The sequence below is a fragment of the Jaculus jaculus genome, chromosome 6 (genome assembly GCF_020740685.1).
Source record: "Jaculus jaculus isolate mJacJac1 chromosome 6, mJacJac1.mat.Y.cur, whole genome shotgun sequence".
Classification (NCBI taxonomy): domain Eukaryota; kingdom Metazoa; phylum Chordata; class Mammalia; order Rodentia; family Dipodidae; genus Jaculus; species Jaculus jaculus.
In genome coordinates this window covers 144,552,071-144,689,489 of record NC_059107.1, presented here as the reverse complement: position 1 = coordinate 144,689,489, position 137,419 = coordinate 144,552,071, and the positions used below count along the sequence as shown (strand labels likewise).

Below are 137,419 nucleotides of genomic sequence, written 5' to 3'. Positions count from 1 at the left end.
TAGCTGAATGTTGTATTACATGTTTATGGTTCTAGCATGGGGAAGATTGATGCAGAACGGAGTTTGAGAAAAGCCTTGGCTAATAAGACCCTGTCTTAAAAAAAATAATAACTTATTTCAAATGGGAAAATGTGGGGGTGGGGAGGGAGGGAATTACCATGGGATATATTTTATAATCATGGAAAATGTTAATAAAAATTAAAAAAAAATCCACACTAAAACCATAAAAATAAAATAGAAGAAAATGTAAAAAAAAAAATAATAACTTGAAAAATGATCTCGTACTACAGACCATTTTATTCCCTTGAATGAATTCAAGTCACATTGATGTTCAGTCAAGGTAGATTTTAACTTGTTATTTGGGAACTTGACTAGAAATTTTCAAGATTATATTTACTGATAAGGCTTTCTAGTCTTTCTTTTTCTTTTGTCTTGAGACAGGGTCATGCTAATGTGTTGTCCAGGCTAATCCCAAACTCTTGATCCTCCCACTACAGGGTCCAGAGTTGCTGGGAGATGTGCATAATCATCTCCACCCTTTTTTCTCCACTTCACATCAATAGTTCATGAAACCATTGTTTTGAGCAAAGATGTTCCTAGATAATTACATTTGATCAATGTATGATAGATATACTTTTTTATAGTAGGGATTTTGGTTTTTATTAATGATATTATTTTAAGTGTGGAATAATGAGCATTACTTAAATATTAAAAGATGTTCTAGCTGTGCGTGGTGGTGCACGCCTTTAATCCCAACACTTGGAAGGCAGAGGTAGGAGGATCGCCAAGAGTTTGAGGCCACCCTGAGACTACATAGTGAATTCCAGGTCAGCCTGAACTAGAGTGAGATCTTACCTCAAAAAACCAAAAAAAAAAAAAAAAGATGTTCTACTTTTGAAAATTCTAAAATTTAGAACTGATAGTAAAAAGTTACAGTTTATTACTGAAGTATCTTTTGTGTTTTAGAGTTTGAAGAATATAAAGAGAACCAAGACTCTGTTTGCCTGCACACAGAATGAACTTAGAAAAGAAATGGCTATGTTGCAAAAAAAACTTATGATGGAAACTGTAAGTTACATTTCAAGTTGGAAACACGAATAAATGGAAGCACGGAAATAGTTTATTTGGTGAAATATGTATAACACTCAACTAAAAATTAACATGTTTAATATCTCCTTTCATAAAACAGCAGCAGCAAGAGGTGGAAAATGTTCGCAAGTCTCTTCAATCCATGTTATTCTGATGATTCTTTGAAGAAAGAACTTGAACCTGAGTAACATGACATAATTACAACATTAGCGAAAGGATATTGTCTGCAGAGTATAAATTCTAGTTTAAATTATAATATCATTAATCATTATCTTGTTTAAGTACAAGACCCCCTATTCCTGTTAACTTCTAAGTAACTTATAAATAAAATCTAAACAGTTATGTGAGAGAAACAACTATTCCTGTGTATCAGGCTTGTAACTCTTTAGTTGTAAATTCACTATCAATAAATATGATTTAAAATTAGGTTTTGGCTTCTATGTATCTCTGAATCCCAAAGGTACAAAGTACAGAATAGACATTACAGTGTTTGGTTTAGTTTTTTTTTTTAATATTTTTATTTATTTGACAGAGAGGGAGAGAGAGAATGGGCATGCCAGGGCCTCCAGCCACTGCAAATGAACTCCAGATGCCCTCTTGTGCATCTGGCTAATGTGGGTCCTGGGGAATCAAACCTGGGTCCTTTGGCTTTGCAGGCAAGCACCTTAAACGCTAAGCCATCCCTCCAGCCCCCCCCCTTTTTTTTTTGGTTTTTCGAGGTAGGGTCTCACTCTAGCTCAGGCTGACCTGGAATTCACTATGTTGTCTCAGGGTGGCCTCGAACTCACAGTGATCCTCCTACTGCTGCCTCCCGAGTGCTGGGATTAAAGGCATGCTCTACCACGCCCAGCTCCTCCAGCCCTTTTTAATGATTTTAAATTTTTTATTTATTTATTAGAGAGAGAGAGAAAGTGTGAGAGAATGGGTGCACCAGGGCCTCCAGTCACTGCAAAATGAACTCCAGGTGCATGGTGCCTCTTTGTGCATCTGGCTTACATGGGTCCTGAGGAATCAAACGGAGTTCCTTTGGCTTTGCAGGCAAGCACCTTAACCACTAAGCCATCTCTCCAGCCCATGGATTAGTTTTTGAGACAAGGTCTCACCCTGCTGTCTAGACTACTGTTGGACACCTAGGAGTAAGGTAATCCTCACCTCACAGCCTCCCAAGTACCTGCAAGTATGTGTGTGTATCACTATGCCTGGCTTATGATGGTTTTCATTAAGGGAAAAAAAAAACCACACACAAACTATGTTACATGTGCATCTTAAAGAATTTAAAGTTTGTGTTTTGGAATACAACTGCTAAATGATTAATATAACTTATAATGCTTATAAATACTACTCTTCAGATAGCGATTGGTGAATATTTCATTACATAAGATCATCAAGATGCCATTTAATTAGGCATGGTGTATAGTTAAATGACACATGTTTTTAGCAATGATTAAGAGTATATCATGGGGGGAAGGGATATGATGGAGAATGGAATTTCAAAGGGGAAAGTGGGTGGGGGCAGGGAGGGTTTTACCATAGGATATTTTTTATAATCATGGAAAATGTTAATAAAAATTGAGAAAAAAATAATAAAAAATAAGGTAAAGTGCTCAATTAAAAAAAAAAAGAGTACATCATGGGGCTGGAGAGACAGCTTAGTGGTAAAGTGCTTGCCTGCAAAGCTTAAGGACCCATGTTTGGGCTGGAGAGATGACTTAGCGGTTAAGCGCTTGCCTGTGACGCCTAAGGACCCCGGTTCGAGGTTTGACTCCCCAGGACCCACGTTAGCCAGATGCACAAGGGGGCGCATGCGTCTGGAGTTCACTTGCAGTGGCCGGAAGCCCTGGCGCGTCCATTCTCTCTCTTTCTCCCTCTATCTGTCTTTCGCTCTATGTATGTCACTCTCAAATAAATAAATAAAAAATGGACACAAAAAAGGACCCATGTTTGACTCTCCAGGTCCCACATAAGCCAGGCACCCAGTGACGCAAGCATGCTAGGTTGCAAATGTGCACACCTTTGTTCAGTCTGGAGTTCATTTGCAGTGGCTGAAGGCCGTGGTATGCCAGTTCTCTTGCATTCTCTCACATTAAAAAAAAAGGCTTCATGGACACAGCTAGTTGCTTATGGTGTGAGTACTTCACATCTGTCTTTAGGAGTTTTTTCAGTTTTACTGTTCAGTAAATATATTCATCTTTGATTTTACATTTTCAAATTTTCAAATGTGAAGATCCCCCCCTTCTCCCGCCACCTTTGGGTGTGCCATGGCCTCCAGCACTGCAAACAAACTGCAGACACAAGGGCCACCTTGTGCATCTGGGGAATCAAACCCAGGTCCTTTGGCTTTGCCACCAAACTCCTTAACTGCTAAGCCATTTCTCCAGCCCCTTGAATAGTTTTTATACACTCTTAATCTGCATTTAAAAAACATACTTGAGAGGAGAGAAAGAATGAGAGATGACAGAATGGGCCCACCGGGACCTCTTACTGCTGCAAATGAACTCCACATGCATGTGCCACTTTGTGCATCTGGCTTTACACGGGTACTGGGGAAATGAACCCAGGCCATCAGGCTTGAAAACAAGTGTCTTCAACCACTGAGCCATCTCTCTAGCCTCAAAATGTGCATTTTTACACAGAAACTTAGGGAACATTTGTTGTAATAAATGCTAAATCATTTCAACATGTTTGTAATCAGTTTAACTTTTTGCTGAAATTGCCTTCAATGAATCATTCACAGCAACAACAAAACACCTATCAGGGAAAGAAATAATTTTCTCTTGCTTTTATGTTTGAAATTCTAGTTTTTGCCTCTATAATTCTATAATTCACCTTTATCATTTAAGGTTTTTCAAGTTTTGAAAACAAATACAGATTAACTTCTGACCTTCTACAGGAAGAAATTAGTTCATCTCTAGTACTTAAGCATTAAGAGAACTGGTTGCTTCTGTTATGTTGGTCCTGGCAGACCAACCTAGTATCGCACACTTTCAGTGAGCTCTCTGCCACCTGGAATCTACATCTTCTAAACTATTCATGCTTTTAAAGTCTTTATTTCAAAAGGTTACCTACAGCTACAGAGGCAAAGTAAGTCCTTTAGAATACCTGTGTGCACTTAATCCACACAAGATTTTTTTTTCCTTTTAAAATTCCCCTTAGAATAAAACACGGTTTTTTACTCCATTGCTTTTCTCATTATTTAATCATATGGCATAAAACTTATAGAATTATATTAAAATTAAAAGTAGGATCAGCTAGGACTCTGAAGATTTGTGTTACAAAAGATCTTTGTGAAGAAGGTTCTAGTATTTATACAGAAAAATACTTTCAACTGAGACTAGAAAGATAAGAATCACTGTCTACTTATTTTATCACCTCATATGGATCAATGTACTTGAAGTAATTGATATTCTAAGGAAATATTTTTACCATTTTTATAAATTACTAATTTTATTACATTTCAAATATATTTTATAAAAGGTTTTTTTCATGACAACAAATTTTGATGGCTAAAGTTCTTTAACTTCTGAATTTTTATGTAATCCTTTAGCAATGAAAACCCTGAATCGGATAAATATGTTGTAGATTCAAAGATTACTATTTAGAACAACAGGAATCCAATTATTGTCCTTGGGATTAAAATTTATTCCTTATGTTTTGTTTCTAATTTATAGACTAATAAATAGTATGCTAATAATATCTGTGATGAAAAATGACTCTGAGCTTTATTACTAAAGTTGATATAATGGAATCTGCAGGATTTATGCTTAAATAAAACCTTATTAGATAGTATACTAGCCTCCTGCATAGGGGATTGCCTTCACTCATTGGCTCCCCTAACTGCTTCTCTTTTCCTTGGACTACTAGTCAGTCAATATGCTTGTGAACCTGTTCAGGTGCTTGATGACATGAAGTCTTGAAGATTTTTAGATGAAGATGTCTTGAAATTTGCAGGCACAAAGCACTAAAGTATATCATCATATCAAATGAAGAAATGACCTTTGGAAGCAAAAAAAAAAAAAGAAAATATAAAATGGATTATGGTCTATCTTTCCTGAAACTGCTATTTTTCTAGCCCCTCCCATTCAAATGTGTCTAACTTTAAATTCTTAACGGAAAAATACTATGGAGTATTTCATACTTGTGTCTTATAGTTTTATGAGGTGGGTTTTTTTTTTTTTTTTTTTTTTTTGAGATAGAAGCTTGCTATGTAGTCCTAGCTGGCCTTGTACTTGCTAAATAGCCCAGGCTGGCCTTGAGCTCAAAGCAATCCTGTTTTAGCCTCAAAAGTGCAAAAATTACTGAATGTGCCACCATGTCCAGCTAATAACTTCAGAAATGTAGGACTACAGATAAATAATAGCAACAGAAGCCATTTTTTTTTTTGAGGTAGGGGGCCTCACTATACCCCAGGCTGATCTGGAATTCACTGTGTAGTCTCAGGGTAGCCTTGAACTCATAGCGATCCTCTTATCTCAGCCTCCTGAGTGCCAGCATAAAAGGCATGCACCACTACACCCATCTTTTTTCTATTTTCTAAATTAAAAAAAAAAATCTATTTGCAAGGAAAGAGGGAATTGGGCATGCAGGGCCACTTGCCACTGCAAATGAACTTGACTCATGTGCCACTTTTTACATCTGGCTTTACATGGGTATTGGGGAACTGAACCCAGGCCAACAGACTTTGCAAGCAAATACCTTTAATTGCTGAGCCATCTCTCCAGCCCTAATCCGTTTAGTTTATTTATTTATTAATTATTATTATTATTATTATTATTATTATTGGTTTTTCAAGGTAGGGTCTTACTCTAGCTCAGGCTGACCTGGAATTCACTATGTAGTCTCAGAGTGGCCTTGAACTCATGACGATCCTCCTACCTCTGCCTCCCAAGTGCTGGGATTAAAGGCGTGCACCACCACGCCTGGCCTAATCTGTTTCTTAATTTGTATTGTTTTGGAGCCATAAAAATATAGTAGAGAACAAATAAAAGAAAATGGCTCTAGTTTTCAAACACTTTGGAAGATTGCCTGAATACTTTGTTCACCTGAAAAGATTAATATCTTACCACTGCAGGAAGAGCAGAAGACTTTGAATTAACTATAAATTAATATTAGATTATTAAATTATCCCATAAAATTTAATATTACCCAGCCTACTGAAGGATCATCAAATGTATCCTCGTGCTCCATGCACATAAAACATTTATGAAATACCTCAATCTAGCAACAGGATAAGATCAGGTGAATTAGCAAACAATTTATTGCAGGATTTGATGAAAGCCAGTGAGGTTGAGATTGGAAAATTATTTTAACTATTCAAAACCACCGTTAATTGAAGGCCAACCAGAAAGATATCTTAGTAATATAAAGTGTTTCGTTGATTCAATTTTGTGACTAAAGTATTACCTGTAATGATTTTTCCTTAGAAAGCCTAAGTGTCTCTTTAATACATTGTCCATATTCCTTTTCTAAGATATAACCAATGAGAATTTAACCTTTGCTTGACAGTTAAAATAAAATTACTAAAATATGCTGTCATCAAGGGCCACACTCAGGGTTGTGTGGTGGTTTGAATCATGTCTTCCATAAGCTTGTGTTTTGAATGTTTGGTCTCTAGCTGGTAGCTATTTGTGCGATGGAGCCTTGCTGGGGGAGATGTGCCAGTGGAGGCAGACCTTGGGATTTATCAACTTGCCAGTGCCAGGTCAGCTTACTCTCTTGTTGCTTTATGCCTAGCTGCTGTCACAATACGTGATGCCTGTCTCTGCTTTGCCATGTTTTCCTGCTATGATGAAACTTCCCCTTCAGACTGAAAGCCAAAGTAAACCCTTTCCTCTCACCAGCTGCCTTTGGTTGGGTGCTCTGTCTCAGCAACATGGAGGTAACTACAACAGGTTGCTAACCTCTAGTGTATTTAAGGCACTGTCTGCTATTTTTTCATTCTTAGCTGACAGCTTTTGGTGCACCCAGTTGGCTTACTAACTGGTGTAAGCTGGGGACAATTTTAACAAATTTAAGTCTGAAAATCTGAAAGTGCTCTAGGAAGACAGAATGTTTGTTTGACCTCTCTGTTCTGATTTTGGAGAGTTACATAATTACTTTTAGGCACACAGTTATGTTCCCATATTCTTACTTGTTGGAAGTCTGACCCCCAGCTATGTTGGCCAATTCCCCACCCAATACAAGATGGTTTACAGCTTAAAATAATTAAGTTCAGAAACATTTACTATGTAAACTAAATATTGAGACAATTGATAATCCCACTTAAGTGGCTTAAACTGTGACCTAACATGTTAAGAAAATAAAATCTAAAAAGTACTTACCATTGCTACCCATAGAACAACATATTCATCTATAAAGTTATTAAAGTACTGGTCTAAAAACAAAAGACCTGGCCCAACAAAGATGGTGTCTTGAAGATAGAGTTCACTTTTGGTCATGTGAGCTATCTATAAAAAAAAGATGATTTCATTATTGTCTCAAATGCCTTGGCTATTATTTTTAGGATACAATTATGAGTTTAATTCACTGTTAAGACCAAGAGGCTATTCCACAGTTGATATGGGAATACTTATGAACATCTGATCTTATGCACATGAGTAGGTTTCTTAGTAAAAGTTCCAATAGTTAAATTCCTGATCATATAGTTAAAATTGATTATAGCTAAATAATTTAAATAACTGAATATACTGTTCATAGCATTGGTTGGAGCACAAATAGCTATTCATTATAACACATCACAAAAGGAAACCAATGTATTATAAGAAACAGTTTGCAGCTTTGTGTTTGAGGACTATACATAATATTTACATTGAGAATTATAAAATAATTTCTTACCACTAATTTTTGTGCAACTTTAGCAAAGACACATCCAAACATTAGTGTGTAAAGACAAGGGTGCTGTTCAAATACATTGGTTGCAGACTTCTTGTAAATCATTATTGCTAATATAATAATTATTCCTATGTGGAGTCCTGGTGACAAGACACTGGTGCCCTAAGGGATAAAGCAGAACACTTCATCAGTACCACATTTTAATAATGCACTGATTGCAATGCAAGCATTTTTGGCTTTATTAAAATGAATGTGAGCTGGGCATGGTGGCACATGCCTTTAATCCCAGCACTTGAGAGGCAGAGGTAGGAGGATGGCTGTGAGTTTGAGGCTACCCTGAGACTACATAGTGAATTCCAGGTCAGTCTGGACCATAGTGAAACAAAACAAACAAAAAATGAATTTAATAATCAAAATTTAAAACTTAATTTCATGGCTAAAAACAACTCCAGGGCACGTGCCCCTTTGGGATATGGTCAAACCTGGTCTTGGATGTAAAGTCTACCACTGCTGCATGCAGAGAAGTTATCACACACTGTCAAAGATCTATGAAGATTTAAAATAGAAAATACTCTCTTGGGCTGGTGAGATGGTTTAGCAGTTAAGGTGCTTGTCTGCAAAGCCTAGTGACCCATATTTAACTCTCCAGTACCCATGTAGAGCCAGATGCACAAAGTGGCACATATATCTGGAGTTTGTTTGCAAGTGGATAGAGGCCCTAGCACTTCCATTTTCTCTGTCAACTCAAGAAATATCAGTTTTTTTAAACATACCACAATTAGAACTTATTTACTTATTAAGAAAACTATTTTGAAATTGTTAATGAAAGCCAGTTTACAAATCATTTGAGAGGATGACAGTACTTTTCACTAAAAAATGATATATCTATGTTTATTACTCTTAATAATTAAACTTTGTTCCAAATGATCAAGTTCAGCTGGGTGTGTTGGCGCACGCCTTTAATCCCAGCACTGGGGAGGTAGAGATAAGATCTCTGTGAGTTTGAGGTCACCCTGAGACTACACAGTGAATCCCAGGTTAGCCTGGGCTAGCGTGAGACCTTACCTCGAAAAAACAGAAGAAAAATGACCATGTTCCAAAATTCAAATATACCCTTAAAGCATGGGTATTATAAATCATAGAAACAAAGAAATAAAGGCAAGTGTGCTAGTTTCAAGCAATCCTTAAAGCCTTTAACACTGTTTGGTTACACGAGGACATCACTGGAGTTAGTACTTAATCATGTTCAACTACCTAGAAGACAGTAATGAGCTTTTTAAAACTGCTGGTATGCTTATTTAAAAATGACAGGAGTTCTGACTTTTTTACTTGGAAGTATTGAAATATGAATAAATGTAAAGAAAATATACATTTCAGTGGAGTTTCAATAAAATTTACTATATGAGTAACAAATTGTCCCATCTGGCTTACATGGGTACTGGGGAATCAAACCTGAGTCCTTAGGCTTCATGGGCTTTCGGCTTTGCAGGCCAGCTCCTTAAGTGCTTAGCCCTCTTTCCAGCCCCTACAATTAATTTTTTTCTTTTCTTTTTTTATTAAATAGTTTTGCACTCAGTGAATACAGTCAAGTTGGTAGCATTATTAGGCTCATCCATGTACTACCCCCTCCCCCTGGCACCTCCTTGTTGAGGTATATGGGTCATGCATTGTGGAATTAGCCCACAGTTATAGGAAGGAAAAATGTCTCTGCATATCATGACCCAACATGTGGGTTTGGCATTCTTTCGAATCCCTCTTCTGCAAGATGAAGATTTCCCTGAGCCATGTTGGGTTCATTTTTGGTCTGCTTCAGTGATGAGATGTTGGGGGCCTCTGGGTCTCTGTATATCTGATTTAGTAGGAGTTGATTGTTCTCTGTATTGACCTCCTTTACCCTCGTGCTGGTGCCCATTTCACCAACAGAACAGCACCCTTGCTTGTTTTGCCCATTGTTGTTAGTTTCTGCTGCGGCCCTTCTGAGGTATGATGGGATGGTTCTCTCCTTAGGATCTGCGTCTATCTTTCTTTCCCCGGGATGTCGGCACAGTTAGGCAGTTGCCATCTTGGCCCCCTAAAATTAACTCTTTTTTAATATATTTAGCTTCTTTCCTTCTTCTTGAACATTGTCACATTTTCATATCTGTTTTGCTTGTTTGTTTGTTTTGAGGTAAGGTCTTGCTGTAGCCCAGACTGACCCAGAATTCACTATGTAATCTCAGGCTGGCCTCAAACTCATGGTGATTCTTCTATCTCTGCCTCCTAAGTGCTGGGATTAAAGGAATATGCCACCATACCCAGCTCATAGCTCTTTATATGTGGTGATAAGAAAATTTATCACAATATTAAGCAATCATGCAACGAATGCCTTACTGCGATAGTGGATCCATTCTTGCCAACACCACCATGGAGGATGACATGGAAATAATTGGAACAGGAAAATATTGCTCCACCTACTACTCCAAGAACAGGAAATATCTTCAATTTTAATTCTAGAATGGGTAGCTTTAGGGATAGAGGAAACAAACAAATCATTAGGAAAATAGAATTTATCTTCCTATTAGGCAGTAAAAAGCATGGCCCTGTACAATAGGCTATCCTTTTTTTTTTTTTTTTTTTCTTGTTTGTTTATTTTGTTTTTTCGAGGTAGGGTCTCACTCTAGCTCAGGCTGACCTGGAATTCACTATGTAGTCTCAGGGTGGCCTTGAACTCATGATGATCCTCCTACCTCTTCCTCTCAAACACTGGGATTAAAGGCATGTGCCACCACACCCAGCCTCTCCTTTTTTTTTTTTTTTTTAATTTTAGAGAGAGTGAGAGGGAGAGAGAGAGAATTGGCACACCAGGGCCTCAGCCACTGCAATCAAACTCCAGACTTGTGACACCTACTGAGCATGTGTGACCTTGCACTTGCCTCACCTTTGTGCAACTGGCTAACATGGGATTTGGAGAGTCAAACATGGGTCCTTAGGCTTTGCAGGCAAGCACCTTAACCACTAAGCCATCTCTCAGCACAGGCTATCCTTTTTCTTATAATCAAATCTTAACCTCTGCAATATAAATGAAAACTTTTTCTGAGATTGCTTTACAAAGTGAAAAGCAAATCCACCAAGTAAGTTTAGACCATTGATAGAACTATAACTAGTTCATCTCACAAATCTTTATCTGACTTAAACATGAAAAAGGGTAGTTCACTAAAAGTTAGTGGCATCTGGAAGGCAATCTTACTGGAAAGGCAGAGATTGTGATCTGTACCATAAAGATGACAAATACCCTATGTGTACATGCAGACACTTGTGTAATATTCAGGATTAAACCTCCAGCAGTATATTTACCTGTTGGTTAATTGCTGTTCAAGACAACTTCCCAAGGCAGCAAAGGATTTAGAAAACAGTAACAATGAATTGTCAGGTGTTATAGGCTACTAGTTTGAAGATAGACTGTGAAAGATTGTACCAAAAATCTATAGAAACTATAATAATTAAATATCAAAAAAACTGTATCAGGGCTAGGGAGAGTGCACAGTGGTTAAAGGCACTTGCTTGCAAAGCCTGAAGGGCCTGGTTCAAACCCCCAGTACCCACATAAAGCCAAATGCACAAAGTGGAACATGTGTAGAGAGTTCATTTGCAGTGGCAAAAGGCCCTGGTACTCTCTTTCAAGGAAACAAGTAAAATTAAAAAAAAAAAAATCTGTATCAAACAGGTACTGGACTGGGGTGATGGCTCAGTGATCAAAGGCACCTGCTTGCAAAGCCTAATAGTTGGGGTTTGATTCCCTAGTACCCACATAAAGTCAGATGCCCAACATAGCATGCATATGGAGTTCGTTTGTAGTGGCACAAGACCCTGGCATGCCCATTTCCATCCCCCGCCTTGCAAATATAAATAATATTTTTTAATAAGTACCATCAACTGTGAGAGTAAGCCAGGTATGTTTCCTTCTTATGTTATTGCCAAAATGTCTAATGAAACAATTTCAAGATTTGGTTTGAACTTTATGGCAGCTGTACCTAACTTAATGACTAGACTTGCTCAAGTGCTTCTTAGCTGCATACATCACTGCATGGATGCCAGCTTAACAGTTATCATGAGAGAGACAGCATCCATCCAACATAGTGTGTGGGCCTATGACAGAATATCCTTGACTTTACATGATTAGAAGGAATATAACTGCCTTGAAGGAAAGTATGTTCATGCCAGAATCCACCTAGATGTCCCTCACTTGATAACTGAATAATGAAAATGTGGTGCATGATAGAACTTCATTCAGCTATAAGGAGAAATGGAATCTGAAATTTGAAGGAAAATGGATGTAATTGGAAAAGAATATACTGAAGTAACCTAGGCCCAGACAGACAAATACTGTGTGCTCTTTCTCATATGTATATCTTAACTTTTGTATTTAAGAGGTCTGAGAGTGAGTATAGGCTATGAATCAAGATAGGAGACCATGAGAGAGGAACAAGAGTTGACGGGCAAGGAAGGGGGGACCAAAAGAAAACATATAATATGAAGAGAAAAGGAAGCTATGGTGGGGAGAGGGTACAACAAGAGGGGGAGGAAGAAAACTGGGAGGAGAAGAAACAAAAGAAGTTGTTTGAGCCAGGTGTGGGCACATGCCTTTAATTTCAGCACTTGGAAGGCAGAGATAGGAGAATCGTTGTGAGTTTGAGGCCACCCGGAGACTACAGAGTGAATTCCAGGTCAGCCTGGGCTAAAGTGAGACCCTACCTTGACAAACTAAAAATAAATACGATTTTTTTTTGCAATGGTAGGTCTCACTCTAGCCCAGGCTGACCTGGAACTCACTCTGTAGTCTCAGGGTGGCCTTGAGTGATCCTCCTACTTCTCCTCCCATGTGCTGGGATTAAAGGCATGTGCCACCACGCCCAGCAAATAAGGGTTTTTTTGTTTGTTTGTTTGTTTGTTTTTTTGAGATAGGGTCTCACTCTAGCTCAGGCTGACCTGAAATTCACTATGTACTCTGAGGTGGCCTTGAACTCAAAGCAATCCTCCTACCTCTGCTGCCAAAGTGTTGGGATTAAAGGCGTGCGCCACCACGCCCAGCGCAGATAAGTTTTTAAAGTATTTTCAAAGTCTATTTCTAAGCCTACTAATATGAACAGTCATTGGCATTGTGAAAGTTAAATGCCACAGGGAAATCTTACACTGATTTTTTTTTTTTTTTTTTAGGTAGTGTCTCACTCTAGCCCAGGCTGACCTGGAATTCACTATGTAGTCTCATACCCTGAATTTTTTAAATAAGATTTTATTGTTAGAGCAGTTTCAGGTACATAGTAAAAATGGCTGGGTAAGTCAGCATTCCCACATACCTCTTGTCCACACCCCACTAGCAATATTCCCATCAGTTCATTTGTTAATACTGATAAATCTTCAATGGTACATTATCATCATCAAAGCTCATAAGTAACAACAGGGTTATCTTTACATGGCATATTCCATATGGATGGTGAATGAATGTAGAATGACAGTTATAAGGCATTATATTATTATGCAAAGTAGTTTCAATGCCTTAAAATAATCCCTTGTGTTCCACTTTTCAACCTTCCCTCCCCCAAACTCCTAGTAACCATTCATCTTTTTTATTATCTTGCCTTTTCCAGAATTGATTCCACTTGGAATCATATAGTATTCAGCCTTTTCAGAAAGCTTCCTGCTTTCAGGAAGCTAGTAAACTTCTAAGGCTCCTCTATGTCTTTTTGTGTCTTGACAACTCATTTCTTTTTACCATTGAATAATACTCACTGCCTACCACAGTTTGTTCATCTACTGAAGGACATCCTGGTTGTTTCCAAGTTACAGCAATTATGAATAAAGCTATTATAAACATTTGTATGCAGGTTCTGGTATAGACAATTTTCAACTTCTTTTAGTAAAGACCAATGAGTCTGGTTTCTGGATCATAAGAGTTCATACGGTTTTGAATCTCTTGCTATCTTACTGGTTAGAGATTACAAGTTCATAGTCTGCAGTCACTAGCCTAGTTTCTAGTTCAGTACTCCCATATGACTCTAGACACAATAATTGTATATGTCTCTCTCTCCCCCTCCCTCCTTCCTTCTCTCTCTCTCTCTCTCTCTCTGTGTGTGTGTGTGTGTGTGTGTGTGTGTGAGAGAGAGAGAGAGAGAGAGAGAGAGAGAGAGAGAGAGAGAGAGAGAGAGGTGTGTGTGGGTGTGCCATGGCTTGAGATGAGAGCCTGTGGTGGTTTGAACTAGGTATCTCCCATAAACTCATTTGGTCTGAATGCTTGATCCCCAGCTGATGGCAATTTGGGAATTAGAGCCTTGCTGGAGGAGGTGTTTCTGGGGTAGGGCTTATGGGTGTTACAGCCAGCTTTTCCTTGCCAGTGTTTGGCACACTCTCTTGTTGGTGTGGCCCACCTGATGTTAGCCAGGAGGTTAGGTCCACCCTCTGCTCATACCATTGTTTTCCCTGACATCATGGAGCTTCCCCTCCAGACTGTAATCCAAAATAAATCTTTTCCTCCCACCAGCTGCTTTTGTTGGCCGCTGTGTGGCAGCAACATGAAGGTAGCTGCAATAGAGCCAGAGGACAGCCTCAGGTGTTGGTCCTCACTTTCCACTTTTTCCTTTCTAAGGCAGAGTCTCAATGAGGTCAGCTGGCCCACGGGCTTTTGAGGTTTCTCTTCTTTGCCTATCATTTTGCCGTAAGATTACTGGGATGATAAGACACCTGCTGCCACATCTGGCTTTACTTGGGTTCTGGGGATGTGAACCTCACACTTGTATGGCAAGAGCTTACCAATCAGTGATCTTCCCAACTCTAAATTAATCATTCTAAAAAGTACTTATAAAACAAAATAATGGTAATATCTATTTCACAGGATTGTTCTGAGGGGCAGATGAAACTGATGGCAAAATATTTAGGAACAAAATCATGCTGAATGAATCAATGTTAGTTGTTAGCTGCTGCCTTCCTTTTAACACTATGGGCAGAAAGTTGGGAGTTAAGTTGGCCAGTGTTGTAGATTTGTGCTGTGATGACAAAAATGATTTTCTTCATAAATTCTCTTTTTAAGCAAAGCTTGCATCTGTAGCAGTGGCCCCTAGATACCAACTAGTCATAAATGGACCCAAGTCACTAATAAAGCAGGAAATGAAAACATTTCTGATAGGGAATGCTCACCTCAAAGTAGGTTTATTTTATTTATTACTATATACATTTTGAGACAGTCACATATAGCTCAGGCTGGCTTCAAAATCGCTATGTAGCAGAGAATGACCTTGAATTCCTGAACCTCCTGTTTCCACTTCTCAAGTGCTGGGATTACAGGTGTGTGTGACCAAGCTAGACTTTCAAAATATTTTATTTAGGCCTGCCCTGGTGGTGCACACCTTTTATCCCAGCACTTGGGAGGCTGAGTAGGGGGATTACTGGGAATTTGAGGCTAGCCTGAGACTACATAGTGAATCCCAGGTCAGCCTGGGCTACAGAGAGACCCTACCTCAAAAAAAAAAAAAGAAACACAAAAAAATTGTTTAAATTTATTGATGAGGAGAGAGAGAGAGACAGATAGACAAGAGACAGTAAGTGAATGTGTGTGGGCTAGGGCTTCTTGCCCTAGAATTCCAGATGAATGCACCACTTTGTACATTTGGTTAGCAGGCTTTATAAGCAAGTGTCTGGAACTGCTAAACCATCTCCCCAACCTTATTGATTTTTATTTATTTGTTTATTGTTTTTTCAAGGTAGAGTTTTACTGTAGCCCAGCCTGACCTGGAATTCACTACGTAGTCTCAGGGTGGCCTTGAACTCATGGTGATCCTCCTACCTCTGCCTCCCAAATGCTGGGATTAAAGGCATACACCACCATGCCTGTTTCTATTATTTATTTATATTTTTTTAGAGACAGAGAAAGAGAGAACTGGTGTACCAGGGCCTCAGCCACTACAACTGAACTCCAGACACTTGTGCCTCCTACTGGGCATGTGTGACCTTGTGCTTGCCTCACCTTTGTGCATCTGGCTTATGTGGGATCTGGAAAGTCAAACATGGGTCTTTAGTCTTTGCAGGCAAGCGCCTTAATTGCTAAGCCATCTCTCCAGCCCCTGGCTCTATTTTTTAAAATTATTATTATTATTATTTTTGTAAGCAAAGAGAGAATGAGAGAAAGGGAGAATGGGCATGCCAGGGCCTCTTGACACTGCAAACAAATCCAGATTGATGTGCCACTCTGTGTATCTGGTTTTATGTGGGTCCTGGGGAACTGAATCTGAGCCAGCAGGCTTCACAAGTGCCTTTAACCACTGAGCCATCTCTCTACCCTCCCTTCTCCCACAGATTCTTTAAAAAACATATTTTATGTCATAAATTGTGGTGTGGAAAAAAGAATTTCCGTGGATTATTTTCTCCTTTTCCCCCTTTCTTTTTATTTGTTTATTGGTTTTGTTTTTTTCAAGGTAGTGTCTCACCCTAGCCCAGGCTGACTTGGAACTCACTCTGTAGTCCCAGACTGGCCTTGAACTCATGGTGATCCTCCTACCTCTGCCTCCTGAGTGCTGGGATTAAAGGTGTGCACCACCATGCCCAGCTTTTTTCCCCTATTTTATATTAAGGAAATAGGACTATTTTCTTCTATATGGTAAAATATCCATGCATCAAAGAAAAAAACATTATAAGGTATATAGAATATTAACATTATTAAATGAAGGGAAAAGCTTACAAAAGGGATAACTCTAAGGATTGCTGAAGAAACAATGTAATATTTTTCCTAAATATTTAAAAGTACTTAAATATAAATTTAAATGTTCAGACTTACCGTGTAGTCCCACATTGTTGCTCCTCCAAATGTAGACAACACAAAGACGATCACTAAAGCCACCTGAATCTCAGTTACATCCACTCTACAGAGGACAAAGAACATGTGAGGTCTCTGTAAACCAAACTCTTGAACATGAAGGATAATCATATACATATCAAAGATGCAGTGTATATGCATAGGTCTTGCTTGTTTTCAGGTTCCTTCTCATTGAGCTATGGGTTGATGACACTAAGTGGGAAAGAATGGCATGTGCTCACACAAGTGTGAATACTCAGAGGGAAAACTTGTATAACATGTACCAAATTGCTGGTAGTTATCATGCAATTATAGAAGACTTTTATTTTCTACTTTACATACTTGGCTGTGGTTTGAATTTTTAAAAACAATTATGTATTTTTGAAAAAAATCACAATGATTATAATGATACACAAACAACCATATGACTCAGGGCAAATTTTTAAATGCTTCTAAGTTAATTTCACATAAATTAGGCAGAATTCTAAGTTTTCCTTATTAAGTTACTAATAGCTATAATTTTTGGATTTTCACAGACATGTTTTGCCCAATACAGACATGTTTAAATTTCTCTTAAGAAAGCACTGATCATGCCAGGCGTGCTGGTGCATACCTTTAATCCCAGCACGCAGGAGGCAGAGGTAGGTAGGCAGAGGATCTCTGTGAGTTCGAGGCCACCCTGATATTACATAGTAAATTCCAGGTCAGCCTGAGCTAGACTGAAACCCTACCTCAAAAAAATAAAACAAAACAAAGAGAAAAAGAAAAAAGAAAGAAAGAAAGCACTGATCAATCCAGAAGTGGTGGTGCACATGTACACACCTTTAGTTCTAGCACTTGAGAGGCAGAGATAGGAAATCACTGTAAGTTCAATGCCAGCCTGAGACTTTCTTTCTTTCTCTTTTTCTCTCTTTCTCTCTCCTCTTTCTTTCTTCCTTCCCTCCTCCCTTCTTCCCTCTTTCCTCCCTCCCTCCCCTCCCTCTTCCTTTATTTCATAGTAGTATGGACTGAACCTAAGGTCATACACATGATAGGCAAGCGATCTACCACTGAGCAACATATCCAAGTATATTTTTAAATGTAGAACTTAATAAGCAAACTTACTTCCCAAATCTCAATATGCCTGACACATAAGTCTGCCAGTGAGCACAATAAAACATGAACATCCCAATGAAAGAGCAGAAAAACAACCAGTCAGGATGCGTTCCCAGGCGGACAGCAATTGAAGCCCCAATGGCCATAAATACTGAAAGAAACAAGGGTTAAGAATCACTAAAACAAATTTTATTTGAAAAATACCAGAACAGATATATATATATATATATATATATATATATATATATATATATATATACACACACACACATATACATACACACACATATACATACATACATACATACATACATACATACATATATATATTAACTTATTTATTTGAGAACAAGACAGAGAAAGAGGCAGAGAGAGACAGAAAGAGAGAGAAAAATGAATGAGCATGGACACAACAGGACCTCCTGCCACTGCAAACAAACTCCAAATGCATGTAACACTTTGTGCATCTGGCTTTATGTGGGTACTGGGGAATCAAATCAAGGCCATCAAGTTTGCAGGCAAGTGCTTTAATCACTGACCCATCTCTCCAGCTCCTGAAATCTAAATTTCTGTATGACAACTAAAAAAAAAATAACAATAAAAGAACTTTGGGCTGGAGAGATGGCTCAGCAGTTAAAGGCACTTGCTTGCAAAGCCTGATGACTCAGTTTTCCTCTGGAGCTGGTTTGTAGCATCAGGAGGCTCTGGCACACCCATACTCTTTCACTGTCTCTCTCACCATCTCTCTCAAATAAATACTTTTTTTTGGGTAAAGAATGGGTTTTCATATAGATTTAATCACAGGCATGGAGAGGGAGAGAACTGCATAAGAAAAGTACTGTGATCCCAGCTGGTAAGAAAGCTGAGGAGAGAAGATTGCAGTTCAAGGTTCACCTGGGTCACAGAGTGAATTCATAGACAGCCTTGGCAACTTAGTGAGATCCTGTGTCAAATTTAAAAGTAAAAAGATGGTACTGGAGAGGTGGCCCAGCAGTTAAAGAAGTTGCATGCACTTGCTTGCAAATCCTGACATCCTGTGTTCAATTCCCCAGTCGCATGCACTTGCTTGCAAATCCTGACATCCTGTGTTCAATTCCCCAGTCCCCAAGAAGCTAGCTGCATGAAGTAGTGCATGTGTCTGGAGTTTGTTTGCAGTGGCAGTAGGTCCCAGAATGCTCATACCCTGTCTCTTTCTCTCTGCATCCGTGTCTCTTTAAATAAGCAAATAAAAATATTTCATGAAGATTCTAAAAATTATTTTTACTTATTTATTTGCAAGCAGAGAGAGAGAGATAGAAGAGATGCAGAGAGAGAGAGATTGGACATGCAGACAGAATGAGCATGCTAGTGCCTCTAGCTATTGCAAACAAACTCTAGATGTTTGCACCACTTTGTGCATCTGGTTGTACGTGGGTACTAGGGAAATGAACCCAGGTCATTAGGATTTGCACAGAAGCACCTTAACCACACAGCCATTTCTCCAGGTCCAAATAAAAATATTTTTAAAAGCAGTAAGAAGGCCAAGGATGAGCTGGAGAGATTGCTTAGTGGTTAAGTGCTTGCCCGTAAAGCCTAAGGACCCCGATTCGAGGCTTGATTCCCTACGACCCATGTTAGCCTGACGCATAAGGGGTACACATGTCTGGAGTTCGTTTGCAGTGGCTGGAGGCCCTGGCGTGCCCATTCTTTCTCTCTTTCTCTGTCACTGTCAAAATAAATAAATAAAAATAAACAAAAAATTTAAAAAAAGAAGGCGGCCAAGGATACATTTCAGTGGTAGACCACGTCCCAAGCAGGCACAAGTTCCTGAACTCAATCCCTAGTACCATAAACAAACAGAAAAATAGCACCTAATAGTAGGTTACCTTCTTAAGAGAAAGATTTGCAGCTCTGGATCTTGCGTAGCTCATGTTATGGGCAAACATTATAATAGAGAGCAGAGTTGAGGAGGGGAAAAACTGTGAATTCTTAGAGTGGATTCCCCCCACCCCAGAATGGACTTTAATGCCTCTTTCTGTCCTTTTGTGGAGCATTTGGGATCTGGTAGGACATCAGATGCATGAAGGGAGCAGGAAGTTTTGCAAGGCTAATGGTGTGGAGAAGTCATTATAATGAAGCAAAAAACCTATTACCGATCACTTCAATCAGGCACATTGGAGTAGCCTTGCTGGAATATAGGTTTGTGACTGCACTGGCTGCTATGAGGCCACTATGTAGGTTGCCTCTTTCCCTCAGTGTCCATCAAGCCTACTCCATTCCCCACTCAAATTCTTAATCTTAAGAGTTTGAAGAGGTACAAAGATCTATTTCCCCTAACTGCTTGCAGTTGACAATGGACTTCAACCTGGTCTACTGAGGCAAAGGAACTCTCAGGCTGGATGTAGGGAGTGAGAGGCAGGCGCATGCTCTGAAGATGGGACGGGCTAGAATCTCACAATACTGCCATTTTAACACAAAGTGAATTGTTGAACATACTTCTAAAACATGATGTGTAAAACTGCTTCCAAACATATACCTCTACACAAAACGGAACAAACAATTCGGTTCATTTTAGTTTTTATGCTATCATTGCAAAATGAAACTACAGGAAGAAAAAAACATTCTGCTTATTTACCTGTGGAAAGAGAGTCACAGCCATGGTCAAAAAGCTCCCCTAAAGGAGAGCAAGAATTTGTTCTTCTGGCTTGTTTCCCATCAATAGCATCCAGTGACTGGTAGATAAAGAGTCCCAGGGCACATAAAAGGTATGTCCAGTATGGTGCCTACGAATGAATGTAATTAATAGTATAAGTGACAAGAAGCTTCTGTTTACAAATAGAAAACTGAAGCCAGCAGACATACTCTCTTGCTCACATTTTATCCTTCTTCAGATGAGTATTACGTGGAGAAATCAAAGCCGGGCATGGTGGCGCATGCCTTTAATCCCAGCACTCGGGAGGCAGAGGTAGGAGGATTGCCATGAGTTCGAGGCCACCCTGAGACTACAGAGTTAATTCCAGGTCAGCCTGGACCAGAGTGAGACCCTACCTCGAAAAACCAAAAGAAAAAAAAAGAAATCAAATGAATTACCTCTAGTCATCTGGGCAGAGAGGGTCACGGAAGTTTGTCTTATGGAAAACACCATTCAATGGATAAGCTGATCACCAGCTGGGCATGGTGGCACATGCCTTTAATCCCAGCATTTGAGAGGCAGAGATAGGAAGATGGCCATGAGTTTGAGGCTACCCTAAGACTACATAGTGAATTCTAGGTCAGCCTGGGCGAGAGAGAGACTCTACCTCAAAAAAAAAAAAAAAAAAAAAAAAAACACGTGGTGGCGCACGCCTTTAATCCCAGCACTTGGTAGGCAGAGGTAGGAGGATCGTCGTAAGTTCTAGGCGAGACTACATAGTGAATTCCAGGTCAGCCTGGGCTAGAGTGAGACCCTACCTCGAAAATCCAAAAGAAAAAAAAAAAAAAAACCAAAGAAACCCGATCACAATTCCTAGCCACAGCTCTTGTAACTTAATGCTATTCATGTATGGCACTGCCTTTCCCCCCTCTTTATTATTTATTTTTAAGTTATTTGAGAGAACGAGAGAGAAAGAGGCAGTGGTGGGGGATAAGAATGGGTGTGTCAGGTCCTCCAGCCACTGCAAATGAACTCCAGATGCATGTGCCCCCTTGTATATTTGGCTTACATGGGTCCTGGGGAATTGAACTGAAGTCCTTTGGCTATGCAGGCAAGTGCCTTACCCACTAGGCCATCTCTCTACACTAGGCCATCTCTCTAGCTGCATCCCCCCTTTTTAAAAAAAATTATTTGCAAGTAGAAAGAGAGAGCACACATGTGCACGCTCAGGCCTCCAGTGCTGCAAACAAACTCCAGATGCATGGGCCACTTTATGCATCTGGCTTTTTGTGGGTACTGGAGAATTGAATCTGAGTTGTTAGGCTTTGCAGGCAAGTGCCTTAACTGCTGAGCCATCTCTCTAGCCCCCTCTCCTTTTCATGGTAGGGTCTCACTCTAGCCCACACTGACCTGGAACACACTCAAGATGACTCGGCAGCAGAACTGGACAACTGCTGTCACAGGCTGTAGACAGCGGCAACCACCAACTGGCTAGAGGCTACAGCCCTGAGGTAGCAGCATCCAAAAGAGTAAAGCTCAGAGAAGACGGAATCCAGGAGTCTTTAAATGTAGCTCTTCTTCCTAAATGAACAGCTTCTCATAAACTTAAGTCTGTGTGTATTATGAGATGCTTCACTAACCTTAATTCAAGGCATATGGAAGGAAGTTAACCAGAGTTCTGAACTACAACATGTGGCAATTGCCTTTGTTAAAATGAACTCTGGTGGGGCTAGGGAGATGGCGCAGTGGGGAAAGGCACTTGCTTGCAAAGCCTGCTGACCTGGATTCAGTTTCCCAGTCACCCACATAAAGCCAGATAGGCATTCATTTGCAGCAGCATGAGACCCTGGCACATAAGTACGCACGCGAGCATGCGCGCGCGCGCGCGCACACACACACACACAAATAAGTAATTAAAAAAAAAAACCTTGCTTGCTGTAAGAGAAGGTATTCCTTCATAATATTAAAAACCTAATCAAGCCGGGTGTGGTGGTACATACCTTTAATCTCAACATTTGGAAGGCTGAGGTAGGAAGACTGCTGTGAGTTTGAGGCCACCCTGAGAATACACTGTGAATTCCAGGTCAGCCTGGGCTATAGCAAGACTCTACCTTGAAAAACAAAACAAAACACCTAATCAAAAGCCTATGGCTGAGGGGTCATAAATCCTAGGGAGACTATTACTGCTGGTTGGCTAAATGAATACAGTATGCCCACCAAATTACTCTCTAAATACTTATATGTATGCCAACATATTAATGCAACTGTCACTTTTGGTTAGAGAAGCCTTTCTTTTCAGAGGGTGGTGACCACTGAGGAGACTGAGTGCTGAGAAAAAGAGACAGTGAATGTTTAGCACTGAGACATCTCTATCACTTCCTCCAAGGCTCAGGGACCATTGTGGAACAGGTGACACACAGAATGTAAGGGCCAAAGGAAGGGGGAGGAGTGCTTTTTTTTTTTTTTTTTAATTTGAGAGCGACAGACACAGAGAGAAAGACAGATAGAAGGAGAGAGAGAATAGGCGCGCCAGGGCTTCCAGCCTCTGCAAACGAACTCCAGACGCGTGCACCCCCTTGTGTATCTGGCTAACGTGGGACCTGGGGAACCGAGCCTCGAACCGGGCGGGGTCCTTAGGCTTCACAGGCAAGCGCTTAACTGCTAAGCCATCTCTCCAGCCCGGGAGGAGTGCTTTTTAAATACTGTCTTCCAGACACAGAGTGGCTATGGCACTCATGATCTCACAGTGGCTGATAAGACCTGCATAATATGAGGGGAAAAATTATGATATCAAAGTAGAAGATAGATTAAATACACAAACTAGAAGAGAGACTAGCTGGAAAGAAGTGATTCAGGAAATAGGGGAGGGGGACAAAAGAAGGTGGAGGGAGGTTATTATGATTATGGCATATTGTATACATGTATGCAGGTTGTCAATAAAAAGTTAAAAAATAAATAAAATTAACTCTATCAAAAGGAACACTCACAGATCAATTATGTCTCCTGGGTATTCATGAAAATATGTGTGACTGAGCTCACAGTCAGAAAAACAAAGGAAAGACACTACTTAGATACTGAACAGCAACACATCTCTGCTTGCTGCACAAACTTCCTTAACAACTCAGACTTTGCAGTATTAGGTTTCCTGAAAAAAAAAAAGTCTTTGCTCTTCTTATTTATTTATTGAGGTAGGGTCTTGCTCTAGCCCAGGCTAACCTGGAATTCACTATGTAGTCTCAGGGTAGCCTCGAACTCACGGTGATCCTCCCACCTTTGCCTCCTGAGTGCTGGGACTGGCTCTTTTTTAAATGAAAATATTAGACTACATCACCTCCAAGATGTGTTTACACTCTAGATTTATGTAATGTAATTTTTTTGTTTATTTGACAGAGAGAGAATATATAGGTGTGCCAGGGCTTTAGCTGCTACAAACAAGCTCCAGACACATGCGCCACTGTGCATCTGGCTTATGTGGGTCCTAGGGAATCAAACCTTGGCTTTGTAGGCAAGTTCCTTAAGCACTAAGCCATCTTCACTGCCCTGTAATGTGATTTTTAAAAGTATTTTACTTATTTATTTAGTAAGCAGAAAAAGACGGGGGGGGGGGGCGGAGAAAATGGGCACACCAGGGCCTCCAGACGTTGAAAATGAACTCCAGATGCATGCACCACTTTGTGCACCTGGCTTTACATGGGTAATGGGGAATCAAACCCAATTTTTTAGGCTTTGCAGGCAAGTGTCTTAACCCCTGAGTCATCTCTCTAGCCCCAGTAGTATGATTTTTATCTGGCCCTCTTTGATTCTACAATACGGACCCCTCACTGAGCTATAGTGTGCATTGTGGTTTTGAAAATCTGCATAGGACCAAAATACATAGACAATGAAATTCAACTGAAGACCTAACTTTTCCCCATGAAGTAACAGGTGCCAGCAACAGCTTCCAAGGAAAGAAGACAAGCTCCAGGTTTTCTGGCACAGTGGCTAGGAGTGTGGTTGTTGGACTCAATTTGCACCAGGTTCTTGCCATGTCACTTACTGACTAAATAACTTAGACAAGCTACATAGCTTTTCAGTGCCTTAGTCTCTGAATGGAAAAAAAATAAAACCCAAAACACAGTATAATTATTGTACCTATCTCATTGTATGAACCTGGTGAATTGTTATAACTTTCTTATAAAAGTATCTGTGACTAAAAGGAGTTCAGCTGACATTAACTGTTGCTATTCTATTACTGAGGGTCAGTAATACAAGATGATTTTAGGAGACACATGGGTGAATTGTTTGGCTTAGTATCTGTGTGTTTATTTTAATGTATTTTGGAAATTTTTGATGTATTTTGAAAAATTCTCTAATACAGCATAGCTTATGATTTTATGTATATTAAGGCTTATGATAAATCCAAGTTTTTAAGTCTCAGTTTAAAGTTGGTATAGAGGAAAACAGTAAATAAAATCTAGTTGTATTTAGTAACTTTTCTTGCTACTGTGACAAAATATCTGATCAAAGCAACTTAAGGAAGGGTTTATTCTGGCTCACAGACTGAGGAGCCCATCCATCATGGCAGAAGGTGTGGCATTGGAGCATGAGGCTTATGGGCACGTTGCATCCACAGTCAGGAAGCAGAGACAGAGAGGAATGACCGTGCTTTTTGTCATCCCTGCCTCCTTTCTGAAGAGGGCCCTCCTCATCGGGGTCAAAGGATTTCCCTGTGGGAGTTGTGAGTTATGCTTTGTGGGAGTAGCAGTCAGTTGTTGGGGAGAGGCAGTGCCTCTGGGCATGATGTCCCAACTTGCGGCTCTAACAATCTTTCCACCCTCTCTTCTGCAAATTCCCTGAGCCGTGTTGGGTGTGTTTTAAGTCTACTTCAGTGATGAGCTCTTAGGAGCCTCTGGGTCTCTGACAAAAGTCTTTGCCAGAAAACCTCCAGGCTAGTTCTCAGTAGAGTCCTTGTTCCTGTCTGAAACCTCATGACTGAGCCTACGCTGCTTGTATTGCTCTAAGAATTCTGGTTTTCCAAACTCCCTCCAGAATGTTCCATGAAGCTCTGCTTACTGCATCCTAGGGCTTCTCTAGCCTGCACCTCCAAACTCTTCCACATTCACCTCACAAACGTGTTCCAAACCACATGATTAGTAATCATTTACAACAGTAACAGCCTCGCTCCTCAGTACTAATGTTCTATATTAGTTCTAACCCCTATATGGCTCTGACCCACACTGTGTGAGATATGATGAGGGAGCCTATGACTGGCAGGGCACTTCATTGTTTGCAGAGGGAGGCGCCAACCTGTGGCTTGGCAAGGCCCAGAGCTTTCTGGTGGTCAGGAAAGGGAAGAACATTCTCTGACAAGCCAAGCAGGATAGCCCCAAGGGCTTGCTGGCTTCAGCCAGGACCTCTGGCTCCAGCAATTAAGACAGCACCTTCATTTTTATGATATAAGGTAGGTTATAAGCTGAGGAAAAGGGAACCAGACATCTCCTCTGAATACAGTTAACCAGCACTCTGGGACCAAAGGGCTTTCTCATGACCTGAGGAGTTCCTACTTTGACAGGGGCCTTTATTTTTCTTCCCAGTGAGTAAGTTCTGAGTTTTCTTACTTCTTTAGTACTCACCAGAGTTCTAGTTGAAAATGTCAGCCTTTAACTTTGCTAATGGGAACAGAAGAGTGAGGGGATGAAGAGAACTCTCATCCCCCTCTATCATCAGCATCAACAGTACTGCATGTCCTCACTACCTGTTCTGCTCTTTTTTTCTTTTTGAGGAAGGGTCTTGCTCTAGCCCAGGCTAACCTGGAATTCACTATGTAGACTCAGGCTGGCCTTGAACTCATGATACTCCTATGTCTACTTCGCAAGTGCACCACAGTGCCTGGCTCTTGTTCTGGTCTTTAAAAAAAAAATTATTTATTTATTTATTTATTTATTTGAAACAGAGGCAGATAGAGAGAGAGAGAGAGAATGGGTGCACAAGGGCCTCCCACCACTGCAAATGAACTCCAGATGCATGTGCCACTTTGTGCATCTGTTTTACATGGGTACTGGTGAACTGAACTCAGGCCACCAGGCTTTGCAAACAAGTGAGCCTTCTCTCCAGCCCTCTGTTCTGTTATTTAACTTCACAAAACCCAACAGGTTTGAAGCTCATGCTCCAGTACAATGGACCAAGTAGGACTTATGGTTCTTTCTTTGTAACTCAATACCATGCTTCATCAATACTTGACCCAGGACTTGACGGGAGAAATAGCTTATGTCTTAGAAATTAAGTATGGTAAAGCCACAGGCACCCAAGGGAGGAGCCACAAAAGAAAGCTACCTTCACATGACCTGAAAGGCTCCCTCTACACATGGTTGGATGTAGAGTGAGCCCAGGAGGCATCTCAGCTGAGAGTTTATGAAAGTATTTGCTCCCAAGTCCCTTCAAGTGCCTCCTTAAATTTCAAGACCTTAGCTCCCGTCATTCTACACTTTATCCTGCTTCTAAAACATTGATTTTCTGGCAGATGAGGACATATATTTTCTTTTAATAAGAAAGGTAACTCCCTTACAAGACTCCTGCCTTAATAAATGATGGTAAACAAATTCCTGAGCTGGCTTAAAAAAAAAAAAAGAATAGTGATAAAAGGAAATATTAGATCTCAAAGAAACAATACCTACCTTAAAAATCTAAGCAGGAATCTGTATATATTATTGTCTTTTATCATTTCCCCAATCAAAAAAAAATCTTTATTAGTAGTACAAAAGCAGATATAATCACAGTTATTTGACTTCCTGGAATAATGTTATAAATAAGAGAAAGCATTTAGTCAATTTTGACCTGGGCAAGCTTGGCACCCAGCTGCTATAGACAAGCTCTTGAGAGAGTACCAACATGCGTGTGCGCATAGATTGAGAAGAAAGACCAAAACGTCCAAAAAATAAAGAGAATGGAGTCAGTATACACTAGCTAAAAATGCATGTGTGGAGTGTTCTGTGATTGAATATTCCTGTAATAGGAGCTCCCTACTTCCTGTTGTCTTTCTGCCTCTCCCCATACCATTGGCTGAGGAGAAACCCCACTTAAATGTTAAAGTGATAAACCTTGCTTGAGACTCCCAGAACCCAGATGGCCTTGACAACACTTTTCTTTACTAGCAACCTACAGAAGACTGAAGTCCACTGTGATGAACACATAGTCCTGTCTAGACAAGACTGTCTGCCCGCAGCCTTGCCTCGCTGCCCTCTGGCCTTCTTCATAGAAATCAAATCCTTGCACCCTTGAGCAGGAAAGACAGAACTTTGAGGAACTAGCCCCCAGATTTTCTTCAGGGCTAGCTTTGTAGAAACCAGATTTTTTTTCCTGCCAATTGCACACTTTTGAATACTGGTGTCCCAAAAGCCAGCAGCAAGAATATGGGATGCTGGTGATCCTGCTTGGCTAAGCAAGAGCCAGGGTTGAATTACCCCGAGGTTATCTGTGTTTGAATGTGTGTGTGTGTGTGTAATGTGCAATTGCACTGTTATTTCATTCATGCCATAATTTAGGAAATACTAAGGTTTTTTTTTTCTTTTTCCTATAAAGAATGGTGAGCAACCTCTGCCTGAATCAAGTTCAAGGATAGCCTGCGTTAATGTAGCAAGGCCCTCTCACAATAAAAAATAAAATAAAAGAGGAGTGGTCTAGAGATACAGTTCAGTGGTAGACCTCTTGCCTAGCATGTGCAAGATCCTGGGTTCAATCCCCAGTACTACCCAAACCAAAATTATAATAGTTTGTTACTATTGACACAGACATATAATCAGCATTATAAACTATATGAACAGATAAAGCCAGCTACTAGCTCCAGGGATCCTCTTGGCTCAGCTTCCTCAGCACTGGGATTATAGGGGTACACTGCTTTGCTCAGCCTTTTAAGTAGGCTCTGAGGATCCAATTTCAGGTCCTCATGCACACTTGTGTGGCAAGCCATCTCCCCAGCTCTAATAACAATACATATATATTTTTTTTTTCGAGAGAGGGTCTTGCTCTAGCAGAGGCTGACCTGGAACTCATTATGTAGTCTCAGGGTGGCCTCAAACTCATGGCAATCTACCTCTGCCTCCCAAGTGCTGGGATTAAAGGCGTGCACCACCACGTCCGGCTATAACAGCATATTTTTAATGTGTTGAGAAGTAGTTTTAATTTGTTGAGCAAACTATGGTGTTCAACATTTATCTGCATACATCATTTTCTCCTCAGTGCCTCCTTGTAAAATCGGTCTGGCAGGTATTATTTCCTATTTTCAACATGAGAAAACAGATCCGCTTGGTCTGTTGTGGCAGAGGTGGATGAGAAGCCAAGTCCTTTAATAGCAAGTCAGCGATCTTTTCATCCTGATGCCCTGTGCCTGGGAATGCTAGAAACAGGGATGGAAAGCTAAGGCCTGAAACCACTTACTTTAAACACACACACACACACACACACACACACACACACACACACATATATATATATGAAATATATATATATATATATATATATATATATATATATATATGATATCAATATCATATAGATGTAGGTCCCATTAAGCATATTTTTGATGTTTGCATGGGTGCAGGGTATGAAATATTTCCATTGTATTCCTGTTACCCAGCCTCAGCTCTCAGTTTTCTGCAGGCTCTCCTCTCAAATGTCGTTACAAAGGGTAAAGAAAAGAAAGCAATGCCGACAAATGTGCCATGCAATACCCAAAGTATTTACTCCTCTTTGGGCAGACATAATGAGAACTGATAAAATAAAGAAAGCTTTTATGACCCTCTGGGTTTCAATGCCTATAAGGATTATTGTCTTTCCAGTCCCCTAGTTTGTTTTTGATAAGTCAGTGAAACAAAGAGGAAGTGACTTCCTAAAAGTAGCTTATCTTTTATCAGTAACAACCAGTCATAGATTATAAGTGTCCAAAGGGCATCTTGGGCTTGTCCAACTGGCCACACCAAAGGCAGGCTGCAGAATGAAGTGTTCAGTCTTCAGTGTGCAAAGTAAGGACTACTGGTCCATCAGGCACACACGTCTGCGCGGATGGTGATGTGAACCGGCTGATGACCTTGACAGCCCCTCCGCTGCCCGGCCCAGGACAATCCGGACGGTCACGGGACTAGGACAGTGGCCCCTCCGAGGCCGGGGAAGGGGGGACTATTGCTTCTAGGGACCTGAGGCTGACCAGGCTTGGGGCGGGGGAGGCCGCACTTTGCGGAGCGGGTGAGCAAGTGAGTCCTACCTCCTCGGTGACCGTGGGGCAGTAGGAGATGAGCAGGAGCGTGGTGAGCAGGTTGATGGCGAGGCCGACGAGGGTGATGGTGTTGGGGGCCAGCCAGAGCGGGATCCACTGGAGCAGCCAGGTCCAGTAGAGCTGCAGCGGCGGCTCGAGCAGGGACACGCCCGCCGAGTTGTAGCGGTGGTCCTCCAGCCGCCGTAGCTGCGCCGCGCTCAGCGGCTCGCCCAGCGCCTTCAGCCAGCGAGGCCCCGGCCTGGGCCCGGCGCCCGCCGCCATGGCCGCCCAGCGGGCCCGCGGCGACCCGGCACAGCCCAGCCCGCGGCCCGCGCGGGGGGGCGGGGAGAGCGGAGCGAGGGCGAGGCGCCCGGGGCCTGCCTCGCCCGCCGAGAAGACCAGAGCAGCCAGGGGACGCGGCGGGGCGGGCTGAGGGCGGGGCTTCGCGAGTGGGCGTGGCCTCGTGGGAGGGGCGGGACTTCTGGGTCTTCAGGAGGGGCCGGGCTGGGGGCGCCGCGAGGGTCGCACTGGCGGGCGCTTTCTCAAGCTTGGCCACTCAATTAGAACCCGCCCGCCCACTGTAATATACATATATACATATATATATATATATATATATATATATTTAAATTTATTTATTTATTTGAGAGAGGGGGGCAGATAGAGAGAATGTACACTCAAAAGAACTCCAGACGCACACGCCACCCTGTGCAGCTGGCTTATGTGGGTTCTGGAGAATGGAACCTGGGTCCTTAGGCTTTGCAGCCATACGCCTTAACCACTAAGATGTCTCTTCGGCCCCTGTAGCATTTCTTACTCGATTGCTTTCCCCAAGGGCTTTGTGCACTTGACTCGAAGGTCTAATTTCTTCTCCCATGCCTCTGCCCACGTTCTGGTGACAGACCCCTCGCTAGTCTAGACAGCTGGCAGAGCTGAGTCCTGCTTTGTGGTGGTAGACACAACTGTGTTCTGATGTGGCTCTGCCCTCTGCCCTTTGGCTAACCACTTCCAAGAAGATGATGTTGCAGATCTTGGCCCACCAGCAGGATGGTCCCTTCTGTCCTGCTTGCTAAACACCATGCTCTCTTCCAGCATGCCGGGAAGCTACCCCTGCCCCATCACCATCCATGTATTAGCTTCAGAAACCGTTACTATCAAACAGGGTGGCTAACTGTTTGAAACCAATGCTTGTTTTTCAGACCACTTGACCCACAGCGATTGATATTTTTAGACATGCCCTTCCTTGGGAAACAGGGCAGGAGTCCAGGCCTGACCTCCCTCTCTGCACCACAGAGCAGGCAGCCTGCCACACCATGGAAGATCATCAGCCCCTTACCTCACAATGCACCCACTTGGACAGGGGACGTCCTGTCATAAACATGTTTATTGCCTAACCAGAGATAGGTCTGCCACTTGTTGCTGATCGGCACTTTCGAAGGCACAACAAGAGGAGCTATGAAACTACTTTCAGATACTTGTATTGGGCAACGTGGATCCGCAGATGAGTTTTGCATTACAGTGTTTCAGAGCAGAGGTTAGCAAACTGCTGCCCGCAGGCAGAACAGACCTCGAACCTTCTGTTTTCCTCCAGTCTACTGGGGAAGTATGGTTTTTAGATTTTAAATAACTGTAAAATAAAAAGATCAAAAGAGTAATACTTCATGAATTTTGGATTTATGAAATTTAAATTTCATCTCTGTGAATAAAGCCAACTTTGTTCCAGTATGTTCCAGAAATTATATGAGATTATATGGCTTGCAAAGTCTATTTACTACTTGACCCTTCACAGAAAAGTTTGGCAGCCCCTACCTTAGAGAAATATGGGGGTATGTAGACCAAACCATGCATTGTATATATTTCTCCTAAATTTTTTTGTGATATTTGGCATTGAACCTATCATCTGATACTCTACCACTAAGCTATATCCCCAGTGTTCCTTTACTTTGTGAGATAGGGTCTTGCTAAGTTGCCCAGACTGGCCTCAAGCCTGTGATCTCCTTGCCTCAGATTCCCCAGTATCTGGGACTGTAGGCATGCACCACTAACCTTGGCCTTTCTTAACTTTTTTTTTTTTTTAATTTTTTATTTTTTTATTTGAGAGCGTCAGACACAGAGAGAAAGGCAGATAGAGGGAGAGAGAGAGAGAATGGGCGCGCCAGGGCTTCCAGCCTCTGCAAACGAACTCCAGATGCGTGCGCCCCCTTGTGCATCTGGCTAACGTGGGACCTGGGGAACCGAGCCTCGAACCGAGGTCCTTAGGCTTCACAGGCAAGCGCTTAACCGCTAAGCCATCTCTCCAGCCCCTTTCTTAACTTTTAATGTGAAAAGTTATATAGATGCAAGAAAGGAACTAGCATACTAAGAGATTCACTTGTAACTAAGTTGAATTTACATCTGGTAAAAGTGGAGATACCTACTTTTTTAAAAGATTTTTTTTTTTTTTTTTTTACAGCTGGGTATGGTGGTGAACACCTTTAATCCCAGCACTCAGGAGAGGGAGACAGAGGTAGGAGGATTACAGTGAGTTTGAGGCCACTTTAAGACTACATAGTGAATTCTAGGCCAGCTTGGGCTAGAGCAAGATTCTACCTCTAAAAAAAGTTTCCTTAGGCATACGCATATATTTTGAGTTCTAAAAAAAAAATTCCAAAACCAATATGGACTTCCGGTCCCAAGCATTTTAGATAGGGATTTTTGTCAAAATGAACAGACCAGCTCCTGGATATCATGTAGGTTTTATGTGCAACAATCAAATCTTTTTTCTTTTTACTTTTTTTGGTTTTCAGAGGTAGAGTCTCACTCTGGCCCAAGCCCAAGCTGACCTGGAATTAATTATGTAGTCTCAGGATGGCCTTGAACTCATGGCACTCCTCCTACCTCTGCCTCTTGAGTGCTGGGATTAAAGGCATGAGCCACCATGCCTGGCTAACAATCAAATCTTAATCCTACACGAAGAGTTATGCACCAAAATAACAGTAGGAGGAACAATTTCTAGTGTTTGTTTTCTAGCATATTTTTTTTTCTCAAAAGAGAAAGGACATCTTGCTTTAGGTATTGGTTTTACTATAGTTCTTTGTAACTTGTACTCACATTTAAAATTTTCTCTAACAATCTTCACATGTAGGCCATCTTCCCCTCAAAATATTATAGAGTTGCATGCAGCCAGTTAGATACAGCTATGTGTGAAATAACCACTTTAAAACCCACTGATTGGGGCTGGCTTAGTGGTTAAGGTGTTAGCCTGCAAAGCCAAAGGACCTAGGTTAGATTCCCCAGAACCCATGTTAGCCAGATGCACAAGGGGGATACATGCATCTGGAGTTCATTTGCAGTGGCTAGAGGACCTGGCATGCCCATTCCCTCTCTCTCTCTCCCCATCTTTCTCTGTCAAATAAATAAATAATATTTTTCAAAGAGCAACAATTTCCATTGGTTTGGAAAAAGGTATGGTTTCAATCAGTAAATTACCTGGGCTCCAGCCTGATCATCACATCTCATATGTACATATCAAATTATCACACTGTGTCTAGTAAATATGGACAATTCATATAAGATGATTTTTTTTAAAAAAAAGATATCACCTGGCTAGAATTAACACTGTCATTTGTATTAAAGTGTTCACAATTATGAGCCTTTGAGCTACAGGCTGGAGTATTTATGATTGAAGTCAATGGTATAAATACTTGCTTTTATTTCACTTACTTGGATGCATATCTTTATAGTTTTAAACTTTGAGATCCTAAAGTTCAATTTTATTTTTATTTTTAGTTTTGGTTTTTCAAGGTAGAGTTTCACTCTAGCCCAGACTGACCTGGAATTCACTATGTAGTCTCAGGGTTGCCTTGAACTCACAGTGATCCTCCAATCTCTGCTTCCTGAGTGCTGGGATTAAAAGCATGCACCACCATGCCTGGCCTCTAAAGTTCAATTTTATTATTAGACTATGGTATATGATTAGATCTGTAATGTTTAATAACAAATCAACTAAAACCTTTGCACTCTGCTCTGAAAATGTCTAATTTCCTATTCAAGATCAGAAAAAAAATTTCACAATAGAATCCCAGAGATGTGGTAATTGTACTTTTTATCTGAAATTGCAAAAGCAATTGAGGGTTAAGAAAACTGCTCTCCTCTGGAGACACACTTCTTAGCACTAAATCTTGTTAACATCCTTTGGTCATTTTATTTTTTTAAATTTATTTATTTATTTTTGCTTGTTTGTTTGTTTGTTTGTTTTTCAAGGTAAGGACTCATTCTAGCCCAGTCTGACCTGGAATTCACTATGGAGTCTCAGGGTGGCCTCAAACTCATGGCGATCCTCCTACCTCTACCTCCCGAGTGCTGGGATTAAAGGTATTCGCCACCATGCTCGGCTCACTTTTGGTCATTTTTTAAAAAATTTATTATCCTTTTCTGAGTTCATAGCATACTGCTTTGAAATGTTTTTCATGGTATGATTTGAGGAACATCAGAGGGAAGCCCCTTTTTCAAAAGGCCCCTTTTGTCAGTAACGTGGGTTGCCTAAAATCCATAGTAAGCTCTTACTGTTTGTGCCTTAGGGGTTTTAGGAGTAACAGATGAAATCATGTTTGGATGTTAAGTTAGGACATTATCTGGAATATCAGAGAAGGATGTTATGACTTGAATTTGTAATGTTCCCCCACAGACTCATTATTCTCATGACTCAAGCTGGCACTTGGTCCCCAGCTGGTGGTACTGTTTTGGGAGAAGTTGGGAGCTTTTGGGATGTGTGGCCTAACTAATAGGAGGGCACTTCTGCAGGCGGACACCAAAGCTATGATGCACTTCTGGGTCCAGCCAAAGCAATTTGCTTCCTGTTCACCAATATATGAGGAGCATCTGTGACCTGCAGCCATGAAATCATGAGCCCAAATCAACCCTTCCTCCTTTAAATTGCTTCCGTCAGGAATGTCACCATGATGTGAAAAGTAACTCAGGCACATATATCAGAATATCTTTTCCTTAAGAAGGGGACAAGTTGGGCATGGTGGTGCACGCTTTTAAGCCCAGCACTTGGGAGGCAGAGGTAGGAGGATCGCCGTGAGTTCGAGGCCACCTGAGACTACATAGTGAATTCCAAGTCAACCTCAGCTAGAGTGAGACCTTACCTCAAAAAACAAAAACAAACAACAAAACAATAAAGAGAAGGGACAGCAGAAGAGGGAAAGAGGTTGTCTAGTGGTAATAGAAGGAGGTAGGAATATGATTGAAGCACATGGTAAACTGCATAAAAATATCCTAATGAAATCCATTATTTTGTATAATGAATGTACACTAATAAAAACTTTTAAGCATAGAGTAAACAAGAGGATTTTGCCCCCTTTAGGATAGCTGAGAAAACATGGCCTCAAATAAATATCTTTGCAAGAAATTAGATGCAAGAGTGCTGGAACCTGGGCTGTTCAAGATAAATGAAGGCCAGAATCATTAGAGATCCTGTTGAAATGTAGACTTCTGAATTTTTAAGTCTGGGATCCTCAAGAATTTTCCTTCTTTCCTTCTTTCTTTTTAAAAATTTTTTGAGGTAGGGTCTCACTCTGGTCCAGGCTGACCTGGAATTCACTATCTAGTCTCAGGGTGACCTTGAACTAACGGTAATCCTCCTACCTCTGCCTCCCAAGTGCTGGGATTAAAGGGATGTGCCACCATGCCCAATTAAGAATTTTCATTTTTTTAAAAAATATTTTATTTATTTATTTATGAGATCATGAGAGGCAGATAGAGAATGGGTGCACCAGGTCCACTAGCCACTGCAAATGAACTCGGTATGCATGTGCCACCTTGTATATCTGGTTTATGTGGGTACTGGGGAATCAAACCTGGGTCCTTAGGCTTCTCAGGCAAGTACCTTAACCATTAAGTCATCTCTCCAGCCCAGGACTCAGTTCTTCTTTGGACTGCTCTTTCCAGGGCAAAGAAGGGAAGGAGTAGAGAGAAGAAAGGAAGACAAACTCACATCAGTAAGGGTTTCTTGCACAAGCCTGAACCCATCAACGATCCATCGTGGATGGGGTAGGGACTCACAAGAGCCCACTCCTCTCAGAGTAGGCAGCTGTTGGCGGTTGATGGTTACTAGGAGAAAAGGAGTTACGTTGGTCAGTGGTATAGCCACTGATAAGTTATCTATTCCCCAGTAAATATCACCCCACCCATGCTTATGCAAGCATTTAAAGTTAAAAATTAGAAGAAAGGTCAAGCGTGGTGGCTCATGCCTTTAATCCCAGCACCAGGGAGGCAGAGGTAGGAGGATCGCCATGAATCCTGAGAACACATAGTGAAGTCTAGGTCAACCCCAGTTAGAGTGAGACCCTACCTCAAAAAACAAAACAAAACAAAAAATAAATAAATAAAATGGATAAATGGGTGTTCGAAATTATACTCTCTCTCTATTTTTTTTTCTTTTTTTTTTTAATTTTTTTTATTTATATATTTGAGAGCGACAGACACAGAGAGAAAGACAGATAGAGGGAGAGAGAGAGAATGGGCGCGCCAGGGCTTCCAGCCTCTGCAAACGAACTCCAGACGCGTGCGCCCCCTTGTGCATCTGGCTAACGTGGGACCTGGGGAACGGAGCCTCGAACCGGGGTCCTTAGGCTTCACAGGCAAGCGCTTAACCACTAAGCCATCTCTCCAGCCCTACTTTTTTTTTTAAATTTATTTATTTGTCAGACAGAGAGAGAGAGAGAGAATGGGCAAGCTAGGGCCTCCAGCCATTGAAAACGAACTCCAGACACGTGTGCCCCTTGTGCATCTGGCTAATGTGGGTTCTGGGGAATTGAACCTGGGTTCTTTGGCTTTGCAGGCAAATGCCTTAATCACTAAGATATCCCTCCAGCCCCTATATTTTTATTACATATTTATTTAAAAGGCAAACTTTTGTAACACCTTTGGGCTAAGATAAGGCCATCCTGTCCTGGGTTGTAACAGCTGAGATAAACTAGGCCCTGAGAATCCATTTTTTTTGTGAGGGGGAGGAATAAAGTAACACTTTCTAGGGTCCCATTCAGTTGCAAACTCCCTAACTGCCCAGGAGGGCCACATCTGCATTGATAACACTTTCAAGACTTCCCATGACCTCAAACATGGCTCAGATGTGTAAATAAGGTACCTCCAGGATATCCAAGTGAAATGACTGCAGTTCTTAGGTTGCCAGACCTACATCTGACACTGATGCCATTACTATTTAGGGTACTTTGCATTTAAAAACGCTGTGCCCCAGCTTCTTCACTGACAGCATCTTCTGGCATGAGCTCCTCTCAGTCTCCTGTTGAATAAAAAGGATTTTCAACTGGCTACAAATGCACGGAGGTCTGTCATCCTCTCGCCAGACTATCACGCCTTGCACCCTTACATAATCTAGCACAACGGTACTATAAGTCTACCTTTGGGTCCTGGTTAGAATATAAACTGCCAATGAAGTTTTTCCTCAGGTAACACTGTCCTTCCTAAATGAGGAAATGTTTAGTGACTCAAGAAACCAACATTTGTTTGACTATCTGTGTGTGTGATATTTATTTATTTATTTGTTTGTTTTTCGAGGTAGGGTCTCATTTCAGCCCAGGCTGACCTGGAATTCACTATGTAGTCTCAGGGCAGCCTTGAACTCACAGCGATCCTTCTACCTCTGCCTCCCCAGTGCTGGGATTAAAGGCATGTGCCACTACACCTGGCTTATGTAGGTAATATTTTAATACTTAAATAAGTTCATAATGTCACGGAGCATAACAGAACACGTGGGTCAGAGAGGTTGAGGGCCTCAAGCTCTGCTCTCTCATCCATCCCCTTTCTTCCACAGGGGGAATGCGGCCCAGGTGGAAGGTTAAGAAACGTTAATGCGGGCTGGAGAGATGGCTTAGCGGTTAAGCGCTTGCCTGTGAAGCCTAAGGACCCCGGTTCGAGGCTCGGTTCCCCAGGTCCCACGTTAGCCAGATGCACAAGGGGGCGCACGCGTCTGGAGTTCGTTTGCAGAGGCTGGAGGCCCCGGCGCGCCCATTCTCTCTCTCTCCCTCTATCTGTCTTTCTCTCTCTGTCTGTTGCTGTCAAATAAATAAATAAATAAATAAAAGAAAAAAAGAAACGTTAATGCTTGCTAGGCGGATAAATAGAGCTGCTTTCTTATTGCGGATTCCTGCTCTGCTGTTTCTGCCTTTAGTTCCTTGCCTGGTGAGACTCTTTCTGGCTTCATTTCTCTGGCTGCCCTTCCCTTTGTACAAATAACAGCATGTTAATCTGTCCTCCCTTCTGCTGGATGGAGCCCTGGGATCTTGGCCAGTACCAAGTACCTTCCTGTCATACCCTCCCAGCCCCTGTACTCGCTTTGCTCCTTAAGGGAATGGTTACTCACGGTGTACTTGGGCCACAGTCTGTGTTTGTCCCTACACTAGGAAAATTTGGAATGACCCAGGGAACTACTAACCCAGCCCTTGAACTGCTTCTGTGGCTAGAAATGTTTGTGGAGCCCTGGCTTTGAGCTACTAGGAAGACCATAAAAATAACCCACTCCTATGGGCTCTGCTCCACCTGGTCACCCCAAATGACTCTACTCATTGGCACCTCCCAGTACAGGAGTAGGAATGCATTCACAATGATCCCCAGGGGACACTCAGGTGTGGGGTTGCATTAACCACTGGGTGGCACTTCATCCCATTGGCTGCAAAGAATGCGGGGATGGTCTTGGCTCCTTAGTGGGACTTTCCAGGTGGCCACGTTGTAATGGGGTGTTCGGGATTCAGGAAAGTCCTTGAACCCCATATCCTACGTTCATTTCTGAAAAGTCACCCACAGCTGGAAGTTCCCAAGTGACCCAAGAGCCTGCTCTCCCTTTGCAAAGGTATTTCTAACTTTTTTTTAAATTGGCTGTTTATAACCTTTTAGTGGTGGGCTGTCTTCTGGCTCAGGTGAATCAGAAGGACAGCTGGTTGGTTAGGGCTAGGGGCTGTCTCAGGAAAAAAAATCCCATGAGAGACCCCCCCACCTTTCAGGAGGGGTCCTGGTTGTTCGTGGAAAAACAGGTCTATGGAACTAGGCAAGAGATAAGAAGTCAGATGATCTTTGATTTCTAGCAAGTGTAGAGACTTTCCTGTCTTTTTTGTTTCTGCTTCCAGGGGTCCAGTCAACCTAACTGCTCCCTCTCAACATGACTTCAAAACAACTTTGGTTTATTTTGAGACATGGCTCCCTTCCAATAACTGCCATAATTCTCAGAAGAAAGCCTTATAGCTCTGAATAGTGGCTCCTTTCCTTGCCACAGTGCTATTGATAAACTCTAGTCCTTTTTTTTTTTTTTTTTGGTTTTTTGAGGTAGGGTCTCACTCTGGTCCAGGCTGACCTGCAATTAACCCTGTCATCTCAGGGTGGCCTTGAACTCATGGCAATCCTCCTCCTACCTCTGCCTCCCGAGTGCTGGGAAAGTCCTTTTTTAAAATGAGAAATTAACTTTAAAAATGTAACTCAATGTGTTTATATTTGTATATAGCATCTTTTAAGACGTCTTCCTCAGCTACAAGATAGGAATGAAAGTGAGAATAGACTAGAAACAGAAGAGAATCTCTCCTCTGAGTAGTTAAAGTGCTTATGGAGAGAGAGAGAGAGAGAGGAAGAAAAACATAACACAACAAAACAGAAAAACAGAGACTTACTATTGCTTGGGAGAAAAAGGAGGTATAGTCAATGATCCACACAGGGCTATTGAATCCTCCCTCTGCGAGTGTTTAACTGCCTCAGTCAGCTTCCTGGTATTTTGTTCCTAGTAATCTATTCCAGATAGAGGGAACTGTTCACAAGGCCAAAGATTGCTCAGGCCAGTGCATTTGGGGACATAGAGAAGTCACCAAGTGAGTTTAAGAGAATAATGGCAGCCCTTAGAATCAGCATAACTGGTTGTTCCATAAACTGGTTGTTTCTCTAATCTGCTATCCAAGTTGAATTACAAAGGATTCCATAATGATTCCGTACAGCAGTAATCTCAAGCTTTGGTGTAAAGTTAGGAATTTAATGGAACGAACTAAAATAAGAAAGTACAAAAGATGTTGAGTTATTTAGCATTTTATTTCATATTAAAGGCACCCGGACTCGGAGGGGCCCCGAGATGCCCTTGCCTCATCTCTGCTCTCAGCTTCCTGGCAAGCACATGACTCCAGGTCACACTCTGGGCCTTGGGGCCTGCATGCTAGCTACACAGTGCTTTCTTGGGAATACCACCTCAGAGAAAAGGCCCTCAAACTGGATTTGGGATATACGAAGTTTTGCAAGTAGGGACATCTGCATGGATCCACAAACTCCCTGCCTTCTGGAGGCAGTGAGCTATAGCTGGGAGAGATCCAGAGTGAAACTCCAGATTATGGAGGGTCCCTTTGCCCAAGGCTGGCACTGAGCTTTATAGCAGTCTACCTCTCCCACAGAGATCATCTATAAAAGTGGCAGGTGAAGTGCTATGGTCTTTAATTTTATGTACCACTGGGACTGTTCACAGAATGCTGAAATAGCTGGCTGGACAATTCTGTGAGGTGTTTCTGGAAGAGATTAGCATTTGAATAGATGGACTGAATAAAGGGGATGACCCTCCTTTATGTGGTTGGGCATTATCCAGTCAGTTGAGAGCGCTGGGCACCCCCTTGTCTCAGGCTTTTGGTTCAAATGGGAATTTATACCATCATCAGCTTTCCTACTCTCTCTGGCTTTCAACACCACCACCTGTCTTCCCAGGTCGTCTTCTCCGTATAGACAGAAAATGGTGTGATTCCCAGCCTCTGGGTGGCCAATGCCTTATAATCAACTTCTCCCTACACTCCAACCTATCATTCTTTCTTTTTTTTTCTTTTAAATAAATTTTTAAAATTTTGTTTATTTTTATTTATTAATTTGAGAGTGACAGACAGAGGGAGTAAGAGGCAGAGAGAGAGAGAGAGAGAGAGAGAGAATGGGCACGCCAGGGCCTCCAGCCACTGCAAACGAACAAACTCCAGGCGCTTGCGCCCCCTTGTGCATCTGGCTAATGTGGGTCCTGGGGAATCGAGCCTTGAACCCGGGTTCTTAGGCTTCACAGGCAAGCGCTTAATGGCTAAGCCATCTTTCCAGGCCCCCCCTTTTTTTGTAAATACATTTTATTTATTTATGAGAGAGAGAGAGAATGGGTGCTCTAGGGCCTCTAGTCATTGTGAACGAACTCCACATACACGTGTCACCTTGTGCATCTGGCTTTGTGTGGGTAGCGGGGAATCGAACGCTAGTCCTTGGGTTTTGTTGGCAAGCACCTTAACCACTGAGCCATGTATCTATCCTTCTATCTGTGTGTCTGTCTACCTATCTATCTGTCTGTTTAATGTACCTCCAGTTGGTTTTGGTCCTCTGGAGAACCTGACTAGTTAAACTTAGTAGTCAAGCTATAGCCTTGGAGGCTGAAAGAACCCAGGCCCACACTTGTCAGGGCAGTTTCATAATGACCTGGCCGTAAACGGACCATACTGAGTTGGGCCACGAGCAACTTGGCAGTCACCAGTGTAGACTGAAGACCAGAGGTCTTTTCTTCACTCCATTAGACACTAAGAAAGATTCCACGTAATTCTAGACTCTGAGGCTTTGTTTCCACACAGCACAGAGAATTTCTCAATCTCCGTAGCTGTTAAAGAGCTCAGAGCTGCATTTGATCTAGAAAAATTAACGACATACAGTATATTCAGTACTCCATACATTGGTATTAAAAACTGAAATTGATATTAATTGATATATAAATTGATATATAAAAACTTAACTTCGGGCTGGAGAGATGGCTCAGTGGTTAAGTGCTTGCCTGTGAAGTCCAAAGATCCGGGTGGTTTGAGGCTCAATTCCTCAGGTCCCACATAAACCAGATGCACAAGGGGGCGCATGCATCTTTGGTTCCTTTGCAGTGTCTGGAGGCCCTGGCATGCCCATTCTCTCTCGACCTATCTGCTTCTCTCTCCCTCACTTTGTCTGTCACTCTCAAATAAATAAATAAAAACAAACAAACAAACAAACAAAAAAACTTAACTTCACTGATACAGAAAAACTGCATTATCCAACTTCTGAATCTTTATAACATACTCAATACCTGCTCTATTTATGTGTCCCTTTGTGCATAATCATATGTAAATTCCAGAAAGGCATGAATTGACTTATTTGTCATTGAGTTCCAAACTGAATTTTTTTTTTTCAAGGTAGGTTCTCTCTGTAGCTGAGGCTAACCAGGAATTCACTACGTAGTCTCAGGGTAGCCTCAAACTCATGGCAATCCTCCTACCTTTGCCTCCCGAGTGCTGGGATTAAAGGTGTGCGCCACCATGCCTGGTCCAAACTGAATTTTTATATTTATATTTTATTTTATTTTTGGTGTTTTCCAGGTGGGGTCTCACTTTAGCCCAGGTAGAACTGGAACTCACTCTGTAGTCCCAGGCTGGCCTTAAACTTACAGTGATCTTTTACCTCTGCCTCCTGTGACATGTGGCACCATGCCAGGCCCAAGCTGGATTTATCACAGTATGCCCTCCATGTTCAAAACAACACAAAATTCAAAAAATGAATCATAGCGAAGGACATATCTTGTTACAAGGTTTTTTTTTTCTTCAATTATTGATTTTTGAGGTAGGGTCTCAATCTAGCCCAGGCTGACCTGGAATTCACTATGTAGTCTCAGGTTGGCCTCAAACTCAAAGCAATTCTCCTCCCCTCTTCCCCCCAGTGCTGGGATTAAAGGTGTGCCACCACGCCCTGCCCAAGGTTTCTTAGAACTAGTGGATTTTCTCAACTTCTACATTAATTTGGATGAAAACATCCATGAAGCTTTATTTTTTTCTTTATTTTTCTTTATTTATTTGAGAGAAAGAGAGAATGAGGTGGAGAGAGAGAAAGGGCAGCCAGGGCCTCCAGCCACTGCAGACGAACTCCAGATGCATGTGCCCCCTTGTGCCTGTGGCTTAGATGGGTCCTGACGGATCAAACTGAGGTCCTTTGGCTTTGCAGGCAAATGCCTTAACCGCTAAGCCATTTCTCCAGAATACCCCCTTTTGCCCCATTTTTATTTATGAAGCTTTGTTTTAAAAATATTTTTAGGGCTGGAGAGATGGCATAGCGGTTCAGCGCTTGCCTGTGAAGCCTAAGGACCCCAGTTCGAGGCTCCGTTCCCCAGGTCCCACGTTAGCCAGATGCACAAGGGGGCGCACGCGTCTGGAGTTCGTTTGCAGAGGCTGGAAGCCCTGGCGCGCCCATTCTCTCTCTCTCCCTCTACCTGTCTTTCTCTCTGTGTCTGTCGCTCTCAAATAAATAAATAAATAAAATTTTTAAAAAAATTTTATTTTTTGAGAAAGAGAGAGTGTGTATATGGGCATGTCATGGCTCCTTACTGCTGCAAACCCTAAGCTTTGTTTTAAAGTAAATAAATATGATCCTTTAAAATTTCTAATGAGGGGCTGGAATTGTCTCAACAATTCAAGGTGCTTGCCTACAAATCCTGACAACCTTGGTTCTAGTCCTCAGTACCCACACAGAGCTAGATGCCCAAAGTGGCACAATTGTCTGGATTTCATTTGCAGTGGCAGAAGGCCCTGGCACACCTATACTCACTCTTTCTTTCTCTCTGTTTCTGTCAAATAAATAAAAATTTCAAAAACTAAATAAAATAAAATTTCTAGTAAACATTTATTTTGCCCCAAATTTCAGTAAATACCTATGCTATGCAATATTTCTTTCCTTCCTCCTTCCTTCCTTTCTTTTTTTTTTTGGTTTTTGTGGTAAGGTTTTACTCTAGCCCAGACTGACCTGAAATTCACTATGTAGTCTCAGGGTGGCTTTGAATTCATGGTGATCCTCCTACTTTTGCCTCCCAAGTGCTGAGATTAAAGTCATGTGCCACCATGTCCAGCTCCCAATATTTCTTTTTTTTCCCTTTGTTTGGTTTTTCGAGGTAGGGTCTCACACTAGTCCAGGTTGGCCTGGAATTCACTCTGTCATCACAAGGGTGGCCTTGAACTCACGACGATCCTCTACCTCTGCCTCCCAAGTGCTGAGATTAAAGGCGTGCACCACCATGCCTGGCTCGCAATATTTCTTTAATACAGTGAAATTTAATCAGAATTATGATAATGCAAAAAGTATAGGAAAACTACCAACAATGATAGTTTTTGTCTTTTGTTTGGTTTTGTTTTTGCTTTTTATAGTTCCAAAATAACTAGAACACACTCTATAGTCCCAGGTTAAAAATAAATTCTTCCTTTTTGTTTTTTAAGTAATTTAGTAATTTGTTTTTATTTTTATTTTTTTTGAGGTAGGATCTCACTCTGGCACATGCTGACCTAGAATTCACTCTGTATTCTCAGGGTAGCCTCAAACTCATGGTGATCCTCCTACCTCTGTCTCCCAAGTGCTGAGATTAAAGGTGTGCCCCATCATGCCCAGCAAATTCTTCCTTTTAAAAATATTTGACTTTTATTTATTTATGAGAGAGAGAATGGGCACATCAGGGCCTCTAGCCACTACAAATGAACTCCATTCATGCACCACCTTGTGCGTCTGGCTTACATGGGGGATCTGGAGAGTTGAACATGGGTCCTTGGGTTTCGCAGGCAAGTGCATTAACCACTAAGCCATCTCTCCAGCCCCAATTTTTCTTTATTTTCTGAACTTCACAGTAACTTTTGTTTGAGGAAAGATGATGTATAGAGAAATAGCATTATTAAGCACAAAACACACTTTGAAAGCCTAAGTCACGATGGAGATTGACAACCCTGGAGAGGCGCTTCACAAGCACCTTTAGGCTGTGTTTATAAATGGCCTAACAGACTTGACCATGACTTGGCAAAACTGGCTGGTGATTCTTAGCACTGGGTAACCAGTTCAGCTGCTGCAGAACTTCCAGACTGCAGGAGCATGCTGCCTGGTTTTGCGACACTGTCGTCCACTTGATGCGTATGTGGAGACCTGGTCCTCATACATTTATAGGGTTAGCCAGACTTCATCTTTGCAAGATATCTCAGTCAATAATGTAAAGATAGATTTCTTGATTAAAATCAACGTTTACATAGAGGTTGTACACATTATTATAGTCAGCTTTCCATATCTCTGGATTATAAACCTAAAGATTCAAACACTAGGATACTGAACAGATTAAGAAAGTTACAGGGCTGGAGAGATGGGTTGGTGGTTAAGGTACTTGCCTACGAAGCTAAGGACACAGGTTTGATTCCTCAGTACCCACATAAGCCAGATATAGAAGGTGGTGCATGCATTTGGAATTTGTTCACAGGGGCTGGAGGCCCTGGAGCTCCCATTCTCTCTATCTGCTTCTTCCTTTCTCTTTCAAATAATAAATAAATAAATAAATTAAATAAATAGAGTTACTTTTGTACTGAACATTGGCAGATATATTTTCTGTGTCATAATGTCCTGAATAATAGTGTATCAACTAGTGCTGGAGAGATGGCTTCATGGTTAAAGTGCTTGTCTGCTAAGCCTAAGGACCTAGGTTTGATTCCCTAGGACCCACATTAGCCAGATGCACAAGGTGGTCTGGAGTTCATTTGCAGGGGCTGGAGGCCTTGGTGTACCCATTCTTTCTCTATCTGCCTCTTTCTCTCTCTCTCTCTTTTAAATGAATAAATACATAATACAATAAATTAAAAATGGTATACCTGGGGAGGTAATATGATGGAGAATGGAATTTCAAATGGGAAAGTGTGGGGGTGGGGAGGGAGGGAATTACCATGGGATATATTTTATAATCATGGAAAATGTTAATAAAAATTTAAAAATAAAAAAAATAAAAATAAATAAAAATGGTATACCAACTACTTATAAAGCCTCTACTCTGTTTTCAGTACTGTAAGTAATTTAGAGGTGATTTGAAGTATACATGAAGTGTGTAGATTGCATGCAAATACTATGATACTGATATAAAAGACTTGAATGTCTGGAGATTTTGGTATTCACAGGTAGTCCTGAAGCCAATCCTTGTGGAGTCTGGGGCACTGAAGGCTGACTCTATTTTGGAATTGTTGAGAGTATAAGAGCAGGATTAGTAGTCACTATTATTAACCAGGGAGGCAAAATCAGCAACCAATCAGAACAGGAAAAGAAGGAGCCGCCACAGTTTGGACACCCACTAGTTTTCTTTTGCAATGAATTGCAGCCACCTGAATCATCTGTCTTTTCCTTCATAAACCCATCATTAACTCAGATCTATGGTTCTGGTACAACTTCCTGGCTGAACTGGGAAAGGAATCAGATAAGATAACTAAAAATGTCATTCCCAGGTGCCATGCAAATACCCATATATTAGCCCTTGCAGTGGGAGGAGGGGATCAAAAGAAAAAAGGGGGAAGTAGGAGAACAAGAAGTAATAGTGTGGTATGCTACGTGTCTTCTCCTTTAACTGAAACTGAGGTAGAGTGAAAGAAGTAGCTCAAAAGGTTACGAGAGAGGACAAATATTTCTCAGCCACTAGATTTTTCAGAAAAGGTTTCTATCAAGTTGAACGGTGACTGTCAAGGCACAATAAGTCTGTAACTGCTCTGGGGGGTACAACAGGCCTCTGTTGCTAAGACTGGATGTTTCTGTAAGAGATCATGGTCAGGAAGACCCGCAGCAACATGATGGGCATCAGAGCTGAGCTTGGCAGCCAGCAGCCTTCTGCCTCAGATCTGTGCCTGATAATATAAGTGCAAACATACAAGGGAATTCCGGGCATTTCATCACAACTGCTTCAAGTTGGTTTTGCTATTATCTAAAAACATTTTCCTTTTTCCTGGAAAGTTTGCCTGAAAGGTAAATTTTAAAGACATTTTTTACTAAACTCAAATGGGGAAAAGAAGCAGGCCTACGTGAAATAAGACAAATTTGTTCAGAAAAGTCTACTAGAGTCGGGCATGGTGGCTCATGCCTATAGTCCCAGGACTCAGAGGTTAAAGCAGGAAGACACAATAGCCATGAATTTGAGACCAGTCTGGGGTTCACAGTGAAAAGAAAAGTCTGTTAGACTGAAAAAAACAAGATGGGGAAGATGAGTGTCATGCTGCACCCCTTTAATCCCCACACTCCAGAGGCTGAGGTAGGAGGGTCACCATAAATTCAAGGCTAACCTTGTGAGTTCTAGATCAGTCTGGGCTAGGGTGACAGCCTGTGGAGGTGGGGCTGGGGAGATGGCTGAGCAGGACATAGCTTGGCCATTAAAGTTGTTTGCTTATAAAGCCTGCTGGCCCAGGTTCAATTCGCCTGTACCCACATAAAGCCCAATGTACAATGTGGCACATGTGTCTGGAGTTTGTTTGCATTGGCAAGAGGCCTTGGTACGCCCATTCCCAACCTCACCCCCCCACCATCCAGCTCTTTCTCAATTTCTCTCTCAAATAAATAAATAAAAATGTTTGTTTTTTTTAATGAAGGGATTAGAGAGGTGACTCAGTGGATAAAGGTACTTGCTTTGCAAACCAAGATGGCCTGGGTTAGACTCCCCAGTACCCACATATGGCCAGGTACCCAAAAAGGCACACACATCTGGAGTTTCTTTGCAGTGGCTGGAGGTCCTGGTCCACTCATACTAACACTCTCTCTGCCTCTTTGTCTCTTTCTCTAAAATAATAAATAATAATATTTTTAAAAATGGGGAAAAGGATGGGTTTTCAAGATTCTATCATGATATACTTTTTATTCTGGGGAAGAATATTTAGAGCTTCTATTATAAATGAAAATAGCTGCTAATCCTTATTTTGCAGTTTGCTTTGTTAGAAAGCACAGTGACCAGCCAGGACAGCAATGAACCAAGTGCTGAGCGCCAGTGAGGTATTGTTTGCAATTTTTAATTAAGCAATCCCTGCAAACATCTTTTTTCTTTTTCTTTAGTATTAGGAGGAAAGGAAATGGTCACATTCTGGGGCCTTGTGTAGAAAACCAGAAAAGGCTTTCTCTTTCCAATGAGATTGCAAAGCAGCGATGTTAGGAGGCAGCGCCTGGCCGGCCGGCCCTCAGTATTCCTCAGGATTGCTTGATTGTAAGTCTCGCAAATACGAATCAATTATGTTTGGAGGCACACCTTGTAAGAGGAGCCTGCAGAAGGACAGCCCACCTAAGGAGGACAAACAAATGGAGAAAAAAAAAAAAGTCAAAACCATCTATATGAAACATCACCGGAAGAGACTGCTGGACTAGCTGCCTGCTAATGTGACTCATCATGTTCCCACTAACTACAAAAACTCTTTCAGTCCCTGTTTGAAAATCTCCTGGTTTTCGTTCATTTAGAATTGTTGGCATCTAGTCGGAAAAGCAAGTTCCTGGCAGACCCACTGCAATTTATCCCCTCTACGATTGTTCAATCTTAGTTTGAATTCCTAAATGGTTGAAAGGGCCGACTGCCCATGCAGAGGTTTTGTGACTAGACGATTTGAAAGTTCTGACTGAATGGCACGATCAATGCATACCATGTTCTGGGGCGGTGGGAAGGTCTGTTTCCAGTTTGTTAATGCTTTTTTGTATTAATGACAAAAGTGTTTTTTTTTTTTCCTTTTTTTTTTTGACGGAGGGTCTAATTCACACAGTTCTAAACTCACTATGTGGCTCAGGCTGTGCCTCCTTCCATCCTTTCCATGGTGACCCGCCTACACCAGCCTCCTGAGTGCTGGGATTGTAAGCATGAGTCACAATAAGTTTTTTTATTTAAGCACATTGAAAAAGAAAAGGGTATTTGTTTCAACTTTGGCCTCTATAAACTGTCAAAAGTGCAAAAATTGGAACTATTTGATTAAAAATAGGTTCAATATTTTCTGAAGATAATGAAATGCCAAACTAATATTTCATACCTACCGTGTGAGTTTCTGAATCATATTAAAAATATAAGTATCATTCAAGAGAAAATCCATGAAAAACAAGACCCCACTGTCCTTTGACAAAGTGCTTCACTACTTGCTAATGAATTCATGACCAGACAAAAGCAGCATGCTGTGTGAACATTCTTAAAACTCCTTGAATGCAAATTTGAGAAAGTCATTCTCCTTTTAAAAATATCAAGTCACATATTGGTAGAAATGATGCCACTTATATACATGTCCATTCCTTGATGCAAAGAATTCAGAATGCGTGGGGGTATCATACATTTTCATCCACATTAAGTGCTTTGATGCGTGCTCTGCATTCAACAACTTGCTTCATTTCAGCAGAAAATTGTGATTAATAAATACTAGACATTAATCCCAAGACAGAAATGCAAATTAAAACTACAAAGTTAGCAATTTTAAAGTCCATGTTCATTGGATTACATGATGACAATCATGCCATACTCCACAGGCATATGACATTCATAAGCTTCATATGCCAAAACCATATGAAAGCTTACCTTAGATGACAATATACATTCAAAAATCCTTACTGTGCTACAACTAAGGGAAGGAGAGAAAGAGAAAGAGAGAGAGAAAGAGAAGTTGTGAGCATTAATCAAATGCTAACACCAAAGCTGAGTACTTGTTGAAGATATAATTATGGTCATAATTATGATAAGGTGGTTTCATTAATCCTTAGTCAGGTGAAAGAAATAGAAAAAAATCGAGTGAAGGGTAAGGATCCAGTCACTTCAAAAGGATCATTAATACAAAAAATTATTAATATGCACAACCACTTTGCCAGAATAGGTGGCAAAGCCAATCTGATGGTATAGTGAATATTTATGGTAAGAGCTTCCAAACCATTAGCTTAAAAAAATCCTACAACATATATATATTGTGTTTTTCAACAAAAGAAAAACATTGACAGTATAAAAAATGTTAGTGTTCATATATATATGTTGAAATTCCAAAAGGCAAAATTATCAAGTATAAACCTTGGGCTATTGTATTCTAGAATATTCTATTTGGTACAGGTGACATATAACTGATCTAACTAAATGCAAGTCTGCAACTTGGACTACAAAGTGACTAAATGTGTAACTTACAAAACATTAAAGGAAGAAGTCTATTTTTTTTCTTTCTAAAGCTGACATTTTCTCTGGAAGTTAAGAAAGCTAATATTGTAAACTCAGGCACAGATGAATATCAGAGTTTACATCAAGCTACTTACTCAGCCCCTGAAGAATTTTTCATTAGCTCTTCCAAACAGGGGTGAGCCACATACGTACAATAGGACCTGATTTATTACCTAATGCATTTTGTTGAAGGTCTAAAACTTCCCTCCTTTTACATGTATAAACATGAAATGCTTACATCCCATGATAATGTCCAGTAGCTAAACAGTTTACAGATATCATATTGGTGAATTTGTACTGGCAAGATCTTATGTATAAGCACTTTCAAATATTGGACTGATCTTTGTTTTTTCTCTCTATTCAAATGCACACAGTAGGCTGAAGATGTAGCTCAGTGGTAAGAGCATTTGCCTAGTATGCATGAGGTCCTGGGTTCAATTCCCAGTGCCACTGAAAAAAAAAATGCACAGAGCTGTTTATTTATTTATTACAACTTAGCAGGTTTAAAAATGTTCAGTTTCTAAATTTCATCATGTATCTAAATTTCCTATGCTGTAAACTATCTTAAGTGAGCAACATGTCTTAATATATTTGAAAAATGAAATTATTAAGTAAAAAGTCATTGATTCCAAAGTTGTGATAGTCATACTCTGTAAAATGTTACCTTCAAATGTAACTTTCTGCATTATTGAGTCATGTGTATGGTATTTAATATTCTGATAAAATGTATTGCTTCTACACTATTTAATATCCTTGAATAATTTGGCCTTCCTTGTTCATGGCATAAACGCTGTATGCCATGAATTGCTAAGAAATTCAATTAAAAGCAAACAGGAAAGTCAAGCTTTACATGCAAAATGCATTTTCATGTAAGAGGAATGGAACAAAAAATAGAAATATCCAGTGGGATATGAGCTTTTTAAACCTGTTGCTGCCCCTCCAGGAAGACTGGCTGTCCAGGGGTATCTACTCCTTGATATATCACTGCAGAATTAGAATATTTGGACCAGTATTTATTTGTTCTCAGTGACATTCTTACCTCTGTTTTTTTTTTTTTACACAGCTTAACTTGCTTCACCTCTTATCAGATAACAATCTGATGATAAACAATCTTCACTTTATTTTTAGGACCAAAATCTTTCATCAAGAAATAAATCACAGCTGATATCTTATCATAAATTTTAATATTAGAATACAGTATTCTCATTATTAAGTTCAAGAATCATACAACTTGCCATACAATTACTTAAAAGAATATAATGTCTACATGCATAATATTACTTGCTTTTATAGAAGGCCCCATTATTAAAACGCTTATGAAATTATAATTTTATATCATTAACAACATTTAGTTATTTTTCAAAGCACAAGTATGCATATATATGTATATATATTTATGTATACTTGCATATTTGTAGGAGATGCTGATATTTAAGTATCAATAATACTTTGGAACAATTGAGGATAGAGTTTTCAAAACCAGATGACTTGTAAATGGGACCTTAATCATTCCTTAAAGCTAATAAAGCAGCTATTTCAATAGTCTGCTGAAGATTTTTCCATCATAATATATGCTTTATGCTTTACGAGATAAAAATATTTTTCTATTTATGAATTACTGTATACCTGAAGGCTGACAGAAATCATGAGAAAGAAAAGTTACACAAGGATGTTACTTTACCAAAGATGTTTCTTGTACTGTATTTATACTAAATTTAGAATTAAAATGTTACTTTTCAAAAATACTCTAAGCACTTACTCTGAATTTATAAACAGATATTTACAAAGCCATATTTCTGACTTTTAGATTATAATTACTCCAGTTTAGACAGATAGAAAAAATAAAATACTTGGGTTATCATAGAATAGTTATTTATAAACAGATATTTACAAAGCCATATTTCTGACTTTTAGATTATAATTACTCCAGTTTAGACAGATAGAAAAAATAAAATACTTGGGTTATCATAGAATAGTTAAGAATAAGAGAAAACACATTAGGATCATGTCATCTACTCTCTCATGATGTTCTTTTTCTGTAGAGATTTCTCATGGTCTTTCAAAGGAGGTTTTGATTGTTGAGAAAAGTTTCAGAATAAAAACTATAGTGATTAATAAGAAATTTGATTAAGATGTCAGTTTATGCCCAGATTCATTTACTAGATAAATCCTTATGTGTTTTCTTGGTCTATATTAGACGCAACATTTCTTAAATAAGATGCATACTTACAAATTCTCTAGAAATTTTAAAATATATGTATGGTATGTTCTATATGTATAATATCACATACTAAATTAGCAAATCTTCCCATACTTATATGTTTATATAGGAAGTTTCCATGGGAATTCCTTAATTATAGTTTCACTAGATGAATCATATACTATTTACAGATGAACTATGTAACTACAGCAACAATTATTTGAGTTTATTCATTTGTACCATGCTAACTAGCAAGAATTGTAAAAGATAAGGGAAAACAAGCTGACTTAAATAATCAAATGAAGCTGAGTGACCGCAGGATTTAAAAATATTCTGTCCCGCCAACTCTGCCCTAGTCAGAGCATCTTCTCAAGTAGTTTGGATTTTGCAATAAGAGCATCATTCTTTTAATGTTAGCCTATGGATGAGATCTTGGGTGACATACCTTTCACCTCCAGTTTGCACTCAATCTCCACTGTCCCAAGTTCATTGACAGCTTTGCAGCAGTAAGTGCCTCCATCATAAGGGCTGGGCTTACGGATTTCCAGGGTACAGACGCCCTGGTTACTGAACATCCTGTATCTTGGGTCATCCACAATAGCCACTTTGTTTTTCATCCAGGTGATTTTGGGCTGAAGTTCAGATTGAAGAAAGCTCAGTCAAAGCCTATCTGCCTGTAGCATGTTAACACACTCTCCAATCCAGTGACACAATTTTAAAGCATGGCTTAGAAAGAAAGCACATCTAAGAAAAACAGACAATGACTTGGGCACTGTTTCTTTCAAACTCTACTGAGCGCTTGGCAAGAACACACTTGGGGAGCTCTGAAGAACAAAGGCAGACTTGTTCAGAGGCTATTTTAGAGCAATCTTCCTGGATGGATTCAGTTGCATTTCAATTTGCTCTGCTTGGGTACAGAGTTTTCAGTCGTAAGATGAACGTGTTCTGGGCCTCTAATGTACAGCATGCTTGATGATGGATGTGCTGATCTGATGGTGACAATCATCAAACGTTGTCCACATCAAATTAGCATGCTGTGCACCTTGAGTATATATGCTTATTTGCCAACAAAATCTTTCCAAATTTTAAATATTTTGATTATTTATTCGAGAGTGACAGAGAGAGAGAGAAAGAGCCAGACAGAGAGAGAGAATGGGCACGCCAGGGCTTCCAGCTACTGCAAACAAACTCCAGACACGTGCGCCCCCTTGTGCATCTGGCTAACGTGGGTCCTGGGGAATGGAGCCTCGAACTGGGGTCCTTAGGCTTCACAGGCAAGCGCTTAACAGCTAAACCATCTCTCCAGCCCATATTTCCAAATTTTAAAAACTGATCTGCATGAGTATGATGTAAATTCATCAGAGACAGTTAGGTTACTAAGTCTTTTTCAGAGAATTCTCCAAAGGTGTTGTGACGATCTGGTTTTCGCCTTTCCTGTTCCTGAGATTTTCTTCTAATTCTCTATAGGCTACCTACACCTCTTCCTCACTTCACCTCCTCTCTGATAATGTGAATTCATCATCTGTGGTAGTAGAGAGGCTCCAGCCAGATAATACAGGATCAGCAATGACCTGGTCACCCAGAAGTAACCATACTCCTTGCCTTGTCATCTACATTTGTAACCATTGATCCTCCCCACTCCTTTCCCCTGTCTACTCCTCTGTAAACACACACCCTCCACATTCTCACTCTACCCCTGCTGTATTATTTTGTCTTGCTTGGAGCTTAGAGTTGGTGTCTTTTCTGTCTCCTTCACCCAGTCCTCTCTCCCTTCCACTTTTCAAATGGGAGCATTTCCTGAGGCTCACATCTTGGTCCCCAGATTTTCACTCATTACCCTCTTTCCTCAGTGATACCCCTTTGTAGAGTTGTTCCAATGAATTAAGCATAGCATGTCCATGCTGACTCCCCAGTAGACAGCAGCAGCACTCCCCTTCCTCCTAAGCTGTGGTGAAAGTCTCCACCTGCTTCCCTATTCTTCTCACGTGGTTGGACTAACATCACTCACATGTACACCATGATTCAGCATATTCTTCTCATGCTCAGTCTACTTCTCCCTCTGACTTCTCTATTTCTGTTCAAGATATTTACAGGAAATGTACCACTAGCACAATTTTCAAAATTCAAGGAGAATTTCCCTGAGTGCTACTCACAGATGGGGATATATGTCTCTATGGACAATGTTCATTAATTCATTGCTATTTTGAACATCAACATGAAGCTTGAAATCCTGTCTAAATCTCTTCAGTCAGTTATGATCTCTTCCATCTTAGCGCTCTGGGTCCTCATCAAAGCACATTTTATAATCTTCTTTGCATTACAGTAGAATTGCTATTATAGAACTCTGGATCATACCTGACATCTGATCAACTTGATTTTTCAGGTGGAATAGAATTTACTTTCATGTCCTTAGCTCTCAATTATTTTTTTTTTTTTTGTTTGTTTATTTTTGCTTTTGGTTTCCGAGGTAGGGTCTTGGTCTAGCCCAGGTTGACCTTGAATTCACTATGTACTCTCAGGGTGGCCTCGAACTCACAGCAATCCTCCTACCTCTGCCTCCCAAGTGCTGGGATTAAAGGCATGTGCCACCACGCCCGGCTAACTCTCAATTCTTTTAAAAGCATGTGGTTTTCAGGGCTGGATAGATGGCTTAGAAGTTAAGGTGCTTGCCTGTGAAGCCTAAGGATCCATGTTCAACTCTGCAGATCTACATAAGCCAGACACACAAAGGTGAGGCAAGTGCAAGGTTGCACATGCCTACTACGTGCCACCAGTGTCTGGAGTTCAGTTGCAGCGGCTGAGACCCTGGTGCACGGATTCTCTCTCCCTCTGTCTCCCTCTCTTTCTCTCTCTAAAATAAATTTTTTTTTTTTTTTCCCTTGGTTTTTCGAGGTAGGGTCTCACTCTAGCCCAGACTACCTGGAATTCACTATGGAGTCTCAGGGTGGCCTTGAACTCACAGTGATCCTCCTACCTCTGCCTCCCAAGTGCTGGGATTAAAGGCATATGCCACCATGCCCGGCTAATTTTTTTTTTTTTTTTTTTTTTTGAGGTAGGGTCTCTAGCCTAGGCTGACCTGGAATTCACTATGTAATCTCAGGGTGGCCTTGAACTCACAGCGATCCTCCTACCTCTGCCTCCCAAGTGCTGGGATTAAAGGCATTTTGCCACCATGCCTGGCTCTAAAGTAAAAATTCCTTAAATTATGTGGCTATCTTTAGAAGTTATTTATTAGTTAATAAAGAAACATAGCAGTTTTTATTATAACATTTGAATAGTATAATTATCCACAAACAACACTCTCCATTCCCTTCATCCCAGAAAGACCCAAATAGCAGTTGAAAGGCCCATTTATCCTGCTACTTACCATTATAACATGAAAAAAAATAGGGGCTTTGAAATCATATATTTAAGTATTGTGACTAAAACAAACAAACAAAAAACAACCATGGTACCTTAGGGTTTCCTCTCACACTGCAGTTCAGGGTGGCGTTGTAACCAGCTATCGCATAGGTGTTAACCAAAGGTTGAGTAAACATGGGTGCCTCTGTGAAATCAAAGTCGTTGTACACTGGATTTTTGTAGATTTTACCTTAAAAAGAAGTATTGAAATATAGTTCAATATACACATTGTTATGAGAATGGCATACTTTCTATGTCATTCAAATGTTCCTGACCTTAGAGGAGCATGAGCAATGTGCCATGCCATAGACTCTGAAGGGCACACATCTACAACCAATTGCATAGCAAGCGGAGAGCCACAGTGTACCTGACAGTAAAACAGATTCTGAGAGAGACAGACACAGAGAGAAAGACAGATAGAGGGAGAGAGAGAGAATGGGCGCGCCAGGGCTTCCAGCCTCTGCAAACGAACTCCAGACGCGTGCGCCCCCTTGTGCATCTGGCTAACGTGGGACCTGGGGAACCGAGCCTCGAACCGGGGTCCTTAGGCCTCACAGGCAAGCGCTTAACCGCTAAGCCATCTCTCCAGCCCTCTTACTGAGTTCTTTGATCAGAAATGTTTTTATTAAAAAAAAATTTTTTTTTTTCTTTTCAAGGTAGGGTTTCACTCTAGTCCAGGCTGACCTGGAATTCAATATGTAGTCTCAGGGTGGCCTCGAACTCACAGTGATCCTCCTACCTCTGCCTCACGTGTGCTGGGATTAAAGATGTGTACCACTACACCTGGCTATTGAAATATTTTTATGATATTTATTTATGAAAGAGAGAGCGAGAACAAGAGCAAGAGTGAGAGAGAGAGACAGCATACCAGAGATTCTTGCTACTACAAACTCCTGATACATGTGACACTTTGTGCATCTGGCTTTACGTGGGTACTGGAGACTTGAACATGGGCCAGCAGGCTTTGCAAGTAAGTGAGTAATTGTCTCTAACTGCTGAGCCACTTCCTCAGCCCTAATCAGAAACGTGCTGTAATGTGAAAAATACAATGAGGGGCTGGAGAGACTGTTCACTGGTTAAGTCACTTGCCTGAAAAACCCAATAACCTGGGTTCAACTCCCTAGTCCCCACATAGAGCCAGATGCACAAAGTGGCACATGCATCTGGAGTTTGTTTGCAGTGGCTGGAGGCCCTGGCACTCCCATTCTCTCTCTCTCTCTCTCTCTGCTTGCAAACAAATAAAATATTTTTAAAGAATACAATGAAGACTTCAGAGTGATAGAGGATGAGGTAAAATGACGCAGCTAGAAGTCAGCATCTCTTTTCTCTGCGGTGACTCCCACGCTCTGCTACACTGAAGGTGTCCAAGAGTAACAGAAATCCAAGAAGCAGTTGTGGGCTTCTCCCCATCCCTGTGACATTTACATTTATAGACAAAACCACCAGAATGCATTGAAGCTTCAATTTGTAAAACCTACAATAATGCTCTAACTTCTCTTGGACATTTTTACTTGTAACGTAGAAATTGTACTTGAGCATTGTTACCATAATTTTTCGTATGGTCACTCTTTCCTTACCTCTCAGCCCATCTCCCTGTCTTTCAGTCTTCCCCAAGGAGCCAGCCAAGGATCCCGAATGTCAGTCTACCCCAACTCACCATCCTTGGCAATCACAGCACTCTCCTTAGTCATTGTCGCATCCTCGCTCAGGCCACACATGTTTTCGGCAAAGACCCGGAAATAGTATTCGTTTCCTATGACTAGTTCAGTAATGGTGGCGTTGGTTCGGTGGTAATGTTCAATGACGGTGAACCATTCCTGAGAGGAAAAAAAAAAAAAAAAAAGATAGTAATCTGTGGAAATTCAACTGAAATATATGCATTTCCTAGCTACTAGTTAGGGTAAAAGGACATCCTATTAAAGAGAAAACAAACACTAACTTCAAAAAAAATTATTTTTATTTATTTAGGTATTTATTTGACAGAGAAAGAGGGCAAGAGAGAGAAAGAGAGAATTAGGTGCACCAGGGCCTCCAGCCACTGCAAACCAACTCCAGAAATGTGTGCCCCTTTGTGCATCTGGCTAATGTGGGCCCTGGGGAATCAAACCTGGGTCCTTTGGCTTTGCCGGCAAACATCTTGGGCTAAGCATCTCTCCAGCCCAGACACTAACTTTTATGCCAAGAGCAATGACAGTGCATATTAATACTTCACACTGTACTTTACAATGCCATTTAATTTTCATTTACATTTGATTTGTATAACCTAGATGCCATTTTCTAGGTTCTTTCCTCCCCCCCCCCCAAGGCAGGTTCTCACTCTAACCCAGGCTTACTTTGAATTAACTATGTAGTCTCAGGCTGGCCTTGAACTCATGGTGACCCTCCTACCTCTGCCTCCCGAGTGTTGGGATTAAAGGCATGTGCCACCATGCCCAGCCCCATTTTCTGTTATCTTTGCTTTTTTTTTTAAACTATACAATGTCCATCATAAACTTATCTATCCTCTGACCTGTCTATCTTTCATTGTAGAACAAGCATAATTATGGAGCTGAAGTGACAACTTTTCTAGAGGAAGAGATGAAGCCAAGTCACCACAGTAAAATCAATGGCTCAGCCTTTAATCCCAGCACTCGGGGGGGCAGAGGTAGGAGGATCGCCATGAGTTTGAGGCCACCCTGAGACTACAGAGTGAATTCCAGGTCAGCCTGGGCTACAGTGAGACCCTACCTTGAAGAAAAAAAAAAAAAAAAGATGAATCAGTGGTGTTCCGCAAACTTAGTCCATATGAATTTTGGGTCTTTCAGATACGGCATCCTCCCAGCCTGTTTCTCCTCTCACTACACTTCCACTTTGACCACCCTGCATGGCCTTAACTTGGCTGCTTTTTCTCTATAGGACTTATCACTTTATCCTACATATGTACTTTTATTTTGCTTGTTTGCTCTCTACCTCCTGATTAAATGGATATGCCATTAACATAAAGCTTGACTTTTCCTCTCACTTCACAGAGCCTATCACACAGTACCTGGCACCTAGTACATACAGTGTGCAGAATAAAAAAAATTTAAAATATTTTTATTTATTTGTAAGTAGAGAGAGAATGGGTGCGTTAGGTCCTTCAGCCACTGCAACTGAAGTCAGGATGCGTGTGTCCCACTTTGTGCATCTGGCTTTATGTGGGTACTGGGGAATGGAACTCAGCCTGATAGGCCTTGCAACCAAGTGCCTTAGCCACTGAGCCATTTCTCCAGCCCCCAAGTTGATTTAGTACTGAATGAATTAGTGAAAGTTACATTAAAATTTTTAAATGATTTCTTTACTTATGCCAAAAAAATGGTGGCTTCATCACAATTGCATCAAAAAAAATAAAATACCTTGGAATAAACCTAACTAAGGAAGTAAAGAATCTATACAATGAGAACTTTAAGACACTCAAGCGAGAAATTGCAGAAGACACTAGAAAGTGGAGAAACATCCCTTGTTCCTGGCTTGGAAGAATCAATATCGTGAAAATGGCAATCTTACCTAAAGCAATCTACACATTTAATGCAATCCCTATCAAAATTCCAAAGGCTTTCTTCATGGAAATAGAAAAAACAATCCAAAAATTCATTTGGAATCATAAAAAACCTCGAATATCTAAAATAATACTGAGCAACAAAAAAGAGGCTGGTGGTATCACCATACCTGATTTTAACCTATACTACAGAGCCATAGTAACAAAAACAGCATGGTACTGGCACAAAAACAGACATGTAGATCAGTGGAACAGAATAGAGGACCCAGATGTAAGCCCAAGTAGCTATAGCCACCTGATATTCGATAAAAATGCCAAAAATACTCATTGGAGAAGAGACAGCCTCTTCAGCAAATGGTGTTTTGAAAACTGGATAAATATCTGCAGAAGGATGAAAATAGATTCTTCTATCTCGCCATGCACAAGAATTAAGTCCAAATGGATTAAAGACCTTAACATCAGACCGGAAACTTTGAAACTGCTAGAGGAAAAAGTAGGGGAAACCCTCCAACATATTGGTCTTGGCAAAGACTTTCTAAATACAACCCCAATTGCTCAGGCAATAAAACCACAGATTAACCACTGGGACCTAATGAAATTACAAAGATTTTGCACCGCAAAGGACACAGTGAAAAAAGCAAAGAGGCAACCTACAGAATGGGAAAAAATCTTCGCCAGCTATATATCTGATAAAGGATTAATATCTAGGATATACAAAGAACTCAAAAAGTTAACTAATAAGGAATCAAACAGGCCAATCAAAAAATGGGCTAAGGAGCTAAATAGAGAGTTCTCAAAGGAAGAAATACGAATGGCATATAAGCACCTAAAAAAATGTTCTACGTCACTAGTCATCAGGGAAATGCAGATTAAAACTACACTGAGATTCCATCTCACTCCTGTCAGATTGGCCACCATCATGAAAACAAATGATCATAAATGTTGGCGGGGATGTGGAAAAAAAGGAACCCTTCTGCACTGCTGGTGGGAATGCAATCTGGTCCAGCCATTGTGGAAAACAGTGTGGAGGTTCCTAAAGCAGCTAGAGATTGATCTACCATATGACCCAGCTATAGCACTCCTAGGCATATATCCAAAGGACTCATCTCATTTCCTTAGAAGTACATGCTCAACCATGTTTATTGCTGCTCAATTTATAATAGCTGGGAAATGGAACCAGCCTAGATGTCCCTCAACAGATGAGTGGATAATGAAGATGTGGTACATTTATACAATGGAGTTCTACTCAGCGGTAAAGAAAAATGAAGTTATGAAATTTGCAGAAAAATGGATGGACCTGGAAAGTATTATACTAAGTCAGGTAACCCAGGCCCAGAAAGCCAAGCGCCACATGTTCTCCCTCATATGGGGATCCTAGCTACAGATGACTGGGCTTCTGTGTGAGAATGAAAATACTTAGTAGCAGAGGCCAGTAAGTTGAAAAGGAGACATAAAGGGTGGAGAAAGGAAGGGAGGAGGATACTTAATAGGTTGATATTGTATATATGTAATTACAATGATTGTAATGGGGAGGTAATATGATTGAGAATGGAATTTCAAACGGGAAAGTGTGGGGGTGGGGAGGGAGGGAATTACCATGGGATATATTTTATAATCATGGAAAATGTTAATAAAAATTTAAAAAAAAAAAAAAAATGGTGGCTTCAATGTATGCCTTGCAGCCATGAAGGACCACATTATACTACAGGTATTTAGTATTATTAACAGAGAAAATATGTCTGCTAACAAAAACCACATTTCATAAAAGAGAAGTATTTTCCTTGGAATTTCAGGGCCATCATTATTTATGAATTTTGGGATAATATGAGCACCAAACCAATGCAGTTATGCCTTTCTTCATTCTCAAAGCACTTCATACAATCCTTTATGGTATTGGCTTATCATTTGGTCTCATGTATTTCTTCTTGCTTTAACTAGAGTTTCTTAAAGCATTATGTTTAAAATTTTTAAAAATATTTTATTTACTTGAGAGACGGAGAGAATATAAGTGAGAATGGGTTTGCTATGGCCTCCTGCTTACTGCAAATGAACTTCAGACACATGCCACTTAGTGTTTCTGGCTTTACATGGGTCTTGGGGAATTGAACCCAGGCTGTCAGGCTTTGCAAGCAAGTGACTTTTAACTGCTGAGCCATCTCTCTGGCCCTAAAAAGTTATTTATTTAGTTAAGAGTGGGAAAGAGGGGGGAGAGAGAGAGAGAGAGAGAGAGAGAGAGAGAGAGAGAGAGAGAGAGAGAGAATGGGCATGCCAGGGCTTTCAGCCACTGCAAACGAACTCCAGACACATGTGCCACCTTGTGCATCTGGCTTACGTGGGTACTGGGCAATAGAACCAGGGATCTTTGGCTTTGCAGGCAAGTACCTTAACTGCTAAGCCATCTCTCCACTCCCCTAAAAAGTTTTGATTTAGCACTGCAACAGTAAGAGGATAGAAAGGTGAACATCTGGGCACACATGGAAGGAGCAGTGATGGGAGGTAGCAAGGACTTTGGGGGCGCAGATGCAGAACTACGTCTGCAGCTCTGAGGAAACCTTGCGGAGCTGATGTCCTCTGGAGGAGAACTGGCGCGGGAGCGCTTTCTGGTCTCTAGGTCTGTTCCTGCTAAAGTACAGTGAAACCCCGCGCCACACCTCAATCACATGGGGAGGTAGGAAAGTCCTGGCCCATGTGGACTTGGCTGGAGATCTAAGATGAATGATGTGATGGTATAATGTGGTAAAGGAATGGGGATGCTGTGTTAGGGGCCATCTATAGGGACTGTGGTGCCTTGGGATTCATTGCCAGTCTCTGGCCTGAGTTCCAATAAAAGCCCTCATTGCAAAGGAACTCCAAGACATTGAAATGTGTCTCTTACAAGGTCATCCATTAGCCTAGCTCTCAGGTGTTCAGGCTTAGGTGAAAGATGTTGGTCACTTTAAATGCCTAATCTTGTATTTTCATGTCATACCTACTCAGGAACAAAAAGCCATAGGAAATAAGTGGCCTAAAATCCCTTTCTGTCACATAAGACTGCTTTGTCCAGCTTTGTTTCCTTCTTCTATAAAGCCACTTTGGTTTTATAACCTAAGGTTTTACTGAGTCTAAAAGTATAAATTCGGAAGACTTCCTGCCATTATCATTCACCATGATGTTTCATTATAAGGATGAACAAGATTCCTATTCCATTGTGTCTAGACATTCTTTTATTCACTCATTCCTTCTCAGGTATGAGGAGGCAGTGTGTGAATTCTCATTCCTCCTTCAACAAATTCTGGGAATTTCTTGCAAGTCACTGATCCTCTTCTGAGCCTCATTTTACTCATCTATAAAATATAGGTTGTAGCTAATCATTACTCTGAGTTATGTCTTGAACACATTAGGCTGGTTGCCCTCACAATATGCTATAACTTTTAGCATCTCACCTGCCTAGCTGGTGTCTATCTGAAAAAGAAAATAAACTATGGACTGGAGAGATGGCTCAGCTGTTAAGGTGTTTGCCTGCAAAGCCTAACAGCTGGGTTCTATTCCCCAGTACCCACATAAAGCCAGATGCACAAAGTGGCATATGAGTCTGAAGTTCATTTGCAGCAGCTGGAGACCCTGGAGAGCCCATTCCCTTCATCTCTCTTCTCTGTCTCTCTCTGCTTGCAAAATATAAGTAAAAATATTTTTTTTAAAAAAACTTGTAAAACCATAAGGCTCTACCATCTAACATCGATTTCACAAGGAGAGTTGCATAGGTGTGAATGTGAGTCAGAGCAGAGTGAGCAAATGTTTGTGGAATGACCGGAGTCCTTGACTTCACTGAGCATTTATATCACCAGCTGCTATAGACTCTCAGCTTTATAATGACTAAGCAAGGTAAAGATTTGTGCTGTATTCTATAGAAAAGAAAACGGAGGCCAAGGAGGGCAAGGGTTATGCACAGTATCTTAAATGACAACACTGGGGTAACCCCAAAGGTCCCACCCTTCCTGCTGGGCCCCATCAATTCTCTATGGTCTTCGCAGGCTTCTCACGCCACCTCCATTACCTCGGAGGAGCGCGGCTCTCTGTGGCCGCTGCTGGGTCAGAGAAGCAGCCTTACTCACCATGCTCTTCTTGTCCGCCTTCTGGATGGTGTACCCCGTGATGGCCGCGTTGCCGTCGTCTTTCGGTGGTGTCCACGTCAGGGCAACATTCTCCCCCCAGACATCTTCAATGTTCACAGCTTGAGGAGGCCCTGGGCGGTCTGCAGGACGAGGTCATGTCATCAGTATGCCATCACTTCCCCTCTCAATCTATGCCCTGTTACACGAGGACGTCCTTAAATGTCCTTGTCCCTGTTACAGGAGACCATGGGGGCCCCCGAGAACACACACTTCCTTCCATTCAAATGGTGTCTGGCCAGAGCAACTCCTCTCAACTTAGCCAAATCCCCCAAATCAAGTCAGAAACCTTTTACCCAAAGACAGGCTCACCAGAAGAAGTTGCCCCTTTGGTTAGAGACTGTCAGGAAACAAGGTTTCTTTTTTCTTTTCTTTTGCTTTTTTTTTTTTGTTGTTGTTGTTTATTTTTATTTATTTATTTGAGAGCGACAGAGAGAAGAGGCAAAGAGAGAGAGAGAGAGAGAGAGAGAGAGAGAGAGAATGGGCGCGCCAGGGCCTCTAGCCACTGCAAACGAACTCCAGACACATGCACTACCTTACCTTGTGCTTATGTAGGACCTGGAGAATCAAACCTGGGTCCTTAGGCTTTGCAGGCATACGCCTTAACCACTAAGCCATCTCTCCAGCCCTCCACTTTATTTTTTTGAGACCGGGTCAGTCACTAAGCCTAGAGCTCATTGAGTCAGTTAGAAAGCAAGTCTCAGGGATCCTTCTGTCTGCCTCCTCAGGGCTGGGATTATAGACATGTGCCATCACATGAGCCTTTTTTACAAGGGGACTAGGGATCCAAATACAGGTCCTATGCTTGCCTGGCAAACATTTTACCCTTTGAGCTATCTCCGTAGCCCCTAACAATGATTTTTTTTCCCCTAAATATTTTATTTATTTGTTTGTGAGAGAGAGGGGAGACAGAGAGGGAAAAGAGAAGAGAAGAGAAGAGGACACACCAGGGCTAAAAATGAATATAAGACAGATGTGACACTTTGTGCATCTGGCTTTACTTGGGTACTGGGGAAATGACTCCCAGCTGGCAGGCTTTGAAGCTAGTTGCTTTTAACTGCAGAGTCATCTCTCCAGACTGAATCCACCCTGTCTCTCTTTTTTTTTTGTTTTTTCAAAATAAAGTCTTACTCTAGCCCACACTGACCTGGAACTCACTCCACAGTCCCAGGCTGGCTTTGAACTCAGGGATCCTCCTACTTCTGCCTCCTCAGTGCTGGGATTAAAGGCATGTGCCACCCTGCCCGGCTCCAACCCCAAATTTTATACATATTTTATTTATTTGACAAAGAAAGAGAGAGAGAGAGGCACAGACAGAGAGAACAGGCATGCCAGGGCCTCTATCCACTGCAAACAAACTCCAGACACATGTGCTACTTTGTACATCTGGCTTTATGTGGACATTGGGAAATCGAACCTGGATCCTTGGGCTTTGCCAGCAAATTCCTTAATCACTAAGCCATCTTTCTCCAGCCCACAGCCCCATTTTTTTTTAATGCAAGAATTAAACACAGAAAATACTTTTTTATCTGGGACTTGAGAAACTAAGAGCAAGAGAGAAGGGGAATAAAGCAGTACAGAGGAAGTTTACCAAAAAGTACACCCATTAATTTTTTGAACTTGTCCCTAAGCTTCTTGTAATTTAATCAACAATTATTTAAAAATACCAAAAAACTTCATAACTTATATATACATTTAATCTTAAAAAAGATTTTTTTTTTTTAATCTGGGCACTGTGGTGTACGCCTTTAATCCCAACACTTGGAAGACTAAGGTAAGAGGATCACTGTGGGTTCAAGGCTGGCCTGAGACTAGATAGTGAATTCCAGCTCACTTGGGCTACCTTGAAAAACCAAAAGAACAAAAAAAGTTTTTTAATAGAACTAGCCCAACAAAGCTTCTCATGTCTCTGGTAATAATGACAAGGACAATGAGTTCTCAGGCTGCTTTCACAGACTGTTCTAGCTGTTTCCTCCAAACCTACCAACAATCTGGATGTCAATGGATGCACTTTCCACGTATTTTTCCACTTTGACCTGCAGATCATACTTCCCAGAATGGCTTCTCTCTGCTTTTCTGATAAATATGATTGTATCGGTCTCAGAGTTACGAATGTTTATTTGATTCTTATCAATTTCTTGACCATCCTTCTTCCAGCTCAATTCTGGTTTTGGTTTGCCCTAAAAAGAAAGAGAGAAAAAGTGGAGAAGGGCTGAGGAGATGGCTCAGTGGTTAAAAGCATTTGCTTGCAAAGCCTGGGTTCGATTTCCGAGTACCCATGTAAAGCCAGACCCACAAAGTGGCTCATGCGTCTAGAGTTCATTTGCAGCGGCAGGAGGTCCTGGCACACCCACCAATACTCATTCTCTGTGGGTCCTTGGATCCTCGGGGCTGCGGTTCCCTGAAGGCGTCCAGGCAACCATGGAGAGCGGGGTCTTGAGCGGCCGTGAGCAGGACACAAGAACCACTTTTGGGAGGCGTCTCAGTGAGCGGCCCGTTTGTTTGTCAGGGAAATGTGTTTATAAGCAGTTGAGGGTGAGAAGAGGGCTCTACGGGGATCGGTGGGTTCAAAGGCTGCTACCTGAGGCCTAGGGACGTTCATTGCAGCACACAGGGAGTCAGGTGATCTACATCGTGGTAGGAACAGGGTCGCAGGGGATGGGCTGGGTGAAGGCTGCTGGCTGATAAGGAGTTTCCTAGGCACTGGCCAAAGGTCACAGGGTTATGGGCAAAGCCTGAGTTCAGGTGTGCAGTCTTTACGGAGCTTCTGTAGATCATACAAGTGCTTTAGGACATCACCTAAGCCTGATGACCACGGCAGCATTCATTCCACTGTGCCGTGCTGTTCTTCTCAGAATGGTCTAGAATTCTTTCTCTGCTCTTTCTAATGGCTGACACTATTCTTTCTTTCTTTCTTTTTTTTTTTTTTTTTTTGTTTTTTCGAGGTAGGGCCTCACTCTGGCCCAGGCTGACCTGGAATTCACTATGTAGTCTCAGGGTGGCCTCGAACTCACGGTGATCCTCATACCTCTGCCTCCTGAGTGCTGGGATTAAAGGCGTGCGCCACCATGCCCGGCTTCTTTCTTTATTTTTTTTTTGAGGCAGGGTCTCAATTTAGCCCAGGCTAACATGGACTTCACTCTGTAGCCCAGGCTGGCCTTGAACTTAGGGTGATCCTCCTGCCTCAGCCTGCTGAGAGGTGTGAGCCACCATACACAGACAGTATTGTTTCAACGCAGAAATTGTAATCATATTCACAGGCATGAGTTTGTTTCTTTTGTTGTCAGTGTTCTTGGTTTTGTTTTAGTTTTATTTTGAGACAGAGTCTGATGTAGACTGATGACTATCAGCAGAAACCTGATTCGTTTTGTAAATAACAGATGCTTTTGGTGGAACTGTGATTTCACAATGGGCACCTTTTTAGTTAGTGCTCAAGATGTCAAACTGGGGTTCTGTTGGCTTCAAGGTCATGAGCACTAAGGGAGTATTGTTTCCTTGAGTGTTATACTCAGAGCTCTGCTGAAAATGACCAGTGTTAAGATGGCAAGGACCACAGAGACTCAAGCCTCCACCATTTCTTCATTTGGTATCTCTCTGATTTGCTCTCCTGCCCCACCATAACCCTTTAGACAAGACTAGCTTGGACTTCTCGGCTCCCACAGCAGGAAATTTTTTTTTTTTTTTACACATGTCTATGTGTGTGTCATATGTGTTTATATATGTTCCCATGTGTGTGGATATACATGTGTTATGTAGGTGTGTGCGTGCATGTGTATGTGCATGCATATGGAGACCAGAGGTCAACGTCAGGTGACTTTCTCAATGGCCCCTCCATCTTATTTACTGAGGCAAAGTCTCTCACTTGAATGCAGAGCTCACCAGCTGGCTAGCCAGCATGCCCTGGGATCCCCTGTGTTCATCTCTGAGCACTGGCATTATAGGCAATCCTTTAAGCCTACCTGGCCTTTATGTGGGTTCTGGGGATCCTATCTCAAATCCTCACACCTGCGCAGCAAGCATCATACTTACTGGGTCATTCCCATCCCTACCCCACCCCCCACCCGGCCCGGTCAGCCCCTATAGCAGGACATTTTGGAACCGTCTTCCATATCTCCTCCATTATTAACCCATTCTCTCCTGGGGAATCCTGAGCCCTGAGCTTAAAGGCTTAACCACTTCCCTCTCCATCTTAAACACTGTGAGGGAGCCCTGCTTATTACCTGGAAAGGTATAACCAGGTTGACGGCTTCTCCAACTCTGCGGATATAGGTTTGCTTCAAGTGCCTCGGGATGCGAATCTTCGGAGGCTCTGTGGGAGCGGGAAGAAGCACGATTGTGTGGTCAGTACGGTACTCTGGCAATGGCTTTGTCTAATGGCAGTCTTGGATGTGCCCAATAGTACACTTGGCAACTATGGTCCAGACTGTGTTCATCAACAGCTCAATCCAGCAATATTTGTCCTTGATCTCCCTGGATTTCTTGTAACTTTGTGTTTTTATTGTTATAGGCCCAAAGCTTAAAAAAAAAAAAGTCAGCGTTCTCCCCCCCCACTTAGGATTGTGTGTGTGTGTGTGTGTATCTTTTTATCACCTAAATAATGAAAAATTTTCAAATAAAAATCCCATGGCAGGGCTGGAAAGATGGCTCAACAATTAAGGTACTTGCTTCCAAAGTTTGATAGCTCAGGTTTGATTCTCTAGGACCCATTTAAAGCCAGATATCCAAATTGGTGCCACACATCTGGAGTTTGTTTGCAGTGGCAAGAGACCCTGGAACATCCATTCTCCCTCATTCTCTCTTTCTACTTATAAATAAATAAATAATATGTTTTTAAAAAATCCCATGAGAAATCTACAGGTACCAATCTATCAGGTAGGACTGTTCATTCTTTCTTAGTAGGAAAAAAAATTAACATTTCCTCTTTTTGGTAACCCTGTTGGAGTTTGGTAGTCACTTTATCCTTGTGTGATGATGGCAGAGTGTGAATTAATATTCATTAAAATTCATTAATATTCACTTAAACACCATGGACATATTAGAACAGGAGAAGGAAGTTCAAGGTTGAGTGGATCACAAGGATATAGCAGGTCTCATTTTTTTAAACTAATCTTTTTTTTTTTTAATTTTATTTGAGAGAGAGACAATTGGTGGACCAAGGCCTTCAGCTATTGCAAATAACTCCAGATATGTACGCTCCTTGTACACATGTGCGTCATTGCACATTTGCATCACTGTGCATCCGGCTTACATGGAACCTGGAGATTTGAACATGAGTTCTTAGGCTTTGAGGGCAAGTGCCATAACTGCTAAGCCATCTCTCCAGCCCAAGGTCTCATTTTTTTTTTTTTTTGATGCTTGTCATTTTCATACAAAGATATTGGGCTACATGCTTTCCATAAATGATGTAAACCTTACAGTCACCTTGTAACATAGATAACATTCTTTTTAAAAAATATTTTTATTAGCCAGGTGTGGTGGCACATGTCTCTAATCCCAGCACTCAGGAGGCAGAAATAGGAGGATCCCTGTGAGTTCAAGGCCACCCTGAGACTACATAGTGAATTCCAGGTCAGCCTGGACTAGGGTGAGACCCTACCTCAACCCCCTGCCCAAAAAACTTATTTAGGAGCCTGGCATGGTGGCACATACCTTTAATCCCAGCACTCGGGAGGGAGAAGTAGGAGGATCATCATGAGTTCGAGGCCATCCTGAGACTACATAGTGAATTCCAGGTCAGCCTGGGCTAGAGTGAGACCCTACCTCGAAAAACCAGAGAGAGAGAGTGATAGAGAGACAGATAAGGAGAATGGGAATGCCAGGGCCTCTAGCCCCTGCAGATGCATGTACCACTTTGTACATCTGGCTTTACGTGGGAATCGGGGAATTGATCTGGGTCATTAGGTTACACAGGAAAATGCTTTAGCCGCTAAGCAATCTTTCCAGCCCACCACTTTTTACTTGAGGATAAGCAATAGAAGCATAGGAGCTGGTCTAACTTCTCAAGGTCACAGGAAGAGATTAGAACGTGGAGTCAGGCTCAAGTGTTCCTGTTGGAAACATGGATTTGGGATGAGATCTGGCTCTGAGTCCTAGATCAGATAATGGATCTAGTCTCAGCCTCCTCTTCCACAAAATGGAAATGACAGCAACATATCGAATTCTGGTTCATAGAATTGTGAGGATAAAGTGAAATCATCCACTTAGCGTCCTGGCTGAGAATAGCAAGGACTCAACAAGCTCTAGTGGATGGTAATGACAATGGCTGGGGGACACAGTGGAAGGGAACTTGGAGACCCTCTCACTTCCGAACCCTGCTTGAAAGGAAATAAAGACCCAGCAAGGTCCCATAGGGAATTAAATAATGATAATTATTATGTTTGCTATAATACTAAGTATTATTATAACAGATAATACATGGTGAGGGCTTATAATTTGACATTCTTTTTTTAAAAAAATTTCTTGTTCATTTATTTGAAAATGACAGACAGAGAGAGAAAGAGGCAGATAGAGAGACACAGAGAGAGAATGGGCATGCCAGGGCCTCCAGCCACTGCAAACGAACTCCAAATACACGCGCCCCCTTGTGCATCTGGCTGATGTGGGTCCTGAGGAATCAAGCCTTGAACCGGGGTCCTTAGGCTTCACAGGTAAGTGCTTAACCACTAAACCATCTCTCCAGCCCACATTCTTTTTTAAAATTTAATTAATTATTTAATTTGTAAGCACAGAGAAACATAGAGAAGGGAGTAAACACAGAGAATGGGCACACCACTGCCTCTAGCTGCTGCAAACAAATTCTAGGTGCATCTGGCTTTACATGGGTTCTGTGGAATCGAACTTGGGTTGTTAGACTTTGCAGGCAAGTACCTTAGCCACTAAGCCATCTCTCCAGCCAGTGGTAAGCATTCTGTTAGGCAAAATAACAAAGGCTAGCTTATTAAATTTTCACCTATAAATTAATTAAAGCTTAAGAAAATCATGTCTCTCAATGTCACATAGCTAATAATCTTTTTATCCATCCATCCATCATCTACCCATCCATCAACTCATCTGTCTGTACATACTCAGTCCAGAAAGGTCTTAGGAAGTCATTATGAGTTGATGGTAGAACCTTATCTACAACCCAGCTCTTCACAACCTCAGTCTCATGTTCTTTCCTCTGGGATTGGGGTCCTCAAACTTTTTGGTCTTAGTACTCCATTATGGAATTACTTCATTGCAGGTATTTTCTAGAAAATATTTTGGAGGATGGAATTTCAAAGGGGAAAGTGTGGGGGGGGGGAGGAGGGAATTACCATGGGATATTTTTTTATAATCATGGAAAATGCTAATAAAAATTTAAAAAAAAGAAAATATCTGCCAAATTCTCAAGTCAGTCCACAGTCTGTCACTCTGTCTTTCTTTCAAGTAAACGCGAGCTTCATGAAAAGGTCACCACACAATACTTTCTAAGGACAGTGGTCATTTTGCAATAGCATTGTAAGAACTTAAGAACTTCATACTTGCTTTGTGTTTCCTTGTTAAGTGAGTCTAGGGAAAAAAAAAAAGAACAACAACACAGGGACCAAGATTTAACAAGAATTAGTAACTTTTGGGCTGACAAGATGGCTTAGCAATTAAGATACTTTGCCTGCAAAACCTGAGGACCCAGGTTTGATTCCCCAGATTCCACGTCCAGCTGGATGCACAAGGTGGTGCATGTGTCTGGAGTCTGTTTGGAGTGGCTGGAGGCCTTGGGGTATCCATTCTCTCTGTCTTTCTTCTCCCTCTCTCTCTCTCTGCTTGCAAATAAATAAATAAATATTATTTTTTCAAAATTAGTAACTTTTATGCTTCACCAGCAACACCCTGAAGTAGAACTGGCGAGAACGTGGTGGTGGGGGACGCAGGTGGTGACAGCTAGGTGGCGCTGATAATTCATCCAAAGGTACCAGTGGGTTTGTTTCCTTGCACTTTTACACCATCAGAGCAAAATATGAGTCCACTGAGAAAGGCCAGACGGTATTCATGTTATTATGATAACGTTTGTGTCCGTGCAGACCTTACTGGAGCCAGGCTGCTGGGTGGGGGCTGTTTGCACGGCCCTTCACTCTGAACAGGTAGTGACACCACGGTTGGTCCTGGAACCTCACAAGGCAATTTTGCCTGGGTCCTTGATACCAAATTATAAGCCCCAAGCTGGTCTTTCAAACTGTCCCTTCCCCCCGCCAAAAAAAAAAAATGGTTTTGTTGATTTCTAACTTCCAAGAAACATTAATGACAAATCAAAAGAAGGGTAGCAAAATAAAACTGGAGAAAGGGGCTTAAGGAATGGAACAAGGAGGGTCCACTTGAAGTCCTTGCCACCTACCTATGATCTGCTTCACGAGAATGGGCTGAGAGTAGTATTTGGGCTCGCTCGCCCCGGCTGCGTTAATAGCTTTCACGCGCACGAAGATCTTTGCGTCCGTGGGTAGACCCGTGATGGTGAACTTGGTCTTGTCAATCAGATCAGTGTTTGCAACTACCCAGTCCTCACCTGCAACCCGTGCAAAAAAAAAGGAGAGAAGCACAAATAGCGTTTAGCGAAAGAAATCATCCAAGCCATTGCACTCAATTCCAAGTTAGCATTTTACTCAGGATGAAATCATTTGGGAGGGGGATGGAGAGATGGCTCCGTGGTTAAGGTGCCGGCCTGCAAAGCCTAGGAACCCAGGTTCGATTCCCTGGTACCCACGTAAAGCCAGATGCACAAGGTGGCGCATGTATCTGGAGTTCATTTGTAGTGGCTAGAGGCCCTGGTGCACTCATTATCTCTCTGCCTCTTTCCGTCTCACACTCTCTGAAATAAATAATTAATAAAATATTAAAAGATAATTTGGAAAGAGTAAGACTTTGGTCTGGACTTGGATTGCCTTGGTGGGCAATATTTTCATATATTTAAATGAAGAAAAGGAAGAATTAACTATGAGATTCTGCTGATTCTGCAAAACCTCTCATTTGGGATTAAAGTGCCTTGAGTGATAATCTCTGTCCCCGAGTTTTAATGTGAGGCAGTTTTATTCCAATTTGACTTTATAGCCATTGAACATATTTAGGGACATATATGCACACACGTTAAAATTTTAAGAGGAGAAGATTGCTATTCTTAGGAAGGAGACATTATCCTTCATAGTCATGTAATTTCTATTTTTTTCTTGGCTGGTTTGTTATTGTGAGAAGTGAATGTGGCTGTGAAGAATCAGACTGTGTTCATTTGCATTCATGGAGAAATCCCCTTACATTTACGCAGACAAAACACAGGGCAGGTGCTGAAACCTCGTGAGTTGCCACATCCTTTCCTCTCAACCAGAACTCCAGTGTTCCTTTTCATATTTGTTAGCTTTGTCTAAAACATCAAACAGACTTTAGAGGCAGCACCCAGGGCTCACAAGTATTTTAGTTTCTAAAAGGGAGAAGGATTGGATCCCAATGATAAAGTCACCCCCTTTGAGCCCCAACTCCAGGGGCTTTTGTGTGTAGATAGTAAGTGTGCCTCCTCTGTGATGGTGGAGCATTCCCAGAGGTTATCATATGGTAAGAAAGGCCGAGAGCATCACAGAGTACTTTACCTGATAGGTCACACGCAGCCTCCCCATTTTCATTAGACTGTTTTGCTGGTGAACCTTTGGGAATCCGTCATTAAAATTAATTAAAGACACCCACTTTCACACCAGAAGATCATCAGATCAGTAGTCAGCATTCTCTGTTAGTAACGTATGCAAAGTAGGCAAAGAGAGTTGTCTTCAGAGCAGTGACGGAAGAGGGCAAGAGTGTTGGGGGGGGGGAGATCTCCGAGGGGCGCTGCTGACTGTGCCCTGCACGTTTGGCCCCCCCGGCGCTTGCTCCAGAGAAGAGGAGGGAATGAGAAAAGAGGAGAAAGGAAGCTGGGGCGCCTTGGACTGTGGGAAGAAGAGTGAAGCATAAAGCAAGACCCTGCAGGGAAGCGAGGAGCCGGTCCTGGAGTCCATGGGGAGGCAGTGTATAGGGACCCCTCAGTTCTGGGTCCTGTTCCTCCACCTTAGCTTTGGCGGGTCTTCTCCAAGCCCCAGAACTCCCTGGGGAGTGTGAGCCTGGAGCGCCCTCTTAACAGACCAGGCGATGGACAGGAGTGGAGTCAGCTCCAGCAGCTCACAAGGCAAGCTTGGTTGCTGGGACAATGAACTGTCTGCTCACGGAGAAAACAAGGCTCGAGAAGCCTGGGTCCTGCCTTGCATGTGAATGCCTCACAGGTTTAGGAAAGCGTGCCTTTTTGTTTTGTTTTGTTTCCATACCCAGAGATGAGCTGGTAGCTGTCCCTGGGCACCTTGGCCTTGCTCTCTCCTTTCCAACCCTGCCAGGAATATAAAGGAAAAAGGGAAGGGAGCCCATGTCCTTTTAGCTGAGAAGGCATGTGGTTGATAAAAATAAATAAGATTGAACAAAAAAAAAAAGATAATGCCTTTAGGCAAATGGCCTGGTATCATGTTCCTTTCCTCCTTGTAAGGCAATGGCTGGGAAAGTGAAAATAGAACCCAAGAAAACAAAAGAACTAAGTACTTATAAATGATAATATTTCAAGAAAAAACAGGGTGAAAAAGATGGAGGGGAACAAAAATAGCTCATCTCTTCACATGTGAGCTACTAAATGAGGGAAACAGAAAGAAAATGATGTCTTAGGGGAATGGGGAAGAAATATGTAAGTTGTTTAATATGTGAGGTGAGAGTTTAAGAAAAGAACGAAATTGAGAGTGAAGAGTAAAATACTGCAAGCATTAAAAATAAAACTAAATAAATAAAAAAGAGAAAGGCAAACTAAAAATGAACACACAACCATACGTAAGAAAGAATTCTCTTGTAGAATAAACCTGACATGTCTAAAAGCATCAAACACTACATAAATTAGTCTGAAGGACAATAGCTATTAAAAGAGAATGAAGAATGAGGCAGCCACATTAAGAAAACGAGAAAAGACTGCTAGAAGAAAGATATATACGTTATGAAAGATTTTTCATAGAAAGCTAATTCCAACATGTTATGTGACAAAATATATACATAATAATGACTGTGTACATATACATATGTATATCCATGTATACATATATATCTACACAGACCACACACAAAATCATGTAAAATACACTTCATTGTATTTTATCTAAGGTGGGTAACATCAAAATGACAGCCATCTATCATTTTGCTGTATCTTCTTACTTTTTAAACCTATCAGAAAGAAAAGAGTAAAAAATTTGCTCTATTTCATACATACACAACAGTTCATGCCCAGTAACCTCTTCACCTATAAGATTATATAGGATTAGGAAATTCTGTTGGCTGGGCCTTATGAAAAACAGAGTGGAGTGCTCACAATTTATTTTTGCTTAAATAAAGTATACATATGTGATAGGAATACACCATATTTTGAATGCTGAAGAATTTCCTTGGTGAGCTAGAGAGATGGCTTAGCGGTTAAGCGCTTGCCTGTCAAGCCTAAGGACCCTGGTTCAAGGCTCGATTCCCCAGGACCCAGGTTAGCCAGATGCACAAGGGGCACACACGTCTTGAGTTCCTTTGCAGTGGCTAGAGGCCATGCCGTGCCCATTCTCTATCTATCTATCTGCCTCTTTCTCTGTCTGTCGCTCTCAAATAAATAAATAAAAAGAATTTCCTTGGTGCATAAGTGCACAATACCCAATAGCCTTGCTGTGTTAACCCCAAGGCTTTTCTTAATATCCCCACAGGTTTGATCAGTAGCCTTCCAAATCTTGTGAAAATCTAGCATAGCACTGAGTGAGGCCAGTGACTCAGGGTTACTTCATCCCTAGATCCTCTTCTTCCTCCTCAGCAGCAATGATTATTTCTTCTCAGAGCCCAGGCTGGGCCTGGGATTTCTTTTTCAGTCATCTTCTTTTGATAAGGGTTTCTTCACAGTGGTTTTCTTCTAGGAAAGGGTCACTTGAGTTTACCAATGTGCTGGTGTTCTTTGCTTCATGTGCAGCTTCCGTGATAGAGTTTGGGGTCCACAGAGTTACCCGGGCTTTGTTTTTGTGGGACAAGAGTGAGCTTCCTCTAGGGACTATTTACTTACCATCAACCAGCGTGGAGCTGGAGTCCTGGCAGTTCCAGTTTCACCCACCTACTATTTTCTTTCCTTCCTTCTATCCTTCCCCCTCTCCTCTCTCCTGTCTCTCCTCTCCTTCCCTCTTCCTGCTCCTTTGTTATCAGGGATGGAGCTCTGATAACACATGCTAACCAAGTCTCTACTGCCCTCAAGTAAGAATTTACTCGTTTTCAAATGCCATTGCCTTCTAGTCATAGCAAGCAAGAAACCAAGAAACACAAGAGGCTTTTGATGAATGTCATATCTTCTTGTTTCTTGCGTCATCTTTTCTTTCTCATTCAGTGATTCTGGTTTTTGGACCTGTTTCATTTCCCCTTCAAAACTTAAGCGATTTTGATTTTATACTGTTTCATTTAAAATTAAGAACTGTCCTTAATTCTTCCCTCCCCCCTTTTTTCCCTTCTCCCTTCTTCAGCAGGCAGGAGATGCTCCCCACATTGTCACACCTGTGATTGTCTCATTCTTACTCCCAGCAAGCATTCTTTTGAAAGCTGACTTCTGCTCTGCATAGGATTTAGCATTTCCAGACTGCTTCACCCTAAATATTTTTGCTGCACCCAGAAATCATGCCAATTCCAGAAATGGAAGTCCCTGAATTTTTTCCAGAGGCCCGTCTTAGCCTCATAGCATTGTCCAGTCTCAACCTAATTAGGATAGTTTTGAGATGTCAATGTATCAGCATCAAGTACTAAGGAAAGGCTATATTCGTATACATATATATATATATAACTCAGAAAGAAGACATTTGGCTAGATATCACTTTGTAGGAAAGTAACAGGTTCCCAAGGAAGACAAGAGGAAGCGAGGCATATCTCACCTAGGGATGATGGAAATTCATGTAACCTCGAGTTGTACTTACTTCCTTCAAAGCAATACTCTAGCACATAGCCATCTAAACCTGCAGCTCCAATCTGGTCTGGGGGTCTCCACTTCATTGTCACAGATGAGTCAGTGACAGAGTCAACAGCCAGGAGTGTGGGAGGGCTGGTCACAGCTGAAAAGATAAGAGTCAAGAAAAGAAACTTGACTACAGTTATGACGTGGAACCTGTGAGGACATGAACAAGGATGGCACTAAACACACACACAGAAGCCTCACATCCCCTTTTTTAAAATATTTTTTTTTGTTTATTCTTATTTATTTGAGAGCAACAGACAGAGAAACAGGCAGAGAGAAAGAGAGAATGGACACGCCAGGGCTTCCAGCCACTGCAAACGAACTCCAGATGCGTGCGCCCCCTTGTGCATCTGGCTAATGTGGGTCCTGGAGGATCAAGCCTCAAACGGGGGTCCTTAGGCTTCACAGGCAAGCGCTTAACTGCTACGCCATCTCTCCAACCCAAGCCTCACATCTTAATAAAAATTCCATGCCATGTTTTGGAGCATGGTTGTAGTTAAAGCAAAGACATAATTGGCCTGATAATTGTGGAAAGTCACCATGCTTTATCTCCAGTTGAGAGGCTGGTAGGCTCCAAGGAATTGCAGAAGTCAAACATGGGTATCTAATGATCTTGAGCAAATTTCCATTATCCTCTAATTTCAGGGCAAACTCTTACAGCAAATTTTCTTTCTATTGAAGAAAGATAAAATAGTGACACATGTTCCTTTGCTGTCACTGAACTCACTTTTTGGGCTTCACAGATAATATTTAAGATGCAACTGTAAAGCAAAGAGACTCTTCCAGTGGGGTTTGGTTTAGGTATAGAGTAGTGTTTACCCATGGTCTGTGATAGCTTGGGAAGGACAAATGGAGAGAACTCATGTGTCAGTAGACTTGGCTTCATGTTGGCAGTAGGGAGCGGCAGCTCAACTGTCACTGGAATTCTAGAAGTAATTCCAGGGCCTATGTTCTGAAGATACTCAACCCTCCAAAGTTATTTTTTAATTTCTTAGAAAATCACCCTTAACCATATCCAGCCTCCTTTCTAGTTATCTATCAGAAGGAAAGAAACCAGATTCGGGAACAGAGATTCCCATGATGACTTACCCAAAGGAACAAAGGGCTTGGACGGCATGCTGGGCTTGGAGATACCAATGGCATTGACTGCGAAGATGCGGACCTCATAGGCCACACCTTCAATCATCTTCTTGGGCTCAAAAGTTGTTTCTTTGCAGAGGTCAAAGTTCAACCTCATCCACCTAGAGCTCTGTTTCTTCTTCCTTTCAATGAAGTATCCTGCAGGCCACAAGATGGAACTAGGTTTGTCTTGGTCTCCAACATTAAACTTTGTCCGAGAATAGAAGTTCTTAAGTAAAATAGCCACAGGTATTTAAATTTTAATCTACATCAGTTATTCAATCTTACAAACATTAAAACTATTGATGTGAAGCTGGGCGTGGTGGTGCACTCCTTTAAGCCCAGCACTTGGGAGCAGAGGTAGGAGGATTGCCATGAGCTCGAGGTCACCCTGAGACTACATAGTGAATTCCAGGTCAGCCTGAGCTGGAGTGAGACCCTACCTAGAAAAACAAAACAAAACAAAAAAACGAAGTCTGAATTTTGGGCTGAAGAGATGGCTTAGCAATTAAGACATATGCCTGAGAAGCCTAAGGGCCCAGGTTCGATTCTCCAGGTCCCATGTAAGCCAGATGCACATGGTGGCACATGCATCTGGAGTTAGTTTGCAGTGGCTAAAGGCCCTAGCACACCCATTCTCTATCTCTCTCTCCCTAATAAATAAGTAAAAATAAATCTTTAAAAAATATTTATGTGAGGGCTGGAGAGATGGTTTAGTGGTTAAGTGCTTGCCTGTGAAGCCTAGGGACCCCAGTTCGAGGTTCAATTCTCCAGGTCCTACAATAGCCAGATGCACAAGGGGGCGCACATGTCTGGAGTTCGTTTGCAGTGGCTGGAAGCCCTGGTGCACCCATTCTCTCTCTCTCTGTTACTCTCAAGTAAATAAATAAAAATAAACAAAAAAATTTAAAAAATATTTATTTGAGATGTAAACAATAATAATAGAACTAGAAAAAAATTAAAATTGTACTAGAGCAAAGGACCCATAGGCATGCAGGCTACAAGGACAGAAAAGCCGTCGACAGTCTTAACTAGCAGTGGACCCTGTCAACTGCACAACTGGCCATCCAGGCAATATATGCTTACTAGTGCAATAGTGACACACCTCTCATAGGGATAGCCAACCGCTCTCTGATTGGATTTGGGAGGGAATTCATGCCTAATACTGAAAACCTAATTAAAAGCTCATGAAAAAGCCACAGGTGGGGAAACTGTTGTTTGACTAAATGGATATACTGTGCCCACAAAATTGCTCCCTAAGGGGTTGGAGAGATGGCTCAGTGGTTAAAGGCACTTGTTTGCAAAGCCTGTGAGAAATGGATTTAATTCCCTAGTACCAGATGTAAAGCAAGACACACAAAGTGGTGCATGCATCTGGAGTTCATTTGCAGTGGCAGGAGGCCCTGGCACACCCAGTATCTCTCTCTCTCTCTCTCTCTCTCTCTCTCTCTCTCTGCCCCTTTCTTTCAAAATAAATAAATTAAAAAAATACTTAAAAAAATTGCCCCTTATTTATGTTTATGCCCATATGTTAGTGCCTTTCTCACTCAAAAACATTTTGCTTCTATTATATTTTATTTGGAGTGGGGAGAGAATGAATATGGGCATATCAGAGCCTCTTGCCACTGCAAACAAACTCTAGATGCATGTGCCATTTTGTACATCTGGCTTTATGTGGATGCTCCTTGGCTGTCAGGCTTTGCAAGTGCCTTTAACTACACAGCCATCTCTTCAGAGCCCTGTTCTCACTTTTGGCTAGAGAAGCTTTTCCTCTCACATGTTGCTGACCAGTGGGGTGACTCAAAACATTGATGTACTAGAAGTGGCAGTTGGGTGTCACCAGTAAGTGAGACATCTTTATCACAACCCCCAAGGCTCAGGGACCATCGCAAAGAGGTGGCAATAGAATGCCTTCGCCAAAGGATGGGGAGGGTGCTGTGGAATACTGCCTTCCAGACAAAACATGGCAGGTACATCTGCGTCCTCACAGCAGCTGTCGCTACCTCCACAAGACCTGTGTAATATTGGGCCCATCAACGTGTTGTCATGGTGATGGATAAGAGCTTAAAAAATGACATTCAAATAGAAGAGGGACTAATTGAAAAGAAGAAGAGGCTCAGTGGAGAGGGATGGGGAAGGAAAACAAGAGGAAGTAATGGGAGGGGATGATGATCAAAGCACAGCATGTATATGTATGAAAATTATCAAAAAATGTTTTTAAATAAAATTATCAATCTAAAAACAAGGCAATTTAGTTACATGGTTGAACAATCTAGTAGAAGCTAATAGTCCAGAAAGTACCAGCAATGAAAAAAGAAAAAAGGAGGGCTAGAGAAATGGCTTAGTGTTTAAGGCGCTTGCTGTGAGGCCAAAGGACCCAGGTTTGATTCCCCGGAACCCATGTTAGCCAGATGCACAAGGGGGTGCAAGCATCTGGAGTTTGTTTGCAGTGGCTGGAAGCCCTGGTGCACCCATTCTCTCTCTCTCCCTCTTTCTCTGTCAAATAAATAAATAAATAAAGATAAAATATTTTAAATAAATAAATAAAATATTGTACAATAGTCTTTTTATTTATTTTAGTTTTTGCACATGTATTTCTATGTGGTATGCATTCCTGTGTATATACATGTTCATAAGCATGTCAGTTCATGTGTGTGTGTGTGCACATGCAAGTGGAGTGGATAAGTTGATGTCAGGTATCTTTCTCCATCACTCATCACTTTGTTTCACTGATGCAGGGTCTCTCGCTTGAATTCAGAGCTTGTCAATTTGGCTAGGCTAGCTAGCCAGTTTGCCCCAGGGATACCCTGTCTTTGCCGTACAAGTGCTGGAATGACAGGGCAGGTTGCAACTGTAGTTGTAATTGTAGGCAGACTGCCATGCCACTTGGCATTAATGTGGGTGCTCGGGATGCAAACTCAGGTCCTCACACCTGCACGGCACTTTCTCCATTGAGCCATCTCTCCAACCCCCTTAGGCTTTCCTCTTCCTTCTCTCTCCTCCTCATCTTTGTTTTTGGTGGCACTAAGGAACAAACCCAGGGCCTCATGCATGCTAGACCAGGGCTATCACCAAGCTACATTCCAATCCCACAGACAAATGCAAATTTCAAAATGTATTCTGTATCATTATACATAAAGAACATTCCATTCGCACCAGCAATAACATGGACCGGTCAGTGTGTGGTTACCTAAGATTGGAGACCCTCCATCATAGGCTGGAGGCTCCCAGTTCATGATGCACCAGTCATCTCCCACATCTGTCACATTTGGTGCCACTGGAGGATCAGGGATGTCTGGAGCAGACAAAACATAGGGTAAGACAAAATGCAATGACAGAAAATTATAAATATTAAAATACAGCTTTGGGGATAAGCATGCAAATCATTTCTCTGAATACTTTTCTAGAAATGTATTTAATAATTAACTTGGAGAAAAAGTGCAACTCAGTAAGCAATGAGCTATAAACCACTTAAAACAGTGTCACATTAGAGAATAAGCTCTACAGGGGACCCAGGACTCTTGATTTTTACTTTGAAAATGGCAACTGCTACAATGCAATGTAAGTGAGACATCTCTATCACACCCTCTACAGCTCAGGTACAATTATATAAGAGGTGATGGAAAGAATGCAAGAGCCAAAGAAATGGAGGAATGGTTTGGAACACTGTCTTTCAGACACAAAGTAGAGGTTGCATTTATGATCTCACAGTGGCTGTTGCTACCTGCATAAATATGGGGAGAAAAATGATACCAAAATAAATGAGGAGCTAGTTGGAAAGAAGGATTTCAGTGGAGGTGGGATAGAGGGTGGGGGACAAAAGAGGGAGATTGGCGGGGATTATGTTCAGAGCACATTGTCCATATATGTGGAGGTTATCAATAAAAACTGAATATTGGGCATCTTTTCAAAACTATAAAATAAACTCCAAGCAGAATGAAGTAAAGGACTAAAGTAAATTTCACATCAGAAGTCTCAAGATGTTGACTGGTAGAAATTAGAGGCAGAAATGGCAAGACAACATGTCTTCCAAGTATAGTTCAGTTCCTGACAAAATGATTACATTTTGGTCATTTGAAATATGTCTCTTGAGGGAAAATGAAATTGAGAAGAGACTCTGACAAGGGAAAACACTTTATAATTGTGTTTCGGTGTTCTTGGAAGGGCACGCAGAGGGACAATGACTTTGAAGAACTGATGACCACAACCCCAAAAGAATAACCCCAGGTATTCTGTTCCTTCAGTGACAAGTCCTCTATAAACAGCATAGAAAACAGACAAGAAAAGGAATAAAAGGAAGGAAAAAATAAAGAAAAATAGCGAACATAAAGAAGGGACCTAATGAATAGAACCTACTATCATACACTGTCCTCTTTGTCAGCTTCATTCTGGAAATTTGTTCACCTGGAAGACTTAGCCACAACTTAAAAAAAAAAAAGACTACCCACTTACCTACCTATCATCTATTATGTATGTGTGTATGTATGCATGTATATGTTGTGACACGCATGTGGAGGTCAGAGGAACCATAAGGTATCTTTGTTCCATCTTTTTTGAGACAAGGCCTCTTGCTGCTGCAAATGATCTACAAGACTGCAAAGGAATGTCAGACTGGCTGGCCTGTGAGCTTGGGATTCTCTTGGCTCACCCCCTCATTGTTGTAGGTACACTGGTGTGGGGGTTTGATTCAGGTGTCCCCCATAAGCTCAGGTGTTCTGAATGCTAGGTTCACAGCTGATGGAGATTTGGGAATTAGCGCCTCCTGGAGGCAGTGTATTGTTGGGAGCGGGCTTATGGGTGTTATAGTCAGTTTCCCCATGTCAGTGTCTGGCACACTCTCCTGTTGCTGTTGTCCACCTGATATTGGCTAGGGGGTGATGTCCACCCTCTGCTCATGTCATCGTTTTCCCTGTCATCATGGAGCTTCCCCTCAAGTCTGGAAGCCAAGATAAACCTTCTTTTCACCAAAGATGCTCTTGGTTTGGTGGTTTCTACCAGCAATGTGAACCTGACTGCAACTACTGGGATCACAGATGCATGTATCGCTTTGCATCTGGCTTTACATGTGTGCTGGGAATGTGAACCTGGGCCAGCAGCCTTGCACGTGAGTGCCTCTGCCTGCCCGCCATCTACCGGCTCCTCACCCACAACTTTGATCTTGATGCTTGCGTGCGCCTCTCCAGCTTCGTTTTTCAGATTGATGTTGTAGATACCAGAGTCATCTCTTTCAGCCACATCAATGACCAGCGTGCTGCTATCAGGGTAAGATTCTGCCCTGATCCGGCCACTGCCTTCCATAATTGCCTAGCAAAGAAGAAGCAGGATGTGGTATGACATATTCCCAAAACAAAGGTCACTGCAGAGTGCCTGAGGAGCAGAGCTAGACGGGGTAGTGACGCCTGATTCTCAGGTTAATTCTCATCCAACTCTCCAAGTATCCCATCTACCCGTAAGGAAACCAAGAACGAATGTACTCAGGCCACACACCTAAGAAGAAACGAAGCGGGAACTTGATTCCGGAGCCCATCAATGACCAACTCTCTCAGGGGAAAGGCAAAGAGATGGAAATATCAGAGTAGGAGTGTTCTTTTAATGTCATAACAAATCACATGAATTAATTTCAAAATGTCAAGCCAAATTATGCATTTCTGGGATAAAGACAATATGCTTTTGATACTTTTTTTTTCTGGACTTGTTTGCTAAATTTTGCTTAAAACTTTTTCCTCTATGTTTATGAAGGGTGTTGATTTGATTTCTCTTCCTGTGAAGTCTTTTTCATGATTTCACTACAAGGGTAACCCTGCCTGTTAAAAACAAGCAGGGTAGCTGGGCATTTTGGCACATGCCTTTAATCCCAGCACTCGGCAGGCAGAGATAGGAGGATCATTGTGAGTTTGAGGTCAGTTTAAGACCACATAGTGAATTCCAGGTCAGCCTGGGCTAGAGCCAGACTCTCAAAAAACAAAACAAAACAAAACAAAAACAACAAAAATCCCAAGCAGGCAATAGCTCTATCTCTTTACTTTTCTTCAAGGGTTTGTGTAGAATTATATAGAATTGGAATTTTTTTTTAAATTTATTTATTTGAGAGCGACAGACACAGAGAGAAAGACAGATAGAGGGAGAGAGAGAGAATGGGCACGCCAGAGCTTCCAGCCTCTGCAAACGAACTCCAGACGCGTGCGCCCCCTTGTGCATCTGGCTAACGTGGGACCTGGGGAACCGAGCCTCGAACCGGGGTCCTTAGGCTTCACAGGCAAGCGCTTAACCGCTAAGCCATCTCTCCAACCCTAGAATTGGAATTTTTGTTCACACACTCCAGTAATGCCATCAGACCTGGAACTGTCATTTTCAATGTTATTTTAAATCACAAATTCCATTCTTTTCCTTTGATTTTTGTTTTCAAGGTAGGGTTACACTCCGGCCCAGGCTGACCTGACATTCACTATGAAGTCTCAGGGTGGCCTCAAACTCATGGTGATCCTCCTACCTCTGCCTCCTGTGTCCTGGAATTAAAGGCGTGTCCTTTGAGATAGGCATCTTACCATATATCCCAAACTAGCTTTCTTATGATCCTCCTGCTTCAGGCCCCCAAATACTGAGATTCCAGACATAAACCACCAATGCCCAGCTTCACAATCCATTTCTTGACTACCTAGGGCAATTCAGTCCTGATCAAGTAGCATTCCAAAAATCTGATATGTGGTGTTTGTGGCTAGTTTATAATTTGCCTTGTGATGTCTTCTTTTTGACTCATGAATTAGTTAGAAATATGTTATTTAGTTTCCACATATTTGAAGAGTTCTCAAATAACTTTCATTGTTTCTAAGTAATTTCACTGTGGACAGAAAACTATGTCTTGTATTACTTGAATCCTTTGATATTTACTGAGAATTATTAGGACCAGAATATGGCCTGTCTTAGTAAATGCTCAATATGCATTTATAAAATAACACTTTTCCTTTTCTTGTAGTAGAACGTTCTGAAAATGTCAATTGATTGAAATGATATCCAACTGTAGAGACTCAGAACTCATCACAATGATTGTTGAGTGCTAAATTAGGTATCTCTACCACACCCTCCAAGGCTCAGAGAACATGATGAAAAGGGGCAGATAGAATTTAAGAGCCGGGAGATGGCGAGGAGTACAGGGGAATGCCATTTTGCAGATGTGAGGTGGCCCTGGTGTCCAGGAGCTCATGATGGCTGTTGTTACCTTAACAAGACCTTGACAATATTGAGCCCATCAACATTCCATTGTGGATGATGGAGGATGGGGGAGAGAGAGAGAGAGAGAGAGAGAGAGAGAGAGAGAGAGAGAGAGAGAGAGAGAGAGAGAGGGAGGGAGGGAGGGAGAGAGAGGGAAGCGCAGTGGTGTACACCTTTAATCCCCGCACTGGAGCGGCAGAGGTAGATGGATTGCAGTGAGCTCACAGCCACCCTGAGACTACCTAGGAAATTCCAGGTCAGCCTGGGCTATATTGAGACCCTACCTTGAAAAACAGAGAGAGAGAGAGAGAGAGAGAGAGAGAGAGAGAGAGAGAGAGAGAGAGAGATATCAGAGTGAAGGAGAGAATAATTTTTCTTTTGTTGGCTTATTAATTATAATTCTGTTTTTTATAATTTCAGTGGTTCTTTTAGGATGTATGGTATACATCTTTAACTTCTTGTTTTGTTTTATTTTTTGTTTTTGAGGTAGGGTCTCACTTTAGATCAGGCTGCCCTGGGATTCACTATGCAGTCTCAGGGTGCCCTTGAACTGAAGGCGATCCTTCTACCTCTGCCTCCCGCATGCTGGGAGTAAAGACATGCACCACCATGCCTGGATCATCTTTAATTTTTTATTAGTGTCCAAACTGAAGACAGAACTTAGTATTTCTTCACTTAACTTCTACAAATAGAATATGGTTAAGGTAAGTATTTTTCGTGTGTTTGCCTGGTAACACTAATACAGCTGTGCGTTTGGGTTTGGGTTCCATTGACTTTCCCCCTCATTTTAGATTTGTTTCCCTGATGATCTCTCTACCATAATGTCTTATTAGATGATAAACACTGAAAATATTATTTTGTTTAATTCTTGATATTTTTGTATTTCAAATCATGAACTTTGTTTAGAATGCAGTTCAATAGTTGACCCTCTTGGAAATTGTGTTTGATAATTGCTTAGGTAGTTTCTTATCAGTGGCCAGTCCAGGGTTACTCATTTCCACAATGGGGGAAAAGCTTTGTCATTGACTCTCCTCAGTGCATGGTGAACTGAGTTATTCAAGTTTGGCCTGGGATATGGAGAAGGGGGGCATGCGCTACACCAGACCTTGTGAAAATTCCAATCATCCTCTCTTGAATCCTTTCTGATGGTTCCTTCCCAGTCTTGAGTACTTTCCCCATAAACACACTCGAACCTCTGCCCAGAACTGGAGGGGATCTTGTGCAGAGCCTGGTGGGGGGGAGGAGGGGCCTCCCTGTGTGCACATTCCTCCTTTAGTGCAGGTCTGATGAACTCCAGCTGTTTTAGCCTCCTTGCGTGAAGGGTTCTCGACCCTCCTTGAAGCTCTGCCTGCCTCTTCCTTGAATATTGCCTAAAATTTGGTCCCCTACCCCTACCCGGGACATATGCATGCTAGGCAAAGAAAGGTTCTACGAAGCACTAAGCCACCGCCCTAGCCGCAAGCAGCTCTCCTAAGGCAGTAAGCTGGGCCTTGCTCCTCACTGACAGTATTTCAGGGCTACTGCCTTTCATTACCTGAGGTGCTGTGTCTTGAAAACCATTGTTTTGTCAATTTCGGGATCATTTCAGATGAGTGCGTGGATCACATTCTTGGTACTCAATTCTGGCCAGTCTCCTGTTGTGCTTTTTATTTTTATTTATTTATTTTTGTCTTTCCAGGTAGAGTCTCACTCTAGCCCAGTCTAATCTGGAATTCACCATGGAGTCTCAGGGTGGCCTTGCACTCAGAGTGATCCTCCTGTCTCTGCCTCCCCGTGCTGGGATTAAAGGCGTGCGCCACCACAGCTGGGTCTGTTGGGCTTTTCAAATGTGTTTTCTTTTTGGTGGGCGGGAAGCCAGAGGGCTCCACGCGGCCCGGGGATGCTCCGCCACCGCAACCTCACCAGCTCTGTTCTCCTCACTCGGACTCAGTGGTGCGGCTTCCTGTCTCCCTCCAGCACGCCAAGCTCATTCTGTGCCCTTGGTCTTCCCACTTGCATGGTTTGGACCTGGAAACCTCTTCCCGTTATCATTCATGGAAGCTGCCAGGGACCATGCAGCCACTCACTGTCAGAGCATTATTTTGTTTGTTTTTATTACTATTATTATTTGGTTGTTTGAGAAAAGTTCTTCCCAGGTAGCCTTGACTGGTCTTAAACCCTCTAGTCTCAGACTCTAGTCTCCCCAATGTTGGTATTGTAGGTGTGTGCCACCGAACCCAGCGTAGCATATTCTCCTATTATTTCTCACAGCACTTATATAACCATGCAGCATGATTTCATTCCTTTATGTATTTACTTATTTAAAAATTTACTGTTTGGGGCTGGAGAGATGGCTTAGCGGTTAAGCGCTTGCCTGTGAAGCCTAAGGACCCCGGTTCAAGGCTCAATTCTCCAGGATCCACGTTAGCCAGATGCACAAGGGGACGCACATGTCTGGAGTTCGTTTGCAGTGGCTGGAGGCCCTGGCACACCCATTCTCTCCCTCCCTCTCTCTCTCTCTCTCTTTCTCTATCTATCTATCTATCTATCTATCTATCTATCTATCTATCTATCTATCTATCTGCCTTTCTCTCTGTATCTGTCACTCTCAAATAAATAAATAAATAATGAACAAAAAATTTTTTTAAAAAGTTACTATTTTAAGATGGCACCTTATCCATTACACACAAAATTGTCTTGGATTTGTGGTGGATAGATAAAAACATGAAAAGTAAATAAATAATGAAGAGAAAAATCAGTCACCATTCTTTCTTCAGAGGAATTATCTGTACTGTATTCCTATACAATCATTTGCCCTTTCCCTTCCCCTAGGTAAGGAATGCAAGGGTTGGGGTAGGCCGTGTGTGCGCAACAAACCTTATCTGCTCGGCTCCAAATGGCCTTGGGAGGAGGCTCCCCGGTGACAGGGATCTCAAGACGAAGTTTGCTTCCTGCTATCACAGTCACTGTGTTGTCCGCATCAAGACCGTCCAGGATGATCTTAGGAGGATCTGGAATATTAAGCATAGATTTTGCCAACAATCATTCCTATGTGGATATTTTGACTAGTAATTGGCTACTATCAAACAGTGGTGATAACCAATGTTTTTGCATGTTTGCATGTATGTGGGCACAGGTAGGTGTGCTTGTGCATGTGCAGGTCAGAGGTTGTTTCCAGTCTATTCTTTGAGACATAGTCTCTCACATGCTCTACAGCTCACCAGTTTGGTTAGATTATGTAACCAGTGTGCGCATGGCTTCCCTGTCTCCACTCCTCCAGCACTGGGATTACAGGCATGTGCCAACCTTCCAGGCGTTTCATGTGGAGACTGGGACTGGAACTCAGTCCTCATGCGTGCACAGCAAGCACTTTACCCACTGAGCTATTTCCCTAGCCCTGTCACCAATTTCTTATCTGGCTAAAAAGAATATGAGAATGTTCAAGGAAGTTTGTGCTTGGTACCTTGTAAAATCATTTCATTGTAAGACCGAGGAATCAACTATTTTTGGTTGATGGTTAATATTGATCAGCGTATTTTAAAAAAATTGCACACCTCTCAATGCATTATAGTTCAAGGTAAGTAAAATAAGCAAACAATAAGATAGCTATGTAATAATTTGTTTTATCTACTCACCAATAACGTGAACTTTGGCAGGCAATGTAACATTGTAGGCATCTGGTGTAAATACATAATCACCTTCATCTTCAGTAAGAGCATTGGCTATGACTAATTTGTGGATTCTAAGGAAACAAAAAAGAGGTCTAAGACTTTTCAAGGATTCAGATTATTTATGACCCAAATGATATCCTTTATTCAATCAATTTGTTTCAAGTGGGAAGGAGAGAGGGAAAGAGGGGCAAAGAAGGAAGAGGAAGAGAAACAGGCCATAATCCTACTAAATTACCCTATTTATTGTCCTAAATTAGACATATTTTGGAGTATATATAAGTTTTTCTGCAAGTGCACCCTTTTTTGGGGTAATTTTTTTGTATGAGAGAGAGAGTGGGAAAGAGAGAGATAATGAATTGGCACAATAGGTCCTCCAGCCACTGCAATTGAATTCCAGATGCATGTACCACCTTGTGCCATGTGTGGCCTTGCATGCTTGTGTCACCTTGTGCATCTGGTTCACGTGGGACCTGGAGAGTCAAATATGGGTCCTTAGGCTTTGCAGGCAAGTGCCTTAACCGCTAAGCCATCTCTCCAGCTCAGAACCCATTTTCATTTTATTTATTTATTTTTACCACTTTTATATATGCAATACCTGTTGTTATTTTTTTTTAAAGATTTATTTATTTATTAGAGACAGGGAAAGAGGAAGAGAGAGTAAATGGGCATGCCAGGGCCTCTAGCCACTGCAAATGAACTCCAGACGCATGTGCCACCGTTGTGCATCTGGCTTATATGGGACCTGGAGAATTGAACCTGGATCCTTAGGCGTCACAGGCATGCGTCTTAACTGCTAATCCACCTCTCCAGCCCCTTTATTGTTATTTTTATGTTATAACTTTAAAATCTAAGACATAGCATCTCAATAATGGCACACTTGAAGACACAAGAAATTTCTGAGAAACATGCTGCTTTTGGCTTTATATGCCAAAGGGTAGTAGTTGTTAAGTGACCGGGGTCATGGATACTCAGTAGATATTATGTGTCTGTGGCTGTGAAGGGTAAGCTATTGGGCAAGGGATACAGCTCAGTAGTAGGGCACTAATCTGGCATGTGTGAGGTTCTGAGTTCAATCTCCAGCACCATACACAACACACACACACAACATATGAAGGACATACTATGACAGTATGAAAGTATGTGGTTTTGTGTGCACACAGAATTTTATCACAGTTTCAGAGGATGTTTGAGGTCTAATTACGGTCTCATAAGCGTCCTTGAGCATAAAGTTAAAATCCTTGACTTCAATATTGGCTAGATGCTAGGATAAGGCCATGCACTACTTGGTGTTGGAGGACAATATTACAGTTTTAAAAATATTATTGACTTATTTGCAATTCTGGAATTAAGTAACAAACACATCACATCTTTAGAAAACAGTGTTCTGCTAAGTTGGGCAGAGGAAGCTGACTATAGAGACAGGAAAGGCTGGCATAGACAGCAACAGAGAAGAAAATGTGGTTGTTTCAAATTTAGTTTTCTTTTCCAAGTTAAAGCAGAGAGTACTTTCTTATCATGCCAACTAGAAGTGGCCTGTTTGGGGATTTGGTTATTATTTCTCTCTTGAGTTCTGGGAAGGTCCAGATAAACAACCTAGTTTGGGCCAGGTGGTATGGAACTTCACAATGGTACCTCCAAGTGTTGGTTTGGTCTGTTGGACCTGATGCAGGAGTTCAAGCAAACCCAGTGGTCTCCTTAATGAGTATTAATTAGGACAATAGATAATTTGATCAGCCTTCAACTAAAATTCAGCCACATTACTCTAAACTCATGCTTAAGTGGAACAAAATCAGTCAATCACTTTGAAGAGACAGAGCAGCAGTGTGAGGTACCAATACGGGTTCTCCAGGAAGGCACAATATGGCCGTATCAGAACAATAACTAGTTCTTACTCATTGGAGGCAGACGCATTCCCTATAGCTATTCTCCAATGAAATGTTGCCTGGATACGTACTTCAGAAGTAGGAAGCCAGGTGTGGTGGTGCATGCCTTTAATCCCAGTCCTTGGGAGGCAGAGGTAGGAGGACTGTCATGAGTTTGAGGTCAACCTGGGACTACAGAGTGAGTTCCAGGTTAGTCTGGGCTAGAATGAGACCCTGTGTTAATAAAGTAAGAAAAAAAAAAAAAAAAGAAAAAAGGAAAAAGTGAAGGTGGACCCATTCCTTCCTCACTAATAGACCATCTGACTTGCTTACCTTCCTTTGTGAACAACCTTTAGACGGTCACTTTCCTGAACAGGGAGGCCATTTTTAGTCCATTTTCCTGGTATGTCTTCAGAGATTTCACACTTCAAACATATTTCTTTTCCAAGTTTTACAGTCTGATCAGTCAGAGGTGTTGTAATCTTCAGAGGTCTCACTACAGAAATAAAAAGCATTACAAGGGCCAAACCCAAAGTCCAGGTGGGACAGCAGGGTGATGTTGCATTTCACGATGCATTCACTTTCAGTTCTGCTATGACACTTGAAGATGGGAACATACTCCAGTGCAATTGATATGTCAGAGCACAGTGGAACGATCTCAAACATGTATCAGTGACCCATATCCACCCATGAGCTCTGAGTCATGTCCACTCACACGTATGGTTACAACTACCCATCTGATTTCAAATAAACTTCCTACTACTTCATGACAGCTCACAAGCCCCGACTATTCCAGCGTACTTCCATAGGCAAATTTCAGATCTTTTTTAAGGTGAAGTGTAAGTTTAACATAGGTAAAGTAAATTCAACATAGGTAAAACTGTGCTACTCTTTGTATGAGGTCCTTATTTTTGTTTTTAAGGTATCACTAACAAAATTCTCTGAATATAATTCCCATAAGTCATTTCTTCTACAAACCCTGTGTTTACTATTGAATGACTTTGCTTAGCATAATGATTTTTAGAAATGTATATTGTTGCAAGAGAGCCAAATTGACTGTAATTATTTTGAAAGGATACAAATATTGCTTGCCTACAGCTGATTCTTTTTTTTTTACAGTTTCCTAAAAGATTTTATTTTTAAGCTTTTAAAAATCAATACAGAGTTACTGATTCTCATTTAAGAAATAATAGGTTTATGAACAATTAGTCTTGTTGATGTTCTATTACAATGGCCACAATTCCATGAGTCATAAGGAAGTATTGTGATTGTTTCTTTGAAAATCAGTGATCATATGAATGACTGCTGGACCAACAGAGAAGTGGAAGCAAGATTCCTACACTCTTGTACCATGAATCATCTGGACAATTTGCTGTTTTAAACTTAATGGCAAATATGAACAGATGCTGTCATTGAGGAAGTACTGTTCTAACAGGTCATTTGGGTAAGAACATGCTACCAAAGCCTATTAGCAAATAAGCTCTTATTCAATATCTGAATGCTCTTAGTGGTGCTCTTTAGATTCAAATAAGTTTCTTCTATATCAAATATAACTGCATGCTACACAGTGAGTTGTGAGACCATATTTAATAACTAGATAGCAAGCTTTCCTATGAATTAAGGAAACAGTGTCAAGATTTGATATCATGAGTAACTATTAACCATGTATTTTTATGGTTTTGCACTTATAACTTTTGGGGTAACTTTTCTGGCAGATGATTTTTATACTTTCTTCCCAGTATTGGCACTCTTCTATTAAACCAAGTAGTTGATTCATTTTTCAAAGACCCTGAACTGACATAAGTACCCAGACACTAGAATGGAATTCAATTTTACATATTAAAAATACCACAAGTCGCAGGGGGTGGGGGTACACATCTTTTATCCCAGCGCTTGGGAGGCCAAGGTAGGAGGATCACTGTGAATTTGAGGGCATCCTGAGACTACATAGTGAATTCCAGGTCAACCTGTGTTAGAGAGAGAGAGACCCTACCTCAAAAAAAAACAAAAAAAAAAAAACAAAAAAAAACTACTACAAGTGAAAAATTAAGTAGGTCGAGTAAAACTGGATTCACAAACAGAATGCCACTTACGGCCACTTAGAAGGCATCTGGAGAAGTCTTACTCACAGTCAACGCTCAGCTTGGCAGATGACTGTCCTCCCGTCGTCATGACAGAGTACTCCGCGCTGTCGGCCTTTGTTGCGCCTTCGATGATCAAGATGTGCTTTTTGCCCTCCACTTTAATTTTGTACCTTGACTTTGGACCAGGGAAGATCTCTTCACCATTCTTAAACCTGAGTTAACACAGATTACAAAAATAATTTGTAAGAGAATCTTCAGGAAATGAAGATGAGGCGTCTTGTTCATTGCTTTGTCTCAGTATCTTGCACACTTTCTGGCAGCTTCCAGACACCAAGAAGGATTTGTTGAATTAGGGAACTATGAATCCATATACCAAGGTATTCAAGCCAGGTGTGGTGGTGCTCACCTGTGATCCCAGCACTTGGAAGGCTGAGGTAAGAGGATTGTCATGAGTTCGTGGCCAGCCTGGGGCTTCAGAGCGAGTTCCAGGTCAGCCTGGGCTACGGTGAGATGCTGTTTCAAAAATCCAAAGGATTCTATACTGTAACAAGTATTATCTATAAAATTATGTTAAAAGAACATGAGCCACCTCTTCTTACTCAAGCTCAGTCACATGTGGAGGTAAGAGTGTGTATTATCCCGCACTTGACATATTCTAATGTTAGCTGTGATTCTCGGTTAGTAGGAGTAATCTATTCCATATTCCAATGAAAGCGTTCTTACCTACTCTCCCCAGAAAGCCTTCTTTTTTTTTTTTTTTGGTGGTGCTAAGGATTGAACTCAGGGCTTCATGCATACTAACCACACAGTCTGCCCCTGAGCTAGCCAGCCCAAGCTCTCTTATTTCTAATAAATGTCTATATTTTATTTTTGTTTTTTAAAGGCTACTCATGTTTAAGAGTAAGAGATTTTTAAAAAACATTTTATTTTATTTATTTGAGAAAAAGAGAAAGAAGTAGATAGCGAAAAAAAATGGGTGTGCCAGGGCCGCTAGCCCCGCAAACAAACTCCAGATGCATGCGCCACCTTGTACCTCTGGCTTATGTGGGTACTGGAGAATTGAATCTGAGTCCTTTGGCTATGCAGGCAAGTGCCTTAACCACTAAACCATCTCTCCAGCCCAATATTTATATTTATTTATTTGATATATATGTAGATATACATATATACATACATACACACACACATATATATAAGGAGAGAGAGAGAGAGAGAGCATGTCAAGGTATTTTGCTCCTGCAAATGAACTCCAGATAAATATGCAACTTTATGCATCTGTCTTTATGTGGGTACTGGGGAAATGAACCCAGACTGGCAGGCTTTGCCAGCAAGTGACTTTAACCACTAAGCCATTTCTCCATCCCATTCCCCCCCCCCCCATTTTTAGAAGCAGTCTACAATGTTTTCTAGGGTACTATAAAAGTAAAATGATGAGGATCTATTTCTTATAGAAAGAGGGATGGAACCCAGGGCCTTGTGCTTGCTAGGCAAGATGGTCCTACTGAGTTACAGCCCAGTAAGTGATGAGGATTTAAATGAAAAAAAAAAAAAAAAATATATATATATATATATATATATATATATATATATATATATATATATATATAACCTTTTTCTATGTAAGCTGCCAGTAAGGCATAGTGAGAAGAAGCCTGCTACAGATAATAAGAGCATCCATGGTCTTTCAAGTTCATCAAACTTGTATAGTCTATTGAATCCATTTATTAGTAAGTAGCTACATCTTTACCCAGAGAGATTTGTAGAATATTTTCAGTTTCATAGTATGGTCTTAGTTATCACCCTTATCAACATAAATGAGGTTATTTTTCCATATGTTTAAAAGCCAGTTATGGGCTGGAGAGATTCCTCAGTGGTAGTTACTTGTGTGCAAAACTTGCTGGCTGGAATTCAATTCCCCAGTAGCCATGTAAAGCCAGATGCATAAAGTGACACATGCATCTGGAGTTCAGTTATAGTGGCAAGAAGCTCTGGTGTTCCCATTCTCATTCCCCCCCCCCTCTCTCTGCTTGCAAATAAATAAATAAATAAAAATATTAAAGATAAAAACAAAACCCAATTGTATGCCATGTTCTTTCAGCAGTGAAGGTGCTTTTTGTCTGCTGTAGATGGACAGGTGCCAGGAAAGTTACTTACCATTTCACATTTGCATCGTCCTCAGACACTTCACATTCCAGCTCCACTCTCTCTCCACAGTAAGCAGTTGAGTCTTCCAGCTGCTTGGTTACCATAATTGGAGGCTCTAGTGTTTACAAGGAGGAAATAAAAATCACTGACTATCTGGAGCCTATTAAACCCCAGTTTGTTCACTGATGCAAATCCAACTGAGGACAGAATCAACTATGGGTCATGTGGTGGTAAATTGGGAGTTGAGCTTTTCTCTGTGTGTTCATGGCCAAAACGAATAGTTAGCAACGTTGGAGAAGTTCTCCCAATTATCTTAGAACTGGCCAAATCAAATATGTTACTGTTCTGGAGAACAGATAAAACATGTATCAAATATTCTTTCTTCAGCAATTAAGGTTCCAGGTGGTAGACACTTCCAACAAGGGAGAGTGCATAACATGAAAAATTGTTCTAGATGGAGGACAGAGATTCGACTTGTATGCATTCAGAGGGGCTTCTGGCTTCATTTGACCCCTTCACCTTTTCTCTCTATGTGGCAATGTTAGTAATGATTTTCTAATGCCAACCCCTGATACACTCTTTGAAATGAATCTGGTTTCATGAGATGCTACTTGCAATCAGCCAGGTGGATAAAATGAGGATTTTCCAGTAGCATCTGTTGGGAGTCAGAAGCTCTATCTAAAGCTCATCTTTCAGAACAGCGTTGGCTTGAGTCAAAACCACAAGGCAGTTTTGTACAGTAGCTCTTTTCTTCCCTGGGTTTCTGCATTCTTCGACACACCAGGAGACTAGTTAGGACCCAGGACACCTACCAGTGTAGAGGAGCCTCCATACTGAGCCAATCTAACAGTTCAGGCAAACATTTCTAGAGGTGCTACTTTCTCTGCTCTGGAACCAAAATGGTCACTTTGTCTTCCATTTTGGTCACTCTCCCTGGGAGAATGACAGCCATTGCTCATTGGTGATGCGAAACAGACTTGCTTTTACCTCTTACAAAGAGTTCAGTGGAGCATTTCTCATCCCCAGCTGTGACGTAGTACTCTGAGTCATCTGTTAGTGAACAGTTATTGATAAACATAATTCTTTCACATCCTTTGTGTTCAAAGATGTATCTGTTTTAAACAGGAGGAAGGTAAACAGATTCTGTGAAATTGATTTTTTTTTCTTTTCTTTACTAGATTTGACTTATAACTTGGTAATACTTAAGAGTGAGGGATATAATTTGGCGTATTCGGGTAGCATGTTTTATGTGGTTAACATCAAATAAACAGGAATGTTCATCCTTATGGAACATAACAAATATGTATATTTATATGTACTATTTAATTTCTGTTATCATTTTCTTTTCTATAAGGTTTTTATTGCAAATATAAACCAGTCCTCACAGATGTGGTATTTTAAGTTTTTAACCCACTCTTAGAAAATAAGGTTGATCAAGAGTGTCAGAGATTTTTAACTGTGTACATTTTTTAGAGATTTTATTTTTATTTATTTATGAGAGAGAGAGAGAGAGAATGTGCACAACCCAGGGCCTCCAGCTACTGCAAATGAACTCCAGATACATGTGCCTCCATTTGCATCTGGCTTATGTGGGACCTGGAGATTCGAACCTGGGTCCTTAGGTTTCACAGACATGCACCATAACCTCTAAGCCATCTCTTCAACCCAACTGTGTGCATTCTTTACATGACTAACTTACATATTTTATAGACATGTCAGAGACTTGATCTTATTCATTGATGTGTATTCCAGTCATTATCTAACCCATGGATACAACAGGCTTTGATAAATAAATAAATGATTATACAATTTAAGCAATGATATGACCATAATTTATAAGCTAGGCAGCAATTATATCACCTCTTAACTGAGCCGTAAGAACTGGCATTACTATATCATAGATACCACCTAGCAAGAACGCATCTGAGCATTTGGCTACAGAACACTAGACACCAAGAAAACAGTATATTTTAATTACCTGTGCCCTGGATTATGGCGGAGCACACTGATCCATTATCACAAGACTAGAGAAACAATTGGACTGTGAAAATTTCTCAAGTTGAAGACTTAAAGAACAAAATATTTAAACACTTTCTAGAAAAGCTAATATTAAATTTTGGTAAATTGAGGCAAATGAGAATTTGATAATAATATCATTGCTCAAAGTCATTCTGTTGGTATGGTCACACCAAGAAACAGGAAACCACTGTGTTGTACTCTAGAAGTGACAGACGTCCAGGATTAAAGTCTTTTATCAATGCACACGTGGCTCTTATTAACTTCAAAAAAAAACATACTGGAGTTGAAAATCTCTCAGGCTGAGGAAGATCTCTGTAAAGTAGTTTCATAATAGACTAGCGATACCATCAGACATCAGGGATTAGTTTGACTCCTTCCATTGGGAGAGGGCCAAGAAATAATAAAACACAGGCTTAGACCCACAGCTCGCTCATTAGATCTCAACATCCACCAGTTCTACCCAGACTCACTGTGGAAAGGGCTCAGAACAATGTCTGCTGCACTGAATGTAGAAGCGTTTGACTATCATCAAATATAAATGCTATTTTTGAAAAGAAACTACATATCTAATTTTGATAGGTAGCTTCTAGCTATGATAATACATGCGCATTTCAAATATTCCTGTTTTTAAAATATGGAAGAAGTTTGGCTATACTCAGACATAATGACATGTAACTTATAATGACACAAAATAAGAATTGGTAATCACTTGAAATAAACTTATAATATCAAGACTGTTTATCTTATAAGTTTTTAATAATTCCAAAGTACATGAAAAGTGACTTAAACTTTTCCTCTCCCTGCATAGGATTTTGCATTATAAGGCTGAATCTAAAAGAGATATGCCTTAAAATTTTTTTTTTAATTCTCAGAAAATTAAGTCAAACTACTGTTTAATTTACTTATGATTTTCACTGAATCCTTCAAAGTCCACTTACTTTGTGCTGGGTCGAATTTCTTGACCATTTTTATACCATTTCACTTCAAGCTTGGGGTCTGCCAGCTCCACAACAAATCTGACTTTGCCTCCCTTATCAACCTGGTATGCAGGATCTAGAATTTTTGCAAAGGCTGGCAGACAGAAACAAAACAGATTTTATATATATGTACACACGTGCCACAATGCAATGCATGAGAATCTAAAACTAAATGAGTCTCAGAGAAGAAAAAAGATACATAAACCTTTCTAATTATCCTTTCTACTTTGAATTGTGTCAACTCATCTGCAATAAAATAGTATAAAATTTTAAAGAGAATTCACATGCTTTTGAAAGAAAATATTGAGGGCTGGGGAAATGGCCTAGAGGTTAAGGAGTTTGCCTGTGAAGTGTAAGGACCCCAGTTCGATTCCCTAGGACCCATGTTAGCCAGATGCACAGGGGGGCGCATGCATCTGGAGTTTGTTTGCAGTGACTAGAGGCCTTGGTGTACTCATTTTCTTTTTCTCTCTATTGCCCTCTTTCTCTCTCTCTCTTAAATAAATATATATAAAAATATGTTTTTAAAGACAACACTTAAAAAATTTTTAAATAGAAAATATTGAGAGAAAAATAATTTTATTACTGCTAAGAACCTTTCCAAGTGACTTAACCCAGGAGTTAGGTTCAGTAGAAAGCTTCCAAATGAGAGGCTGGAGAGATGGCTCAACGGTTAAGGTGCTTGTCTGCAAAGCCTAATGACCTCGGTTTGATTCCCTAGTACCCACATAAAGTCAGATGCAGAAAGTGTTGCATGCACTGGCTAGAGACCCTTGTATGCCCATTCTCATTCTCTCTTTCTCTCTCTTTGCTTGTAAATAAATAAATACAAATTAATCCTAGCACTTGGGAAGGCAAAGGTAGGAATATAATCTGGAATTAGAGGCCACTCTGAGACTACCTAGTGAATTCCAGGTCAGTCTGGGTTAGAGTGAGACCCTGCTTCAGAAAATAAGCAACTAACTAAAATAAATTAACAAATAAATAAATCAAACCAACCAACCAAACAAACAAAAAAACCCAAACCCAAGAGTGCAGGAGTATGATGGCAAACCAGAGATCTCTCACCTAAGAGAGAATCAAGAGCAGGTGTTTTAGGGTGAGGGAGGTGTGGGGGGACTGGAGAAAAGGAGGGCCCTGAGAAAGGCCCAGTGGCCCAGGGGATGTTCTCAAGTCCTTCGGGGCGTTGCTTGTGGTACTGTCAATCACCTGCTTGCCCTGAGCCATCACAGTCCTCAACTGTGTGCAGAGACCTTGAGATGCTCCACCGGAAACCAAAGCTATCATCCCAAATAACCTTAATGCCACCCCCGCCCCAGGTCCACCCCCACCCCGCCCCCATCCGGCCCCGCCCTCCTCAAGCCCCGCCCCGCAGGCCCCGCCCCGCAGGCCCCGCCCCGCAGGCCCCCCCCCCCTCCCCCCCGCGCTCACCTGCGCTCTTCTTCTCCTTCCTGCGCATCTTCTTGAGGCGCTTGAGCATGCCGCGCAGGTCGGTGATGCCATACTGGAAGGCGATCTTCTCGTACTCGTTGGGGTTCGCGTTCTTCAGCAGCTCCCAGACGTCGACCTCGGGCTCCTCCTCCTGCTGCTTCACCTCCCTGGCCGGGGAAACCATCGCCTGGGTTAAGCAGCCGTCCCCCTCAGAGACCCCAACTTTAGTGGTGTTAAAGCTGCTTAAAGCCACCGAGTCTCCTTGCTTTGCGCGAAGTCTTGGGAACTTCCAGTTAGTAGATCAGAGATGCGCACTTGTATCAGAACTTTCCTTTCCTAGTTGAGAACACGAATTTGGGAGGAGGACCGGGGAGGGCTGAGAAGTGACTTTAGTCTAATTGGAGGTGAGATTTTCCGAAACTTAGTTTTCACCTAGGGCTGGAGAGATGGCTTAGCGGTTAAGGCGCTTGCCTGCAAAGCCAAAGGACCTCGTTTCGATTCCCCAGAACCTATGTAGGCCAGCTGCACAAGGAGGCACATGCATCTGGAGTTCATTTACAGGGCTGGAGGCCCTGGCATGCCCATTCTCCCTCTCTCTAGTAAATAAAAATAAAATATTTAAAAAAAGTTTTCACCTAAGCTGTTGAGTATTGAATTCATTTTGAAAAGTGGGTTAAAATATTTACATCTTGGTCTGTAAGTGGAGAAAATGGCCTCTTCTATTGATGTGCACACAGAGCAAAGAGTATTTCAAACACGTGAATTTTGTCAATAATATTTTTCCTATCACAGTAATGTATATATTATTTTTTTATTTATATTTTGAACTTGAAACCATAAGGTTTTTTTTTTTTTTAAAGTTGTTTTCCATGTTTTTGTGGCTATAGATGCTCTTTAAAAACAAAACAAAGCCAGGGGTGGTGGCGCACACCTTTAATCCCAGCACTTGCAAGGCAGAAGTAGAAGGATTGCCAAGAATTCAAGGCCACCCTGAGACTACATAGTGAATTCCAGGTCAGCCTGGACTATAGCAAGACCCTACCTTGTAAAACCAAATAATAATAATAATAATAATGATGATGAAATAAAAACAATGGGCTGGAGGGATGGCTTAGTGGTGAAGGCGTATGCCTGCAAAGCCAAAGGAGCCAGGTTTAATTCCCCAGGATCCACATTAGAAAGATGCACAAGGGGGCACACTTGTCTGGACTTTCCTTGCAGTGGCTGGAAGCCCTGGCACACCCATCCTCTCTCTCTCTCTCCTACCTGTCAAATAAATAAATAAATAAAATAAAATATTTTTTAAAAATAAAAACAAAATATTGTTTTCTAAATTGACAGGGAAAAAGAAGAATGAAATAAAAATAGTATCTCATATTTCATCTTAACATACTGTCTTGAATTTTTTTGGAAGAAATATTGAGGTTGAATTGTGGACATATTAACGTTAAGCTATAAAACAAATGGCTTAGGGTTCCATAAACAAGGGAAAGGTAACTTAGGATAACTATCACTATGATTCCAAATTTTACCCTGCCTCAAACAAAACAAAACAAGAAAAATATAAAATGACTCAAAATTGTCATCACTGACTAAAGAATGTATTGAACACTCAGAGAACATATATGACGCACAACATGTAAGAGTCACTGTACACTTGTTTTCCTGTACTTCCAAGCCACAAAGTGAAACATCTTAGGAAAAGGGCTTAGTATAAATGCACGATATAATTTAAGTTGATTTTCATCATTAGCTAAATAGTTGTGTTTTTGCTTAAATTTAGTTGACTATTTTTATCAGGTTAATTTGGAAAAATTACAGTGCCTATTTAATGTGGATAACAATGGTTCGGATATTATTTTCTAAAAAAACAGTTGATATACTTTACACATCAGTGTAATGATGAGTTTATGTGTTTGCTTTGTCACATTAATTATACTTGTTCTCAGAGTTTCTTCTTTAAACTTATAAATACTTTGTACATTCAGAGGAAAATACAATATTAGCATACAGTTTAGGGTGGCTTTAGGCAAGGATAAATTACAAATCTTGAATCTCCATCTTATATTATCATGTAATTATTTTTGCCCAATGAGGAAAATGAGGCCAGTGTAGAAAGTGAAAGGAAATGAAAGGTCTTTGGTCCATACGTTAATGGGAGGATTAAACAACCTATTAAAGAAAATGTGCCTTTGCCAGGGCATGGTGGCACACGCCTTTAATCCCAGCACTCAGGGGGCAGAGGTAGGAAGAGTTTGAGGCCACCCTGAGACTACATAGTGAATTCTAGGTCAGCCTGGGCTAGAGTGAGACCATATCTGGAAAAAGGAAAAAATAAAAAGTGCCTTAGGAAAAAACACCCTCCTTGGCAAGGCATGCTGGCACATGCCTTTAATCTCAGTACTTGCAAGGCTGAGGTAGGAGGATTGCCTTCAGTCTGAGGCCGCTTGAGACTACAGAGTGAATTCCGGGTCAGTCTGGGGTAGAGTGTACAGCAAGACCCTACCTCGAACAAAGCCAAAAAAAAAAAAAAAAAAACAAAACAAAACAAACAAACAAAAAAAAACACCTTCCAAAGCCAGACATAGTGGTGCAAACCTTTAATCCCATCACTTGGGAAGCAGAGGCAGGAGGGTTGCTATGAATTCAAGGCCAGCCTGGCACTACAGAGTGAGTTCCAGGTCAGCTTGGACTAGAGTGAGACCCTACCTCAGAAAAACCAAATCAAGCCAAAACAAACAAACAAAATACTCTTAAGACACAAATATTTTCTTCCTTTTACTGAAGTGAAAACTATTGAAAAGCATAAGAAAATTAGCCTGGATTGGAATATTGGTAATAATTTGCCTGATGTACTAAATCTACAGACTGAAAGCAATCTGCATTCTAACTATTTTAGAGTATTTTAAATTTAGAGAATTGCAATTAATATGTGTACCATGTACAAGTATTTATATTAGGTGTGTGTGCATTCTTTATTAATGCATTTGTCACATTCCAGCATAAAAAGTTCTCTAAACTTTAAAATTATATAATAGAATGTACTAAGTTTTGGATTTTAATCAAGATATATACTTCTGGGTTGGAGAGATGGCCTAGTTATTAAGGTGCTTTCCTGCAAAGCCTAAGGACCCATGTTCCACTCTCCAGGTCCCACGTAAGCCAGACACACAAGTGATCCAAGTGCGTAAGGCTGCACATGCTCACAAGGTGGTGCATACGTCTGGAGTTTGATTGTAGTGGCTGGAGGCTCTGGTGTGCCAATATTCTCTCTCTCTCATTTAACAAATAAAAAGGCCAGTCTGTCAGGCTTGTCTCAAAAAAAAAAAAAAAAAGAAAGATACATATTTCTAATATTCTCCTTACATTGGTGGAAATATTTAAAGATATGAAACTAATAATTTTTTGTTTTGTTGAGACTGAGTCTCATGTAGCCCATGCCGACTTCAATCTCACTATGTAGCCAAGGATGACATTAAATTTCTGATCCTCCTGCTTCTACCTCCTGAGTGCTAGAATTAAAGGCATGCACCACGCCATCTGGTTTGTTTGGTTCTAGGACTCAAGCCCATGGCTTTGTACACTAGACATGCACTATACCAACCAAGCTACACCCCACCCCTTGACATAATTTAAATAGCTAACGAGAGACACAGCTCAATTATTGAGACATACCTAGATTTTGGGGGTAAATATTTGCATGAGGGGAGCCAATAATAATGTTCACCATTTTTTTGAGTAGACTAGTACAACCCAGTCATCCTTACCATTTTTTTTAAATTTAAAAAAATGTAGAAGGATACTACAGTTTCTTAGGTGAACACCAATGGCCTCTTCTCTTTTACTTCTTTCTTTCATGTTATTGCGTTCCAAATCTCAAACAGCAGGCCTATTGTAGCGGAATGTGAGGCCAAAGCCCTCATCGACAGCATTTCCTTACCTCATCTAGAACTTACCATGGTATCTGCACATAACACTGTCTTTGTGGTTATGTGAAGTTATAGCGAGGAGAGAAATCCAAATATTGGATTCCTTTCTATCACTGGGATAGACCTGCATAATGACCACAGTACTTTTATCTACATCAAAATTTCTATATATTGATGAACTCTAAAGAGTTTATAGAAATTTATGTAGACTAAGACTTCCAGGTATTTATATAGGTCTAGTCCCATGCTAGAAAGATTTGCCCTGATTCATCTAATATCTATTTGAAGTAATCTGGTTTTGATATGGACTGGACAAAGAGATTCTTTTATACACAAATGTTGATCATAAGGACATTAATTCTGATGGAAATTTTGCCACACATTCTTGGGAAAGTGGAAATGGTAACCATGTGTCATTACAACAATGAAAACACATGCACTCCACAAGTTGGTAGGAAAACACATGACTTCTGCAGTTATAATGGTGGATTAGTATAATACAGTAAATGAACATAGACTTAGGTTAGCGATCTAATCATAAGTGAAAGCTTTAATTGGGGGATGTAAAGAAAATGGTAACTGGAGACATAGGGGCTGTTCATTTTCTCCTGTCCATTTTTTCCTTCAATGGTTCTGGCCACATAATTAGATTTTTTTTTTTTCCTGAAAACTACTGATAGAAACAATCTTTTTAATTTGTTTTTCCTTTTTAATCTGAACATGGTACTGAATAATCTGATATAACCCATTTTGATTGATTGGTTGATTGAGTGTGTGTGTATGTGTGTGTGTTTTCTCTTTGCGTGGATATAAGCTCACTGAGGGAAAATGGAAGTCTATGTTTACTTGTTGCCTCATATGATCCAGATCTTTTATATGTAACTTTTTCAATTACAATAGTTTTTATTTTTCACATTTACAGAGGTGAAAATAAGTCTCAGAGGGCATATATTTTGATGATGATGAAATTCTAATGATGAAATTCTATACTGTTAAGGGAGTGTGGATGATAATATTAAACATTTATTTCTATTTTATTTCTCAGAGTTGAGATTTAAAGCTATGTTTTTATATACACACTCATACAAATATTTGTTCATCACTTTCTATGGATCCTGGATTTCTTTTTCCCCTCACATCATCTGACTTTATAGAAAACATTTGGTATTTTCCCGTCTGAATAAACATTTGCCAGGGGAAGCAAACCTCCCTGGTTTTCCTAAAGTGTTAATACATGCTATAGGTGGAAGCATTTGCTTTCAAGGCAGAATCAGGGGGCTTTTTTTTAATAAGGAGTCACAGGAAATGAATTGAGAGAAGAAAACTTGGATTTGGGTCTCTGCCCACCTCAAATTCCTGTGTGACTTAATGTGGGTCACTCAGTTTCTCTGGTCCCCACCTTCTCACCTATGGAATGAGGAAGAGTGAAGTTCACTTAAGAGTACTTAAAGAAATCTATGTATAATTGCAAATAACACACGTTGTGAGTATGTGCGTGTGTGTGTGTCTGTAAATCCTGTAACATGGTTACATGCTAAATATCCATCCTGAAATTCCATACATATGATTCCAAGAGTACTGTGACAGGAATATGAGTAATAATACTAAACATTTATTTGTTTCACTGCATGTTTTATTACTTCTAAAATGTGCATGTAGGTATATTTTAAACATCCCTGGACTAAGGATGTATTTCATGATCAACAGTGTCATAATAAACTATCTGCAACAATTCAGTCATTATTTTGTGAAATATTGGCATGTCTTCACATCAATGGTGTCTTAAAATTTAATAATAATGTATTAAAGTACATCTGCCTTTCACAGAGGCTTCTGCCAAAATTGTAGACTGGTCAAACATCAAACATTGAAGGCAGCAGAATGGAGGTTTTATTTATCCAATCACAAAAAAAAAAACATCGTGTATAGTTTCTAGGCATTTAAATCTTATGTCTCAGTTTTCCAATTTCCCCATCCCCCAAATGAGAAACTATGGGACATCTCACACACTGTAAGAAGAGTGTTTAAGAACCACCGCCTGGCATCTTTAATAGATTAGTATGCGGTTGTTCCCCTCTTAGTTGATGGTTACGTGTGACAAGCAAAACACAGTGTAAGAAGAGAAAACTCCTTGGTAAACAGTTTTAACTTGACTTCTCTGGGTGACCGATCAGGTCACTTGGTTCTCACCTACGTTTCAGGAGCCCACTAAAGTCAAGTTCCCCTGCATCCTCTTGACCTTCTCCACTGTCATTGACAAAAAAAAAGCATATTTGGGTTTAATGCAGACACATACATGGCAGTCCCCCCCCCCCCGACACTCTACATTTAATGTATATGCAATTTTGTACCGGCACACAAGGACTAAACTGAAACAAACCATTTCTTTTCACACAAGTGACATTGTAAGTTTTTGTCGTATGTCCTTGTGGAAAAGCAAACTCGAGAAGCGAGCGTTACTGTTCGATTTCAGGAGACACAATGTTGTAGATTGCATATATGAAATTGCTTGGATTTGTGTTGAAACCAGGTAACACAAATGCATTTAGGCCAAGCAACACAAAGTACTTTGTTTTTGCAAGTTGGGAGCTCTAGAAACAAACCTGTATAAAAAGCAAAGGACTTTTGCTGATCTCTGCTATTCACGTAAGAGAGATTGGCTTGAAGGACAAAGTGTACCAATGTCAGGCATATAAGCACATCCAAGATAACCTCTATGTCCACAAGTAGATGAATCAGATACTGTGATACCAACACAGCACAGAAATGCAGCCAGCGCAGAGCTTTCTAAAAGATGCATTTCTTTCTGTTTTAAAGGGATCACTATATTACAATCATTTGTTTCCCCTCTTGATACCTTTTAAAATGTATTGTTGAAAAATGTCTGAGTTGCTAACGAACTCCTTACTAGTTGTATTTTAAGATACTTTCCTATAGAGAAATGCATCTTAAGTGAAGCATGCGTCCACCGTCTCGGTTTTATTCTTGACTCTAAAAAGAAGCTATGGTGCTGACATTTAAATGACACTACACATTTACTTACATGTTTAATTTTTAATGAAGATTTTGTTTCCTGCTCTTTACAAATGTTAGTTATAGTTTCTAAGAAAAGAGTCTGTGGGTTTAAAAACAGTGTGTATAACATATAAGTCATAAGAATTAAACTTGAGTAATAATATGTTTTCAAATTTTCTGTACTAGCAAGTGTTTGGGGGATCTTCTTATATAAACACATTTCTGTACTTTTAAAGCACAAAACTGTCTTAAAACATGCCCACATGTGCCATCAGTATAGTTTTAGGCTCTTGCATTGCCAAGTTGGGGGAAGTTGTAAGGGAACAGGGAAACAAAGTAATAAAATTTGCAATATTTAATACATCTCAAAAGTGATTAAATATTTTATGTTTTCATAATGTAGAGGGAATGGCTTATTAGAAGACTAAATCATTGCTTTATAATAACGTGATGACACTGTCTTATACTCATGGGATATTTTCTAATCTGAGGAAACGTTCCTTATTCAACAAAACTACAGAACCAATCTTGGGAAGAAAGCATCCACTTTCATTAAAGAGTTTATATTATGGCATCACTAAATGAAGCGGGTACCATAGCGACAAGAAGGGGAGATTTATATTTCTCAGGGGCCAGAAAAATAATCATTTCTCTTCTTTGACTCCCTGATTTTTCAGCCTTAGAAAACTGTGAAGGTAAATTAAATATGCTTAGGAATTTTGCCTTTTTATGTTTTTAATGTCTAGCAGATTCAAGGTGCTTTCATTTAGGAAAATCTAACATTGTAAGGTGATAATCTGCATAAGTAGCGACTTAATTGTGGTTTTCCTGAGGACATGTTTAGTAGCTTCATAAATGATTCATAAAATAAAACATAAGTAAGAGTTTTCAGATATTACTGAGCTAAGCTGTACAAAATGTGCCTCTTGACATCTCCTTTGGCCTTTTGATGGAAAACAATTCAATTAAGAAAGAGGTCACCCATGAACAGATTAAAAGTGCATCCCCCTTAGGCCAATGGGAGATCTGCAAATGTGGAAGCTACAAGAACGTTCTAAAAACTTATCAGTGTATGCTTAATTGGACACCAGATTCATAGCTTTCAAGTACATTGCAAATAAATATACAAATGTTTGACTGCAGCGACATGCTCTGATCCCATTGGCAATATAAGTGAGGGAAGGTGGTGTGATTTGAAAATCTTCCACTTCTGTTATATAAAGCCCATCTAGATTTCCATTTTGGCATTACCTTCTCTTGAAGGCAGATCTGATGTCAATGTTTGGAGTAGTCCCAGTAGATTCTATGAAAAGAAAGAAAACAATAAAATGAATAACCCTGAAGGAAGGCAATTTTGTGTTCAGTTCCTTCCTGGGCTGTGAAGAGTCCACAGAAGAGCATTAGGTGGCGGTGGTGGTGATGGTGGGGGACCCTAACATCCTTACACCATAGAATCTTATCCTCAAACCTGAGTGGGAACGTGGCCCCAATGAAATGGATCTATTCAACAGCAAAAACCCAGCATTCTCCTTTCTCTGGCAGGTTTAAGGAATGCTAATAACAAGAGATAACTTAGTAATAAAATTCCCCCAAATCTCACTTTTTAAGTTAGCTTATAACAACTTAATTTCATAGCCTTACTGAAACCACCACAATCAGAAAAAACATACTTTTAAGGAAACACTTCCCTCAAATCTAATGGTATGAAATGACTTTCTCATCCATTCTTTCACACTGTATAAAAATATCACATTTATCCAGACAAGATGGCTCCCTTACCATGCACTTCCAGATCAAAGGAACAGCTGTCAAACTTGTCCTTGTAGGTGACCTCACATCTGTAGTTGCCTGCATAGTTCTCTTTGGCCTTGATGATCTGCATCTCAAATGTGTAGATCTACAACAAAAGGCATTCAGACAACCTGCAAACCCACCTTGCAGATGGAAAGGTGCCCTTGCCTTTCAGCGATTTTTCAAATTCCTCAGCATTGCTTAAAGATGGGACTGGGTCTGGGGAGCCCAGTACAATGGTCTCAATCTAGGGGGATATATGTGTCCCACAGCTCCTGGACAGAGCAAAACAATTGCAGTAAAAGTAGACCCAGGAATGGTAATCCAGTTTTCTAGGTTTGAGATCTCTCAAGACTAAATCTGTTTCCTTCCAATGAGACAGGGTCATTGCTGCCTTGAATCAGAGCAGCTGTGAATCACCCACATGAGTTCTCATGTGGTGACATTGCCTCATGGAGGAAGATGGAGGCTCAGAAGGCTCATAAAACATGCAAGACTGACAAGGTTGCTCCCTGAAGTAAAAGAAGTAGGAAACAATTGCTGGAGGAGAGGAGACTCGTCAGTAGTTGGCAAGGGGACTCTAGACATGCAGTTTGCATGAGTCCACATCCTTGCTGGAGTGAGGGTTTGGTGATAAGCTGCTTGTTCATGCATGTTTCTTTAACCCCTCACCATGCTCCTGTGATCAATCCCAGTGAATTCAGTGGTTCACTAAGCTGGTCTTGGCTGGAATCTTCTCTATCTCTATTTTTCTTTTCTTTCTTTTTTTTAGGCAGAATCTCACTCTAGCCCAGGCTGACCTGGAATTCACTACGTATTCTCAAGCTGGCTCAAACTCACAGTGATCCCCCTACCTCAGCTTCTCAAGTGTTGAGATTAAAGGTGTGTGCCACCACGCCTGACTTGGAATCTGTTTTGTGTTTTTTTTTTTTTTTTTTTTTTTAGTCTATCATTGACCTCACTATCTGGTCTGAAAAGCTAGGTAACAACTTGCACTAGCTTTCCACCTTCACAGAAGGAATGAGCCAGTCTCACCCCTGAGCCAGGGTTCAAGGTCATACCCGAGTTTGCCTCTCGAATGTTTCCTTCAGCTGGAGGTGCTTCCCAGCTTTGCTGGCCAGATCCATCCATTTCCCTTTGAACCACTTCACGGTGGGTTTCCTGAGAAGATCTTCAGCCTTCACTTTGGCTATAAAGGTGATGTTGGCACCTACACAAAGCACCAAGGATTCAGCCTATGGTTTGAAAACTGTATTTTGCTTTCAGCTGGAAGAGTGACATCAGTCTATGTTATACAGACTATGATATGATTTGCATTTTCAGACCTGTTCAATGAATTTGCCCGGTTTTTGGGTGAGTTCCCCTGAGATTATTAGGGTAATTCAATTTGTTCTGCTTTGTAAGTTTTTGGTTTTTAAAATGTTTTATTTTTGGGGGCTGGAGAGATGGTTCAGTGCTTCTTTCTTTTTTTAGTTTTTCAAAATAGAGTTTTGCTCTAGTCCAGGCTGTCCTGGAATGTACTATATAGTCTCAGGGTGACCTTGAACTCACAGCGATCCTCCTACCTCTTCCTCCCAAGTGCTGGGATTAAAGGTGTCACCATCACGCCCAGCCCATTTGGAAAGTTTTGAAGATCAATAAAGAGCAATGGGGAAATTGGGAGAAAGATTTTTTTTCAACTTTTTTCATATTACATTTATTTATTTGAAAGAGGGAGGGAGGAAGAGAAAGAGAAGGAGGGCGGGAAAATGGGAATGCCAGGGCCTCTAGCCATTGCAAACAAACTCCAGATGCATGTACCACGTTGTGCATCTGGTTTACATGGGGTCTGGCGAAATGAACCTGGGTCCTTTGGCTTCCCAGGCAAGCGCCCTTTTCCCTCTCCTTAGTCCCTTCTTCTTTCTAATTAGTCTCCTACTTTGATATCATCATTTTTCCCTCCTATTATGCAGGTCTTGCGTAGGTAGTGCCAGCTACTGTGAGTTCATGAAAACCACGGCCACTTTGTGTTTGGAAGACAATATTGCAGATGCCAGTGTTTTAGAACTACATAAATAGATGTTGTAGTTAAAAAAAAAAAAAGACATTTTGGACCCTTATAATAGGAGGAAAAGCTGATGACATCAAAATAAAAAAGAGACTGATTGAGAGGAGGAGGGGATATGATGGAGAGTGGAGTTTCAAAGGGGAAAGTGTGGTGGGGGGGAGGGAATTATTAGGGTTTATTGTCTATAATTATGGAAGATATCAATAAAATATCAGAACAATCATTATGGATGTACTAACAGGCACCAAATTTTTCATTCTAAAATGATTTGATCTGTGATATGTGACTCACCTCAGTGAGAGAAGAGAAAGGGGAGAAGTTTATGCTAAGTACTCACCAACTTTCACTGATCCTGTTTGAGGTTTCTCAACAAACAGGGTGGACAGCTGAGAGTTGGCATTCTGCTTGTCTTGTTCCTCTCCACCGGCGGGCGACTCACCAAGTGACCATTCTGGAAGCAGAGAGGGGACACTGATCATTTCAGAGCCAGCTGCTTCTCAGGCCAACTTACCTGGGCTCCTCACCGGTGCTGATTCTTTTCCTTATCTCATAAGCCTAGCTATCAAAATAGCACCCTTCATCCCGTTTCCTGTCACCATCAGTAAGGCAGGAAAGAACCCCATTCTTACAGGGATGGATGTCTCTTCCATGGCCAAAAGAACATCTTCTAATTCCTAAGAAATAGCAAGACTGGTCAGGGAAGCCATGAACTATCTGTTTCCTATGCTGTCTGTTACTAGTAGATGATCAGTGCTGGTGAGGCATGAGTCCTGCAGCGGCCTGTGTTTCCCAGGGGGCGGACAGAAGGCCGTGTCTACGTAGTGAAACGTGGAGGAAGTAAAGAGGTGGGACGGGCAGGAGGGCAAAGTGCCTGGCAAGAGTCAGAGAACCAGGTCTGGCCTGGTATTTCTAGATCCCTTGCTGTTGTGTCACTGGACAATTCTAGAAGGAGTGTGTAGAGGAAGCCATCCCGTTGCTTCACAGTTAAAGTGGTCATGACCTGCAGGGACAAACATAGAATTGTCCTACAAGAAAGAAAAACATTGAAGCAGACATAAAAAAATAAATAAATAAGAAGAAAAAAGATAAATGGAGAGGAAAAAGAAAGTGGGTGAAGCTTTCCCGTGAAGAGAGACAAGCTAGAAATGATTATTTGGTGTTTTCAGCTTGCATCCAGGTGCGGGGTTGGGGTGTCAGTTTGCAGTTGATTCCAACGAGGAGGGGAGGAGGGTACTCTGGAGGTGCTCCCCCATCTCTGAGATGAACAGCCACTTCAGAACTGCGAAAAAACACATGGCTTGCCGACCCTCTACTTGTTAATGTTTCTTGAAAAGAAACAAAGTGCACACCTAATGATTTCAGCTTTCATGGTCATGCTGAGTGCTATAGGGGCTTCTCCCCACAAGAGACCCCTTTCACAATGAAGTTAAGCAAAGTAGTCACGTGGTTACACACTTTTAATACCCCAGTTAATATCAAACTTGCATGGTGTATGTGTCTATGGTATAAATGACGGTAGGGAATAACAGTGGGCATTCATGTATGGATCAAGACAACAAGCTGTTTTCAGGTTTTGGTCACTTATAAGAGTGCAGCGCCTAGACCACTGGCTGGCTCTTAAGAGGCCAGTAATGGGAAAAGGCTAGGCTCACACTGCAAATTTTGTTGAATAAATGAATGACTTTATGAATGACCAAATAACTTCAGAAATGTAGCAATAGCTGATACGGTGCATTTGAAAGTGTTTGATGAGCTGTACTTAAAATTCTATACAAATGTGCATTATAACTTTAGCACATCCCTGGAATGGAAACATATGTTTGTTTACTAAATGTTTTAAAAAAAGTATACGCCCAAGAAATAAACCTGTGGCACGTGTGGCTAGATGCTTGGATGTGGCATTGTGTCATGCAAAATCAATTGTTTCTTTGTACATTAGTTTTCTTATGAGAGGCATGTAAGGAAAGAAGATGCTGTGGAAGCAACCAAATGTCTCAAAGGAGGATTAGCATCAGCACGGCTTCAAGAACTGAACGCGTTAGTGACCGTATTAGGATGGGGTCGGATGCTTTGTCCGGGCGTGCGCTCACCTGAATCTTTTCTCTCCAGGGCCCGACTACCCAGACCTGAAAGGGAAGCATGATTTGGAGGATGCAAGGGGGCACAGAAAGAATGGAAATGGAGTCCCCCAACCCTGGCTCTTTTGGTAATGGGAGAGAAAAACTAGAAGTTGGCTTGATGGAAAATCAGTAGAGTTTCCCACTATGAAAACATCCATGAGGATCTGTCTTCCTGAAAGGGAAGAGGGGAAGGATGCAAGAGAAGGCAATAGGAAGGGATTATGATCAAAATACATCATATACCTGTTTGAACATCATCAATAAAATGTTTTTAAAAGTTTATGTTGGGGCTAGAGGGATGGCTTAGCAGTTAAGGCATATGTCTGCAAAGCCAAAGGACCAAGGTTCAATTCCCCATGATCCATGTAAGCCACATGCACAAGGGGGTGCACCTGTCTGGAGTTCGTGTGCAGTGGCTGGAGCTCTGGCGTGCCTATTCTCTTTCTCTCTCCCTCTCTTTCTCCCTCTTTCTGTCTGTCAAATAAATAAATAAAAATAAAATACTTTTTTAAGTTTATGTCTTCAAGAGCAATATAAAATGAAAAATCCAACTATCCCTAGGGAAAGGGTATGTAGATAAAATAGAAAACATACATGTTTACCCTTGAAATAATGTATATCCAAGATGTATTCACCTTAATTGTCTTCAATTCACAAAGAAAGTTCTTTTGGGACAGAGTCTTATATAAGTTGGGCTGAAGTCAAACTCACTCTGTATCCCAGGCTGACCTTAAACTAAACTCTTCCTGCCTCAGCTTCCTCATGCTGGGATTAGAAAGAACACTACCTGCACTGGGAAGGCAGAGCAAGACCCTACTGGGAAAAAACAAAACAAAACAAATCAAATAAAAACAAAAGGTTTCTCTTGTAAATTGTCATGAAAGCCAACATTTTCCCCTCTTGCTGCACTGGCAAGGAGCCCTAGCTTTTCTTTTACTGTCAGCCACTTAGTACGTTAAACACAGGGATGAGGGACCATCCTAACCTGGAGGCAGGGCACTGGGCGGGGAAGCTTCATCTTCCTCTGAAACAAGAAACAGGAGGAAAAAGTCAAGGAGGAAAGGACTTCATCCCAAGTCACCTGAGAAAAGAGAAATCTGAAAAAGAGAGGAGAAACTACACAGTGTACTTTCAACTGCTGAATACACCTTAGAAATCTTGGCACCTGTGGGTTAAACTGGAAGCATTCAGGCAGAAAGAAAAATAAAACAAACAAACAAACAAATAAAAAGAATAAATGAAAGTTTGCAAGAGGTCGGATAATCAAATGAAAGCGTAGATTAGAAACAGTGGAACTTGGACTGGAGAGATGCCTCAGCAGTTAAGGCACTTGTCTGTGAAGCCTAAGGACCTAGGTTTGACGTCCCAGAACCCATGTAAGCTGGATGCAGAGTGCCGCATGCATTTGCAGTGGCTAGCGTCCCTGGCGTGTCCATTCTTTCTCTATCTGCCTCTCTCCCTCTCTCTAATAAATAAATAAAAATAAGATATTTAAAAAATAGAACTCTAAGCTGGGCGTAGTGGTGCACACCTTTCATCCCAGCACTCAGGAGGCAGAGGTAGGAGGATCACCATGAGTTTGAGGCTACCCTGAGACTACATAGTGAATTCCAGGTCAGCCTGAGATAGAGTGAGACCCTACCTTGGAAAACAAAAAACAAACAAACAACAACAACAAAAAAGAACTCTAGACCAGAGTTTTTATAGCTATCATTCTACATGCAGTTCAATGGGAGAAAGAGATACCACCAGGGAAGATACTCAACAGTGGACACTGCAAGCCTTATAATTGGCCAGCCAGGCCAAATGAGCCAACGGGTGCTATAGTGGCAGCCTGCTCCATGGGAGGGAATACATCTCTGATACTGAAAACTTAAAACTGGGGTAGTCATGAGCCCTAGGGGTGTAACATCTTCTGATATCTGGCTAAATTTATATACTATGCTTATCAAACTGCCCAGTAAGCACATCTCTTAATATTCATACCCTTATATTAATGATACTCTCACTTTGGGTGGAGAATCTTCTGTTTTCAGATGGTAGTGACTTTGGGACGACTCAGAAGGTATCATAGTGCTGGAAAGAAGTGACTGGAGTACTGAGTAACATCTTGATCACACCTTCCAAGGCTCAGGGTCTAACACGGAAGAGGTGGCAGAAAGAATGTAAGAGCCAAAGGAAGGGTAGGACACCTTACAACGTGCTCCCTCCAGACATAAAATGGCCTGGATATCCATGACCTCATAGTGCCTGACACTACCTACACAAGACCATCAGAAGAGGAGGAAAAGATCATGACATCAAAATAAAAGAGAGATTGATTGAGATGGGGAGGGGATATGATGGAGAATGGAATTTCAAAGGGGAAAGTGGGGGGAGGGAGGGTATTACCTTGGGATATTTTTTATAATCATGGAAAATGTTAACAAAAATTGAGAAAAAACAAAAAACAAACAAAAAAGAGTTTTTATGGCTATATGCTAGAGGAAAATGATGTTAAAAATTAAACCTTAGGAGGGTTCTTAATAGGTTGATCTTGTATATATGTAAGTACAATGATTGAGATGGGGAGGTAATATGATGGAGAATGGAATTTCAAAGGGGAAAGTGTGGGGGGGAGGGAGGGAATTACCATGGGATATTTTTTATAATCATGGAAAATGCTAATAAAAATTTAAAAAAAATAAAAAAATGCTTTTAAAAAATCAAACCTTGATGAAGGTGGTTTACAAATTCTTATTTCACATCTGAAGTCAAAGTTCATGTGGTCACAGGCATAAAAGCCTTTAGTACTGAGGTACTGATTTTATTCATTCATTTACTTATTTATTTAAAGAGAGAGAGAGAGAGAGAGAGAAAGAGAGAGAGGGAGAAGGAGAGGATGGGCACATCAGAACCTCCTGCTGCTGCAAACAGACTTTAATGCATTCACCACATTGTACCTCTGGCTTTACATGGGCACTGGGGAATTGAACCAGTACCAGTAAGTAGGCTTTGTAAGCAAATGTCTTTAACTGCTGAGCCATCTTCCCAGTCCTAAAGTGCTGTTTAAGAACTCATTTCCACCCAGAACAAAAACCATAGTTCCCCTTCTATATTTAAGAAACAAACTTCAAATTATATAATATAAATTAATTTGCCTCATTAACTTTACTGACAATTATTTTCAGTACTTTAGAATTATTTTTTTTTTCCTAAGATTGTATGGGTATTTCCAATGCTGAAAATTTTATTTTTTTCTTATGCATACTTATAAATTTCAAGAACATCTTGCAGTGTTTATACTCAGAGACCCCAGATATGCCTTATCCCTAAAATATCTGAGCAACACTGTTCTCATTTCACGTACTCACAATCATTTGGGATTATGACAACTTCTGATCTTTCATTTCCAAAGCATGCAGACTATTGTTTGAATAAATAATAATTGTTTCACTCTAAGAATACTAGAATAATTATGGGTTTCAAGCTATTAGTTTATGGGACACTAAGTAGGATATAGAAAATGCATATACATGGAATATTTATTAAGAGTAGCTTAAAAATTCCTAGGAATAAGAGACAAAATAACATATTTTTACACAATCTTTTAAAACACCACAAATGTTTTAGTAGCTTTCAATTTCTTTCCCAAAATTTTTAACTGGGGATATGCCTTGATGCTTTTTAATAAAGTACTGTAATATCACGTATAGAGAACCCCTAATGTCTTTCCTTTAGAACCTGGGAGATGCCAATTGTGGTGATGCACTTGGGTTGGAAATTGCTGAAGAGGTGGAGGCAGGAGGGTCAGATCAGAACCCAGGAGAGGACTCACTGAGTTATGGAATTTGGAATTGTTCAGTGGAAGATTTTGATGGTCAGAGAGCACTGGAAAATTCTAGGCTAAAGCTAAGTGTTTTATTTTATTGCATTTTGTGTGACCTGCATCTTAAAGCCCTTAGTGTCCTGATGTAAATTGGAAATGGGCTTAAAGACAGGAAATAATACAGCAATGAACATTCCCCAAACTCACTTCCCTTAGAATTACTTTTCTTCTGAAATATCCATTAATGATCCTCAAAGTGGTACATTTCTAGGCATTTCTGAATCATAAGGATTTTTTATTTTTGCAGCCCAATCTGGCCTGAACTCACTGTATAGCTTAGGTTAGCCTTGAACCTGAGATCCTTCTGCCTTAGCCTCCTGAGTGCTGGATTACAAGCATTCGTTCATCACCATGTTGGGCCCAAGATGATGGGAATCTAACCTTAAATTCTTGAAAACTTGTCTAGTTTGCCAGGAGTGCTGGTGCATGCCTTTAATCCCAGCATTCAGGAGGCAGAGATAAGAGGATTGCCATGAGTTTGAGGCCAGCCTGAGAGTACATAGTGAATGCCAGATAAGCCTGATCTAGAGTGAGACTCTATCTTGAAAAAAGAAAAAAAAGAAAAGAAAAGAAAAATTGTCTAGTTAAATTAGTTGACTTGAATGAGACTGGGAAATCCAATTGTTCTTACTGACCATGGAAATCAGATTCTAGTAGGTCATGGTAGTTCATGCCTTTAATCCCAGCACTCAGGAGGCTGAGGCAGGAGGATCAATCAGGAATTCAAGGCTAGCCTGGACTAGAGTGAAACCCTATCTAAAAATAAAACAAAACAACAACAAAAAAACTAGTTATTGTTTAGTTGTTGCTGTTGTTATTTTGGTCATATGTACCAATATTTTCTACAATCAATTTCCCCATTTGAAGAATTTGCAACTCAGACAAAATATTGTTTTGGATTTTTTTTTTTTTTCCGAGGTAGGGTCTTACTCCAGCCCAGGCTGACCTGGAATTCACTATGGAGTCTCAGGGTGGCCTCGAACTCTCGGCAATCCTCCTACCTCTGCCTCCCGAGTGCTGGGATTAAAGGCGTGTGCCACCACGCCCGGCTTGTTTTGGATTTTTAACTGATGCTTGTTTATGACCCACACATATCTTTATTTCATATGCTCCTGGTCTTTATTCTAAAATAACAAGTATTTCAAGCTTGTATTACTTATATATATTAAATATAAACTGAGAACTTAAAATTAACCACAGGTAAAAATAAAATCTTGTGGCTGACAACAGAGAAAGCTGAAGGTTGTAAGACTATGCACATTCTGCCAGCTCTGGGATTCTTATCATCAGGCAGCAGGGCCATCTCCTCCCCGAGGATTGGCGTCATCCCTCTGGATCCCAGCCGTGCAAGGAGGCGGAGTTCTCTCCTGCTACTCACCAGGAGTTCTTCCCCAGAAACTTCAGGTCTTTACAAATGCTATTTTTCCATGCCCTAAAGATGAGTAAGTCTGGCTTTTGTAAACCGCCCCCTGTGTAGCTAGGGGGGGCAGTGGGCTGTTCCCAGGCTGTCTTTAGTATGCTTTAGCACTCCATCAATACCATAGTCACTTTTAAATACGATAAAGCTAAAGCAGGCCATGCTACTTCCATACTATCTCACTTTGTCTTTTTGTTATGATGCTGTTGTCTTTCACATATATGTTGGTGGACTGTGCATAAGCTGAAATAGAAATACTCACTTTTCCTCCTAGGAAAACCTGATTTTCTTTTTTCTCTTTTTTAAAGTAGGTTCTCACTCTAGCCTAGACTGACCTGGAACAACTCGCTCTATAGCCCAGGCTGGCCTCAAATTCAGAGTGATCCTCCTACCTCAGCCAGGATTATAGTAAACAAATATTAAAAGAACAGCTAGCATAAATGTTTTGAAACATTTGATTATCATTTTAAGTGAGACAACACATGCCTTCACATTTTGATGTGTACAAAAAAATCAACATTCATTTTATAAAATATACACATTTAATGATTTGTCTTCTTCTTCAAATCTGCTAAGCCAATGTTATATCATATAATGGCCATGTCCTACAGTTGAAAAATACCATGATGTTAATTTTTGAACAGCTTATTACCAAGAAGTAAGGACATTGGAAAGCACAGGAAAAGGCACAGAGACATTTTAGTAGCTGATTGACTGGCATCTAAAGGCAAAGAACACAAAAATATTTTAGCACAATTGCAAAATATGCCAAGAGACTATTGTGACAGGTGCAGAAGAACCTAAATGAAGAAAAAAATCAATGTTAGAACATCTGCTGAGTCACCTCCTGCCAGCCACATTCACACCGAAGGGACTCTTCATCTCAGGGTATGTGAGATAAATGATGGGCATGGGGCTCACTTGAGATAGCTTATGTGGTAATGTTACTGCCTGGGAAAAGAAAATATGGTTTTATTTTCCTTGCAGTGACTAACAAAAGCAGCTCATTTTCTGGAAGAAAACCACAAGAAGCTGTAACTGTCCTAGTGCAGCTAATCCAAAAATATACAGTCTAATAAAAGGCTCAAAAGTTGTTTTTCAAACATTAAAATATGTACTGACCTTCAAAATGATCTCCAATTCTACTGTCATGATCACGCTTGGACCAGGACAGAGAAAAGGTTTGGGAACTTCTCACAGGGTCCATTGTTACTGTGTTTACAAGTAGGAGGGTGGAAAGTGTGTGATCCCACATTGTAACTGGGTGGAGAACATTATTATTGTCCACCTCAGGCCCTCTGTGATTCTTACCTGCTTTCAAAACCCACCACCCTCTGCTGATTTTCCTCCAGGATAGCACCTAACAGCCACATCCATGTTTGGCACAGACGCAACATTCAGGAAAGTGCTTACTTGCTGAGAAAGTGAATGCAGCTCTCTGTCCCCACTGAGGACATGGAAAGGAATCTATACTTAGCGCCACACTGATTTGTCACCTGCAGCTCTTCTAGAAGAATTCTAAACCACATATCTGGGTGTGGTGGCCCACATTTGCAATCTCAGCATGGCTGAGGCAGGGTTTGGTGGATTCCTGGGGTTCACTGGCGGAGGAGCAACACTCGGGGTTGCCCTCCAGCCTCCACCCACACGCACAGGCACATAAACGGTGCATGCACATGAACATGCACATATACACTACACAAACATAAATGTAATTCTAAGCTATGACAGTATTGTTTAATAAGGGCATTGACTCCCAGTGTGGCAACCTAATAATAAGGGACTTGCACATCTAATTCAGGTATTGTCTTTTGATTGAACACTTTTCTTTCTTTCTTTTTCATTTTAATTTAAATTTTTAAAAAATTTCATCGGGTTCAATGCCACCCTGAGATGACAGAATTAATTCCAGGTCAGCCTGGACCAGAGTGAGATCCTACCTCGAAAAACCAAAAAAAAAAAAAAAAAAAAAAAAAAAAAATTTCATCAGAGGATGTTGTCACTATTGTTAGTTTGAGGCCCTGGTTAGGTCATTTACTTGCCTTAGCTGTCAGAGTTCTCTGCCACAACTCCATTGCTTGCAATAGTATTTATCAAAACTACTGATGCCACCCCAGCACACTGAATATGTCAATACTATACCCGGTTGTCCAATTCTAAATAGTTCATCAACTAGGAAACCAACCCAATGCAAATGCTGTATGTATAGTCCAAATCAACAGATTCTTCTCAGAAGGAAACACATGAGACTCATTTCCGGTACGTCGCCTCTCCATCCTCAGTATTACGACTTTGGTTATTTCAAGAATAAAATCTACACTGCTGCTCATCACTACGTCCATGTTTTCTCAACTTTTTAAAAAGATCTGAGTGCTAAAAGGCATAAACAAAGACACATCGAATTAGTTTTATAAACCTGATGTCTCTTTCTGATTCTGCGCGTCTTATAATAACGGATCTATGGAGATGAGCACAAATACACTTCTAACCCGTCAGTGGTTGTTTGAATTTGGCTGGCATGGCTATTGGTTTCCACAGGGATTGAGACAAGAGGAATATAGCAAGTTTCTTATGCTACATCTGTGGCCTCTGGCTGTCAGCCCATCACTGCATCACCCGACTCAGTTGCTTATTAGCTGAGAAAGTGGTTTTTGAAAACTACACATGACACTTTATTATATTTTTATGAATCACAAGGGTAATTTATGACACAATTCCCTCCTATGAATGTCTTTTTTAGGGAAATAAGTTATTTTTTTAAGTTTTTAAATATTTATTTATTTATTTGAGAGAGGGAAAGAGGGAGAGAGAGAAAGAGAGAAAGAGAGAATGGGCCTGCCAGGACTTCCAGCCATGCAATGAACTCCAGATGCATGCATCACTTTGTGTATCTGGCTTACCTAGGTACTGGGGAATTGAACCGAGGTCCTTTGGCTTTGCAGGCAAGTGCCTTAACTGCTAAGCCATCTTGCCAGCCCTTTTCTAGTTTTTTTAAACGAATGTTATTAGTAACAACATATTTTGTATGGATACATCATGTGTTGGTACCCTCTTTTCCCTTGTCCCTACCCCCATTCCTTTGGGGACCCTCCTCAGTGGGCATTTCTAAACTGTCCCAGAATGAGTCAGTCAACCTGAGAAAGATTCTAAGGCTGCATTACTATGTAAAATGTTCTTTTCATTTATTTATTTATTTGTCCAGTGAGAGACAGAGTGACAGAGATTAAGCATGCCAGGCCTCTTGCCACTAGGAACAAATTCCAGATTCTCGTACCACATTGTGCATCTAGTTATATGTGGGTACTGGGGAATTGAACCCAGGCTGATGGGCACGCATCTTTAACTGCTGAGCCAGCTCCCCAGCCCCACCTTTTTTTTTTTTTTTTTTTTCTTTGTTTTGGTGAGCCAATCTCACTATGTAGCCCAAACTGGCCGTGAACTTGTGATTCACCTACTTCAGCCTTTTGTTCCTGGGACTCCAGGAGTGTATCACCATACCTGGCTTGTATTTCTGTTTTGTTTAAGACAGGGTCTCCCTCTGTAGTCCAGGCTGGCCTTAAAGTTGCAATCCTCCTGCCTCAGCCTTCCAAGTGCTAGTCTAAAATATTCATTTTTTTTTTCTTTCTTGAGGTAGGGTTTTACTCTAGCACAGGCTGACTTGAAATTCACTATGTAGTTTCAGGGTGGCCTCAAACTCTCGGTGATCCTCCTACCTCTGCCTCCCAAGTGCTGGGATTAAAGGCATGTGCCACCATGCCCAGCTTAAAATATTCTTTTTTTTTTTTTTTTTTGGTTTTTCAAGGTAAGGTCTCACTCTAGCTCAGGCTGACCTGGAATTCACTATGTAGTCTCAGGGTGGCTTCAAACTCACGGCAATCCTCCTACCTTTACCTCCCGAGTGCTGGGATTAAAGGCGTGTGCGACCACGCCCGGCTTTACAATATTCTTAATAGTGATAACCTTGAGCTACTCATTGAATATGCTCCTGAGGACTTGTTAAAGCACATGCTAGTCGAGAGTACCAGGTAACTAATGCACGAAGATTGAGGCTTAAGCATGCTCAGGAGCTTTAAGCAAGTCAATGTAGCAGCAGACGTCATCCATCAGTTGTGTGGGAGCATCTCATTCCAAAGCCTCTCTGGCAGCTACGCAAAGGATGTTCAACCTGCCCAGCAAATGTGTTGAATGAAAATGAAAATGAAAAAAAGGAAAACTACCCAGATTACCATTGTTGGTACCATCAGCAGGCACACCATGGACATTCAACGGTTGACTCATTCCTGCAAGTATTTATCGGGCGATTGTCACGTGCAGGTCTATGCTGGAGGTGTTAAGTCATAGTGCTGATCATGAAAAAGCAAACGGCCTGTCAGGAAAGGGGTCAACATTAATATGTGACTAAGTGCAGACAAGAGCGAGTGACAGAGGCAATAGATCCAAGGAACTTCCAAAGGAAGAAGGGAAGATGGAAATGAGCCAGGGTGGTCAGAGATGAGCTATAGAAGTAGTGAAACAAGTTGCATAACATACATATATACATATGGGTGTGTGTGCATATATATACATATACATATATATGTGATTGAGAATAGGAGGAGTCAGAGAAAGCAAGGCAGAGCAGTCTATGTTGTCCTAGAGAAGAAAGAAGTGAACCCATCAATGTCATTTAGCCCATGTGGGGCTGCATTCTTACTGCAGCTGCTTTTTTTTTTTAATATTTTTTGTTCATTTTTTATTTATTTATTTGAGAGTGACAGACACAGAGAAAAAGACAGATAGAGGGAGAGAGAGAGAATGGGCGAGCCAGGGCTTCCAGCCTCTGCAAACGAACTCCAGACGCGTGTGCCCCCTTGTGCATCTGGCTAACGTGGGACCTGGGGAACCGAGCCTCGAACTGGGGTCCTTAGGCTTCACAGGCAAGCTCTTAACCGCTAAGCCATCTCTCCAGCCCTGCAGCTGCTTTTTGCTTAAGTATTTTCCTTGAAATTCCCCTGTCCTTGATGAAAATGGCTGATGGCACTCAATGTGTAGAAAACAAAATAAAACTTTCCCTTTAAAGTATCTTTCATATTTAGGGATGCCACTTTTTTTTTTGTTGGTTTTTTCAAAGGTAGGATCTTGCTCTAGCTCAGGGTGACCTGGAATTAACTATGTAGTCTCAGGGTGGCCTTGAACTCATGGTGATCCTCCTACCTCTGCCTCCCAAGTGCTGGAATTAAAGGCGTGTGCCACCATGCCCAGCTAGGGATGCCACTTTTAATCTTAAATCGATTTGCTTGCCAGGCATGGAGAAAAGCTCTCTATACATGGATGTTTTTGAATCTGGATATGTGACAGCCTATGGCCATGGCCTTGTTTATCTTATTTGTCTTATGGAAATGTAAGAAAAATACTCTTAATTTCAAGATACCCCAGCCATCTGGCCTTATTCTGTTATTATATTTGTTCTCAATGTAGAATAGGTTTTTGGTTTTTTTTTTTGTTATTGGTTGCTTTTAGTTTACATAAAACTTATTTAAGCTATAAATATAGTATAATAATTTTTTTCAGGTAAAGGGTCAAGCTTGGGCTCTGTTTAAACTTTGACAGCTGACAATGTGTCCTCCGGGATTACATCACTTGCTCTTTTTGGTTTAGCTTTACAGGCTGGTTGTAGCACCTTTCCAAATTTGGAAGCTGAGGTGTACCCCACCAGCCTTGTTGAGAATAATGTTACAATACCTTCAGCCAGGAGGTTCAGACCTTCTTGAACTCGTAACATGGAAAGATTTCTAGGAGTTTGCACTGTCTGCATTCTGAAAGCAAAATAACCTTCAAACCATGGCCACAATGCCAGGATAAGTGTGCAAGGTACCATCCATGGCAGCTACTGAAGGATAAGGACAAAGTAAGCATATTAATATTACGTGTTTATATTTGAGAGTGTAGATTCAAGTTATCTGAAGAAAATCCAATGTATCACCAGAAAGAAAGAATTTTTCGAATGTATGCAAGACAACAATATCATGGGGACTGAGAAATGAGACATGACATACTAAGAACAGAGATCATTAGTATGCTTTGGAACAGTATCCAGGAAAAAGAGAAAGACAAATTTCTTATTTCAGTCATAAAATAATGATTCTAAAATTTAAACAATTATTAACTAGACAACTTAAAGGTTAACATAAACATGATAATTAAAGCACATAAGACAAAATTTTAAATCAGTTTTCATGATGATTCTCAATTTATAGAGATGGTCAGCAGTGGCATGGCTGAGACAAAGGAATGCATGGTACAAAAGATCCCTTTTCTAAAACTACACAATCTCCAGAATTTTTTTTTTTTTGCTTGATTTTTGTTTTTTGAGATAGGGTCTCACTCTAGCCTAGGCTGACCTGGAATTCACTATGGAGTCTCAGGGTGGCCTCAAACTCATAGTGATCCTCCTACCTCTGCCTCCCGAGTGCTGGGATTAAAGGCGTGTGCTACCATGCCTAGATAAATGCTTTTGTTTTTTTTTAGAACAATATTACAGGAATTCAGTAAGCATCAACATGTTGTTTGTTTATGGTGTATTGTCAATCTTTACAAGCCACTATCTAAATCTCTAGGAATACCTAATGTTGAAGTGAAGGGCTAACTTTCAAGATTACTAGTGAAACCTGTAATAGTTTCCCTAACATGAAAATATACCAATTTTTAAGCATCTGGATAAATCAGATAATTTTCCCAGTTGATATAAACCAGGATCAAATGTCTCTTTCCTCAACATGCCTAGTGGAACTTGGAAACCATCAAATGATATGCTGGTTTCTCACAAGTGCATGTGATATTTTTTAAAATAAGTTTTGCTCTTCTTTTGGAAAAGTGTGTGAAAACCTGAGCACAGCACTGTTTGTTATGGGGATTGGGTCGTGCAGACGAGGTGCAAAAGAAGAATTCACAACCAAGCTGGTCAAAGAGAAGACAGAAATGCTAAGGGGTCACCATGACAACCATCTTGATCTCTTCCTGCTTCTAATTTTGTTGAGTTCAGCCTCACTTTCCTTCCCTCCAACTCACCTTTTGCTGGTCCAGTTCCCGCCTCTTTCTCTTTATTTGGTTCTGTGTGGAAAGTACAAGCACAGTTTTGAAAGTGGCTTATGGCACTTTATTGCGTGATGAACAGTGGGGTAGACAGGAAAGAAAACTAGACAATATTAATGGTGCTTCACACTCATGATGCTGGCTGTGGATTAGGAATCTGAGAATTACAGCCTAGAGTCACATTAAACTTTAATAAAAACAGTTAATAAGTCTGACCATTTTCAGAAAAAAAAGTACCCATAAGTACATGCAATACACAATTTGTTATAATTTGGTTTGTTCTACTGGGATCATGTTCTAGAACATGCTGGGATTGCATTGAGTATAATATGTGGGTCACTTCATTTTAGACCACAACAAGGGGTCACTACTTTTTTTTAGGCAAGCCCAACAGACTGACCTTTTTTGTTTTTTATGAGAGAGTGAGAATTGGCATGTCAGGGCCTCCAGCCAATGTAACCAAACTCTGGACAAGTGTGCCACCTTGTGCGCATGTGCCACCTTGCCCATGTGCCACCTTGTGCATCTGGCTTATGTGGGATCTGGGGAGTGGAACATAGGTACTTAGGCTCCACAGGAAAGGGCTTAGCTGCTAAGCCATCTCTCCAGCCCTGAATCCCGACAAGGGGTCAGTACTTTCTAAGTAAAAGGGTTCAATAGTGTAGCTTCTATGTGTTATAGGTAGGTAGAAAACATGTAAGTGTATGATGAATGCACTTTCAAAGAAAGTGTTTTGGAATACATATGCATCTCCTACTCTGGGCTTAGTGGCAATAAGCACAATATGACAGTGGCAGTGCCAGACTGTCACAAGTCAAGACCATCTAGTTTGCATTCTCTCTGTTCAGAATTATCTTACAGACCTGGAGGTGGTATCTAACTGTGACACATGTAAGAAAACAGTTGTTTCAAGCATAGCCAGGTATGGTAGCACACATCTATATTCTCAGCACTTGAAAGATGGAGGCAAGATGATTAGAAGTTCAAAGCCAGCCCGGACTACATGAGTCCTTGTCTTATAAAAAAAAGGGGGAGAGGGCTGGAGAGATGGCTTCGAAGTTAAGGTGCTTGCTTGCAAAGCCAAAGGATCCAGGTTTGATTTCCCAGGACCCACGTAAACCAGGCAAGGTGGTACTTGTGTCTGGAGTTCATTTGCAGCAGCTAAAGGTCCTGATGTGCCCGTTCTCTCTCTCTGTCTTTATATCGCTTGGCCTCTTTCTCTCTCCCTCTGAAATAAATAAATAAAATAAAATAAAATAAAAATAAACATGTATGAAATCATTCTCAGCTAAGGACAATTTTTTATTTTAATTGCATGCATGTGAGTGTGTGTGTGAGTTGTGAGTAGATGTGTGTGTACATGAGTGTGAAAGTGAGAAGTCTTCCAATCACTGTCTACTTTTTTGGGGGATGGCGTTCAAGGTAGGGTCTCACTCTAGCTCAGGCTGACCTGGAATTCACTAGTTAGTGTCAGGGTGGCCTCGAACTCAAAGCAATCCTCATGCCTCTGCCTCCCGAGGGCTGTGTACTATTTTTAATTTATTTACTTATTTATTTATTCTTTACTGAGGTAGTCTCTCACTCAAGCCCGAGCTCATCAACTTAGCTAGTTTAGCTAGCCAACTTGCCCAGGAGGTCCATCAGTGTCCTCCTCCTGGGGGCCGCAGCCCCAGGCAGGCAGCCGCATCCAGCTTTGACATGGGCGCTGGGGATCTGAACACAGGTCCTCACGCTGACCCAGCAGAGCTTTACCAACTGAGCCATTGCCCTAGTCCCAAGAACAATTTTAGCAGAGTTTGTGAGGGGACATTTTAGCTCTAAGAGCTGAATGACTGTGAAATATAACATCATGAGGGAAACCTTAGAGTGGCTCCCAAGCAGCAACTGATCTGAAAGCAGATAGAGAAGGTTTGTCTGGCATGGCCAATAGGTTCTCAGCATACTCAATGATGGCCTTAGTAAATCTTCCTTCCCTCCCTTCCTTTCTTCCTTCCTTCCTTCCTCCCTCCTTCCCTCTCTCCTTCCTTTCCTTCCTCCTTCCTTCCTTTTTAGTTTTTCAAGGTAGGTTCTCACTCTAGCCCAGACTGACCTGGAACTCACTATGTAGTCTCAGGGTGGGCCTCAAACTCATGGCGATCCTCCTACCTCTGTCTCCCAAGTGCTGGGATTAAAGGCAGGTGCTACCACCACCCAGCTGGCATTAGTAAATCTTAATGTGCAATAAGAAAAGCTGTGGCTGGGCGTGGTGGTGCACACCTTTAATCCCAGCACTTGGGAGGTAGAGGTACGAGGATCACTGTGAGTTGAAGGCCACCCTGAGAATACAGCATGAATTCCAGGCCAACCTATGCTAGAGTGAGACCCTATCACAAAAAAAAAAAAAAAAAACCTATGAAGGGGGAAGATGATCCTAGGAAGAATGTCACATATCCATATTGGTTTCAAAGTCTACAGAAAACTCAATGTGAGCTTACCTCTTGTGACCCTGGACGGCCTGAGCCTGCTTCGTTCATGTGAGCACGCAGCAGTACTCCATACTACGTGAGGCTTTCAGAGCGTCTAGTAATCTTATGTGCCAAGAGGTAGTCTGTGAGCAGCTCCATTCCTTAAACTGTCCTCTGAAAAATGAACTCTAGTATGGAAAAGCTCCATCATCCCTCAAATTTTCAGGGGAAAAAAAAAATGGCCAGAAACGGAGATCTTACTCCACTCTTGCTTTCACTTGATCAGAACCAGTGTGTGGTGACCTCCTATCCCCTGGCCTCAGATCATACTGACAACTCAAGCGGCCAGTGCTTCATTCCATACGTTGTGGGAGGCTGTCTCAGCAAGTTGCCTAACGTTGGAGTGTAACAGTCACATTTCATTTCACTGTTCTCTAAGCTGTCAAGTAGAGAATAAAATACAGCTTAGAGGCAGAAAAACAATCTCGTCTACGTGGGTGTCTGCGCTGCTAGCTAGCCCTGCGTCCTTCCCCAGGGCCGGAGCACCACTTAGGGCCGGGCTTCTCCCTGCGAGCACCTCTCAAGTGCCTCTTCCTTAAGGAGGAAGAGGGATGAGAAAGAACATTTTGGGGTTTTGCTGGGGAAAATGCACATGATTTTGGTTTCTTCCCTCTTGGGGGCTATTTGGCCAGAGCAAACACATGATTCTGGAAGACCACATAGAGCATTTAACAGTCCACTTGGGTTCGTCGTTCTTTCACTCCAGCTACCTTTCTTAAGTCTTAGGTCCCCTGCCTGTGAGCAGAAGACACGCTTCGTGTGTTGCGGGCACTGTGAAGACCTGCCCAGACTTTGCTGGATTGTTTTATTTGTTTTTGTTGCCATCTGATGAGCACCCAAAATACCAAGAATCCAATAAAGCAGTTCTAATATTGAGCCTCCCGGAATCCCCCACACCTTTCTACAAATGCCCCAGGGAGTTCCTGGAGATGCCCCGTGACGACACAGACCAGGCTGGGAGGGGCCGCTGACCTTCCTCAGCTGAGGTCCCACCGATTTCCCACTATCACAGGAAAGCTGTGCACTTTGCCTCCTTTTATCCTCACTATGGACATGGGTCGACTTCTGCATAGCTGAAGGCGTTAAAAATAACCATGCCCACAATGTGTGTGAAGCACTGTTTGAATCAGGTTAATAGGAAAGAGTTGTATAAGCGCAATGTATTATTTTTGTTATTATCAACTTATGACAACTGTCACCATCCAGAGTCTCGGTCAGCGTTGGGTTAAAGGTCACGCCATCGGTGGAGGACACGTCATGCTGGGATGGACTTCTGCATTTGCAGCCCGACCACGTGAGGCGATGTTTGTACTTACCTTCTGGTGGTGGGGCTGGAGCCGGCGCTTCATTTTCTAGAAATGAAAAGGAATGGAGGCATTAGGTTCGCTTCTCATGGGCGGGAGTGGCTTCTCTCTGCTGCCACCTCACTGTGCTTGCTGACAGGCCCAAGGCTCACTGCCTCTTGGTGCGTGGCGTGAGCTGAGGATGAAAAGGTTGTGAAATAGGTGGTTTAGTGCAGGTAAGGTGGGGATCCAGGCATGCTCAGCCCTTAGCCATCCAAACAGCTGCAGACAGGCTTGGTTCTTAAGTTTCCTTCTCCCTCTGGAAAACTCACCATAGCACCAAGCATAAGCTATCACGAGGATGAAATGAGACTCAGTGAGTGTTAGATGAAGTTTGTGCAGAAAAGGGACCTCCTTCCCCCAGAAAGCAAGGCACCAAAGTGACTCCAAAATGACCCTGTCTCCATGACAGACATTTTATGAAAGCTGTTAAGACCAAAACCCTTTGATTGTGCCACCTGCCATTTCATTATAGGACACCCTGCTCATCCCTGGAAAGCCACAGGGCACTAGGGATCCTCTTTCCCCACCTGCCCAGTGCTGGGATTACAGGTGAGTGCCACACTACTCAAGAGGCCTATGTAAAAGAATCACTGTGAGTTCAAGGTCAGCCCGAGACTACAGAGCAAGAGTTACAAGACTCCTGGGATTTTTATCTATCTATTTATTTATTTATTTGACAGAGAGACAGAATGGGCACGTCAGGGCTCCAGCCACTGCAAATGAACTCCAGATGCGTATGTCCCCCTGTGCACCTGGTTTACATGGGTCCTGGGGTATTGAACCTGGGTCCTTTGGCTTTGCAGACAAACACCTTAACTGCTAAGCCATCCCTGTAGCCTGGGTCCTTGGATTTAACTCAGGTCTTCATGCTTGCATGGCATATCCCCATCCCAATCATATATATATATTTATATAAATATATATATATATATATATATATATATATATATATATATATATATATATATATATTTCATTTTTTGAGGTAGGGTCTTACTCTAGCCCAGGCTGACCTGGAACTCACTATGTAGTCTCAGGGTGGCCTTGAACTCACAGTGATCCTCCTACCTCTGCCTCCCAAGTGCTGGGATTAAAGGTCTGCACCACCACACCTGGTAGAGAGCAGGAGAGAGTGGGAGCGCCAGGGCCTCCAGCCGCTGCAAACAAATTCTGGATGCATGCACCACTTTGTGCATCTGGCTTTATGTAGGTGCTGGGGATTAACCCCAGGTCATGAGGCTTTTCAGGCAAGTGTCTTAACCCTTGAGTCATCTCTCCAAGCCTTCAACTATATATTTTTTAATCATCACTAATTTTTTTGTGCCTTGTATAAAGTCTAATTTGTTGGTTTATTTGTCTGAAAAAATGCTTTCAACTCTTCAAGTGACCATTAACAAGTTACTATTTACTAATCAGGGAAAAATATAAATAACTAAAAGAGAAGAAAGCATGTAATCTTACAGAAGATAGCATGGCAGGATGCGATCCCATCCACAGGTATAGTGACACACTAGTGTCCTTTAGATGCCATTGGCAGGAATACCTCCACACATCATGGAAAGTATCATTAATGCTGTCATCTACCAGAAGTTGAACCCTCCGTCAAGTCCTTTTATTTTCAGAGCTCGGAATGCAGAAATGGAAATCTGATCTTGACAGCTTGGTCAGGTCGGGTTGTTGCTGCACACAGATGGGTATCAGAATTCCCACAGCAAGGAGCCAGTTTCTTTGACACGTTATCTTTTGAACTGGGCTGTTGCCACACCATGGCTGAGGAACTCTTCCTGGCTCTTTGACAGACAACTCTCTCTCTGCCCCCTAGTGTTTTTCTGCCCCATAGCTGCCAAGGCTGTTTATTCTGTCACAGTGTTCCATCCTGTTATTCTATCCGAGAAGGTCTGTTACCTGCTGGGTTAGGTCTACTCTCTCCAGGTTAGCATTCCAAGCCATCGTTGTATATACTTCCTCCCTCTTCTCCTCTTACTACGTCCCTGTGGTCATCTGTTCTGGAGGCTCTGTTTACCTTCTCACCTTCCTGCCACTTGAACAAGCGCTTGGGATGGTCTCTTTTCCCCTTCAGGTCTTTACAATTACTTAGAATGACATAGACGCTTGGCTGGAGAGATGGCTCAGCAGTTCAGGCACTGGCCTAGTGACCACAGTTTGATTCTCCAGTCCTCACATAAAGCCAGATGCACAAAGTAGTGCATGCATCTGGAGTTCCTTTGCAGTGGCAGGAGGCCTTGGTGTGTCCTTTCTCATTCCCTCTCTCTCTCTCTCTCTCTCTCTCTCTCTCTCTCTCTCTCTCTCTCTGCCCTGGGTGTGGTGGTGCACATCTTTAATCCCAGCACTCAAGAGGCCTAGGTAGGCCCCTGTGAGTTCAAGGACAGCCTGAGAGTACAGAGTGAGATGCAGGTCAGCCTGGGCTAGAGCAAGACTCTACAGACAGGCTCCTGAAGCAAACTATGGAAGAGCTACAAGCTGGAGTGGACCCTTGGCATCTGCGTTGTTGTTTCTCAGAATACTGCACTCGGCGTATGTCCTCATTACTGGACTTTGTTTGATACTCATCTACCTCATAGTGCCCTCTACTTTTAAAGGGTTTATATGTTAAAAAACTGCTGTGACCTTTTTATGATCTGAACATAATGTACAATAAAATACTTGGGAAAAAAAACGAGAGAAAAGAATGACATAGATGTAGGTCCTGACTCAAGACCCACGCTGCTCTGTGGTCATACTCGGGTGATGCTTGTCCATTGCTATGACTTCTTTCAAGGCTCTCTGAGCAGACTGTGATATTCTGTTCTCCTTCCTTATTCTCCTGGTGTTCTGTCACCACATCACAATACACTATTCCCTGACTATGACTTATGTTCTAAGGGTCACACCATACTTATATCCTACTTCCTCCCCAATTAACAAAGACGTGAATCTTTGCTTCCTTTTAAAAAATATTGTTTTTATTTATTTATTTATAAGTAGAGAGGGACAGAGAGAGAGAGAGAGACAAACAGACAGACAGTAAGAAGGGCCACTCCAGGGCCTCTTAAAACCTGCAAAGGAACTCCAGATGCATACACCACTTTGTGTATCTGGATTTACATGGGTACTTGGGGATCAAACCTGGGTCCTTAGGCTTTGCAGGCAAGTGCCTCAACTACTGAGCCATCTTTCCAGTCCTTTTCTTCTTCTTCTTTTTAATCTTCCTGCTGTCGTATTACTAAAAACATTCATCATATAGTAAACTGATTAAAAATAAAGAAAGGAACTGGATGTGGTGCACATTCCTTTAATCCCAGCACTTGGGAGGTAGAGGTAGGCGGATCACTGTGAGCTTGAGGCTAGCCTGAGACTCCATAGTGAATTCCAGGTGAGCAGGGACTAGAGTGAGACCCTACCTAAAAAAAAAAAATAAAATGAAAAAGGGCTAGAGGGATGGCTTAGCAGCTAAGGCATTTGCCTGCAAAGCCAAAGGACCCAGGTTCATTTCCCCAGGACCCATGTTAGCCAGGTGCACAAGGGGGCGCATGCATCTGGAGTTCATTTTTCTCTGTCAAATAAAATATTTTTTTTAAATGAAAAAAATCCCAAAATTAAGAAAGGCTTTATAGGTGGTTGTTTGTAAGCTTTCAGGGTTCTCTTAATACCTATGTAACAAGGTCCTTTTTACCCCCTCCCCGTGTATATGTATGTGCATGTATGTGTGCATGTGTATGTGTGTATATGTGTGTATGTGTGTGTGTATATATGTGTGTATATGGGTGTATGTGTGTGTGTGTGAATGCTGCTATATAGCCTGGGCCGCTCTGTCTGCAGAAACCCTCCTACTTTGGTCTCCTGAGTGTTGGGGTTACAGGCACTTCCATGCCCAGCCTAAGCCCCATTTCCCAAAAGTAGTCAGAGTTGCTTAAAATCCAAGTAAGACCCAGGGTGAATTCTAACCAAATAAATGAGAGTCATCTTGGAGGCTGAAGCTGTATTGTGTCCCAAATAGAAACTATCTAACAGGCCAAAAATAAAACCAAAAGGAGAATTGAAACGTTTTGCTTGACCTCCCTCCAAATCCAGAGAATGCTGTTCCTCAGCAGACAGCTGCAGCCCAGCTATGCATACAAACATCATAACATAGTGAGGCTAGAATGTTTGTAGGATGGTTCCAAGAAGTGGAATTGTGCCTCCCTTTTGTTTGTTTGGTTTCAAGGCAGGCTCTCACTCTAGTTTAGGATGATCTGGAGCTACTCTGTAGCCCAGGATGGCCTCAAACTCATACCTCACTGAACTCTGCCTTCTTGGTAACACGGAAACCCCATCACTTTGCAGTCAGCGGTGGAATAAATTAATGACAATTTACTGCACTTGTTTAATTCAGGGCATACTTTATATTAAGCTTGATAGCTAGGAAGTTACTACCTGCATTATTCCTTTCTGCACATGGACACTGAGACCTTGAGAGGACTCACAGCCCATCAAGGTCAGAGCTTGGCTAGTCCCCTCTCTCCTTGCATCAGACCAGCCTGACTCAGAGGCTAAACAAGGCCTACGGGCCCCTTCTCAGCCACTCCCTCTGTAGGAGGCAGAAGAAATGAGCCTGTGGATTTTGTCGAAGCATTACTCCATTGTCACCGTTGGCGTGTCCTTTTTCTCAAGGCCACATAGCCTCCTACAGACGCTGCCCTAGTTTGGGACCATGCCTCGATTTCCTTGTTAGGAATTGGAAATGACAGCAGAACCGAACCTCAAGAGAGGTGGGGAGAAATGCAAGAGGTAACAGGCGAAGGGCATGGTGAGCATCTCCTGAGCTTTACCTCTTCCTGCTTTTCATCATAATTATCAACAGTTTTCCTTGGGCATGCCTGGAAAGAGATTCCTACCTTCTTACATGTGCCAACTATTAAGGGTTAGTCACATTTCCAGGTCTGTGGGCTTCCCAGTATCAAAAGATGTTTGGAATTGGGGTGAAGGCTAAGGAAGCAGCTGGGGACTGGATAGATCAGGTCCTCCACCCCAACTGTACACTGGACATGGCCACTGAATTCAATGGGCTTTGTGCACAATTTAGTGTACAAGGTAAATAAGTAGATCAAGCATTGGTCCATCATCAATAGTGATGGTACAGAAAAGATAGCAGATAATGCACTCTCCACATCATTTTCCCAGCATAGAATTCCAGCTTCACCTGAAGACAAAAGTGTAGAAAGACAAGCAGGTTTATCACAGGAAAATGAGTTATTATAGGAAGTTTAAGGATCCTTTAATGCTGCTAATCTCTCTCTCTCTCTCTCTCAACTGTTGTGTCAGACAGGTTCTGTCATGCCCAGCTTTGCCCCTCAAAGTCATCTGCGTGCTCCCCAAATTCATGGGCTGCCTCTGACAATCACTCATTCACAACACTTTTTGCACTGCCCCAGGAGTAGGGAGGGGCTGAGAGCATCCCCCACCCAGAATTCAGCGAGCTTCTGTTATGAATTAAAAAAAAGCAAAGTGATGGGATGTGGGGGAGGACTCGGAGGAGATCCCTAGGTTTAAGCACCTCACAGGTAAATGACCCACCCTTTGTTATGTTCAGTCGTTGATCCCAGTCAAACTGCTCTCCACAGCACTGAAGACTCACTAATTCCATGGCCCTCAGGGCTCAGAAACTGCTGTGTGCATGGGATCTGATCCAACCGCAGCTTCTGCGTTTAAGTAGGCTTGGGAACACTGCCGGTACTGTGGGTCCACAGTTCCCACTTTGAGTAACAAGGCTCAGCTCAGACCCGAAAGGTCACATACTCCTCTCCCATGTCACAAAGGGATGCGAGTGTGAAGCGCTTACAGTAGCCGGGGACTTGTCTTCTCCCTTTGGTCCCAAGCTTCTTAAGGACAAGGCTCATCTCCTCTTCCTTTCCAAGTTCCACACAGCAGGTGCTCCATAAATATAGCTAACTGGCAAGCAGTTCCTGGTGCACAAGAGCCCCTTCTCCTCCCCGCCAAGAAATCAAGAACTGTCCCCTGGCATTCCATGGGCAGTTTTCTTCATCTGTTACCCACAGAGAACACTATGTCTTCCACTGGTCTCCCTCCCACTGGCTGAAGGCTCCCAGGCATCCGCCCAAGCCCATCATTTAGATTTCTGTCTTACTGTCAACACATGTCTTGCATTTCTTAACAAGGGCAGAAAAGAAATCAGGGCTGGGGTTTTGGCTCTCAGGAACAATATACACCTTGCCTTTCTAAGGAATCCCCCGCTTTTTGAAACTAGACGGGAAAAGAAAACTAGAGGCAAGGAACCTGCCCTGCTAATGTCTAGGTATACAGCAGTTAGTCAGCCATGGCACATCTGTTGGCAGCTAGGTTCACTGTGTTGTAATGGCCAAGGGGCACCTGCCTTTGGTAAGCTCTCTGTTTCTTTTTTTTTTAAATTGTAGTGTGTGTGTGTGTGTGTGTGTGTGTGTGTGTGTGTGTGTGTGCTGTATGGATGTGTATGTGCAGATACATGCGTCCAATGTGTGCTGCAAAGGACAGAGAATTCATTCATCTTCATGTCCCTTGAGAAGGAGTTTCTCACTGATTCTGGAGCTTGCCATTTCCAGTTCCCCACGGGACCGAGATTACAGACCTGCGTGGCCATATCCTAGCTGATTGGGTGGGTACTAGGGAGCCCAGCTGAGGCCCCCTCAGGCCCTCGTGCTTGCATGGGGAGCGCTCTTTACCCACTGAGCCATCTCTGCAGCCCCAGTTCTCAACATCGTAAACAAGGTATTGATTGAGGTGAAAGGCAGCTATACTTCTGCGTACTTAAAAGCCAAAGGGCAAACTCTATGGGCTTTTCTACCAGCTGAATCATGTTGGTGTCCACTCTCTTTGCATGCTCCTGACTGCTTGAAACCATACTAACAGGATGGTTTAAAAAAGCAGAAATATTTAAATTGCAATTTTAGAAAATGAAGAAGAAAGAAAAGGAGGAAAAATAAAAGAAGGAAGAGAAAGAGGAGAAAAAGGAGGAGGAAGATGAGGAAATTGGGGGGAGGAGAAGACCAAGGAAATACTTTAGGGAACAACATTAAAAAAAAAAAAACAAAACTGAATTTTGCAGGAGAAAATAAGGCCAACGCTGTCTTCTTGGGCCAGTGTGGCTGGTCTTTGATCCTTCTTCATTCACAGTTAGATGTTCTCTTCCCCTGCAGTGCTGAAATTCTTGATCTATTTATGGCAGAATTTTCCTATGATCACCTACTGTAAAAAGCACAGGTATGCCACCAATGGCATGCCTGCACAGCCTGTGCCCGGGCATTCTAATTGACGGGCACTGGTGGCAGCAATGACATATCCCATATGTGGCCTCTGTGCTGCTGCTGAGATACTGGGAGCCCAGGGGCTCCATAAATGGTTTTGCTGTCTCCAGGGGAGGCCATCTCCATTTTCAGTGTCAAGGGTTCATGGTCAGTAACTTAAAGGGGGAAAAAAATCTTAACTCTTAGAAGATATTATCTTACCTCTCTTTATATGTATGTGTCTATCAACTAAAATGACATACCAGTAATATTTTCCATAAGCTCCCTGCCTCAAATAATACATTATTTATAATACATTATTTTATGTCATGTCATAATACTGTTACATTATGAATTATTATACATTCTTGTTTTAAAAAAATCTATGGCCCCTTCAGTATAATTTAATTTAATGTTTTTTAAAATATTTTACTTATTTATTTGACAGAGAGAAAGAGGGAGAGAGAGAGAGAGAGAAAGAAAGAGAAAATGAGAGCGCCAGGGCCTCCAACCACTGCAAACGAACTCCAGGCACATGTGCCACCTGGTGCATCTAGCTAATGTGGGTCCTGGGGAATTGAACCTGGGTTCTTTGGCTTTGCAGGCAAATGCCTTAACCTCTAAGCCATCCTTATTTATGCCCCTATTTAGTGTTTTAATAACGTGGAGGATATCATTAATTATAGCACATGAATATGTTACATAAGCATAGAAAAGATAAGAACATATAATTGTTCTCATTGAAAATTATGTCTTTTCAGTGGCTTTTATTCTGTCATTTTGGGGAAAGAACTTTTGAAAAATGAATATGCTATGGGATGGAAAGATGGCTTAGTGGCTAAGGCATTTGCCTGCAAAGCCAAAGGACCCAGGTTTGATTCCCCAGTACTCATGTAAAGCCAGATGAACAAGTGGCGCATGTGTCTGGAGTTTGTTTGCAGTGGCTAGAGGTCCTGGTGCACCCATTTTCTCTCCCTCTTTCCCTTTCTCTCTCTCTTATCTGCCACTTTCTCTCAAATTAATAAATAAACAAAACACTTTTAAAAAAGAATATTTTAAAGCCATTCTTTGATAATATGATATGAAGGAGAAATTGTATGTTATTTCTGATTATTTAATTGATTATTTTTATTTTGTAGCTCAGGCTAATCTTGACTTCCTCTTGCATCTGCTCCATTCTGGCTTTACAAAAATGGGGCAGCCCTAACTGTTATTTGTTATTCTCAAAGTAATGTTCTAAGTTTATAATGAAATACGTGACTATTTTAAATATTGTAGATTTATATTTTTGGAGGGGAAGTTTGAAGTTCTAGGGTCTCATGCCAGCCCAGGCTCATCTGGAACTCACTCTGCTGCTCCAGGCTGGTCTCAAACTCACAGCTATCCTCCTGCCTCTGCCCCTGAGCACTGAGATTGAAGGTATGCTCTACCATGCCCAACATTCTATATATTGTAAACATCAGTGACATTGGCTGTATCTGGACAATTCCTATACCATCCCCTTTTGTAACAAAGCACATTGTCTTTCTTTTTAAATGAAAAAGACCTTAGGTGGGGGGCTGGAGAAATGGTTCAGTGGTTAAAGACACTTGTTTGCAAAACCTGCAGGCCCAGCAGGTTCAATTCCCCAGTGCCCATGTAAAGCCAGATGCACCATGTTGTGCATGGATCTGGAGTTCATTTGCAGCAGCAAGAGGCACTGGTGTGTTCATATAGTCTCTCTTTCCTAAAGAAATAATTTTTTTTTACAGAGGCCTTAAGGGAGGGGATAGTGGAATATGTGTGACATGATAATAGAGGGCTGGATCCTGGGGATGGAAAAGTTTAATTTGGACTAAGGGTGAAGCGGTGGAGGAGAGGAGGGTTAACCAAAACTAAGTATGAAAAAGTCATATAGAAGCCTACTGCTTTGTTAACTAATTTTTAAAAATATTCTTACTGGGCAGGTGTTTCCTGCAAAGCCAAAGGACCCAGGTTTGACTCCCCAGGACCCATGTAAGCCAGATGCACAAGTGGACGCATGATCTGGAGTTCGTTTGCAGTGGCTGGAAGCCCTGGCGCGCCCATTCTCTCTCTCTTTCTCTCTCTCTCTCTCTCTCTCTCTCTACCTGCCTATTTCTGTATCTCTCTCTCTCAATCTCAAATAAATAAAAGTAACTTAAATAAAATAAAAAATTCTTATTATTTATTTATTTTCAACCTGGGGGGGGGTAGTGAGTGAGTGAGAGAGAGAGAGAGAGAGGTGCATCAGGACCTCTAGCTACTGCAAATGAGCTCCAGACACTTGTGCTTTGCAGGCAATTTCCTTAACTACTAAGCCATCTCGCCAGCCCTGTTAACTAATTTTAAAAAGTGTTTGAAGAGAAATACCCTGCATTGACGGAGACTGCTGCTCCTAGAAGCTATAGGTTATTATAGGAAAGTCTCAGTGCCCCGAGCCCCCAAAATAATACAGACGATTGCCAGTGCTCTTGGTTGCCCACCAGAACTAGATGGAAAGGCCCTGTTGCTGAAGACAGCCCTTGCTTCAGTTGCAGGACCCTGACAAGTGAAGCTGGAACTGAGCTGGAAGCGTCTGGGCTTTAAGCTGTCATGTGCTAGAAGGTGCTCTGTAGGCTGTTGGGGAATGAACAAG

At 41.4% G+C, this 137,419-nt stretch overlaps 2 protein-coding genes and 1 non-coding gene across 4 annotated transcripts; 1 reads left to right on the top strand and 2 right to left on the bottom strand.

Moving 5' to 3' along the window:
* Positions 1 to 1,098: 1,098 nt before the first annotated feature.
* On the bottom strand, positions 1,099 to 29,949 carry Chpt1 (choline phosphotransferase 1). Of its 2 annotated transcripts, none has more exons than XM_004650554.2 (9): positions 29,677 to 29,949; positions 20,445 to 20,592; positions 17,840 to 17,981; positions 16,718 to 16,802; positions 10,288 to 10,419; positions 7,921 to 8,079; positions 7,407 to 7,532; positions 4,972 to 5,082; positions 1,099 to 1,269 (listed from the first exon to the last, which is right to left on the bottom strand). In XM_004650554.2, the coding sequence occupies exons 1-9, from the start codon at positions 29,947 to 29,949 to the stop codon at positions 1,225 to 1,227; spliced, it is 1,221 nt and encodes a 406-aa protein (XP_004650611.2). In that variant the 3' UTR covers positions 1,099 to 1,224. The 2 variants fall into 2 exon arrangements, 1 of the variants encoding a protein (XP_004650611.2); XR_006637780.1 differs by having other exon boundaries at positions 4,883 to 5,082.
* A 17,581-nt stretch (positions 29,950 to 47,530) lies between these two features.
* Positions 47,531 to 117,814, bottom strand: Mybpc1 (myosin binding protein C1). The gene is made up of 29 exons (XM_045152256.1): positions 117,730 to 117,814; positions 117,260 to 117,328; positions 112,308 to 112,346; positions 111,293 to 111,328; positions 109,540 to 109,653; positions 108,217 to 108,365; positions 107,144 to 107,261; positions 106,616 to 106,667; positions 104,540 to 104,596; positions 98,421 to 98,587; positions 96,951 to 97,083; positions 94,981 to 95,105; positions 94,003 to 94,108; positions 91,894 to 92,060; positions 90,098 to 90,260; positions 87,867 to 87,973; positions 87,109 to 87,242; positions 82,188 to 82,347; positions 80,234 to 80,338; positions 77,014 to 77,202; positions 75,887 to 76,021; positions 71,260 to 71,427; positions 67,130 to 67,218; positions 64,894 to 65,089; positions 62,853 to 62,992; positions 56,902 to 57,061; positions 55,298 to 55,434; positions 52,288 to 52,474; positions 47,531 to 47,758 (listed from the first exon to the last, which is right to left on the bottom strand). The coding sequence occupies exons 1-29, from the start codon at positions 117,812 to 117,814 to the stop codon at positions 47,658 to 47,660; spliced, it is 3,588 nt and encodes a 1,195-aa protein (XP_045008191.1). The 3' UTR covers positions 47,531 to 47,657.
* Trnat-agu lies at positions 50,019 to 50,092 on the top strand. Its single transcript has one exon. It is a non-coding gene; the product is annotated as a tRNA-Thr (tRNA).
* Positions 117,815 to 137,419: the final 19,605 nt, after the last annotated feature.

Bases quoted from the DNA above. Each gene is read 5' to 3' on its own strand.
- Mybpc1 (XM_045152256.1), bottom strand. From the start codon at position 117,814: ATGGACCCTGTGAGAAGTTCCCAAACCTTTTCTCTGTCCTGGTCCAAG. The intron at 92,061-94,002 runs GTAAGTAACTTT...GTGTTAACTCAG, and splicing joins GACGATGCAAATGTGAAATG to GTTTAAGAATGGTGAAGAGA. The intron at 90,261-91,893 runs GTGAGTAAGACT...TTATTTCTGTAG, and splicing joins TGCCAAGCTGAGCGTTGACT to TGAGACCTCTGAAGATTACA.
- Chpt1 (XM_004650554.2), bottom strand. From the start codon at position 29,949: ATGGCGGCGGGCGCCGGGCCCAGGCCGGGGCCTCGCTGGCTGAAGGCG. The intron at 16,803-17,839 runs GTAAGTTTGCTT...TGTCCTCTGTAG, and splicing joins GGCATATTGAGATTTGGGAA to AGTGGATGTAACTGAGATTC. The intron at 1,270-4,971 runs GTTCACAAGCAT...CATGTTACTCAG, and splicing joins GTCATCAAGCACCTGAACAG to GTTCAAGTTCTTTCTTCAAA.